Source organism: Melampsora larici-populina (assembly GCF_000204055.1).
Source record: "Melampsora larici-populina 98AG31 unplaced genomic scaffold MELLAscaffold_15, whole genome shotgun sequence".
Lineage (NCBI taxonomy): Eukaryota > Fungi > Basidiomycota > Pucciniomycetes > Pucciniales > Melampsoraceae > Melampsora > Melampsora laricis-populina.
The window spans coordinates 674,807-818,364 of NW_006768779.1; the positions used below are offsets into that span (position 1 = coordinate 674,807).

The 143,558-nt window shown below is 40.0% G+C and overlaps 23 protein-coding genes across 23 annotated transcripts; 13 read left to right on the top strand and 10 right to left on the bottom strand.

Annotated features, from left to right (window-relative positions):
* Positions 1 to 650: 650 nt before the first annotated feature.
* Positions 651 to 2,770, top strand: MELLADRAFT_85713 (uncharacterized protein; the record flags this gene model as incomplete). The annotated part of the gene is made up of 4 exons (XM_007409159.1): positions 651 to 1,176; positions 1,333 to 2,563; positions 2,605 to 2,643; positions 2,716 to 2,770. 4 exons carry the CDS (start codon positions 651 to 653, stop codon positions 2,768 to 2,770), a joined length of 1,851 nt encoding a protein of 616 aa, XP_007409221.1.
* Positions 2,771 to 12,900: 10,130 nt separating this feature from the next.
* Positions 12,901 to 13,910, top strand: MELLADRAFT_77585 (uncharacterized protein; the record flags this gene model as incomplete). Its single annotated transcript, XM_007409160.1, has 3 exons — positions 12,901 to 13,258; positions 13,354 to 13,437; positions 13,502 to 13,910. A coding segment is annotated over one exon (384 nt), but the record flags the coding sequence as incomplete, so codon positions are not given.
* Positions 13,911 to 20,765: 6,855 nt separating this feature from the next.
* On the bottom strand, positions 20,766 to 25,774 carry MELLADRAFT_105846 (uncharacterized protein; the record flags this gene model as incomplete). Its single annotated transcript, XM_007409328.1, has 9 exons — positions 20,766 to 20,801; positions 20,948 to 21,004; positions 21,068 to 21,144; positions 21,305 to 21,490; positions 21,855 to 21,987; positions 22,160 to 23,274; positions 23,406 to 24,549; positions 24,769 to 24,916; positions 25,026 to 25,774. The coding sequence occupies 9 exons, from the start codon at positions 25,772 to 25,774 to the stop codon at positions 20,766 to 20,768; spliced, it is 3,645 nt and encodes a 1,214-aa protein (XP_007409390.1).
* A 137-nt stretch (positions 25,775 to 25,911) lies between these two features.
* MELLADRAFT_77586 (uncharacterized protein) lies at positions 25,912 to 26,601 on the top strand (the record flags this gene model as incomplete). Its single annotated transcript, XM_007409161.1, has 2 exons — positions 25,912 to 26,302; positions 26,378 to 26,601. The coding sequence occupies 2 exons, from the start codon at positions 25,967 to 25,969 to the stop codon at positions 26,390 to 26,392; spliced, it is 351 nt and encodes a 116-aa protein (XP_007409223.1).
* A 695-nt stretch (positions 26,602 to 27,296) lies between these two features.
* Positions 27,297 to 28,125, top strand: MELLADRAFT_85717 (uncharacterized protein; the record flags this gene model as incomplete). The annotated part of the gene is made up of 3 exons (XM_007409162.1): positions 27,297 to 27,553; positions 27,708 to 27,982; positions 28,052 to 28,125. The coding sequence occupies 3 exons, from the start codon at positions 27,297 to 27,299 to the stop codon at positions 28,123 to 28,125; spliced, it is 606 nt and encodes a 201-aa protein (XP_007409224.1).
* Positions 28,126 to 34,409: 6,284 nt separating this feature from the next.
* MELLADRAFT_30259 (uncharacterized protein) lies at positions 34,410 to 34,851 on the bottom strand (the record flags this gene model as incomplete). The annotated part of the gene is made up of 2 exons (XM_007409327.1): positions 34,410 to 34,669; positions 34,749 to 34,851. Coding segments are annotated over 2 exons (363 nt in total), but the record flags the coding sequence as incomplete, so codon positions are not given.
* A 26,838-nt stretch (positions 34,852 to 61,689) lies between these two features.
* On the bottom strand, positions 61,690 to 62,361 carry MELLADRAFT_71692 (uncharacterized protein; the record flags this gene model as incomplete). Its single annotated transcript, XM_007409326.1, has 2 exons — positions 61,690 to 62,025; positions 62,104 to 62,361. 2 exons carry the CDS (start codon positions 62,334 to 62,336, stop codon positions 61,728 to 61,730), a joined length of 531 nt encoding a protein of 176 aa, XP_007409388.1.
* Positions 62,362 to 63,107: 746 nt separating this feature from the next.
* On the bottom strand, positions 63,108 to 63,999 carry MELLADRAFT_71693 (uncharacterized protein; the record flags this gene model as incomplete). Its single annotated transcript, XM_007409325.1, has 3 exons — positions 63,108 to 63,134; positions 63,216 to 63,570; positions 63,640 to 63,999. 2 exons carry the CDS (start codon positions 63,965 to 63,967, stop codon positions 63,545 to 63,547), a joined length of 354 nt encoding a protein of 117 aa, XP_007409387.1.
* Positions 64,000 to 64,099: 100 nt separating this feature from the next.
* MELLADRAFT_71694 (uncharacterized protein) lies at positions 64,100 to 65,350 on the top strand (the record flags this gene model as incomplete). The annotated part of the gene is made up of 4 exons (XM_007409163.1): positions 64,100 to 64,452; positions 64,512 to 64,628; positions 64,690 to 64,913; positions 64,977 to 65,350. The coding sequence occupies 4 exons, from the start codon at positions 64,128 to 64,130 to the stop codon at positions 65,058 to 65,060; spliced, it is 750 nt and encodes a 249-aa protein (XP_007409225.1).
* A 4,705-nt stretch (positions 65,351 to 70,055) lies between these two features.
* MELLADRAFT_116267 (uncharacterized protein) lies at positions 70,056 to 72,300 on the top strand (the record flags this gene model as incomplete). Its single annotated transcript, XM_007409164.1, has 2 exons — positions 70,056 to 71,179; positions 71,261 to 72,300. The coding sequence occupies 2 exons, from the start codon at positions 70,394 to 70,396 to the stop codon at positions 71,888 to 71,890; spliced, it is 1,416 nt and encodes a 471-aa protein (XP_007409226.1).
* A 3,410-nt stretch (positions 72,301 to 75,710) lies between these two features.
* On the top strand, positions 75,711 to 76,490 carry MELLADRAFT_35471 (uncharacterized protein; the record flags this gene model as incomplete). Its single annotated transcript, XM_007409165.1, has 4 exons — positions 75,711 to 75,785; positions 76,001 to 76,154; positions 76,225 to 76,313; positions 76,389 to 76,490. 4 exons carry the CDS (start codon positions 75,711 to 75,713, stop codon positions 76,488 to 76,490), a joined length of 420 nt encoding a protein of 139 aa, XP_007409227.1.
* Positions 76,491 to 77,530: 1,040 nt separating this feature from the next.
* MELLADRAFT_77589 (uncharacterized protein) lies at positions 77,531 to 80,976 on the top strand (the record flags this gene model as incomplete). Its single annotated transcript, XM_007409166.1, has 12 exons — positions 77,531 to 77,540; positions 77,639 to 77,765; positions 77,847 to 77,995; positions 78,274 to 78,332; positions 78,455 to 78,552; positions 78,626 to 78,677; positions 78,799 to 79,134; positions 79,218 to 79,331; positions 79,408 to 79,476; positions 79,553 to 80,246; positions 80,309 to 80,347; positions 80,436 to 80,976. 9 exons carry the CDS (start codon positions 77,935 to 77,937, stop codon positions 80,314 to 80,316), a joined length of 1,491 nt encoding a protein of 496 aa, XP_007409228.1.
* A 2,438-nt stretch (positions 80,977 to 83,414) lies between these two features.
* Positions 83,415 to 85,943, bottom strand: MELLADRAFT_71695 (uncharacterized protein; the record flags this gene model as incomplete). The annotated part of the gene is made up of 7 exons (XM_007409324.1): positions 83,415 to 83,645; positions 83,746 to 85,031; positions 85,101 to 85,189; positions 85,288 to 85,365; positions 85,435 to 85,537; positions 85,618 to 85,733; positions 85,810 to 85,943. 6 exons carry the CDS (start codon positions 85,905 to 85,907, stop codon positions 84,409 to 84,411), a joined length of 1,107 nt encoding a protein of 368 aa, XP_007409386.1.
* A 1,420-nt stretch (positions 85,944 to 87,363) lies between these two features.
* MELLADRAFT_105857 (uncharacterized protein) lies at positions 87,364 to 88,026 on the top strand (the record flags this gene model as incomplete). The annotated part of the gene is made up of 3 exons (XM_007409167.1): positions 87,364 to 87,794; positions 87,835 to 87,943; positions 88,000 to 88,026. 3 exons carry the CDS (start codon positions 87,364 to 87,366, stop codon positions 88,024 to 88,026), a joined length of 567 nt encoding a protein of 188 aa, XP_007409229.1.
* Positions 88,027 to 104,236: 16,210 nt separating this feature from the next.
* Positions 104,237 to 105,270, top strand: MELLADRAFT_74693 (uncharacterized protein; the record flags this gene model as incomplete). Its single annotated transcript, XM_007409168.1, has 4 exons — positions 104,237 to 104,373; positions 104,447 to 104,628; positions 104,702 to 104,858; positions 104,941 to 105,270. The coding sequence occupies 4 exons, from the start codon at positions 104,247 to 104,249 to the stop codon at positions 105,018 to 105,020; spliced, it is 546 nt and encodes a 181-aa protein (XP_007409230.1).
* Positions 105,271 to 106,586: 1,316 nt separating this feature from the next.
* Positions 106,587 to 110,467, bottom strand: MELLADRAFT_77592 (uncharacterized protein; the record flags this gene model as incomplete). The annotated part of the gene is made up of 8 exons (XM_007409323.1): positions 106,587 to 107,193; positions 107,258 to 107,791; positions 107,841 to 107,846; positions 107,904 to 109,717; positions 109,783 to 109,814; positions 109,957 to 109,999; positions 110,121 to 110,232; positions 110,348 to 110,467. Coding segments are annotated over 5 exons (2,847 nt in total).
* A 473-nt stretch (positions 110,468 to 110,940) lies between these two features.
* Positions 110,941 to 113,222, bottom strand: MELLADRAFT_116273 (uncharacterized protein; the record flags this gene model as incomplete). Its single annotated transcript, XM_007409322.1, has 3 exons — positions 110,941 to 111,714; positions 111,792 to 112,183; positions 112,250 to 113,222. The coding sequence occupies 3 exons, from the start codon at positions 112,901 to 112,903 to the stop codon at positions 111,696 to 111,698; spliced, it is 1,065 nt and encodes a 354-aa protein (XP_007409384.1).
* A 9,705-nt stretch (positions 113,223 to 122,927) lies between these two features.
* On the top strand, positions 122,928 to 124,313 carry MELLADRAFT_74695 (uncharacterized protein; the record flags this gene model as incomplete). Its single annotated transcript, XM_007409169.1, has 7 exons — positions 122,928 to 122,969; positions 123,067 to 123,141; positions 123,252 to 123,278; positions 123,348 to 123,455; positions 123,553 to 123,636; positions 123,731 to 123,888; positions 123,991 to 124,313. The coding sequence occupies 6 exons, from the start codon at positions 123,075 to 123,077 to the stop codon at positions 124,132 to 124,134; spliced, it is 588 nt and encodes a 195-aa protein (XP_007409231.1).
* Positions 124,314 to 124,941: 628 nt separating this feature from the next.
* MELLADRAFT_105862 (uncharacterized protein) lies at positions 124,942 to 126,190 on the bottom strand (the record flags this gene model as incomplete). Its single annotated transcript, XM_007409321.1, has 3 exons — positions 124,942 to 125,156; positions 125,265 to 125,384; positions 125,521 to 126,190. 3 exons carry the CDS (start codon positions 126,188 to 126,190, stop codon positions 124,942 to 124,944), a joined length of 1,005 nt encoding a protein of 334 aa, XP_007409383.1.
* Positions 126,191 to 129,213: 3,023 nt separating this feature from the next.
* Positions 129,214 to 130,340, bottom strand: MELLADRAFT_85732 (uncharacterized protein; the record flags this gene model as incomplete). Its single annotated transcript, XM_007409320.1, has 6 exons — positions 129,214 to 129,229; positions 129,298 to 129,389; positions 129,495 to 129,710; positions 129,778 to 129,897; positions 129,970 to 130,071; positions 130,323 to 130,340. The coding sequence occupies 6 exons, from the start codon at positions 130,338 to 130,340 to the stop codon at positions 129,214 to 129,216; spliced, it is 564 nt and encodes a 187-aa protein (XP_007409382.1).
* Positions 130,341 to 135,069: 4,729 nt separating this feature from the next.
* MELLADRAFT_62621 (uncharacterized protein) lies at positions 135,070 to 136,111 on the top strand (the record flags this gene model as incomplete). Its single annotated transcript, XM_007409170.1, has 3 exons — positions 135,070 to 135,120; positions 135,177 to 135,352; positions 135,391 to 136,111. 3 exons carry the CDS (start codon positions 135,070 to 135,072, stop codon positions 136,109 to 136,111), a joined length of 948 nt encoding a protein of 315 aa, XP_007409232.1.
* Positions 136,112 to 138,736: 2,625 nt separating this feature from the next.
* Positions 138,737 to 140,376, top strand: MELLADRAFT_85733 (putative metalloendopeptidase M48, Ste24p; the record flags this gene model as incomplete). The annotated part of the gene is made up of 6 exons (XM_007409171.1): positions 138,737 to 138,783; positions 138,937 to 139,434; positions 139,511 to 139,628; positions 139,707 to 139,928; positions 140,011 to 140,166; positions 140,266 to 140,376. 6 exons carry the CDS (start codon positions 138,737 to 138,739, stop codon positions 140,374 to 140,376), a joined length of 1,152 nt encoding a protein of 383 aa, XP_007409233.1.
* Positions 140,377 to 142,110: 1,734 nt separating this feature from the next.
* Positions 142,111 to 143,051, bottom strand: MELLADRAFT_35500 (uncharacterized protein; the record flags this gene model as incomplete). The annotated part of the gene is made up of 2 exons (XM_007409319.1): positions 142,111 to 142,315; positions 142,408 to 143,051. 2 exons carry the CDS (start codon positions 143,049 to 143,051, stop codon positions 142,111 to 142,113), a joined length of 849 nt encoding a protein of 282 aa, XP_007409381.1.
* Between the last annotated feature and the right edge of the window lie 507 nt (positions 143,052 to 143,558).

Here is a 143,558-nt window from a genome sequence, read left to right on the forward strand (position 1 = left end):
TTAGCACAAAGTTGTGATACACATTCAAATAAAAGGAAAATTGAACTATCTCTCAATCAAAAGACAACAAATTCCTTTGCTCTAACTAGATGGCCGCTCCTTCAAGGTAGACTAGTTTCTTTCATCTTAACTTGTTTAGTCAGTGTTTCATACAATAAAGCCATTATTATGCACTTGAAAAAAATGTTTAGCAGAGCTTGGAAAAGTGAGTGCAGCCACTATCTTTCAACTCTGCAGGAACCAGTCCACTCATCTCCCATCTATTCAGAAGAAACTTATCACCTTCTCCTCTATGTAAACTGTGGACTAACTGAAAACCCTAAACATTTGTTGTTGTACTGTAAATGGTAGACGGTACCCAAAGGCACGACGGTACCGTCTGTTTCCACGATGAGTGGCGGGGTCGGCCTATGGGAAGTGGGAGAAAACAGCCTTCTACCAAGGGTAGGTTTTCTCCCGGCGCGAGCTCAAGAATTCAGAGTAAAGGAAAATCCCTTCACTCCATCTTTCTCCCCCACGCGTCAACTTCCCCATAGTCGACTATCCCACACTCAGATCCGGGGAATTTCACTCTCTCATCTCCTACTTGAAGCCATCTGGCTTAAAGCTCTCTTTTCAAAATCCTTCATAGTTTCTTTATTGAACTCAACATGTCGACAGATAACATCAACAACCCTGTAATAACAGACGCCTCCACAGGAAATACGTCTAACACGGAAAGGTTCACTCAGATGTTGAGAAGGTCAAGTGCGAGATTAAGAGCGACATCCGTCCCAGCATTAGATTATGAACAGACGGTGAATCCCCCATTGGAACCCAAACAGCCGCCTGCCGATGAGGGGGCTCCGCCTACTGCGACGAGCAGTCAACGAGGTGGGAACCGAGGAAGAGGTCGTCGAGCTGCTAGAGGATCGACTAGACCTACTGCCGAGAACAGGAGCCAAGGGGGTGGAACCCCGTCGGTAACACTCACGGTGCCGGGCGCCAACACGAACGGAAATGCGACTTCTGGAGCGCCTCTGGCATCTAGTCTTCAACCAGGAAATGGTGTGTTGGCAATCAGTCAAGTGGGCTTGGGTGCAACCCAAGGGTCGAATCGTACCTCTGTCATCCACCCGGCAGGCTCAAACTCGGCAGGGTTAATCGCGGAAGAGAACGTTGGAGGCAATACAAACGGTAAGCCTTCTTCGAATTGACCACCTAGAGTGATGCCGCGGCATGCGAAGTAAATTACCACTTACAAGTGATGCCACCGCGAGGTGATGCCTCTCAGAGATGAGTGAACGGGGAACAGAACTAAGTCGCACATTGTATTTCCATTACCTGTCCCAGTCAATAAATCCCCTCCGCGCAGAAACACGACGTCTGCCGTGGTTAGCCCACCGAAGGGCATGCACTCTTGGCTGATCGCCAATGGATTGTCAATAATCAACGCTTCAGGCTCCGTGACACCTAATGGATTTACAACAGGACTTGGATGCCTACCTAAGACTCCTGCCACTGCCAACCCGACTCCCAAGAAAGCTCCTTGTTTTGACTTAACCAACGATACCGACGATGCTACTCCATCTTCGAAAGAAACTGATATGTCGAAGTCCACTACCAAATCGAAACCAGAAGTCAGTGCCAAGGGCATAGAAAACACTGGTCTTGTCAGTTTATCAAAACATTGGCACGACAAGCTCTCACCACTAGTAGGATATGTACCATTATCTATCTTCAACATCAATTGGTTAAAATTGGACCTGCTTAGGACTACTTCTCGTCCACGAACCTCGAAAGATAAGGATGACAAGTATGTCGGCATGGAAGTTCCCGAGGAGTGGAAGATGTCCTTCGGAGAATGGGTGACTGCTTTCGATCTCTTCGTGGCCTATCTGGTGCATTACGAACATGTCGGCCTAGCTAAGCGTTTCAAAGTTCATAAGGAGAATGTATTCGCCATTATGAGAGAAAGGAGGAGTTGGCCGATGGCTTTTCGGTACGATATGGCAATACGGACAACAGTGCTTACGATTCGGAACTCTGACGGCAAATTAGCGGCTCCCGGAGACCAAAACAAAACGATTGAGAGAGATGCCCGTCTAGAGACAGAGCGTTTGGGCAACTTCGACCCCAGATTCGCAGACTGTAATCCTTATGCAGAAGGCCAAGTCAAGTCCCACATTAACCCGATCAGCGGTGAACGGATGCGTCACAACGAGAACACCTTTGGACCTACCAGGAATGACCATTTGATGAGTTCTACTTACGGGAAGCCGAATGCGAGATCTTGGGCCTTTGCGAATCAAGTGGTTTATGACGGCCCAGGCGGCGTGAGCTTCAATGACGCTGAAGATAGAGGACATGGTAGTCGTAGGAACCGTGGACGTGGTAGAGGTGGTCGCTGGAATGGCGGTGGTGGTCATGAAGCTTCACCTAGGGGTAGGCGAGGAAATGACAATTATGACGAGAGAAGAGCTGATGGAGGCGGTTCATGGAAACGTGAGGATAGGCGCGATGACCGCCGAGGCGATGAGCGCGGGCCTGTGGGTCCTAAGTTTGGCGGCCAAGGGAAGGAAAAGTAAGCCCTTCAGCATGATTGAGCCACTACTTTTCGTCTAGAGAGTTATCATACAATTGGGCCGTATACCCTACGCTTTGGTGTGTGTTGTCCACCCAAATGAGCCTCGTCTCATGTTTCTTGGTTTTGTGCCGGCTCCTTGTCTGTAGAAGGTTGTCCGAGGCGTGCAATGTTCCTGTCGCATACAACTTGACTGCTCCTGTCTAGCGCATGTTTGATCTTCTTCATGTTTCTGTCACGATCCTGTCTATACGCTGTACTTCCTGTCGAAGGTCAATGAAAGCAGATAAGTTTGTTGGATAAATTTCTGACTATGGCGTGCCTACCTCCCCCTGATCTGTGTAGCCCGACAATACGTGAAAGAGCCCCGTTGCCTAGCTCAAGGTTTCGTGATCGGAGGATGCCAGAAGCTGGCCCAAGAATTGTGTTAGACGAATCAGTTGAGAGGTCCGGACCTGTGGAGCTACTTCCTTATTCGAATTCAGGGAGAGGTTACGATCCTCGTTGGCCCAAAGAGGTGGCAGTGTGTGACCTAAATTTAGAGAAATGGAAAACATTAGTCGAGCTGTACGGAATTGAAGGTGATGCTGAGGAAGTCCTAGAAGGTTGTAGGATAGGGTTCCATCAGGGAATTCCTGATCATAATTTAGGTGCTCGCCGTTGGTTCACACCACCCAATCACGAGTCGGCTAAGCAAGCGGCAGAAAAGATAGAGAACACGCTAGCGAAAGAACGCAGAGCAAACAGGATATTCGGGCCATTCACTCACAGGGAAGTCTTTGAAAAATTAGGTTTCTTCAGGTCCAGCCCGATGGGTAGTGTCATCAACGGGGATGGATCTTTCAGGATCATCAATGACCTATCATTTCCTCAGAATGTAGAAGAAACTCCGTCAGTTAACAGCTTCGTAGACAAAAAGGAATTTGTGACAAGCTGGGATGATTTCAAGGTAGTGGCGATATTTTTTAGGACTCACCTGGGAAAGTACAAGGTGGCAATATTTTTTAGGACTCACCTGGGAAAGTACAAGGTGGCAATATTCAATTGGGAGAAGGCCTATCAGCAGATTGCTATTCACCCATCTCAATGGCGGTTTCTTCTCATTATGGACCTTTGGAAAAGGATGTGGCTTGACACGCGTATTCAGTTTGGTGGTGTCGCAGGATGCGGTGTGTTTGGTAGACCAGCAGATTTGTGGAGGAAGATTGTGATCAAACATTTTAACTTAGTCACCGCGTTCAGGTGGGTGGATGACAATCTGCTCATCAAAGAAGAAAGCAACGTAACTACCATCCAAGATATTGTTCTTCTAAGCACGGAGATGGGTGTGTCGTCAAACTCAGAGAAAGTCCACGAGTTCGCGGATGAGCAGCGATATATTGGATTCATCTGGAACGTGGCGGAAAGGACCGTTTGTTTACCCAAAGATAAATTCGTCAAAAGGAAACAGCAAGTTGATGATTTCTTAGTTCTCAAAGCAGCATTCAATCTCAAGCAGGCGGAGAGACTGATAGGAAGGTTGGTCCATACAACTCACATCGTTCCCAACATGAGATGCTATATGCCCAGTTTACATCGATGGAAAGCAGAATGGAAGGTATTGTCTGCGCTGCGGAAGGTTCCGAGAGATGTAAGGGAGGACCTGTTAGAATGGCAGGCTGCGTTACAGAACTTCCAACCTCGACGAATAATTCCTGATTCGGTACCCATAGATGTTGAATGGGTAGGTGACGCATCGATGTCAGGAATAGGTGTATTGATTGGCTCTAAGTGGGCAGAATTTTGTCTAGTGAAAGGTTGGAACCTGATAACGACACATCGAGGGAAGCGAAATATAGCCTGGGCCGAGACGGTTGCGATAAGGTTGGGTTTGTTAGTATTAAGTAAGTTGAGAGACGTGCGCGGGAAGTGCTTCATTGTACTTACCGACAATACGACGTCACAAGCGGCGGTCGACAAACATAAGTCAGGTGATCAGGCTGTAAACAAGGAGTGGAAGCAAGTGCAAAAGCTGTTAGCGGCGCTGCAATGCGATGTAGTAGCAGAAAGAGTAGCGACTGGTGACAACATGGCAGACCTACTTTCTAGAGGTTTAGATAACCGTAGTATGGAAGATTGTGTAGAGATAGTTGTACCAGATGACCTGAGATTGGTAGTAAAACAATGCTAGTGAAATGAATCCTTCTTGTTTCTTCTGATTGACCACCTTGTTAGCGCCAAGTTTGTTCCCGAAACGGGGTTGTTTGGTTGCCCTCTTGCTCTCGGGCAGGATTTATGACCTGGTTGCTGGGAAACCACTACAGAGTAGAAAGACTCGGTCGTTGTAAAACTTGATCGTTATACCCATACAAAACATCGTCGCATCAGTCATGGAGTTCCTCAAAGGCCTAGACGGCATAAACTCAGTAGCGAGTGACCCAATCAAGACTTACATGATTAACGGGAGCTGGTCTGACGCAACGATCAAACATTACAACGCCGGTGTCTCGAAGTTAATTGCCTTCGCTAAAGAAAAGAACATTCCTCAATCACGACTGTTACCAATCGATCGAGAAGTGTTGTTCGCATTCGTGGTTTGGGCGGGTCCAAAGCATCCGACCGAACCAGTAGACTCGAAATCCCCTCCAATAAAATCGAATACGATTAGAACTTACTTATCGGGCATCAAAGCGTGGCATCTATTCCACGACTTTGAATACCCTCACACTGCGACCGATCGGGTCGAAGCGATTCTGAAAGCAGCCCAAAAACTAGAACTCCGAGAAGGACCTAAAGAAAAGAAAAACCCGGTGATGGTAAAACATTTGTTTGGTCTCCTAGAGTGTCTGTCAGACGGATCGTTAGAAAACCAAACGGCGTACACAGTAGCCTTAGTTGCCTTTTGGGGCATGGCTTGTTTGGGGGAATTGCTAAAACCGGCGAACAGTAAGAATCAGATTAAGGTGAAGGACTTGGTCTGGGGAGGAAAGATGGATTTCTTACGTATTAGGATCAGAGAAGCGAAGACGGCTGCCGTGGGGGAAATTCAAGAGATCCACTGTCAAAATCAAAACTCCCTCCTCGACCCAGTCTACGCGGTTCAAAGGTTGATCAAAGATACGAATGCTACGGAAGACGACCCCCTGTTTTCATACCAACGTGGTGACAAGAGGATAACTTTGACAAAAGCACGGTGTCAGAAAATCTTTGCAGACGTATGGGAGAGTAGAATGAGAACGAAGTTGACCGGGCATTCATTTCGGGTTGGGGGTGCGTCGTTGAGGTGGAACTTGGATTGTCCTCTGGAACAGATAGTAGCTCTTGGGCGATGGAGGTCAAAGGCCTACAAACTGTACATTAGGGAGTACAGCGACGCAGATCTATTGAACACTGTACGACTACTCGAAGAACTTAGATTGTAGCAATTTAATTAACGCGGTGTTGGGGATTGACATGCGCAGGAAGCCGAGCGGTATGTTACATTTACATAATGCTCTAGTCAGCAGCATTTGACTGGGGGGTGTTCAAGGAAAGCGAGGGTAACCTTGACCCAGATCACTGGGGATGGGAGTTCGCAGGCTCAGGCCCGTGACCTGAGTCAAGGGGAAGCACTCTCCCATCCCGAGTTCTCAGTGGTCCCACCTCCCTCTGTCCAGTTGGACGGGGCCCCCCCCCCAAGAAACCCAAAGTGTTCATAGAACGGAGACTTTAGGTTTGCCTAGGACAAACTAGAGTACTTGTAATTATGCATTACAAACTACGTAAGGCTATGTGAAATTAACACTACGTGGAATGAGGTGCTATTAGGAAGCTCACCCTTCCTGAGACACCGCCCAATAGAGAGTGGATGGTAGACGGTACCCAAAGGCACGACGGTACCGTCTGTTTCCACGATGAGTGGCGGGGTCGGCCTATGGGAAGTGGGAGAAAACAGCCTTCTACCGAGGGTAGGTTTTCTCCCGGCGCGAGCTCAAGAATTCAGAGTAAAGGAAAATCCCTTCACTCCATCTTTCTCCCCCACGCGTCAACTTCCCCATAGTCGACTATCCCACACTCAGATCCGGGGAATTTCACTCTCTCATCTCCTACTTGAAGCCATCTGGCTTAAAGCTCTCTTTTCAAAACCCGGCCACCACCCAGAAAATCGATGTTCCCTGTCAGAGTCTGCAGCGCAAGAAGTCATCATCAGGAGAAGCAGTTGCTGGTGAGTAGTTTAGTTCACGAACTTAGCTGGTAAGTTATATTTAAGTATTGTAGTGATAAGTTGTGGAGGGAGTTGCCTAGCCCACCGTTCAGCGCTCTCCCATCCCGAGTTCTCAGTGGTCCTACCTCCCTCTGCCCAGTTGGGCGGGGGGCCCCCCCCAAGAAACCCAAAGTGTTCATAGAACGGAGACTTTAGGTTTGCCTAGGACAACCTAGAGTACTTGTAATTATGCATTACAAACTACGTAAGGCTATGTGAAATTAACACTACGTGGAATGAGGTGCTATTAGGAAGCTCACCCTTCCTGAGACACCGCCCAATAGAGAGTGGACAGTCCACTAAATCTAGGGAAACAAATGCAAGTGAAAATGAAAGAAGAAAATGTAGAGGTAAACTGGAACAGTACTAATAAATTATTAGACTCTCCTAAAACGTTTTACACAATTACGGTACTCAAAGCTACATTGTACATATATATAGTTGTCATATATAATTTTTTTGGCAAGGAAAAAACAAATATACTAATTTTGGACTCATTTTCCCTGCCAAAAAAAATGTGTAGCCAAAATTATGTATGTGTACATACTTGCTTTGAATACCGTAAATAAAGAGCATATCTACAGGAACAGGACCAAGGAGATTGGCCACAGAGCAAAGGACAGGTTTTCACGAGCTGAAGAGAGGTTGAAAAAATCAACATCAACAAATTGCTCAGCTTAACAACACCCTTTCTGTGTTGCCATGTCCATGCACTCACAGAGGGGCTTATGACTAATTGTTGAATTCCTGTGTGAACACTCCAGAGGTTAAGTCTCCTTATGTATCTTTCCAACATTTCTTTTTTCCCTCAATGATAAACCCCTCTTTACCCCGCAGGCAGAGTTCTCCAGATACATTTTATACATGTGTTTTGACCTTTTTTTGTCTGGAAAACTGTTGCCATCATGCACTTCTTGAGGTGAATGTGCAAGCCTTATGTCTCACTTGTAAAGTGGTGTACAGGGTGTTTTCACATCTTACACAAAATTAGGATCCAAAAAGGCCACATTACAGGTGAAGTTGTTAGCATCTTCAGACCAATCTTCTGTCCTTGCTACTCAGAGTGCCTATAATATGAGGCTGTGGGCATGTGTAGAAAATCATTCTAAACAAGCTGTCCTGCGTAGTAAAATGAGGTATGTTTGTGCAGGAAGCACAAAAATGCAAAACACTACATAACAACACACAATCCTTGGAGTGTTCACGTCAGAATTCAAAAATTAGTCATAAACCCCTCTTCAAGGGCACGGCCGCTGCTGTGCACACAGGGATTTGTTAAGCTAAACAAATTGCTGATAAATTCCCATGTAACAGGGATAAATTGAAAAACATCAGAAACAGTGTACTGTAAAATCTCAGGACACAGTCCGGCAGATACTACTGTTGAGACAGTTTTTAACAAATTATCATCCAAGAACTTAATTCACTGACAAATTCTCCAGTAATGGGCAGAGATTGAAAAACATCAGAAACAGTGCACTGCTTAATCTTGTTACAGAGTTTGGCGGATATTACCATCAAGGCAGTCTTCTTAGAATTGAACAATTTTTATTGCTCTCAACTCTATCTCCACCAAATTCCATAAGGGGGTGTGCTTGCACAAAGGTGTGAAAAACTAAGGATAAAAAATTGCAAAAAAAGTAATGAACAAAATACAGGAATAAAGAAGACCTCTCAACAACAAATGACAACAAACTCCTTTGCTCCAACTAGATGGCCAAATTGTCTAAGGCAATTTGGTCCCTAATTTTTTTAACTTGTTTAGATAATGTTTCATTCAATGCATCCTTACACACTTTTTGAAAAAAAATGTACATTTTTTGTGTGTTAGGGCTGGTATTTGTACATTGCTTGTTTGTTATGCACCAGATATGTTGATTTTATTGAAAATTTTGACCTTTATAGCAAGCTTAACTAAGTCCCCCATTGAGCCAGTACCTGAGCAAAAGGGGGCAATCTTTTGAACAATAAGCCAGAAAACCCCAGATAGCCCTGATCCTCTACAGTCTTGATATCAACCACTTAAATCTTTGGCCAAAGCTCATTGATTGAATAGCAGTCCTCTTGTAAGAGATAAAGGAATGTGTTCATTGTGGTCAGTTGTGAATTTTGTTTCAAAAATACAGTTGTTGCGCACAACCAAATTCCTCCAAGGAACTTCTCATTCTTCTTGAGAAATCCGAGAGTGAGATACAAAACATCTGAATAGACCAAGTTGATGGGAATGAGCTCATATACCTCCAGGTAAATTGTGCATAGACACTCATTGAGTGAAAGTGGGTGTTTTTGAGGTGCTGAATAAATGCCTAGCCAGATTGCAATTTTGATCCCCCTATTTAGTCCTAAGTCCCTCTCCAGAAACCAGAGCTTGTGGGGAAAAGTGTCAGACTAGAGGAAATTGGTTGAGTTATCCTAACCCAGCGCACCCATTGAGCCCATGAAGGACATTAAATCTCAGGTGGATTTTATCAATTTGCACCAAATAAAATCCTAGTGTAGCAAAAGCCCATTTAGGGGGGAAGTGAGGTGAGACCTAGCCATTGCAGGGGGAGGTACCTATTATTGGAAACTTTGACCTGATACCAACTCAAATTTGGCAAGGACTACCCTTAGCCTCCACTTACTCTGCCTTTTGTCCAAGCAATTCCTCCAAGGGCTCTGATTAACATTACAGTAATGATTTCTTGCATCTTTTCATCTTCAGAGTTTTTTAATAAGCCAAAAGTCTAGTTATCCAACAACAACTTTTTGAATTCAATCCCTACTGGCTCTGAGGAATGCTGTGGTTTGAGGGACTTATGTTACATTAGAATAGAAACCGGGACTAAAGTTGGAGCTTGTCAAGAGATTGATGGAGAAAATTGATTGGGACACTCTGCTTCACTTTCATCACTGATTGAAATGGAATCAACATTGTTATTCAACCAAAAAAGGCTCCAGCAAATAAAACTTATCTCTGGTCATAGGACTTTTGACTTTGGTTTAGTACCATGTGAATTGAATGTAAACAACTACACTATCAAAAATCTATATTCCTATCAGAGGGTCCCAGCCATGCTGTGGACATGTAACATACAGAGGATTTTACAGATTGTTCAGGGAAGTGTTTGAGGTATAAAAAACCCTGTCCACAGCTGTAATTCCCTACTGTTGTAGAACTAATCACCCAACAGGGGAGATATAGAATGTGAAGAGTAAATCTGATAGGAAGCAACTAGTAGAAGATTTCTAAGGACTGCTCTTTTAAGATCTATGATCAAATTTCTTATTGTAGGAGTACTGATACACAACTTGAAGGAATATGTCTGTTTTGATAACTCAAAAGACATGTGTCAACATATTGATGGGCAATACTACACACTCAGAGTAACTGATTGAACAAGAAAATAAGCACCCAAATTGATTATTACTCTCAAAAATCTTGTAGTGTTAATCTGTCAATATCAAAAGAAAAATAACTATAATAATTCACGTCATCCTGAAGCAATTATGAGGCAAAAGAACATCAAATTTGATCAAGATGGGAAACACACACCCATTCTTTTATAATTGGCCAAGACTGCAGACCCTGGGTGATATCAGTTCTTACACCTCACTTATCAACCTACCCCTTCGGGTCCTGTCACAGCCTTGAAGGATTTGTTGCAGATAACTGGAAGAGATCCTTCAAGGCTGTGGAGATCCCAACAACCTTCTTTTTTCTGTGGATGACGGGGTATCTCCTATTAGTAGAGTGGTGGTAATTGTGTTCTTGTGGAAGAAGTTTTACAATAATGGACCAAGTGGGTCACTATTTTTCAATCAGTAGCTTATATGACCAAAAATTGGGCAGATCACATCTTTTTTGGAAAACATACAAGTCTCATTCCCAATACCCCCCCTCCTAACTTCAACTCACATTGTCATCATAGTTAAAAACCACCCTTAATTCACTCATGTCATTGTCTTAAATCACCACACACCACATCACCACCACTAATATTATTCAATTGAGTTGTTTATCTAACAATATGAGGAACCTACCTTCTCTATTGTTCAATAGAGCCTAGATCAGGCTGGCCAATCACCAGAACAAAATATGAAATATTTAAAAAAGTATTCAAACATATTTGAAATTGAAATGAATTAAATCTTCAGACGAGAAAAGTGTTAGTATGAAGTGGACCAATTGGTGTTTCCAGAACTGGAAACAAATTAGAAAATTGTGAAATTTGAAAAGTTGAAATGGTCAACAAGATTTTGGCTGCCAAATAAAATACAACTCTTTTGACTTCTGAGTTGTCCCTGTATCTCTGTGATACTTGAAAATAGGGGTACACAAACATGAAAACCTGACCTAAAAACCCATGGACAAAACCCATGACAGCCCGATTGTTTTTTGGGTTTTGTCCAACAGGAAAGCGGAAAACCCATGGACAAAACCCAAAAAACAATCAGTTTGTCATGGGTTTTGTCCATGGGTTTTTAGGTCGGGTGTTCAAGTTTGTGTACCCCTAATGGATTGCAGGAATACACAGAGAGGTGGATGGGACCAAAAATATACATATGCATATATAAGAAAAAATCTCAAAAATAGCATGAGAATACCTAAGATAGATATTTATTAATCTTAGCAAAGTCCCACACTTGCCTTGCAAGGCTTAGCAAGCAAGGGACTTACTTCCAACTTGCACACTTCATAGGCTAAGGGTAAGACTTTTTGCAGGAGGTCTTCTTGAAGTCCATCTGCACACTCTCTACCAAAAATTCTCATGTGTTGCAAAGAGGAAACTTTTGCGCTGTTATCTTGCGCCAAGTTTGCACTATTTTTTCCCCAAAGAAGTCAATCCCTTGTTACCAAAAATTTGTTTGAAAGATTGGGTCTTGGCAGAAAATCTGGACTGAAGATGGAAGTTACATGTGTAATATCCCTTCAAGAGCCAATCTTTGTTGTAAACTTTTGGTAAGAGGGGATCGCTTTTGTTAGGAAAAAAACATTCACAATTTGCGCCAGATCAAGGCGCACACCTTTCTCCTTTGGACCATATACAAATCCTTGGTGGGGAATGAAAAAGGCTCTACTCTCAGCCTATAGAGCGTGCAAGTTGGAGGTAAGTCCCTTGCTTGCTAAGCCTTGCAAGGTGACCGTGGGAATTTTTTGAGTTCTATTTTGATACTTTAAAAATTACAGCGCTTCAAGAATCCTTCGGTTTATTTGGTGGTCTTTTTTTTAAAGTTTTGGACAAAACTCGGAAAAAACTCATTTGGACAGTTCAAATTTGACAGATTCTAGTACAAAATCAGTTTCAGCGAGGGTTTTAGCGAGGGTTTTGGACATTTATTTCGTTTTCTTGCGTTAAAAAAACCAAAGGATTCTTGAAGCGTTGTAATAATGAAATAGTGGGAAGAACCAGAGTTCAGAAACATGCACACATTATATGATGAACATCATGAGAGAATTATACGTCCTCATGAAATGGAAAGGTAAAGAGATGGTTCTTCCATAAAGTAAACAGCATAGTGATAGCTGAAATAAACGTGTGACACGAAAAACTTACACATTGTTCGTCGAGGCGACGTCACTGTGACTCCCGAGTCCCTGACCTATTCTCATTTGAGAAGCTCGCTTCTAGTGGCCATGAATGGTCGCATGCTGAAGGAATTCGCAATGGCGAGAATATGTAAAGCCTGTCTTATAGCGGAGCGCGCATAGCTTGATTCGATGGCCATACCAATAATGATGAGTAGATACCTTTGACGGCAATCGGGATTTCTAACTTAGCAACGAGGGTAGGAAATTCTTTGGACCAGTTGGCCAAGAAATAGAAATTAAGAATGGGCTCCTAAACAAAACGAAACAGGATCTAAACTCTCTCATTCCAAACTGAAAACCTCAATTAAAACACTCCAGTTGAGGGTTGGACGGAACACTGTGTGATACTCAAAGAGTTTTTGGAAAATTCTCAAAAGTAGACTGATCTCACTCTCGAATTCTAAAGATCTCAACAATCCCCTATCCTTTTGGGCTTTTCTGTAGGTTTTGAGTCTATCTTTGTGACTCCTTTGGACAGGTTAGCCTTCTCTAACGCGTCATCTAGCGCAGTGCTCCAGTAGAGATCATCAACCTTCTTTAGCTTTTACTACCTATACTTGAATAACGTCGTCATCATTAGAAAGAGCAAAGGTACATCCGTTCAAACTGAAATTGCCATATAACCGGAATCTGCGTTCTCAGTCCGCGTCACAATACTCTTCGATTATCATCAATTTACACGATACGAATTCGCATATATTCGAGCTGTAATCAACGGGAACCTCACCGTCATACGTTTGCTTGTCCAGTGGTTTTTTATTTCCACATTAATTTTCTTAAATCTCAGGACCACATACTTCCGCAAATACTCTGCCTAACTATTTCCGGTCACGCTGCCTCGAGTTCAGGAACGCTTTCCATACATTTTCAAACACAACTGCGGAACCACTACTTGGAATTGGTGAGTTGATGCACCTGTCTTGAGAAATCATATTTGGTATTACATCCAGCCAGATCACCTAAAACCCATTTCCACTTTCCTGTCTGATCTTGCAGGTCATATTCTGGAATCATACCGCTGGCCGCCCTCATCCGACCTATCGCCACATTCAACATATTATTGTCCCCTCTTAACTTCTGGTGCGTTTGTTTCCCATCTTCATATAAGTCTCTGAGCTGATAAACTATTCCTTCAATCATCCAGTCACTCTGATTTGAGCGTCAAGAATGTCTTTAAATACCGAAAGCACTTCACCAGTCGATAGTTCCGTCCCGACCCTGGGCAAGCATATCTTGTTGGCCGTGGGAGTGGCCGGCGTCGCTGTTTCGAGCCTGATGATTGTCGTGGTGATTCGTATGCGAGGACAAATGCGCAGAATTATGAATCAGGAACGGCCACTTTCCGAGATCACAATAGAAGAAAACTTCAGTGATCACTGCCGAGTGGGACCTATCACGTCTGCCACAAAACTTTTTGATCCATCGGACTACCAGACCCCTACATCCCCCTCATTATCCCTTCACATCACTAAAAACCACCCCACGACATGCAAGCAAGATGGTGAAATATCACCTGATGATACAATACCCTTATCACTTCCTTTGCAGCACTCGTACGTCCTTCCTTGCGTGCATGTCATGGACGTAGCTCATAGGCGTGTAAAATTTCAATTTCAGACAGCAACAAGGCGACAGGGCGTATACTCCTCCAACAGATGAATCAATCTTTCACAACCGCCCCAGAGATCGAAAGACCTCGAACAAAAGTACTTCCTCATTTGCACGATGGTCGAAATGGTTCAGGAAATCAGAACCGTCGGACGATCTTGACTCTCAAGTTTCATCACAAGATTCCATCTTCAATGACGATTACGATGTGCAACCTGTCATGAAGGAGTGCACGCCTGGCTCGGTCACTCTCATCTCATCCTACCAAGCTGCACTTGACATTGAATCACAATACCAATCACCGGACGGCTCACGAAAACTGCGACCAGTGTCGACAGCATCGAAGTCTGCACAGCGCCATGGACCTTCCAAATTAAGACCAAACTTGGGACTGCGAGAAAGCGTTCCATCTCAGCATTATACCAGCCAAGATCCTACGGCCATTCAACCAGTACCGCGACCACGTTCGAGCAAAGTATCTGTTTCCTTGAGAAAAAAAGTCCTCAAAAAACGTCTTGGCTCAGTTCCGCAGGTAGTGCCAGAGGACACAATGTCCAAACATCAATCATTCACTTGTGAGATTTCATTCAGCGCCGAAGAGAGTCCTATCATCGTCTCGAAGGAACTGTTGCAAGCCACAATACCTTTGAGCACAGAAGTGAACGAACGGTCGATGGGATCGACTAACTCACATCCATAAACTTTGACTTGACTTTTATTGACATTTAATGACATGTTTTCATCACTTTTCGTTTTTCCCTTTAATATATTTATATGCTTCTTTAGCACCTTAGCCACGAAATCATCATCTTAGATGCTCTCTTTTGTAGGAGAAGGGCTAATCTTTCAATGCTTTTTTCACTACGTCGACTTTTTTCCATTTTTTTTTCATATACGCGTTGCTCTGCTAAACTACTGCTATTTCACTCTTTAACGTCATTCTCTCGCACATGTATGTATCTTCAATCATCGAATTATACCTCGAAACTTCCTAATGAATCAATATCATAGGTCGTGTTTTAAATCTTGATTAGCTTTTGTTGCCAGACGTCTCCATTTCACCCTGTTGATTTATTGTCTTCTATTCCTTGATGAACCCTTGCATGAAGTTGAGGTTACTCCTCGAAGTAAGACAGCAGTGTAGGACTCCCCACTTTGTTTACAACACCACGTGCACCACACAGTCAGCCTTTTTGATGAGTGGTGGTCTACCGATTTGCACATCGCATAGTTTTTAAATGAACTAGACCAAGTAGTAACAGAATTAAACCACATCAAGCATTTCTAAGCAATATGTTCATGCTTTCTTATCATAGCAGAGGGCGGTGTGCACCAAAATGTATATTCAGGTGAAAACTCTCTAGCCCTTGAAAATTGATGTTTTACATTCACGTAGAATGGCGATGGAAATCTGAGTACGTAACGGTATATCTATCAAAAGAATCCGAGTCGGTAGTTACGGTGCCAGCTTGCAAGGACCAGAGTAATCTTAATCATGCTCTGTCGGTGAGGTGAAACTGCGTCACAGCGAGCTGTCTCCTTTTGTCTTGGGAAGTGATTAAATGTCATGCGGGGGCTCCACATCTTGAACTGACGTAAAATCATACTAGTAATCCAAGTGCGTACATGTATCAAAAAACTTCGAGTTGGTAGTCATGGTCAGGGATGCAGCAGTGAGTATGAGTATACCCAACTCATACTCACTGAGGACGGGTTTTGGCCCCGTACGCGAGTACATGTACTCCCGGGGTTGACTGTATGAGTCGTACTCCATCTCGGAAAACTCAGTAGTATGTGTAAATAGAATACACGTACTCAATCTCGCCCTTCATCCGGGCCAAAGACTCACTAACCCACATTCACCGGCCACCTTGTTTGGATGAGTATATACTCACCATATACTCAGCCAAACAAGGCCTCCACCAGATCCCCATTCATCAATCAAATCCAGATTATTTATCAACCATCGATTGGATATCGATATCCACCTTCTCAAGATACCGCCACCACCTCGATTCCTTAAATTCAATATCGAATCTCAATCGACCACGTCTTGCCCACTTCCACACCTTCCACCTTTGCCATACCTCTTCAGGCCCTATCCTCAATCCATCCATCCGTTTGGCCTTCGTAATCTCGATGAGTGGCTTGACGTTGTAGACTTGACCTTCTAGACTAGACATTTGAATCATATTTATCTCTTAATTCATTTCATTAACATCAATCGACCCATGGGAACAGAATCTATAGATCCTGGTGGCCAGATCAAGGTGTTGTGGCCGGCGTTGGCTTGGGTGAATGCTCATATCGAGGCTTTTGGGCTTTTGGATTGGTCGTATGACCTCAGGTAAGCAATTTCGCTACCATATTTATAATTTTCTTTCTCGTACAACTCCCCCTTATGTTTCTCCCATTTCTCTTTTCCCTTGTTGGAGATTCTTTTACTCTCACCCGTCCATTTTTCTTAATCGTGATTCTCTTCCCTTCTCAATCGTTAGACCTTCCGAATACCTAGCCAGCATGCCTCGAAATATGGCCAAATCACCTCCCCCCGCCTTGGTGTCACCCTATGCTCGACGTGTGACCCCAATGTCCGCGTCGCGGGTCGTCTCAGCCTCCCGTATAACGCCGACGTCTCGTGTTGGTGTCGGAATGGCTTCACGAGTCTCATCCTCTTCCAACCGAGTCGATGTGACACCAAGATCGCGACCAAAATCGTTCATCGTGCAAGATACTACGGATGTCGATGGCGAGGAGGCAAAGTTGAGATCTCACTGACACCGATCAGATGTTTACCTGTATTTTGATGTGAGTAATTCGACCGGTCTCATCAACACCTAGCTTTCATGCTGATTCAGTGCGTATTTGACCAACGTACACTGTTAGGAGCCCAACAAGTCGCCAGACGAGTCCAAGGGTGAGGGTGTGATGTTGTACCCTTGTCTTCACTGTCCGTAAGTCAACCTACGGATAGCAATGCCCATACTTATTGTAAGCTAACTTTAACTGCGTATTTGCAGTGTTGTGCTTTCGATTTCCGGCCGTCCAAATTTGAACTTGCACAAGCACAGACGCAAGTGCCCTGGCTTGGCGCTTGCTTGGTACCACCACGAACCTGGAGCCATCGAACCGGAAAGCGATCCCATTGTCGCCGCGGATCAAAAGAAAGAGTTACGAACCCTGCTCGTCGGGGCTGTCATTAGCAAGAATTTACCCTTCTCTATCTTTGAGGGCGTGTTAATGCAGAAGGCGCTTCGCGCTATTGCACCATCGTTTTATTGGCCGGCTCGGATGGCTGTCAAAGCTGACTCAGAGGCTCTTTTTTTGGATCTGGAACAAAAACTGTTGGACGAGGTTGCTTCGGTTCCTGGTTCAATTTCGACTGCGGCGGACTGTTGGACCAGCGCCGACTTTTCTCATACGTACATGGCCATCAATGGCTTTTTCTTCAACTCGGAAGGCAAATTCTGTCGTCGGCTCCTGGCGTTCAAAGTAAGTGCCCTTCTGAAAAGAAATTACATATGCGAACGGAATTGGAGCCTAATGAGCCTTGTTTTGCAATGTGGCAGAAGCTCGAGGGGAAACATACTGGTGACAACCTGGCCAAGGTTTACTGGAAGGCGCTGGAGCATGTTGGCGCACTTCGGAATCACTACTCGATCACCGGGGACAATGCCTCTTCGAACCGTGCGATGGCAAAGCTTTTAAGTGACCGTTATGCCACTCTTGGAATCCACTGGCCGTTTGAATCGAGGTTCCATGGCTGCATGTGCCACGTGATCAATCTTGTGGCAAAGGACTTCTTGGATGGTATGGGTCAGCTAACGGACAAGGACATTGCCGTGTATGAAACCTCGGGGATGGCCGAACCGCGAGCTTCTTTTGAACCTGACAAATTACCTATCACGGGCGACTACAACGTACCTGTCACCGAATCCTGGCCTCAAAACTCTTTTTCGCTTTCTCAGTCCTCCCTCGAGGTCCACGGCCCGACCCAGACCCAAGATACCGATGTCGACCTGTCCCATCTGAACAACGAAGAAACCCTTGCCCCAGAAGATTCACTCTTAGAAGACTCGCCAACTGTCCTCCTCACCGCCCGCAAGAAAAAGTCGACGATAGTCACCCGCATCCGTGCTTTGGATACTCACATCAGAAAAAGTCCTCAGGAGCTTGAGTTGTTCATCAAGATCCGCGATGAAGTCGAAGATCCGCAACTTCTTCCCCTCAGCTGCCCTCCTACTCGCTGGAATTATTTCTATTATGTGGTAAGTGCCCTGCTTTTGGTCAATGAGTCTTTTAACTGGTTCCAATCTGACCATTTCTTACCATTCCATGATTCATTTCAGGTCCAACGAACCCTCAACCTCAGAAAGTCACTTGAACTCTACACTGCGGACCCAAAAAGGACTCACCTGGCCATCTCAAAAGCGGACTGGTCAACTATCGAGTATATGCACCCTGTTCTAGAGATGTTTGAAACTGCGACTCAGATTTTTCAATCCAATGACGCAACTAAGCAGTTGGTTCTTCCTGTACTCTGGGCGCTTCAAACGGTTTTGAAGAAACACCAGAGTGTTCCAGGAGCTTGGGGCCGAGCTTGCAAATGAGCGGAAGACAAACTTGTGAAGTATCTCGACCGCGAAGAGTGCAACATGCAGACCTTGGTTGCAACTCTCCTGGATCCGGTCCAGAGAGACTCAATCTTTCGTAATCATCTAGAGGTAGAAGTCCAGGCCAAGCGCTGCCTTCGAGACGAGTACGACCTTTGGAAGCCCAGCCCCACGGAAAGTGGCCGCGAGACCCCTCCTCCTGTTCCTGCTCAGCCGAAAAAAACCACCGACAGGAAACTTCAAGAAATCTACTCTCTCTTGGGTACCTCGGCAATTCAACCTTCGAGCCATTCCAGTCATGAAATGGACGAAGTCACGCAATACTTACAACGCCTGGATCCTGTGCTCCCCAATGAAACAATTGGGGAGTTCTGGGTGGTTAGTAACTTTCCTAATCCTTTGAGCGCCCAGAACCAAGCTGACCACCGTCCTCATTTCAGCGTATGTCCAAGCCTTCGGGACTACCGGTCTTGGCTCAGATAGCCCTTCAACACCTCACGATCGCGGCAGCTGGCGCATCAGTCGAGAGGGTGTTCTCTATCTCGGGCAACATAGCCGTCCCTTCCCGAGGCCGCCTCGACCCTGAGACGATTTGCCACCTTGTACTCGTCCGACACTGGCTTACGAATTGGGAGGCGACTGTGAATGTGGAGGATGTGGCTTAGACATGTTGATTTTATTTGGTCTGCTTTGACTCTGAGTCACGCGTTGTTTTCAAAGGGCCCTGCCGTTTTGTCCTCTATTGTTTTTCCCTCTGAACCGTTATTGTTTTTCCCTCTGAACCGTGGTTCTTGTTAACAAATGATTATCCCCTCTCTTACAAAATGATCTAACCGTGGTTCTTTTTAACACATGATTATCCCCTCTCTTACAAAATTATCTAAGGAATTTTAAATACAATTTGATATCACCTCCCCAAACCAGTTTGCTACCCCATTCCGATTGAGTGTACTCATTACTCATGAGTACACTCGATCTTACTCACAATGAGTAGACTCATAGTGAGTAGTCTCTCACGTGAGTCTACTCACTCAGTGAGTACTTAGCCACTGTAGTACTTACATACAGGGCCAAGCTGAGTCTTGAACTCATGCCTGACTCTAACATCAATTGAAAGTGGAGTCCGGGACTCTCTCTGTAACTCACGTGTCTCGGTACTCAAGTGGAGTACCGAGTCAGGTTGCGCGGCAAGTGAGTCGGAGTAGACTCACTGCTGCATCCCTGGTCATGGTATATGAGATGGGGTTAAGAGTGCCTATGTGAGCTTGAAGGCGTTTGAGGTCTCTAGGTCACTGCCTCCTGGCCGACTTACCGTCAACGTAAGCCGCTTGCCGTGATTTTGAATTGTAGCGAGGATAGAAGTGATGCGATTTCGGTTAGATAAAGTTTGAATGAGGTTGAATGAGCTCAAAGCGTTTCCTCCCCCTTGACAAAAGAAATTGTGAGCCCATTGAAGAGAAGCGTGCCAAACTTTAGAATACCTGAATGAAACTCCCAATGATATATAAAGAGCCCAGAAATGCGCTGAATTTTCATCTTCACCACATCTTCATTTCATCATTTTCTCAGATCCAATTTTTTGAATCAGTTAATCTATAAGCTAGAGATTAAGACTCTTTAAGATATTTTCATCGCATATCACTATATACTCATATTCTTTGTGCAACACTCAAGGTTTTTAGTTATTATGTTATTACAATACACCTTTCTCTTTCTCTTCATCTGTATCTTCAATCTGGTGGCAAGTGGAATTGCGCTTTTGTTGAAGTTGGACCATGTGATACATACACAATTGATCAACACTTTGTTCCATTCTTTCGCACCAATTTTGTACGCAGTCCTCAAATTCACCAAATCCACCAGATGATAAGCAAGAAGAGACATTTGTCAAATACAGATTTAGCGAGACCGAGGATTGGCGCGGGGTAGTCAATGTGACCTTTGCACGCACAGGCACATGCCAACGGGACCAGAAGATTGGTTTTAGATGGAGGTCGTCGGGGTCTTGCCCTCACGTTCAGGCAGAGTTAGGGTCCTTCAATAACCATCACGATCAATTCAAGCTTGACCAGAAGTGGTTCACTGGATGGGTGAGAAGTGGTCGGAACTCCGTATGCGATGCAAACTACAATATGGTTTATACTATTACCAAATCCGGAGACCCAAATGTGAGGATGGTAGTTGAGACTACGAATGTGAGTCATTCTTTGCGTCACACGTCACCTGGGAAGCAAGATATTTTAGAAAGAAAATGGTGACTGACCATACAAATTATCTTGAAATGACCATCTGATTGCCTTGCGACGTAGATCTGCTGTGGTAAGTTGACCTACTCTACTTCGCATCTTGGCGTCTCAGAGTCGACTGACGAAAGTTTCGTGGATACTGTGCAGATCAAGAGTGTCCCGAACCCAAGGACTGGCAACCTGTTTGGAAATGTTTGCAGGGTGAGTAGCATTTCTTGACACCCATTCACACGAGAAACTTACCATCATCTTTTGATAGGTCCACCTGGGTATCTCTTGGATTGGTATGGCCATAAGGTTCATGCATGCCCCCAATAAGGCTGAGATATCATCAAAGTCATACCTAGAAAGTTGTAAAGAACCATGGACATCTTTTGTTTATTCATTTGCTTATTTTTATGATTCTTGTCCACAAAGACAATTTCATCTTGAACTGTCAACAACATGTATCCATCAATTTGTGGCTTCCGAGCTGCTTACCTTTTATTTGAATGTCAAATGTATATGTATCAAAATTCCAAACCGAAAGTGCCACGTCTACGTCCAAGCCCAAGCACATCTCAATATTTGTGTTACTATGGGAAGTAGAGAAGAAAAGTCGATATGTTGATCGATCTTTCCAACAGGAGCGAAGACCATGCAGGCGACAATTGTTGGTGGCTCGAGCTGTTTTGAAAGTTCAAATATGTTTACACAGTCATGATAGACTTATATAAAGACATTCCTTGTACTGCGTTTCCTGACTGGTTCATCTAGAATGCCTCACAAGATGATGAAGATGATGTTGGGAGGAGGAGGGATCACGAAGACCAAGACGCGCAAGACGATGAAGCCTTTAGTTCTGAAGTCTTTTGCAATTCCTACAATCTTCTCTCCGCTGGAGTATCCAATGGTTTAGTTTTCCTTATGTCTCATTTGGTGAATTTACTCTCAATATACATTTCTTCACCTTGATTGCAATCGAACAGATATCAAACCAACCAAGAGGATGGAAATTGAGTTCATCCAAAGCTGAGAAAATTTAACAGACGATCTTGAACAGAGACTTGACTCATTTCGGTCAGCTTTGGTATGCAAGAGTACACTTGGAAGAGTGTACTCTCATGATTTGTAGCCGGGTTGTCAGCCTGTACGTTTTCAGTCATACTGAAACCCAAGAGCAACTAGATAAATCCATCACAAAATGTGTATTGTGATAAAAAATCATTTCGACATCTGAAGACTGAAAGCTATCCAAATCAGTCTACACGCTTGAGGAAGTAAGGATCTAGATATCAAAATACCAAAACAAGTTTCCAAACTTCACGGCATAGACCTCAATGATTTTCAACACACACCATGAGATCTTTCCAAGCTTTGCCTTTTCATCAAACGCTCGATCAAGACTATGATGCCCACAGCAGCCAATCCAGTACGAGTCAGTTCACTACCAGTCCGATGCTGTTCAACCTCAACTACCGCCGCGGCCCAGTTATGTATCACACCCAATAAACCCTCACCACTATTCAAAGGTTGTATCCATTCATCCCCCTTTCCTCTACTTTCTTCGATCAATTTCCATCCACCTCCTAAATTGATCGTGATATCAAGGACCATGAGGTTCAATTCTAAAAGTGCAGATTCTACTATCTCTTCTCCGCTCATTCTTGATTCATATATATGAGTCCTTAGCTTGATACTTAGTACTAAGCTCTCTACCAAGTACACATTCAGAAAATCAACCGAGTTTCGTGAAAGATAGAGAAGGATCGTTAAGCTTTGAACAAATCTTGAGAGTAACATCGGTTGCAAGAGGATCGCCCATCCCGATCCAAGGTATGGCTGACCACGACCCTTATCTAGTTGAGCTGAAGTAGCTTCTTCTAGATAGATCCACATCCGATTAATCATAGGCATGATAAAATATTCGGTAGCAAGGAGAGGAAGCCGGGCCGGTTGATTGATACCAGGGGTTAATTTCTGTAGTCGCGCCTTTTCAAGTGTGCTACTGATCCGAGTGGTATTCGATGATCGCGCTTGAATAACAGGGCCTTCCGACACATTCTGATCTCTTACTCTCTCGAGCGTGTGTTTAGTAAGATCCTGAGACATATCTGATAAAAGTTCAGGCCTAGAGTCAAGTAAAGAGCGTATGTTGTTGATTTGAGAAGAACTCATATGCGACGAAGCGGTCAGATTGCTTGTTTCACGAAATTTGATAGTATCAGCCGAAATTGATGTTGATTCAGCCAGCTCCTTGGCGCCTAATACCAGTGCATTGAGCATACAAATTCTTTGAGTAATGGAGTATTGGTGGAAAAAAAGTTGTTCGATTAAACATGGTGCTACCTTTTCGGGAACGCTCACAACCAGCGCGGTCAGTGCAGCTTGACGGTGGACAGAAAAGTTATCGAGATCAAAACTATCTTGAAGCAGCAAGAGTGCAAAGGTGAGATCCAGACTATGTTCAACTGTTTAGATCAGATGTCATGGGTCGAAGGGCAAGCTAGTCAGTACATCTCACAACCGAGGCTTTGAAACGGACTGTGCAATCGGTGTATTGTCCCCTCGTGTGAGTCATACTTGATGAATCAGTACTTACTCAACTCATTTCCCCATCCCTTCTTTCTACGAATCAATGACTCAGCTGTCTTGAGTGCCAATTCGATCTTCTCATGATTTTCGGCATCTTTAAAATACTCGGTCAGATCATGAATATATACCGGGATCTTTGGCTTTACCTTGGACCGAGAGTTGTACATTTGTTCCACTGTGTGGCTTCCATCCGCCTCGTCATTCAGCTCACCATCAAGTTCAGCCAAGTCGTCATCGGAGATATCGTAGGGCTGTAACCCAGGTGTAGATGAATTTAGCACCTCTATCATAGGTCGTTTGTTTTGCTTTTGTGATGGAGCACTGATTGATAAACCTTTGATATCCACTGGCACGGTAGAATCCTCGTTGGGGGGAGCATGTTGAGCTTCGCGAGTTTCCGATGCATGTCGATTCTTGCCTTTAAGCGGAAGCACTCGAGGTGAAGAGGTATCGCATTCACGACCTATAAGCCTCTGGTTGTGATCTTTGGAGATAGGTAACGGAGTATGTAAGGTTGATGGATTTAGTTTTTCGAGTTGGGTTGCAATGTCAAGTTGCCAAACGGTGCTGTCAGTAGTCAGCTGAGCCCATTTCTCGACCAACATGCGAAGCTGTCTACATAAGTTGGTGTCGTCATCCACCTCATTCCAAATCTCAGAACCAAAGTCGTGTTTGATCGTCTTTGCGCGACCTGGCTCCTCAAACCCTGTGAGCAGCTCAGCCATTAACATGCCCAACAGCCTGATCCGCTTGCGCAGGGAGTCTAATGATTGGTGCACTCCTTCATGGAATTTAGGGTCACTTGTCAGATCAATGATACGTGATTTGGTATCAATAGGGCAGGAGTTTAATAGTAGGATCAAGAGCACAAATGCATGGTGCGAAGCCGAGCCATGTGAAATTTGAGTTTTGCTGCAAAATTTCTTTAAAGCGCGTCGGGCCAACGAAGGCCTGGCTTCTTCAGCACATTGTTCGTGGGATATCCATCGAGACAGAGCTCGAGCCGTACCAATGTTCCAACTAGGTCGCTCGATAATCAACTCCTGCAGCACCTCACCAATTTCTGAATCTTCCCCGTGGACAGTATCTTCCAAGTTACCAAGATAACAGCGGTAGAGTTCCGCTGTCGCCTTTTCCCGACTACACGACTTCTGGTCAAGAAAAAACTCAAGCCCATCAAGAGACATCTTGACCTGAGTGTGGGCAAGGAAAGAGCCTAGATACGTCCGTAGTTCATTGCGCGGCAGGTCTGATATGATCCGCACCCATAGTCGCGAGTAAGCCTCTGAGTCCTTATCTTGCTCGCACAATCCGCGGAGTAGGCAAGGCCATATCGAAGAGAGAAAGTCAATCTTCTGCTGTGAGCTGACAGGATTAACGTCCACCGTGATAAAGCCTATGCGAATGAGCTTGGAAATAAACGAGCTTAAGGGTTGAACATCGATAGAGGCTTGATTTTCTTGTGCCGTTTTTCGAAGGAGTGACTCAAAATGAAGACTGAGTCGAGTCAATAGAGACCTGCAAGAGGGTTCGTTTGAAAAGTTGGCACGCGGAAAATTGTAATGAAAGGGCGAGAACATTCAATAAACTGGACAAAAGGATATGAGCAATAGACCAAAAGACGAACACCCAATCTAATCTATGGGCTCGAGGTGGGAATTGAGTGTGATCGGTTGAGGCCCCCATTCGAGATGTCGCGTTCGTGATTTTATCAGGAATACTCAATAGTGTATTGATAAATTGTCGCCATTCCTCGTTTTTTTGGACTGTTTGCCTTGAATTGAGTTTATTTTTTGGGTCGAAGAGGATGAAGTACCAATCTGAGAGAGAGTAAGTTTCTAGAATTTGACTCGTCAATTCGATAATCGTATCAAGGGTATCCGGATGAAGCGCGCATTGCGAAGAAGTAGGAGTGGTCAAGCAGCGGGCCAGCGATTCGATCGCGATACAAGACATCTTGATGGCCGTGCTATTCGAATCACATTCTCCATTATCAGATTTTTGAGTTGGTAAACCAAACCAAGCATAGTAGATAGAATGCCAATGATTGTTTTCAATCAGATTGAGACGCCAATCTACAGCAATATGAGTGAGAAGATTACAATGGATTCTGGGTAACTCTCTCTTCCAGAATGATGAAGATTCAGAAGAGATTGAACTCTCAAGATTCGAATCATGAGTCAGATTATGATAATCTCCAATGGGATTGACGAGACCAAGTTTGATGAGAGGTGGTACTAAGGACTCAATCAAAGATTCCGTTGAGTCAAATCTTCCAGATAACCTCTCAGATAGATCATGATGATGATATGTTTTATCATGTCGAATTTGTAAAACTTGTTGAGAATGATGAGTTGGTAAAATGATGGATTCCATGACTTTGTTTTGGATCTCATCAACAAGAAAACAAAAAATGAGTCTATATGAAGCTTAAAATGCTTATAAATAAAATATGCTTATAGCCATCTCAGCTACATATATAAACTCATCCAATCAGCTTTCTGCTTTATCCCAGACAAATCGAATTTTGCCTCATCAACTCAAACTCATCAGCATTTTTCATTGAAGATGTTTTCCATTCGTCAACGTATTCACTCTCAAGTCCGTTCAACTTACAATCGATCTTTCTCCAGTCTATCAGTCATAAGGTCAAATCCTCCATTCTTGCGACCATCGCCACCTTCCCTACCTCCAAAGGAACAAGCAGAATTCGAAAGACTGTTAAAGCAACAACAAGCCCCATTCTCATCACCTACTCAAGATACTGCTACTGAGCTACACCCTGATCTACGAGCTAAACCACCACCTGAATTCGAAGGCGATGTCAACCCACAAACCGGTGAAGTGGGCGGTCCTAAACGAGATCCTTTAAAATGGGAACGTGAATGGGCTTATGGTGGTCGAGTGAGTTTGAATTTCCTACCTCCTTCACTTTCTTACATAATTTAATACACCACTGACCTATTCTCTTCAATTCAGGCTACCGATTTCTAAGACGAGGCTATTCACAACTGTTGTTCACAGTTAACATGTCCATCATCCATGTATCAACATAACTTCATCTCTTCTCATCACTGCTCGTCTCATTTGAATTTGTACCACAGAACATATCTTTCTCTCATCTCGTTTTGTCTCTGTCACGATGTGTCAATCCATCGGATTCAGCTCATGTTCGGATGGAATACAACCATATTTGTCAGGTCTCAAGATAAGCATACGAACTTCTTAAAGACTTCGTTTTTTTGCCAATAAAGCCTGTGCCTCTAATGAAACCTCAAAGTCAACTGCCCTCTGAATTCTTGATAATGGCTAGATAAGGCACTTCACATACTCGTATTTTTTCTACCCTGAACGAGTAAGATGACTGCATCATTCTGGGACTTAAAAATTGTCTCTGGCTGATTGTGATGTTATGTGAAGCTGAATACATCAAGACTTTCATAACTCATAAAGTTGATCGCATTGTCATGATATCTGGATTTTGACCTATACTTGTTAGTCAGCAACAAACTCTTGGGGTCTATGAGCTTCATTCTATCAGCTGTTCTATCATAACTGGACCTTAAGCTTTTTCACAACTATTCTTGAAAACACATTCAAAAATCAATATATGTACTGAGGACAGCACGGAGGAAGGAGTGTTCTCTCATTTCTCATTGCAATTTGTATCTTGCAGCCTGAGAAATGAAAAACCATACCCGAAACAAGTCGGTCTTCGTCGGTAGCGGGCTGACCCAATCAGGTTACACATACGGTGAGTTGTTTTAGCCTGAATGAGGATCCAAATGGTCTTTTGCCCCATGATGCTGATATTGTTGATCAACCAAAAGCGACGACTTGAATCAAATCATCCATCTCTCAACAACTTCAAAGCTCGGCATCGGGAGATATCCCTGGGATGATGAATGGCTCAATGCGATCTCTTATACGTCTTCGGCCAATCTCATCCCGATCTAACCTTTACCTTCAACGACCAATCTTACCATTAATCTATCCAAGCACTCGTTCATCTCATCATCGTTTTTTCTCTTCGGCTTCCCAACACCCAACGGATGAACCACCGGCTGGAATATTCGGAAAAGTAAAGCAACTCACAAAGCAATATGGCAGTGCAGCCTTGGTGATTTATGGAGTACTCAGTGCGGTGGATTTTGGGTCAGTTCTTTTTTCTTGATCGGAATTGCCAGGAAAGGTCGATCAATGATTTTCTTGATTGCCTGATAAAAATATTCACTACAAAATTGAATAATCCTTACACTGATATCTGTTTTTGTGTGAAATCTGCTGTGATGATGACGAAAAAAATTAGTTTTTCATTTGTAACGATATATTTGATCGGAGCGGAACATGTTAGGCAGGTTGAGGACTGGGTTTTGGAACAGTTACATTGGAAAAGAGAATCACATTCTACTGAATCAACTACCTCCTCAGAGGCAGAAGTTGCCCAAAAAAGTAACTCGAATGATGCAGATGATCAAACTCCCGGTTCATCAGGTCAAGTTCAAAGTCTTCTCTGGACGACAGCTATAGTGGCTTACACGTTTCATAAGACGGTACTATTGCCAGTTCGAGTTGGTCTCACCGGTAGGTAGATTTCGTCTTATCATCATAAGATTCAAATCCTTAGCTGAAAGTTATCTTTGAATATCGTAGCTTGGTTAACACCACCAATAATTAGGACATTGCGTAAGCGAGGTTGGAACGTTGGTAAAAATTTGAAATCATAATCAATCAAAAAAAAAGCATTCTTATCCTTTCTCAAGGACGGTCAAAGTTTGAACGACTCAAGCAGGAAAAGTTCAAAATTTTGATGAAAACTGCTGGCAACTTGAAAGTATTCTTGCTATACTCTGGCATATCGCCTACCTCTCCAATAATACAAGTAAACCCGGACTCACATGATAGTCTTCAGAGAGTTATTTTGAGTCAATTTTTTACACTAGCTCCACTGATCAGCTGTTCAAGATCAGTCTTGGACTATTCATGTACATACTTGGATCAGAAACATGGCAGGAAAAGGCCTACACATAAGCCTGACAAAAAGATTAGAACCATTTTTTTCACGCGCGTTGAGAGCTTGCATTCAAGTTCAAAAGGATGACACAAAAGTACTGTTGAATAAACTATCTGCATGGTATCTAACCTACTCTTCAAAGGGTATGGTCTTCAGTCTTTGAATATGTTCTGTGCTCCTATCTGCTCACAGGACCTGTCCAAGAATCACCTTGACTAGACTCGAGCCTGAAGCCTCATGAAGTGTGTCATCATGATCATTGTTCATAACCAGATGCTTCAAGCATTCTGAACATGAAACTGCTACCCTTCCTGATAACAGAAGGATGAGGATCACACCTCTGTGCACTGTGATTGTGATGAGTGGGTCATTCCACAGCAATGTCTGAAGAACAAGGTAGTTGAGGGAAGTTGTGTCTAGATGTCCTTTGCAAAAGTCTGACAAAGAGGGGTAACTGCAAGTAATGATGTATATGCGTTGCAAAGGAGCAATGTGGTGTCTTACTATCACATATTAGTTCATGTTTGGCTTGGATAAGTCTAGAAATCAGAAAAACATTTTGTCTTTGATGACCTCATAGAGATTTTTCTTTCTCACAGTCCATCTTTCTACAGTTCCAGCGTATCAAATTTTAGTGCTTCTCTCCCAGCAACAGTGGCACAGCAGCGCTTCGGAGCGCTGAATTGGATTCAGCGCACAGCGCTGCTAGGTTCCGCTGACTAGAACTCAAGAAATCTCCAGCGAGCCAACAATTTGTACGCTGACTTGAGCTGCGAAGCTTTTCAACGCTGCATAAGAATCTCCGATGTAGCAGCGTAACTGGAATCGGTGACGCTTCGCTGCTTCAGCGGCAAAGCGGAGCAAATTGTAGAAAAAAAGTAATGATTGAGGCTCACAAAGGCAAAGTTATTTAAAGAAAGACGAGAAATTAAAAGGAAACAAATTGAAAGAAAGTATAGAAATAAATAATAAAGAAAACAAAAAGAACCCGAACGTATTTAAAGAGAGTCGAGAAATGAAAAATAACAAAGATCAAAATGAAAACAACGTGAACGACTAAGTCTTAGAAGATCCCTGAGCCTGAAGTGACATATGGTATTCCTTGATATAGGTACTGTACTCGGGCATCCTAGAAGCCTCCATGGACTTCATGAAATCTCCACCGAGAGAGATCCCTTCACGAAGCCAAATGAGAGATGATACGGCCCTTTCGATCGTAATTGCCACCAAGCTTCCTCGACTCGAAGCACAGACATCGGCAGCAGCCGAGAAGATCCTCTCGGGTGCAGCCGATGATCCAGAGGAAGCTAGATAATCGTGTGCCATTGCGGCCACCACTGGGTATCGATTACAATGAAGCTGGGAGATAAACATTCAGCTTTGACTGATGAAAGTGATGAAAGGGATCAACAAACCTTCCACCATGCCAGCGCCGAGTTAGGATCTGCCAGATCATACTCCGGACTTTTCATTCGATCGCGGCCTCCCAAATAGTCTCTCAGCTGGCTGTCGTCTCCTACTTCTTCTTCTTGCATGTCATTATACACTGCAAATATAGAAGGTTGTTGTTCTTTAGGTGATTCCAATCGACTATCAGACTTGTCATTCAACACTCGATCTTTGCTTGCATAGGCTGCTTGATATTTCTTGAAATGATTATTAAAGAGAGCCTCCGCTCGAATGGATACTTCTGATGTTTGGCCGAAGAACATGTGAAAGAATCGTAGTCGAAACGCTGGATGAACTAGGCATGCCATGATTAAAGTCTCACAAAAAAGTGCTTCATCTAAAACTTCCTGTGTCTTTTCTAACATGGCAGCAATCATGGGGTACGTGGCATTGGAGATATGTAGTTCTTCAGATCGGGCCTTCAGAGCTTTTCGAAGCTCAACGTACTCGGCTATGACCATGCACCCGGTGGGCTTGTCACCTTCCATCCGTTTGGTGACATCAAGAAACGGCTGAAAGAGAGAGATCAATACAATTGATGACATATGAATTAAAGATCAAACAACTTACTTTAAGCTCAGCATTGAGATTTTGTATTTGAGCCCATTCTGATGGGGTTACAGTCAATTCATGGAAATAGCCGTATGGCTTTCCATTCTTGCAAGGGCGTCGGTTCTTGGTGTGAACTCGAGCCAGGTCATCCTTCAGAAGTTGATCTATAACCTAAGAGTTCAGAAATTGTCAAACATTGAAACTTATGATATAAGAGTATGTTCTTCAATGTGGAACTTACATCACGGGCTACCCAAGCTTTCTGTCGGCTTATGTATTTGATATTCCACCGAATTCCGTAGGCTGCGATAAGAGATTCCACCTTCAAATCTAAGCTGATCTTGATGCGATCAAACTCTTTTCGCCACGCTGAAGACCGGGTGATCCGGCGAGTGATAAAGTTGATCTTGAAATGAATCGAGTAAAGAGGTGTCAAACACAAGAAATGTACGATAAGTATAATAATTAAGATTATCATAATATAATAACATACCTTTGCTAGAAGTGCTTCAAGCTTGTTTGCTTCGCGGCGATGAGTAGGTTGTACTTCCTGTTCAAGCAATAGGATAGGATCATCGGCTTCTTCGGCATCGGCAGAGTCCCACTCAGCTTCTTCAAATGCAGCTGTATCAGGAGCACCATCATCTTCCTCCCGTTCGGCAAGTTCCTGAAGGCTAGCTTCAGTTTCGAATTCATCCACCAATGGGGGTTGAGGTACGTCGGGTACCTCAGCTACAGGTCCAACATCATTACAATCCAAGGTATGTTCTTCATCTTCTTCTTCAATGGTGTCAGTACGGACATCAGGGAAATGACCACGCATCACCGACTTTGTTTTCCTAGGAGGAGGAGTCTTGAGACCAAGCGCTGCGAGACCCGCTCCAACAATCAATGCCATCTTGTGGCAAAAGCAGTATATGTGCATCGTATGTGGATCCCAGGTGTAATCTGAAATGTTGTCCTGTTCGAGAAACTGGGCATGCATTTCCCTAGCCATTGTGTTGTTGTTAGACCCCAAATCGGTGGTCTGGCAAAGAAGGTGGATAAAACGATGCAGGTAAGTTGAAAGTAAACAAAAGATGATTTGTTTATGATGTGATATATAAGAGGAGATACTCATCTTAGTAACTAAACCACGCTTCACAAACACATTGACCATTGGCTCGGCAAGCCATTTTCCTTTGTGTTGCCAAGCCACAAGCTTTAGGGTAAGGTGCCGACATTTAAATTCCCATTCATTGTTGATGAAGGTGATTGCACCACCAATGAAACCGTGGCGATTACCCTTCGTAGTCCAAACATCTTGTTGAAGGCAAAACTTGCTCTTCAAGTTCTAGATTTCAATGTGAGTCATTAGCGTTCTTGAGTGTTTGTCTTTAATTTGAGGGCTGAACTAACCTTGAGCTCCTCAAAAACAACCTTCTTCATCGAGAGGTTCAATCGTTTGGCTTCTTCTGAAGCCCAGCGTCGACCATACAAACGAGCATCCGGCCGTAGATATTGAACTGCTGCTCGTAGCCACGCATTGTTCATCCGAGACCAAGGCAGTGCTTGGCGGACAATCCAAATGCACATCATTTGATTGAAGGTGATGTTATCGAATTTCACCTTTTGTCCTACAGTTACATATGATGATAAACTCCCAGGTTGATTCTTCTTGGCGATTTCATTCTGATGTTCAACCTCGGCCACCAACAGAGGCACCTGGAGTCCAGATCGTTTAGCTTTCTCTCAACCAGGACACCCAGTCTTGGACCGGCCAGGCTTTGTGTGCCCATCTCGGTGGGTCTTGAGGTTTGATGTTAAGTTGCTCGCACTGACCCGAACAATTGCTGGGTTATTCTTGTCAGGCGCACACCACGTACATGGGTATGAAAGCGGAGGAAGGTCCGGATTCTGAAAATAAATCATACATAAGATATCATATCTTGAAACATGATATACGGGACAGAACTGCACACATCAGTCTTTTTACGGGTTGGTTCCCCATAATAAGCAAGCAGGTCTTCATTTTCTTCCTTAGTTAACCGTCTCGATTTAACTTTCTCATTCTCATCGTCCGAATCAGCACGCAGTATTGCTTTTGTAACAAAAGCTGACTCGGTTTCTGCAGACTGTCAAGCAAAAGATACATATCATTCAAATGATACACAATAAATGATTGATACACAAAATCACATACCTGACTCTCCTTGGTGCTCTTCTGTTTTTTCTTTGGCGGTTTTTTATTTATTTTTATTTTTGTTCACAGCTTTGTTCGATTCCAACTCTGTAGCTGATACGTCGGATTCGTCGATGACAACTGGTCGTTTTGAATTTAACGGAGTCATCTCAACAGACAATCGACGTCTCCCATCTGGGCAAGGTGAGACCATTCCCGGGTTCAATGGTGGTTGTCGATTACGCTGAGGGCGACTTGCTGATAACGTTGTATTGGCATTGGATCCATCTCCACGAGATTCTTGTGCTTGAGATGATTCAAAGGACAGCGTAGATTGAAGAGGCATTTCGGGCAAATGGGTAGATTGACTCAAATAAAAGTTGTTTGCAGATATTTCAAAATTGAAAAAGTACGACTGTGAAACTTGGAGTACCCAAAGAATCAAGAAGCTCCTCCTTTTGAATGTCCTATGGAAGGGGCTAGTTTCAACTATCAACTTTCAAGGTGTAGTCTATTCAGTCCTCGAAAGTTGTCAATACAGTCGTTCTCAGAAATGTTGGAAAAATGCAAAATCTCGAGCTGAGCTCGGGGTCCGTGCGCTGAGCAGGGACACGCAGATACAAACACTGACAAAAACTTTGATTTTGACAGGTATCTCAAGATGAAAATTCGTTTACTTTCCATCATACCTCGATGACCACACACCTATCTTGCCAATGGCCAGGCTAACGGACTGATCTCTTCAGAAAAACGGTGAAAACGTATGATTTCATGGTTAAGGGATTGTAACACGAGCTGAGGATCAGAGGAAGGATGGCATAGAGAGGACACAAGGGAGTTGAGGTTGGTGAAAGGGACACTGATCTCCACTCGACAGCTGCCATGACTTTTCCGTGACACATGTCATGAAAAAGTCACCTCCTCGGGACCACGACCTCAGCTCGAGATGTTGGATTTTTCCAACATTTCTGAGAACGACTGTACATCTTTCAATCTTTTCGACAATTCTATCGACATCTCGTAAGACTCTTGACACCTCTTACCTAATATCTCAAATTCTCACCAAGGCATACAGGCGCTGAAATAATCAATTTTTGACCGCTGCACTTGGAAAACGCAGCGGTGAAAATTGGACCTCAAAATCGAGGCACTGAAGCGCTGCTGCATTTACGCAACAAGTTGTTTCTAAGCCTGAAGCGTAACTGGACGGCGAGTGCGCTGAACCGCTCCGAAGCGAAGCTTTTCCAGCAGCGCTTCAGCTGCGTGGAGCGCAGCTGGACCGGTGTTGCTCCCAGCCATCATGGACTCAAAAGGCACATCTGACATCAAATCTCATCATTTCGCAGTCTCAAGCACCAAACTCTTGGTCTGACAAGGTGTACACTCTTCGACGTGAGCTGAGTGCACTGCACAGCAAAACCGGGTAGACAGAACGCAGATAGTCTCTCACTCAAACTTCTTTCCTACAATCATCAAAATTTTGTTGAGTTTCAATCATTGCCATACCATCTTCTGCAATCCAGAACTTTTAATCAGCCTCCCAAACTTAGAAGCTAAGTTTCAACAAGACAAATCAGCTCATAAGCATGAAATCAAATAAACGTCCTAAACATATCGTAATACAATTAAGCTTTTCACGCATACTAGGCAGAAACAGGTATCTTTACTGATATACATCCATATTCGATTCAATGAAACAGAAGAAAATTCCAACGAAAAAAGTTATCCAAGTTTTGAAAACTGGGCCATCACATGAGCTGGCAAGAGTCCTGGTTAGGTCTTTCCAAACGTTGGCTCACATCCTGATCAATCCCTCGGCCAGCCTTGCCTGTTCCCAAGTCGAGTAATAGGACTCCGGCGTTATGAGGATCTACATGGATAGCCAAATCATACTTTGTGACCATGTTTTCGATAGCAGGTTTCAACCGCGGTATGTGATGAGCCGAGTGAATTCCTTTGCCAACGATCACACGAAGTGTTTTCTGGCCACCTGTCCGTTGTTCTCTTTCGATGAATGATTCGGTGTAAGAGATTGACTCGTGGACGTATAAACCGTGAAGGTCGATTGTACCAGGAGGTGAACGTCGATTGGTTTCTGAATGAGATTTTTTTAGTCAGCGCGTAGACCAAATTGAAAGAATATTGATAGCTAAAAAGTGGTATCGTTGTTTTACCTTTGAAGATCCACGCAGCAGCTTGTTGGTTTAGCTCATTGCGCCGCTGTTGATGATACTTTCCTTGATTGGAAATCTCCTTTGCTTTGCCTTTCTGTCCAGAGCTATATGCTTGATGAGCATCGTCAAATTTCGATTTCTAGAGCATTGTGGAGGTCAGAAGAGTATTGATTGCATTCGCGTTAGTTTGAAGCCAAATCTCAAGTCTGATGAGCTGTACACATGAATCAGACAAGCTCTGTAAGGAAAGAATCTCACCATCAAATTGTTCTCTTGAATGGCTTGATTTCTCAATGCAACGTAGTGGGGATCAGTTGCGGGAGTCTTGATGTGTGAAATGAAGAATCATGTCCGAAGAAAAGCGCAGGCTTTCAGCATCACACGTTCCACATATCACAATATGAGTCGTAGATCCAATCGTAGACTAACCTGACCATGAGATCCGGGAGGGACTTGACCTGGTAGGCCATGTTCACCAGCAGGATCCCATTGATCGTAGTGAGGTTGAGGCTGATGGGGTTGATGATGTTGTGAGTGTTGACGTCGATCCCACCATCTTTTCAATTTACGAGCACTATCGAAATCCTTTTTGCGAAGTATATGACAGGATGTTGAACAAGAGATGCGCAAGCATTGATCAGTTTTGGGGTTTCATCTTGATTGGAATCTGACATAAAGAACACGGAACATTACAGTCTGATGAAGTCCCCTATGTCGAATGCCATCGTATGGGGCGTGAAGATTGGCGTTTGATTGGATGATGACTGGGTGTGAGTTGCAATATGATTGCGGAGCTTGAATGAAGAAGAAAATGATTTGAAGTTCTGAGTTCGTACAGTGACAGTCCGCTATATGACCCGTGACTGCGTAAGCAGAAGTCAAGTAAGTATTCATCTTCCGTATTTTTCTAACGATGTTTGAGTTCTGACTTCTCGAGCGGTTTTCGTTGGACCCTCATGAGTCATCCTCAACTGCACAGGCTCATGCCCTCATCCTCAATTTTTCGCATGGGCTCCTTTCAGGTCGCTCCTTAATAATAAATCCATCGGCTGCTTCAAATTCCAGTGTTTTGTTGGACGCATTGACGCTTTGCCGTCTCGTGAACCTCCAAGGCTGGATCATTCACATAACATTGAAAAGTGTCAGACTGATGGGCCACTAGCTTTCAGCCTATCAACACCACATTGGCGCAATGCTCATAACTTTCAGAACAACAATGAAATACTCGGCCATTCTCCTGTCTGAATCAGTAGACGGCCTGAATCTCCTAGTGAAGCTCTGATCACTCATCCGCCTTTGCAGCATATGTACAAGTTAAATGGCTATTAATATTCTCAACACAAGATTGAATCTATCCGTTGAGTATATACTATACACATTCTAGATTTCCCAGAGAAAATGGACAGTCTCTAGAATGACGGACGCTGAGCTGATGATTATAATGGCAAGAAGCCATAGGGTATTCCAGACGCTGTCATCAGTTGGTTTTTTCAGAATCGAGTTTCTCTAGCAGAAGTCTTAATTTTTTTCTGATAGGGAGTCAAGAGAAGAAATTTCAATCAACAGTTCTCAGCCATTGTCCTCAGATTAATCAGGCTCATGTTTTATGGATGTGTTCCTTGTTCCATTGAATGAAGACTGTCAAGTAACTTGCATTATTCCTTGAAAATTTATGGCCACTAGGAGCGAGCTTCCACAGACGAGAATACGGTTAGGAGTCATTGTGACGTTGCCAGGACAAATGATGTGGGAGCCAGTGTGTCACGCATTATGACAGCATCTTACTATGCTGTTTACCTTTTTTGAGAACCATCTCTTTACCTTGCCTTCACAAGGACACATGATTCCCTCAGTTTGATTATATATATGTGGATGATTCAAACTTCATCTTCTCACTTTGTATTTCATCCTTCCTCAAAGATTTTAAAAATCTCTTTAAGATATTCTCATGATTTGAGATTTTTGTTTATAATTATCTTTTGATACTTATAAATTTTGTCCCAACCGCGTCGCCCTCTTGTCTTGTAATTGTTGAGGCCGCCCCGTAGCAGACCCTTTTTGAAGCCTTTGAGACAAATTGCCCATGTACATAACTATTCCATTAGGTATACATGATCATCTTGCAATTAGGGCTCTATGCCCCCATTGTGACTAGACTCACACATTGTGAGATTAGCACAGATCACCACAGGCTCCCAAACCTATTCTCCTGTGATCTATCCACAATAAGCTTTTCAAAAAACAAGCATCTATAACTAACAAAGACTATAGATCAATTGAACATTGAGATGATCAATATGTCTCCATGAAGACTGTGATGTTAAACCCCTAACATTGAGAGAGCTCTTTTGAATTCAGTAAGAGGATAATATCAAGTAAAAGGCGGATAAATTATGAAGTGTTTTCTGTTGATTTCTAACTCACTCATGAATTTTAGGAACTCAGTAAGCAGGCAACAGAGTCCAGCAAAGCCAATATATGACATATACTGTTGTTTACTTGTACTATTATCATAGGAGCGGATTGTTTTTGTCAATACACACACCAATATCAGACAAGATTCCTGTTTTTTTTCTGTGTGGGTGACTTGGGTAAGGTCCCTCTGGCCACGTTCAAAGATATAATGCTTAGCACCTGGAAGGTATATAAGTATCAATTGTCATCAAATTAAGTGATAGCTGAATGGAGGAGATTCAGTGTTCAAGGCTTACAGCTTTTAAGCAAGCCTTCTGAGCGAAGATAACAGAAGTTGCACAGTTGGACAACAAGTTTGAGAATGGCCTTGATCCTTAGCAATAAGAGCTTTGTTTTGATAGTGGCAGTGCAGTACACTGTGAACATCATTCAACTTCCCCAATCGGGAAGGGGGAAATTAAGTATGGTTTGGCATAAATGGATCTATCACTGCACACCTAAGCCATAGCACCGACACTACATATGTACAGTAGACTAAGTGAATGGGTGGCTATCATATACATACAGGTCTGCTCAGTTTTCTGCTCATCTGAATACATGAATCATATGTAATACATGCTGTAACCTTGTTCAGCTCAACAAAAGCATTCCAAAAATTGACTACATACACTGACTCATAGTTTTGGTGTAATTTCATCAACCAAACTTCATGTAACACCCTTTCTGTTACTGACAAATGGTTTTGAGAATATTGCCTGAGTAGCTATGAAGATATATGTAGTGAATTTTTGGGACAATTTTGTCAAGGTCAAAAAATTACATGATGTATCACATGTGATCCATTTATTCAGATGAGCAGATAACTGAGCAGACCTGTATGTACAAGATAGGAAAATATTCACTTAGCCTGCTGCACATATGTAGTGTGGGTGTTATGGCTCAGGTGTGCAGTGATAGATTGTTTTGTGGAAAACCATACTCCTAATCATTTCCCCCCTGCCACTTGAGGAAGCTGGATGATGTTTACAGTGGTACTCTCTGGGTCAACATTGCTGGGGAAAAATATCTTCTCTGTGATCCTTGCATCTAACATCCCTTGGTGAAGCCGTATCTTTTCTCACTTGCATCATCTGTGTCCATCTGTGTCACAAGATTGGCATATTTAGATCGAAGAATTTTTGCCTATATTTCGCAAGGAATTGAGTCATGCATGGAGCACAATTTTACAATTATATGCTTTAGGATAAGTATAAAATGGTAGTGATAGTATCACCTTCATCATTTGCACAGCTCTGAAATCAATGTACTTCTATAGTACTGAATATGATTTGGTCCTTGAGTCACCTGGTGACTGTCAAAGCAGGAACTTTTGATCAAGTTGAATCATCTGAAAGACCCTACAGCTGAATTGAGCGGGAAAGAGACCCAAATATGAGCAGAATCAATATGAAGGAGTCACCTGTTTTACTCTGACCTTCACACATGAAAAAGCCTTTCTTACAATTGTGGAAAGTTCTCTTGAGGCCCTAGAATAAAGTGTTGCTTGTATGGGACTTTGTCCCACATCTGAGCTTGTAGAAACAATTTTGCTCATAAGCAATCATCCTCAGGATTTACTCCTTGAGTATATGTTTGCTCAATGGTACTTCAAGTGCATAAACCTAAGGAACCAATGCACTGCTTACTCTAAAGATATTGTTGGGCAAGCATAAAAGTCCAAACATTGACTGGAAGTTGGAACAGGTTTTGACAAACAGGAACCAGGGCCGGTTGCGGAAGGAATACTTATTGAAGAAAGAGGACAAAGAATGAATTATAAACAATGCTTGTCAGAATTCACTCTGGGAAGGCTCAAGCAGCCAAAAAGGGAGTACAGACGGATAAGTTTAGTGGGAAGGCAAAATTCTGATCTCATGTTATGTTGTAAAACTTGTACATCTCTTTTATAATTGTTTACATTACACCAAATTACATCTTTTCCCAGGTGTATAGATAATTAGTGCATGTATAGAAAACTATGGGTAGGGTACTTCTATATGTCACCCATAAAGATAAAATACTCTATGCCCATACAATGCTCTATAACCATAGATAAATTGGCAATGAGGATTGGATTGATAACCTACACAGTCAAATAGTTAATTATAAGGTGATAATAAATATAAAATAGACATATTGAAGATAATCACCAAGGGGGTCACACCCCAAATTTTGGGATGCAGGGCCAGGAAGGGCTAGTCTCACGTTTGGGTAACAGATGAGGTAAAAATGGGCTGAAGCTGGATATCATTTGACTTGTATTGCAAGTTTGGATTCATTCAAAGCTACAAGGGCTATGAGAGCATACTTTGGAGCCAACTTAGAACATCAAAAAGGAGCTGTAAAGGAGCTATATGAGTCCAATCATAATTTGAATATAGTCTTAAGAGCCTACTAAGAATATCAAAGGAGCTATGTAGCCTAATCATGAAGTGGAGATAGCTTCAGAAAGTAAAAATTGGGCTTATTGAGTTAATTGCCGGTCTAAGCTCTTGAAACAAACCTGAGCCTTGAAATTGGTTGGAGTGAAGGAGGCACAGTGGTCACTCATGACTCTCAAAGCATGAGAGAAAGACCTCTTGGATGGAGCAGAAGTGGCAGGAAGAGCAAACATCCCCATTTCTGCATGCATCCAAGTATGGGCCAGTGGTGATAATTACCTCTCCAGTAGGTGAGACAATTGGGCTCTCTGTCCTCTTGAGGTGCAGTCAAATACTCTTTGACTTCATGTTTGATTGGGACAGTCTTGCAGCACTTGATAAAGTGTGGAGGGCAATCATTGTCAAAGGTGCACCTGTAAAGGTATTATCTGGGCTCAAAGAGTCCAAAATTGGTATCAGATACAGGCTCAAGCTTATCATCCTGATTACAGTCAACTCTGAAATAACCCATACCACTTATAACACATACTCTTGCCTAACCCATACTTTTTTTGGTCCATAATTTTCACTTTTTAGCCCAAAAGCCCATTGTGATAACACATACTCTATGAAAACCCATACCTTTTGGGGTCCATAAAAAGGTATGGGTTATTTCAGAGACAACTGTAGTTAAATACTTGTTCAAATTTTCAGGTCCGCAAAAAGGGATTCCAAAGTCAAGCCTTTGATTGCATCGAGTTTGTGTCAAGGGTCAAGGATTGCTGAACAGAAGTAAACAGACTTCTTCTGGGCTAACCCTTTCAACTACTTCCATTGGGAGTTGTGCCAAGCCTACAATAAACAACCTAAAATGTATCAGATGAAGCCTGTTGAGTCTAATGTGGTGTTTTTTTTCAGATGTTGTTCAGAATCACAGGTTTCAATACTTCTGACTTTCTTAACATCTACCTTTGTCTGGCTCTTACATACAAAAACAGTAGGAGATCTTGTCACTTGGTTGTCTTTCAGTGATCTTTGTAGGGTTTTGATCTGATCCACCATCAATGCTTGAGGTTTCAATGATGGGTATTGAATTTCTCCAACTTTAGCAGTTTTTGCATTGTGGAATGCCCACTCATAAATGTTGCTCTTCTCAATTTTTGCTAGGTTGATCATAGCTGGAACATTGTTCCTTGCTTTGTCTGCAACCAATTCACCTAATCTGGCACACACCCACAACTAAGGAGACTGCCAGTATAGCTTCATCTGTATGAGTAACTTTTATAAGTCTTTCTACTGACTACTGAAGATTTTTTTCTGTTCCCAGTGTGTTGATCAATTTATAGGACTTATCAAGAAAAATTAAAAAAATATAGCATTATTAGTTGACTTGGCAGTTTTAGGGCAAAAGTTGTGTTTTTCATATTTTTTATTTTATTGCACTTTGATTATAAATCATGCTTATGAAATCACCAATTATTTACATTAGAGTTATTCAATTTGGATCATCAGATCATAATCAGAAAGAATAGACAAAATTTATAAAAAAGTCAAAAATACAGGTAGATTAGATGTAAAATGGGTTTTAGATCATAATTAAGGGATTTGAAGGTTGAGAAATTTAATCTTATCAGAGGGTATGATTATATTAGTCAGAAACAACTTTAATAATGAGGGTTGATAAGATAGGAGTGAAGTTATGCAAGAAAGAGAGAAATTTGAGGATAGTAAACAAGGGTACTATGGGATTGAATCATATGTAATGATGTCATTGAGGGATTCAAGGATGCCGAGAGTGCTTAATGTGATTTTCATAGTTTCACAGCGCCTGTGGAGAGGGCCCCAGACGTTGGGGGGTCCAGCAAGTACAAAGACTTGCCTTTGTACTCTTGAAGGCCTCCGACGTTGGGGGCGCCCTTCACGGGCACGGGGTTATTCTTAGGAAGTGATTTTCATCAAAATTGGAGGTTTTCAGCTATTTACATATGTCAAAACTTGTCAGATCAGGATGGGTAATAGCTCAATTGGCGCAGAGTATTGTATTCCATAATTTTCAGCCTTTAAGCCAATAGTAACAGAGGTTTGGCAAAAAAATTATAAGAAAACAAAGGAAACAGTGTGAATTTTGGTTTTGACACTTACATATACACATGTAGCAGCATATACATGACAAACAGCTTATTTTTCTCAATATCTACAACTTAACAACATATCCATCCCACATCAGAAGTAAGTCTTATTGGGGAAATCATTGATCAGCATCAAGAGAGCCATAAGATGACCTATAGTACTCCAAAATTGGACAAGTTTACAAAAAACTTGTAATTCTAAAAATGGTTTTCGGCTTTGAGTATTGGGACAAAACACCTGTATTCATCATAAGAAGATCTGTTCATCATTTATAAGTATCAATTGGTCAATTTCACAGCTTAAATTAAGATATATTTCTCTTTTGATCCTTATCGGTACTCAATTCAACAAAGTTCCCGTTTCTGAATGTCTTGTTTTAGGAGGTAAGTCTTTGGACATCTTCTACTAGTCTAGTATTGGTAGATTATCCCCTTCACGCTCTGTATAACCCTTGTTGGGCTATAAGTTCTACACCAGTTTCTTTCTGAAATCTTTCGTATGTGAACCTTGTTGTCAGCCTAGAGGATACAACAATGTATCCCCACTGTAAACATCATTCAACTTCCCCAATTTGGCAGAGGAAAATGATTAATAGTACAGTTTTTCATAAAAGAATCTAATACTGCACACCTGGGCCATTTCACCCACACTACATATGTGCAGCAAGCTAAGTCAATAGTTGTCTATCATGTACATACAGGTCTGCTCAGTTTTTTGCCCATCAGAATAAATAAATCACATGTTATACCACATGTAACTTTTTCGACTTTGAAATTTTTTTCCCAAAAATTCACTACATATAATTCTGTAGCTGCTCAGGCAATATTGTTGAAGCTATGTCTTAGTAACAGAAAGTGTGTTACATGCAGTTGAGTTGATGAGATCACACCAAAACATTGAGTCAGTGTATGTAGTCAATCTTTTGGAAGCTTTTTTCAATCTGAAAGAAGTTACAGCATGTATTACATATGAATAACTTGTCCTGATGAGCAGATAACTGAGCAGAACTGTATGTACATGATAACCACATATTCACTGAGCCTGCTACACATATGTAGTGTGGGTGTTATGGCTCAGGTGTGGAGTGATAGACCATTTTATGACAAATCATACTCCCAATCATTTTTCCCTGCCCACTTGGGGAACCCAAATAATGTCTGCAGTGCCCATTAGGATGACAAACTACATAACACTGTAAAAACAACATACAGCCATTCCGATATTGCTTGTTGCACCCTTTTGAAAAGAAAAAGTTTGTGAGCTTGAAACCTGAGTTTTAACCGGTTAAAACCCAAAATTCGGCTGTATTGCCTTGAATTACAGCTGAGTTGGAAGTTTTATTGAGTAAAAACTAGGTTTCAACTTTTTCTTTTTCAAAACGGAGCAACAAGCAATATCGGAATGGCTGTATATTAAAAAATAAGAAACCTGATCTTTGCATGAGAAGAAAAACTATCTGCACCAGTTTCCTTTGCAACAAGAATATAACACCTCCTACTCAAGTTTCAAGAGTAGATATAAAAAAAGGACCCCTGCTACGTCATTACAAAGCAGGGTAAAACCATAATCACAGTGACATTTTACTACTCACTGGCAGGCCAGTGAGTACAATTCACCTCAAAACAATCTCAAAACAATCTCAATTCAATCTCAATTCGATTTCAATGACAATGTCAGTTCAATATCAAATTGACCTCCAATTCAGTTTGAGTGGGGGATATGCATAGGCTGCATATACAGGCAGATCCACATGCAGCTAGTTCAGTAGTTCAGCTGAAGATGAAAATTGATCACCCAGAAACTTCCTGCCCCTTCTGTTTAATTTCTCAGTACGGTATATCACATTCTGAAAGGTTCCTATGCATGGAAAATCAGACTCATGTGGAATTTTTTAATGGTCTCCATCCTCAAATTATGCACTTCTATTGCCCACTTAATCAAACACCATGTAACAGCAGTGTGGATTGACAGAATCAAGGATGTGTGAACCCTAACAATGCTGATAACATGGTTGTAGAAAACAAAGCTCAAGACTAAAATTAGTTCATGTAGTTCATTTTCCCTCATGATAGAATCTCCATGTTATTTTTTTGGAGACAATTCATAGAGGTAACTTGGGTGACAAATGAAATTGATCAAGAGCTCCACATCAACACAGATCATAAATGAGACTCTTACAATCTTTTGTGGTACTAAACTGATGGAATTGTGTTGAGAAAATCACAATTTCAAAACAAGAACTTCTCAACAGAGAGCACATTATAAGACCCCCCTTGAAATCACTCCAGTAGATTTACCAATTATGATTTACAACTCCATCTCACTTGTTCTTCCACTTGTCACTTCTGGGTCTGTTCCCAAATGTTGATAAAGTAAATATCATGGTGATTGACTTGAATGTACTCCTTCTCCAGTCTTTCTACCTTCTTTATTCTTTTTCATCCTTTTACTTAAAAAATTAAACAACTTTTACAATTAAGTGGCTTGTGATTCCAAGAAAAGATGCACTAATTTTTGATCTATCAGAAGAATTTAAACTGATATTTAATTTTCTCTTTATTAGATCTACAGAACTAAAATTCATTATAGATTATTATCATCTTTTACTTTGATTTATTTATTCTTACAAGGAATCTCATTGCCAGGCACAATGTATTTATCAATCTTAGCAGGTGCCATGTATGGGGTCAAGATTGGATTACCAATAGTTTCATTTTGTGTAGGAACCAGTGCATTATTATGTTATAAACTTTCATCAAATTTAGACAGCGCCATCTTTTACACTCACCTTCATTAAGAAATTGATTAGAAGTTTGGACAAATAAAGTCAAAACACAACAAATTGATTTATCTTTTGGTTATCTACTTGTATTGGGATCATGCCAGTGACTTTGATTCATACTCAACTAGGTACTACTTTGGATCAAATGGTCGGACCAGAAGATTTATCTTTACCAAATCCTATAAGAATTTATTAGGTTTAGGAGTAGTAGCTATTGGAGTATTAGTACCTGTAGGAATCCGATGGTATTGTAAAAAAGAAATTGAAGAATCCTCATCCTCATCAGGAGGTATAACAGAAGGTGGTATAGGAGGAGGAGGGAATCATAGAAGGATTGGATCAAGTGAAGAGAATGAAGAAGAAGATCGAGAGGTTAGGAAGATTAAGCAGTTTAAGTGGTCATAGTTATGATGGTAAATTAACCACTTCTTCTTCAGGCACTAGTTTATCTGGGTTAAATTTTTCAGCTTCTACTGAAACTTTGGTTTTATCTTTATCTAGAAGAGATTCATCGCCTAATTGAATGAGTTGTAGAATTGGTTTCAGGTTCCTGTTTGTTTTGATTGCTTCAAGAGGTTTTTGAGTGTTGGCAACGTTGGTCAATTCAACTGGGTCGCCAAGTCGCGACTTGGCGGCCCCGTCCGATGATGGAGTCGGGGTTTTGCCCAAATCATTGGGTCGGATCCGGGACTTTCTAGAGAACGCGCACAATCCAGTCTTCTCAGCTTGCATGTATGTTGAAACTTTGGGATTTCAGACGTAAGCTAATCTCACAATGGTACTTTCATGACTTGTTTCACAGTCAAAAAACACATGTCTTCCCCCGAAAAAGAACAAAAAACATACTAAGTATATGAAAATCATATCTAGATAATACAACAAACCCAATATAGTAAAGGATGGAAAGTGAATGTAATACTAAAAATCCAAATGAAAATTTGTGCATATATAATAAGTTGATGTATCAACGTCACACACTAGAAAACAACCACTTTTTTCTTTTCTTTTGATATTTTTATTGATTTAATATTATAGTTATATCTCTAAGTATATAAAGTGAGTGACCCCTTCCCAACAAAGAATCTACCATATCAATATGCAATCAAGAGCTGTCAACTTCTGTTTGGCAGGAGAAGTCTTTGGAAGGGGATCAGAAGGATATTCAATAATTGTGTTTTATCCAAAAATCACTCAAGCCTTCCAGATATTCTGACACCTTCATATGTGGACAGGTAACTAAACTTTGTTTCAGTGCTTTTTGGAAGACTGTTTGTCTGTTACTCTGAGCCAAAAATTGAGATTGGATTGAGATTGAACTGACATTGTTTTGAGATTGGATTGAGGTGGACGTGTAAAATGAGACTGTGAATGATTGAACAAAGACCAGAACTGTCTATGCATAAAAACAAAACCAACCAAGGCAGGCCAAAGAACCTGAAACACAACCCTGGATGACATGATTCTAATCTGAACCAATATGTCACCAGTTAAACAAACTAAATGAAAGGGTCCCAAAAGAGCCCTTGACAAAAATAATCCAACTAATCTAAAGTGTCTACGCAGGCATTTTGAAACAGAGAAAAGGTATAAATAAAGGCTAATTCTCGAGCCAAAAGAAAAGACTAATCTTATAACCAACCCACTAGACTTCAGACAACTTTAGAAGGACCTGTTTTAACTCAATCTATTGACACAGGGGTGTCACATACTACAAACGTCAGGTCAGATGTGTTTGTACCTCTCATCTCTCATCAAAGGGATGTGGGCACTTTGTGAGCTGAACGCACATTCGAATGGCCTTTACCCCACATGAGATGATTCCACATTTGGGACACGCAGAACAGGTAAGTCCGGCATGATTTTAGGTACAGGTTATGTTTGGTTTGATCATGCTGGATAGTGGCAAAACAGGCAAAACATGAGGATAATTACATCTGATTTCATACAAGTTGTATGGTAGAGCAAGTTGACTCATTGCTGTGTAGTCAAGAACAAAGGGTGTTTCATGATTGAAATTCCTACAGTGGAGAGTTATGATCCATCTTCCTTGCCATCTTCCTCTCCCTCAATACCCGGTGTAGAAATTATAACCCAACAAGGGTTATACAGAGCTTGAGGGGATAATATACCAATAAATGACTAGTAGAAGATGTTCAAGGACTGCCCTCCTAAAACAAGACAGTCAGAAAGGGGAACTCTGATTAATTGAGTACTGATAAGGCACCAGGGAAAAGCAACTTTAAAGGATCAAAAGCACATGTATTTCAACTCAAAAGCACAATTTTATTTCTCTCAACACTGCTATAGTGTTATTCCAATATGATAAGTAAGAAAATAAAGCAATATCTTTTTTATATCATTCCTAATAAGTATTTTTGACTAGAACACTGGAGTCAATTTCTCTATATAGCTATAATAAAGGGTGTATTTAAGTGACTGGGTACTGTTAAAATAAGTTTATGATGATAAACAAAATGATATCTGTGTAGATGATAAAGAAAAAAGGGAACAACAATCCCAAAATCATCCTATAGAATATATATCAATGTGTTACAACTCTTACAATGGTCAACAGCTTCAAAAACCAATCAATTTTGACAAAAAAACCCTAAAAACCATATGATGATGCAATGTAATGATCTTTTTACTAATGTATAATGTAATTTTCACAGCCAAAAGTGATCATTGACATATTGGAAGGAATGATGTACAGCACTTCTTAAGATGAATACAGGTGATTTTTTCCGTGTAAACTAGCTGAAAACCTATTTTTGAAGTTATAGGGTTTTCCAAATCGTTTTCAGTTTTGGATTACTAAAGTGCATCTTGTAGAGCTTGTGATACTGATCAATAATTGGTGCCATATCAGGTATTTCCAATGAGTAATGGATGAGTTATTGAGTTGTGAAGTCAAGGTTTTTGTATGTAAATGTTGTTACATGTATGCATGTAAGTGTAAATTTTGAAATCCACACCAGTTTCTTATTCCCTTTATAAATTTTGTTGCAAACCTCTGCTACTGATGGTTTAAGGCTTTTACATTATGTAATCTTCTCTGCTGCGTTGAATGAGCCATCTACCATCCAATTCTGACGTCATTTAACATATGTAATAAGCTGAAAACCTCCATTTTTGACAAAATCCACCCATTTTTACCACTTTACACAGCTGTTGCTCCTTCTATCTTGCTACTGTAATATTACATCATCATCTATAACCTTAAAAATACCGGACAATCCTCTTGGCAACCTTGAATATTGTTAATACCATCATTACATATGTAAACTACCCATAAAACCCTTGTTTACCAACTTCAAAAAAAGTACCATTTCCTTGATCATTTCCATTTCTCCTTATCAACCCTCAAGATTAAAATTGTTACTGACTAATATAATGCTTTTCATTCGTATTCTAACCTCACAAAACCCATAAACCCAATATCACCACCCTAAAAACCATTGACAAGTTTGTATACCTATATTTTCAATTTTTCTTATGTTTTTCTTTCTTATCTTTTGGTAATTCATTTGTTAATAGTGTTTATTGAGATTCATAAGTTATTTGCAATAGGATGAACTAATCATGACATAATGAACAATACATAATCCCAAAAGAGCTTCTATTGATCAGATTCCTTCAATTTTGAGTTTGCTTCCCTGCTAAGCTTTTCTAGTAAACTTGGTAAACTGTTATCAATAATTTCTTTGATTGATCCCATAAATTGATGGCCACACCAGACTACCAGACCCAGAATTGCCAATACCAGACCCAGACCCCTCCATGCAATTGGCCTGAACCCTTGCTAGAGCTTTGCTTCCCATCAAAACCTCTTGATATTACCACAGAACTTGATCAAAGTACCTGTGAGAAAGCAGCTCAGTGGGTCAGCTGAAGCTCTCATTAATACAAACAAAAGTTTCAAATAAAGAAACTGACAAAGATCCATTGCTGCCAGGTCTTGCACGCAGATCTGCTAGGGCTTCATCCATGAGGGTCCATTGGCAATTTCTGTTGTTTTTGGTGTGGTTGAGGTGGTTATAAACTGTCATATATCACTAAAATATGCTTAGGTGATTTCAATTCAATACTCCTGTGTCCTCAGCACCATGAATGCTCACCATGAAGACAATTTACTCCACCTTCTTGCGCCCCAACTTCAATTACAAGTCTTTGTTGCCCAGAGATTGTGTGTTGGTGAGAAACACTTGGTTGCTGGAATTTGCAATGCAACTATTAGCAGTTGTATCTTCCAATTGAAGTCAATATTCAGTCAACAGAAAAAAGGTTTAATTACACAAACTAAGAAATGCCTACAATCAATCACAGCCCCCATCTACTAGGCTCTGGCAGGCCAGAGCCTACCACTGACTCCATGAAAGATTCATGAAAGATTCATGAAAGGTTCATGAAAGATTCAGAAAGATTTCAAAATGACGTCAACATAATATCATATGGGGCCATTTGCCTGTCCGACCACCAAAATTCTGATGTCATCATATGATGACATAAATCTGTACACACCTGCTCCTGTATTCACTGTACAATATATGTTTCTACATCTTTTATTTTTGCAGCCTTTGTCCAAAAGGCATATTTCTATATGTAATTGTGGATTCTACATGAGCAGTCCAATCTTTCCCTGATTTGTTGATTCTAGGAAGGATATGAATAAATTGATGGCAGAAACTTTTGGAAAATATTATTTACATGCATATCAGTCTATTTGTGCTTAATTTAGGCCCTACATTTCATCACAATTTGCCTCAAGGTCAAAGAACTTCAGAAAATCCAACTTCTGTAAATAATCCACAATTACATATAAAAATACTACCCATATACAAAGGCTGTAGGGAACAGAAATGTGGAGAAACATAGTGCGGAAAATATTATTAAATTTAATGTATATGTATATTGACGAAGATTGAAGATATTCAAGATCCAAGTCTTATGTATAGTACAAAAATAGTATTTTTTATCCGTGATTTTTTTTTTCAAACCTCAATAACTCAGTCAATTTACATGATAAAGTTTAATAGACAATATATTCTTGATCAGTGAATACAGGAGCAGGTGTGTACAGATTTATGTCATCATATGATGACATTGGAATTATGGTGGTTGGACAGGCAAATGGCCCCATATGATATTATGTTGAAGTCATTTTGAAATCTTTCTGAATCTTTCATGAATCTTTCATGAAGCTGTGGTACTCTCTGGCCTGCCAGAGCCTAGTAGCTGGGGGCTGTGGATACGTCTGGAGTGTTATATGCACTCACTGGAGGGAGAGTAAATCAAGTTTTCAATTTGGAAGATTGAGTCAGTTATGAATTGATCAAAAAGATAAAGAAAGATTGAATTCCTGGAGACTGTCATCAAACATATCTCAATCAAAAATACACTTACACTCCATGCTAATATTGCAGGATGCCCAGTTGCCACTAGAGATTGTTGAGAATGAGTTTTCATCAGTGAAGGGAATAATGAAAGACATTTGTATTCTTGTCAGGGTTTGGGGAATTTCCTTGGCAAAGAGTCAAGAGAATCAAAAAATTGAAGTCAGAAACCGTATACATTGAGACCTGTATGTTTAACATATTTAGTCTTTTGATGACTGGGTGTAAGTTGAGGAAGATGAAAAGTGTTAGTTGAAGAAAGGAAAAGGTGTTGGTTGAGGAAAAGAAAATATGTTGGTTGAAGAAATAGTGGTCTTCAGTTTGATTCAACTTTAAGGCAAGCCAGGATGCAAGCCAGGGGTGATGGGTTGTGACTCACAATTGTGATAGAATGGGATTTCACTTAACCCAATTCACAGATGAGGAGATGTCACCACCTGTTCTGCCTCAAATTTCTCATGAGCAAGGCTGCCACTATACTACACTACACTACACTATACTATACTGCATCTGAAATCTACTTGGTATAGTATAGTTCTATTAAACATATGCGGCACTTAAAGCTATATATGTACATGTACATAGTTGCCGTATATGGTTTTTTTTGGCGGGGAAAAAAACAAAAGAAGCATATTTGAAGTATTTTGCCCAACAAGGAAAAACTATATACAACAACTATGTACATAAACATAGTTGCTTTGAGTACCGTGATGGTATAGTATAGTTGAAATATACTCAGTATAGCTTGAATTCAGATTTTTTTTGAAAACTTGTATAGGCATCTTTCAGAATACTTGGTAAATCCCACTATACTGGGTATATTTTTCAGTACTAGAGAACATGCGGGCATGCCCGCCACAGTCCCACTGTGCCACAATTTACCTGCAACCATTCAAATTACTCAAAACTTTCTCATCGAGTGAAAAGATGCTTGTCTTGGTGTTGGCTCACAACTGTCCACAACTTCAAAACACACTAATTATATTGATTTTCCTAAGCACATCCAGAAGCATTTTTGGCCAGTGTAGCAATGGTTCTCTGCAATAAAACAATACATGGTTGGTATAAACTCAAGTGTGATAATCAAGGCGCCAGAGGTAGTATCACAACAACAAAAGTTTCAAAGTACTGGGAAAAAAATTATATCATATGAAGAATTATATCTAGTATATGCAGTCACTGTCTATGGCAATAGGGAATGTGCAAAAATTGTGTGTAAATCCTTTTGTTAAATGTTATGGCATCTATGGTAATCCAAACATTTGACCTTTTTGCATTTGTGACAATTCATCCTTGAAGTCAATGGATTAGACACCTGCCTCCACTCCTTTGTCTCTACAATTTTGGATGAGTTTTATTAAGCTTCCCAAACATAACTAATAATACTGATTTTGCTTTGTTGATTTTCTCTTAGTGTGTGAAATTTGAGGGATACAGGGTAATTTTTTAGTTTCTTTCTGTTTCTCAAAAACAATTGAAGTGAACGCTGGAATATGGTATACTACTACAAGTGATTTATACTGAACCACCACACTTTAAGCGCAATGCTAGCCTGAATGTAGGGTTTCATGCTTTACTGCAAAGAAACATGCAAAATTCACGCTCACCCCATTTCTAAAAATTCCAGTATTGATGATGGCAAGTTGATGTAGGCTTTGAGAAGGCAAGGTGGAAGGAGCAAACTCCATGATGTGGTAGTTGTACCCAGAAACAGTATAATATACCAGTTGATGTGGCCAAGGACAAACCTGTGACAACGCAAGGTTGGTCCCCCGCTTGTGTGTCTGTAAATAAAGGCAGGAAGTAATTGACTGATTCAGTAAAAAATGTTACTCACTTTGTGAAAGAAACTCAAGAATAGGCATTGTTTTTAAAGGTAAAGGTTTAACCAGTCAGAAGCACTCAATGATGTCTTGATTATAATTGAGAGGTGTTTATAAATTGGAAAGAATTTTACAATGAAGTCATTCACAAAAAATCCTTATATGGCAAGCTCTCAAACTAAGGCAGTTCATTTGTGAGCCTTTTCCAGAGTTTAAAAGACTACTACCTTAAGAGTAACAAATACAGCTGTAAATTATGTCAATTGGTCAAAAGCTTACCTGACAGTCAAACTTGCTATTGCTCATCTGCTGTTGCTTCTCATCATTTTAACCTGCATATACACAGCCTTTGTATTGATCAAGAGCTGTATTTGTAATCTACCATCACAGTAAATACCATTGTCAAGATGGTTCACCATGTAAAATATAAATAAAGTAAGATTATAAAAAATATAATTATTGCTTCAATGAGAAAAAAACAAGGCTTGGCACGTGTCAGGTGTCAAAGCAAAAGACATTGCATAAAATAATGAATGGCAAATACTGGCAAGAGTAAAACAAAAGAAAGACCACAGTAGCAAGGCTATGGGGATTGGATCAGACACAAGGGATTGATTCAAGTTCACATACACAAGAAATTATCTCGGATAGGGTGCTTACTTGATATAGTGCTCCTTGGTTAAGAGGTTGAAGTAAACCAAGACAAAGACAAAGACGCCAGACAGAAGCCGGATGATGCAGCAATTTTTGATATTGTGAAATGAGGTGTTAAGTGAGGCTCATGGTTAATTTGGAATTTCTTGGATATATACAAAAATTTGATGCAAAGGATAATGGGTGTCAAATTGAGTGGGACACAGCACCTTTTTATAGGGATGGAAAGTAGAAGTAAGCAAAGTGATAAACAGGACTTTTGAAAGCAGGATTTCAAAAGGTGACTATTGAAGATAGAAAACCTCTCAAACAAGGGAGGGAATCCCAATAAAGCAAAGGAAACAATTTCCCAATAGCCTCAACAAAGACACCTTTTATAGAAAGCACATAATGGAGTATTTCAAGAAATGAAAACAATGAGACCAAAAGCAAAATGTCCACAAGGCAATACGGAAAAGTACGTGGTTTTGTTTCAATAAGCACAGCAAATTGCTAACAAAGCCAAAAGGAATGTTAAGGTGACAACAAAAGGTACATTTTTTTGTTTCAATAAGCACAGCTCATAACTAACAAAGCCAAAAGGAATATTGTTAATTGAAATGAAAATATATAGAATCAGAGATTTGACAGTAAGAATACAATCACAAACCGAACTAACAGACTGATCTTGAAAAGAAACAAAAGCAACCTAATGTGGGGTTGCCCGGAGCAGAAGCGTGGCAGACTTATGCGAGTCTGTTCCACATATTTATATTTTAGATAGTATAGATCCAACCATACTGGTATAGTTGTCAGTATAGTATAGTTGAACTATACTATATAGTATAGATCCAACTATGCTGGTATAGTTGAACTATACTATACCCATAGTATAGTGGCAGCCTTGTCATGAGTCACAATGTGGCTTTTATAAAGTATTTCTGTGGTGACACTGGAAGGTTAAACCTGGGCCATCAAGCCATTGTGATTCTCATGTCCATCTTATGATTTGCTCTTTGCTGTGTCAGACCTGAAAAATGTAACATTTAGCCCCAGGGATGTGGAATAGTCCAGTTTGCACATGTATGTGCCCAAAATCCCTTGACTGGTGTAGGATCTACCCTCTCAAATTAAAAATGAATGAAGGCTGTGGGATTTGAACCCACACCCGAAGACTGCGGATTTTGCTGGAATCAACCTAAACACAGCGCCTTAGACCACTCGGCCAAACCTCCTCATTGTTGACAGGGCCTAGATTTAGTGGTTCGACCCACCTGGAAGGAGCAAAAGACCTTAACTAGATGGCAATACCGTGGGGCCTCAATAGGTCTGAGATATTTGATGAGTCTGTGTGAATCAATATTTCCTTGTTCCCAAGGTCAGCACCACTCTGTATGGCAGAGACAACAGCAAATAATTTGGCCAAGAAATTGTGCCTGGGCGGTTTTGGAAATATTAAAGAGTGTGCATGGCACAACTTGACTTTCCAAAAGCAATGTTGGGCCGGTGCATTGCTCTGAGTGATCAACACACCGCAACATTGAGCAACGGGGAAAAACCCGCAAAGCAACGCAACACACCAGATCAGACCCTTACCTGGTGTGTTGCTCAATGGGGTGTAGGTTTCCAGCCCCTTGTGTTGCCGTTGTGGCACCATTGTGAGCAACACAACTCCGCAACCGGTTTTACTCACCAAATAGGTTATATAAACCTGGACCCATGTCCCCCTGTGTTCGATTTTGGCTTTAGGAAACTTCTAATCATTAACACCTCACACACTGCCTTAAAATGCACAGGGCAATCAAATTGTGCAATGATGTGCGCAACACCCCGCTGAGTTTCCAGCAATGCAACAGGATTTGCAATTGCCTGTTGCGTTGTGGGGTTCAAGGTGAGAAAACAATGTGTTGCATTGCGCGCAACAGCCGGTTGCTCACAACGCAACACAACAGCCCAATGTTTCCAAAAGCCAGCACCATCAGGAAAACCATCACAAGAGAATGAAATGGAAGGACATATCTGAGGAAGCTGGTTTCCAGTAAAGTGATTTGATCAGACACTGTCCATCCCAAGACTAGAGGTGTTTGGCAAGCTATGTGAAATTATGAAGAATCATGTTGTTCCTGGGAATAAGTGCATGGCACAATAATGTAGATGATACATTTGAATACGTGTCTTGTAGTTAATGCAGCAACCTGGCCCAAAAAAGTGGGTCAATCCCGGGTTCAGGACCGGGTCAGCCCAATCTTGGCGTGGGCATGGGCAAAAGCGGGTCAGCCCAGTCCAACCCGCATAATGTAGGCACAGGTCAAGGTGTGCTCCGGCCGATATCCGGCGAGTTCAAGCCATTCCGACAACCGAGCCGCCGGATAATCCGGCCACCGGATGATGCCAAAGGCCTTTCCGGTATCCGGATCCGTCGGATAATCCGACGGATTATGAAGAATCATGTTGTTCCTGGGAATAAGTGCATGGCACAATAATGTAGATGATACATTTGAATACGTGTCTTGTAGTTAAACCGCCGGATTATCCGGCCACCGGATGGTTTCAAAACCCTTTCCGACATCCGGATCCGACGGATGCTCCGACGGATATCCGTCAGCCCAGTCCAACCCGCATAATGTAGGCACAGGGGAAGTTTGGGCAAATCGGCTCTCCGGTGGGCAAAACAGATACTTTATTTTTATTTCAAGCACCTACAATACATGTTTTTCTTGTTTCAAAAGACTACCGTATGTGTATATTTGGTTGGAAGTTAACAGTTTAAATAAAAAATTTGATAATTTGTAAAAATTGAACAGATAGACTCATAGAGCAATCATTGATAATACCTTGTTCCAAGTCTTGAGACATACAAGAGCTTCAAAAGTATCCGGTTTGAGACCATGACAATGTTTGGTTAAAATACGGCCGCCTGCTGAAAAGGCCCATTCTGAAGGAGTACTACTTGCTGGGACTGAAATAAAGGTTTGAGCCAGGTTTGCAAGAGAGGGATAAGTTCCTTTGTTACGTCGCCAATAATCCAAAGGTTTACAAGATCTGGGCCCGCGAGGTTCTGCTAGATAACTTATAAGTTCATCGGCCAATGAGCGCTTCTTGGGTGCCGGTAAGAAAGTTTGAGGTCCGTCTTCATCAGGCTGATGGATTGAATCTAATGTATCCTCTACAGCATCATCATCTAAAATGAATCAGCAAGCCTCCTTTAAGAAGAGTTCTTGCAAATCTGATTGATTGTAAATACCAGCTTTTTGAAGAGTGTCTGAGGAAAGCTCCTTGTCCTTGCTTCGAGGGTCAAGTACATGTGCACAGAGATAGACTGGCTTAGCAATTGTGTTGTTAAAATAGGTGACAAGCTTTTTCTTCATTGGAGTGATGGCAAGTCAAATGGAATAGTTTTCAAAAGAATCCAAAGCCTTGAAAAGATACAAGATATCAGCAACATGAAATAAAAACTGAAAATCTATCATCTCAAGCTTACCTTGTCAAGTTGACTTTCAAGCCACTCATAAACTGGTAAGACAGCATTGAGACTCGTATAAGTCGATTAAGAAAGCATATTAGTGGCTTTTTCAAACGGCTCAAGAAATTGAGTAAGGCAGGCAATGAGATCCCACTTGGAAGGGGTGAGAGAAAACTTGGTCATTGAGGAGTCCCTTGAGCATTTAAGATAAATAACATCCTTGAGTTCAAGTGCTCTTTTGAGAGCCATGAGATCCGAATTCCATCAAGTTTCAATGTTTCGAATGAGTCCAAGACAGAGACTAAGTTCAGCCTCCACAAGATTCTCAAAAGATTTTCTACGGCTTGGAGTTTTTATCACAGCAGTGATGAAAGCCATGAGACAAGTTAGGGCTCCAGGAGCATCATCCTGAGCAATTCCACCATCGTCAAGTAAATCAGGTAAGGTGACTGAAGAATTCTCGCCAAGGTTTTTCAAAAAAAAACGCCAAACCAGCGCGAGCAACTAAGTTAATGACATGAGCTACACATCCTAGCAAGTGTTGGTCCTTATTGAAACTTTTGATCTCTCCTGCGACTTCTTGCACCATCACTCCATTTGTGGATGCATTATCAGCTGTAATACAATAAACTTTCTTATCAATATTAAATTTCTTGAGGCACTCCATAAAGTAAACTGCAAGGTTGGCACCCGGCTTGGGTCCTTTGATATCTTGCATAGCTAATATAACTTCTTGCATCTTGTATTGGTTGTTGATCCAGTGAGAAGTGATACCTAAGATGGGATGATCATTTGGTGATGACCATTCATCACAGGTGATGTTGATAGCTAGAGAATTATCCAAAATGTCCTTGAGAAGAGTACGACAGACATGGAACTGAGTCTTGACAGCCTCCATTACGCAATCGGATCCAACAAGGATGGGTGGTATGTCTTGATTACAAAGCTTGAGAAGTTGTTTGAACTCCTTGCAATCAACAATCGTAGCTGGCATCTTGCCATTCACAACAAGCTTGATGAGATGAAACTTGAGAGATTCTCGAAGATAGTTTGGGAATCTGTAAAGCAAGATTCAGAAGAGAAAAAGAATGAAACAAAAGAAGAATTATAAAAAGATTGAAATTAGAGAAAAAGATTAAAAGAATAAAAAGAATGATTGAAACTTGAAATGGTTAAGACTTACCGTTTCCATTTTGCCACTGGTGAAAAAAGACTTAATCACACCTTGTTGTGGCTTGCATTCCAGTGTAATCCGGTGTTGACGCTCAAGATGTCGAGCGAGAGACTTTGTGCACTGAATTGAATCTGGAGTCATAGGAACTCCACAGATACGGTTGCTTCCTGCGGGCTTAGAAACTTGACAGATGTACTTTGCTGTCCCACGTACTATTTCCGTCTTGAAATACTTCCATACCCACAATGTTTGGTTCTTCGTAATCTTATTAGATGAATTGGAGTTCTTAGATTGCGTGCACTGAGATTGCGGAGAATTTGATTCATTGTCTGAGTCCAGTACAATGGGTGACAATACAATAGGTGGGGATGAGCGTTTCAGGTGTTTCAGGTGTTTTGGCATGATGTTTGTTGGTTCTCAGCGGAGTCTGGGAGCAGTGATAGCGGTTTTTGTGTGGATATTTTGGTTTTTCCCCAATTTCTTCAATTTTTTTGAATTTGAAAAAAATTGGGGCTACTGGACCGGGTTGACCCGGCCAAAAAAGGAATGGGCCCCGGGCCATTTTCATTTTTCCGGGTTAGGTCCGGTCGCTGCATTACTTTTAGTGCTGCTCAGCCGAGGGAAATATGTTGAGTGCCCATGACAATCAAGCCTTGATCCTCCCCCATTTGATCAGAGGGCAATGGTAGGGAACAGCAGATTCTCTAAGAGCTTTGAAAAGTGCAAGGCAAGAACCAATTTCTTCAGTTGTGTTTGCTTCCTCAAAGATTTTCCATACATCCAAGCCATCACAGATGTTGTGCACCCAATTACAGGGTAGACCCAACTTGGGAGTGCATTTACAACACTTCCAACCAAAGCATACTTGATCAATCTTGAGAACACCAAGCATATCCCATTTTTTGGATGGTTTCTTCCTGGGTTGGTTGGAAGAGGTGGAAAGGGGAGTGGAACCTTTGTACTTGGTAGAGATTGAAGAGGATGAAACAATAGATCTAGAGATACTCTTGGGAATGTCTTGACAACAAAGGTATTGGATCCAAACCCTTCAAGTGCCTGGGCATTGTAGTCACCCCAAGTTATGGTACAGCATGAAAATTCCAAACCACAGGCTTTAATCACTACAGAAAATATGATCTTTTCCACCCAGAAAAGAAAAGTAATGCTGTAGAGGAATCCTGAGACACTCGGAAGACACCAGTGACATAGGCTTCTCTTCTGTAATATGTTCTAGGTTTTCCATCCCTAGTTTCAACTTGAGTTTGATTTCATAATTACAAGGTTGTGTTTGAGCTGGAGGATGAGGTGGTTGGCCTTCAGGAAGCATGTCTTTCTTCTTTGGCTTTTGCTGTGCCTGTGTTCCTGGTGCTGGTGCTGGTGGTCTGTTAGGTCTTTTTTGCTGGTCTGCTGGAATTTAATTTGCCGTAACAAACACTCTGAGTTTCTGTTTTGCATCATTGTTTTATGGGAATAGCTCTCTTTGATTTTGTTCTGTCATTTCTTTTCTTTTTAGGGTCCTCTTTTTTGAGTTACATTATCTGGTGAATTTAACAAGATTGAGTGAACTGATATGCCATTTTACAAATCAAAAAATCTTGAGACTTTTATGAGCTGAAAGGTATTGTGAGATTGTGTAATAAGGAAATTATTGAACAGTGTAGAAATTCTTCTCATCTTCTAGAATCTCTTCCACTCTCTTCTGCACAAACTGTTCCTGCAGTTTGCACCTAAGCTCCAGTTATCCTTATTGCTCTCTTGCTCCCACTCCATTCCATATACTTGGGTCACCTGGGGTGACTTGAGTAACTCTACCAGGAATGCCTGTCATAACCTTCAGAGGTATTTATGTACCAGTTTTTTTTAGGTCTGGTTCAACAGGGGAATACAGTTTGCAATATCATGGAGGTGATGTATGAAGTCTGGCAATACACCTCAATTCTGACCCAAAGTTTATGATGTTTGAACAAAGAGCGAGTGTCAGTTATGCTTCTTTTGAGTATTCAATCTCCAAGAATTGTGAGACAAAGATGAGTTAAGTGGATTGAATAAGGTGAGGATGAAAGAGCATGGAAGACTATGATAGAGTATGATAGATACTGGCACAGATGTGTAAAAAAATTCAAAGCACCAGCAGGCATACCCCAAGACATAATTTCTTTAGCTAGTTTTCCTTGACTAAGAGATGTCACAAATTTGAGGAAACTCCAGCAGATTTTGATTGGAATCCCAAGCACAACCTGCACTGCAGTCTTGCTTGCAAATTTGTTGAATAGGCCGTTCAAAATCCTTTGACCTGGAGGTTTACCCCAAAACATGAGGTGTACACTTGAGATTTGAGTTTTTGGTCCAGCAACTGTGGATGAGCTTTGAGATTCTGCCTGCCCAATTTGTTGACCACTGAGATTTGATGTCTTGCTCAGATCTTCAGGTTGACCTTTCTATTTTTCTAGACCTGCAAGGGTTCTGCTCCATCATCTTCATGTTTGGATTATATGGTATGGAAGTATATGTAATATAAAGGGAACATCAGCTTTGAGAAAGGTGAAATAACCTACACTGGAACACTTGGACTGAGATAAACCATTAACCTGTACTTTGTGATGTCCTCGATATGCCCTCAAAAAAGGGAGAATCTGCCCAAGTCCTGTTAAGTGGGCTGGTGGTAAGCAGGATGATATGATTGACTTCGTAACCATGATCAAAATCCATGTGAAATACTTGCACAGAACCTCATCCATTGCCAGAACAAGTTTACAGAGGTATGAATCATATGATGATCTTCAATAAAAAACCTGATATGGACACATAAGGATGTGTCTTGGGTCATGGGAGACGTGTTGGCTTGTGAGTGGAGGGGAAGCAGAACAAGCCCAAATCAAGGGACAAGGTATATTTTGTCACCTCCAAATCCATGAGTTATGAGGTCAAGTTGACTTTGATTTGTCTGCACCAAAAAGCACCTTGCACTGGGACACACCTGAGGTCAACATGTTATACCTGCAGATCTACAGGTATGCACCCTGCAGGAAGGTTACCAAAAGGGTAAGCATTATTTTTGTTGAAATACATGGACTCTAATAACAAACTAACCTTTCACATATGTTGGTAGACCTTTGTAGATGCAACAGCTTGAGTCAAGGGAAATGGACCTACCACTGCCAGATATATTGTTCTACAAATGTGTCATATCTGACCACAAAGTTTTTCAAGCCAATCAATTGGGTCATTCAAGCCTCAAAAAATCAATCAACAAGATGATCATGTGGCTCACCAAGTACTGTTACAGAGCTGTTGACTTCAAAAGCATAGTTTGAGCCACAATCCTGATCCCTCAATTTCAAGGAAATTTCTTTGCAATACATTATCCTGATCACAATTGTGCTGTTAATTTGACTATCAAGACTGCTTTCAACAATTTTCTGGAATCGTCTGAGCAGCAAGAGCTGACCCCAACTCCTGAAAGTCACACTACTTCTAACAAACCTGGTTTATTCAACATCTTTGGAGTTTCAAGATTTGGTAATAACAAAGCATCTGATTCCAAGCCTGAAGACTATTTGCAAGGGAAATGTCCAATGAAGAAGGATAAAATCCCACTTGATTGGTTGAAGGTTTGTTTCATTTCAATTTTGCTTGGATTTGCACTTGACCATGCTAACCTTGGTTCTTGACAGGAACATCAACATCAATTCCCACTTCTTTTCCAGCTTTCCTGTGATTACCTGTTGGTGTCTGATTCTGATACATCATGAGCTTGTGAGCAAACGTTTTTGGCAGTTGCCAATGTTTGCACCCCTTCACCAGGTTGGATGATCCCTAAGACTATGGAGTGGCTAGTAGGATCTTGAGCATGGCTGAAGGAAGGGATGATACCAGATGGCAATTTTGCAGAAGCAGTAAAGGCTCCTCAAGTCTATATTGACGTTGTAGCCAAAAAACAAAAGGAATCTCTTGTTTGACATTGTTTTATTTCTTTCTGGAAATTCTTATCAATCTCATCCTCTACATACCATACCAGTTTGTGTTTTAGGATTTCCCTTTGTATTTTTCAGAAGCAGTAGAGGCTCCTCAAGTCTATATTGACATTGTAGCCAAAAAACAACAAAAGGAATCTCTTGTTCTACATTGTTTCATCTTTCTTAAAACCCTTATCAATTTCATCCTCTACATACCATACCAGTTTGTCTTGTAGTTTTTCCCTCTGTATTTTTGCAATACTGCACAAGATTCACAACATCTGTGTAATGTGTCAAACTATTGCGTAGCTCTCAATATTTCAAAGAAATTGTGCTTTTGCCACAAGATCCATTATTTCGCGTGGCGGATGTGGTGTTGTCAGAGCCAGCAGAGGGGGATCCTGGATGGCCATTTGTGAAGGTTGAAATATGTGCATAAATTTCTACTAACTTTGACTTTTTTGAAACTCTGGTTTAGTTTACAAACCAATGTAAATCATGTGGTGAAATGTGTAAGCAGAAGATTACCAACCTTGAAGTCCTGTGAGGGAGTGACTGACTAAGACTGGGTCACTTTCAGTGCACTCATCTCTTATCATGAGCTGAATGTGAAAGAGACTAATGATTGAAACTTGATATGTAAGATGATTTACTTACACCATATCAAATTAAGCATCACCATATCACTGGGTAATCCCATCATTGTTAACCAAGACTTAGCCTCAATCAATCTCTCTCATGATAAACTTCTGCATGAAAACAAATCTCATTAAACCAACCCCAAACGCCTCCCAACCTTTCAAAAACATAATCAAGATCCTAACAAAGGTACAACCCACCATTCTCTACCTGCCACTTTCCCAATCCTAAATCCAGTTTCATGACCATGTAACAATTCAAAACATCTTTCACAAACAAAACAAGGTGATTCATCTACTAATTCATCATTCATGATCACCAGTTTTGCTGGATCTCGATCACATACTCTACACTTGGGTGAAGTTAATCGGGATAGAAAGGTAGTGATTGGATAACATCCTTCGATGATGGTAGGTAAGATATTTCCATTAGGAACTTTTGGTAAATTTGGATCTGTTGGATGTACAGCTCTATTTTTCAAAGACAAAATTTTAGTAATTCATCAGAACAAATAATAAATATATTCTCAAAAGCGGTTTCTGACTTACCTTATGTCATCTACTGTAAAGATATGTTCACAATTACCTTGATGTAGCATCCAATAAGGTTCTCCAATTTGTAACTCTAATTCTTCAAATCGTACAGATTCCATTCCAGTTGAAGATAATATCAATTGCGGACGTGAACTTGAATGAGATTGGGATCGATTAACTTGAATATCACTTGAGCTTTCATCTTCTTTAGGCTCTTGGTCTACAATTTCAGGTCCACCTGGCGCCATTGACTTGGTTAATCGCTGAAGTAATCTGAATTTGATGATTGAACCCTTAGTATCACATCAAAGAGAGAAAATTGGACAAAATAGTTTCGAGAACTTACTCGCCATAGTCTGATTTACCTGCTACTCCAAGTCCTCTTCGATCAGGATAACAAACCCCTTCTAAAGCCAACACACAACCGGCATCCCATTTCTCATTCAACCAACTCGTACCATCATGTCTAGGAATATAATCAGCCGCACAAACTACAGAGTCTTTGAGTTCAGCGAGAGTTTGAGTCGAGAGAATATGAATAGTTTGTTGACGGGGTGCAATTGCCTTGGTCTCGCGTTCGGTTATAGTAGATGTAGCACGATCGATTGATCTTGCAAGAGGATGAAACGTGATGGTAAGGAGTACAGCAGGTTGCGAGGGTCTTTTGATGGCCAATTCATTCAACTCTTTGACTCTCGCAGTTGGTAATGTGGAAAAGATCTAACGATTGAACATAAAGATGGAATTTAAGCGATGAAAGACATGATCCAGAGAAAAAGACAAACCGGTTGAGTGGATGTATTCCAATCCGATCTTCCAACTGCTTTGACAAAATTCATCCCATCATAACTTTGTTTGAGTGTACGTAATTCAGTGGCTTCAAGTCTACCAATCAATTGTTTGATTTGATCGGGTTTCTCTTCAATTGGTACACGTGGACCTGCTGCTTTTTTTCGAATCCGTTTCGGTTTAGCGAATGCAGTTTGTTCAGTTGGTTTTTGATATGACGTATTTGCGATTGTAGAAAGTGATGTAGTAGGTCGAGACTAGATTGTTGGCATAAGTAATAACTTTGCTTAGCTTTAAACATACAGTGAAAAAGAAAACGTAATTAGAAGAAGACTTACAAAGAGTGTGGGATCAAGATAATCGGGTGGGTTGAGAGGAGTGACTGGAATGTCCGATGTAGAAGTTTGAGCGGAAGAAAATGAGTTTTGTCGACGATTCTCCAAGATATTAGCCAGATATGGAGTAGGCGTTTGTTCTAGAAATCTAGGACGTTTAGTAGGTCTTGGATCAGGTTGAGTATCGTGAACTGGGATAGAGTCTTCTGCATCTTCTGGTCGAGATGATTGATCGAGAGTATGAAGAGCGTGTAAAGAACCATAAGGAGTTGCTAATTCATGTTGATGATCACGTAGTTCTGATATCAGATTAGAATCCTTGTAGATAGGAATCAATGGAGTGGTGAGATCGAGAAGACTGAATTCGAAATGGTAAGCTTGAGTGAGATTATAGTAAGAAAGGATTGCTAGTGAGTAACCGACCTACAAGATCGAACGAGTGAGTCAAGTTGATTTGAAGGTAAATCGGTTGACCAATCATTAAGGTCGAAATCTTTTGAAGGTTTTATAAGTTGATAAGTTTGTTTTGCAAATTGAGCTATGTTGACTTTCTGAGATGAAGGTAAGAATGAATCTAGAACTCTTGATTGATTCTTTAATTGAGATCGAGTTGGTTTAGGTGGTAATGGTTGTGGTTGAGAGGGTGAGGTAGTGTTACTATTAGTTGATGAAGTCAAATCAGATTGAAGTTGTGATGATGATGAAGATTGTTGATGTGATTTAAGTTGAGAATGAGAATGAGAATGAGAAGACATGCTGAGCAGTTCGTAGACCGAGTTTACCAAATTCCAATCGATGGTCAGCTTGTGGTAAAGAAACTGAATCTAATTCAAGTTCAAGTTTATGTAATAGACTTTCAAGTTTCAATTCATCCTCATCATCATCATCACCATCGTAGTATTTAGTACCATTACCATGACTGATAATAAGAATTCAGCTCAGCAATCATCATCATCAACAGTTCCATTCGAACTACTCACTACTATGCTCTATGATCCAAATCAAGATCCATCCTTACCACTTCTTGAACGACATTTGAATCGTTTAAGAAATGCTCATCAGTCCCTTGCAATCCAATTACCTCAATCTTGGTGTGCAACTCATGAACCATGCGAACCCCATTTGATCCAGAATAAGATATTGACCGTCGCTCAAGGTCCAATAGCTCTTAGACTACGTGTGACCGTTGGACCGGACAATCAAGTCACGATCATTTCTTCACCTTTTATCACTCAAAGCAGTTAGTTTATAACGTCTAGATCAGCTTTCTATTGCTCGTCTGACATTATTTTTCTGTAGGACATTCTCAACTTCCAATCTCAGTGATTGATGATCAACCTACCAAGTATGAAACTCCATTTTTGCTTTTCAAGACAACTCAAAGAGATCTATATGATTCAGTCCGATCACGTCATCGTCCGTCTCCTCTCAATTTCTTTTGTTTTGAATCAATCTCATTTTTTCTCTTTTCGCATAGATGTCAGTTTGGTGAACGATGGAAAACAGCCATTTGATGTTTTAATGTATAATTCAGATGGTCAACTTACCGAATCTACTATTGCAAATGTAGCAGTTAAAAGACCGGATAGTCAAACATGGATTACTCCTGCTACTTCTTGTGGATTGTTACCTGGTGTGAAACGTGAAGAACTGTTAGAAAAAGGTGAAATACAAGAGGGTATCATCATGATTTCTGAATTGGTTAGTATTTGACTTCACAACTTATGATGAGTGACTGGATTGGAAAGCTGATATGTTTGGCAGGCTTCGGGAACATGGGATGTGATTTGTTTCAACGCTTTACGTGGTGTTTATCCGGTTCAACTTCAACTTGGAACAAATCTCTAAACCTATCTCGATTTATGAAAGTTTAACGATGGAGACTGGAATTTAACGATAAACAGAATATCTTTTCGAGTGTGATGTTTTATAGTGGATTTCACAAAGCTTGCACAGCCTTCCTTTTCCTATGACTCACCGAAATGCACGCACGGAGACGTTTGGACAAAAAGGAAAAAAATTATTCACTTTCTTTGTTACTCTTCATTGAAATACCAGCATCCCTTTGTAAATCTCAGCACCCCTTTGTAATTGTAAAAAAGTTAGCAATCATCTTTCTGCTCAGCGGTTAAATTTGGAAACAACGGATCTACGTGATCTTCCTTCAGTCCCTATTCAACCGTTAGGATATGGTGACGTACTTGTAGTAAATTGTTTCATTATGACACACTTGAAAGATCTTTTGCGCCATCCTAGATCCCTTGTTTGCATAAGGTAGTTACCAAGATTGATAGCAAGATTGTCTTACTTGCACAAAAAAACCCTCAATCTTGAAAAGGCTTATACCATTGTCAATGTGCCAGTCCAAAATTTCTTTCCAGTTGAGTCTTGGTATGCAATTTACTCAATAGCCTTTTCTTACTTCTTTTTTAAGAAGCTTGGGCATCTCATCATTGGAAGATAGAGTCAGCAGTGACCTCTTTGAAAGTACTCACTACCAGCATTAATGAGAACATGAGTCCCAGGGACCACATTCCCCTGCTGTTACTGTCAAAGAGCGCAATGAATACTTACCAAGTAGCCACTGTGATATATGTAGTCAATTTTTTGAAACACTGATTCAATCTGAACAAAGTTACAGAATGTATTGTATGTGATTTGCTTATCCAGCTTGGTCCCACCAAGGAAGCTCTTTAATGCTGGCAGTGGCTGAACACCGACCTGCATTCAACTGAGGCAATATGTTGATCAATGGCTCAATTGCATTCTTCCTTCACAATGCTCTTACTCAGATATGATAAGCCAAGTAAAAGCTCTGGGGTATACTCCAGATGAGTGATGCCAACTCCAACCTGTCAGTCAAGCTCAGATTATGTCTGATTGATGTGTTTTTTCAACCAACCCAATAACTGTTGCTGAAGGAGTTCCAGATGAATCACTACATATATTCAAAATGTTGCCACATGGATTTGAAAACTCGTGGCATCACACAATGGACCTTTGATTGGTCAGTGGCAGACAGGGATGTTTGAAACTATGCAATTGCAATCTTCATTGTTAAAAATTGCAAATATGTCAAGGCAGAAGGTGCATTCAACCACCTATCAGTCAATCCACCTTGTATCCCCAATGAGATGTGTATGGGGGTTGTACTTTGATGGATGTGAGGTTGTTCAGAGGAAATTTGCCAAGCATGCTGGTCTCCCCAAAAGTCCTTCAAAAAGAGATCTGCCATCAAACAGAATGCTAGGTTCAAATTATAGCTTGATTGGTTTGTATTGGTATAGCTGTGTCAATATCACACCAAAACTATCTTGGTCTCTCTTGGCTGGTAATATTGCCCACAAACCGTCTGATGTTTTGCCCCATCAAGACTGCTGTTTGGACATGAAATGGCAACCCAACAAAACTCCATATTCATCAGTGGGCTTGGTGTGGCAAAGTCAACAGTACACTGACTTAATCTGTAAACTTAATAGGGTGTCTTTCAATGACTGCTCATCTATTCTGGGACAGCTGCTTGCTTTGCACAGCTTTGATCAATGTCAAACAGAGCAACACAGCCACTATGCTATACAGTATTGTGACACTGTAGTATAGTACTGAGCTTTCAATACTATACTTTGAAAGTATAGTATTGAGTATGTCAAGAGGAAAAAGCACCCATGATACTATCAATCATTGAACCAGTTGCAGATACAACTCCAAGAAAAGCTCAACAATCAAAATCAGAATCAAGCCACTTGAATCCTTTCATCCTACATAAATTCTTGAGTAACCAGTTGTTTCAATCTTGTCTTCTTTGGCAATAAGAACAAGACATCATCAAGATAAAAAGAAAATCAAGATGGACCCATTAATCAAATCAGATTGAAATCAAGACTTGATTTCAGACTTAATTTCAACACAAAATCAGAAGAATTGACCAAGGAATCAAGCTCAAAAGTAATATTAGATTCAAAATCAAAAGAAGCATAATCAATAAAGAAAATCAAGGCAATTTTGCTGATTGAATTCCATTGACTATTTTTCAGCTCCTTCAGGTCATCACTCTCAACTTACACCTTGGTCAAGAACATGTCTGGCCCTATCTCATTTGTACTACTAACAAGTGTGCAAATCATTTTGATCTCCATTGAAATACTTGAAATCAACAGTATCAGAGCTTATTTTTCTTGTTAGAGCACAATGATAGAACAGCTATCAAAAATGAAATAACAAGTTTGATTTCATCTATTTTGTAATGCTGATAAGGGGCAAACCCTGTGAGTTTCCATTTATTCTTGATGCCAATACAGTCATCTTACATTAACAACTATCAATAGAAAGAAATCAGGAAAATGATGTTTGCTGTGTGATCTCTATACCATCTACAATGTTCAGTCTACATGATTTCACTCTTTACATGAATTCAGACACCAGGGAATCTTGTCAAAACTTGTATTTTCTCTTTTTCTTGTTGCTGGCTGCTTTTTTGACCTAAAAGAATATTTTCTTCAATCACACTTTGGTCAAACACAAGAACACAATTGCAAACATTTTCATACCTAATACTATTGTACATACGTACACTGTTGTGGGTATGTTGGTGAGGGGCTTGATGGGGACAATCTCATCAGGTTGATTGATTGGTCATGTTGTTATTGATCATCTGATTAATTGTAAGGAGTTGTATGTGAGGTGATATACCAGGTATAGTGCTATACTGGTATGGTATAGTATAGTATAGTGGCCATGTTGCTGTGACCCAACCCTAAAGTTCAGGGCTGGTCACAGTGCCAAATCTGTCCTTGTGTGGACCCAAGGGATTTCAAAAACCACTCCGGGCCAACCAGGACACATCTTGAATGCTTTATAGGCGTAAAAATGTGCTAAAAATGCAATGATTTTGACCATTTGTTGCCATTGTATGTGTATCATAAGTTCTCTAGAGGCTACAGCCATACTGAGAATGATTGACCACTTTTTTCAAAGAGTTGCCATAGTGGTCAAAACCAACCAAAAAGTGTTTTGACAGGCTTTGGATTCTCTGTATGCACAAATTCAGCAGACAAACAAAACTTGATCAAAAACAAAACCAGATTTTGCACCATGATGTGCTTTTCAAAAAAAACATTCATTCTCAGACAGGCTGTATGTGGGCCTACCTGAACATCCAAAAGACTGAGCCTATGTTGAAAGAAAAAGATTAAAAATGATTGGACAAAAAAACCACGGGTACCCGGGCGGTCTGGGTCACCGGCGTGCCCGCATGGCGTCTGTGATAGGGCGCGCACTATCACCTCCGGGTCCAGCGAGCTGCTTTTGAAAAACTATTCATCCAACTTTGACATCCACCCAGATATCCTCATCAGTCCTCATCACATGGTGATCATTTGAGATCAGGTGAGAGTCCCTGAAGAGAAATATCAAGGGTCTTCATCAGTTGAACTTCTGATGTTAAAATGCTTGGCTATTTCACATTTTTAGCCTTTTATTTGTACAAGCGCTTCCCCACTTTAAGGATCTCTTACGATGATGAGAGCAGTTGGACTCGGAGGCTGTGCTATTATTATTAGTCAATTCAAGTGTGAGAGTCTTCATTTATTTACTAAACCATCGATTTGTATTCTCAAGAGCACTCTCGCTCCCTATGATGAACCTTTTCATTTTCAATTCCCTTGAGCTCCATCACATCAAAGAACAGTTGACGAGGAAAACATACAAAGAACACATCCAACTTTTTGTACATCCAAATTGGTTTTAAAATCGCCAAAACAAACAAACACGAAGCAAAAGTCTTGATCACTCTTAGAAGACTACGAATCTTATCAATCGATCGTTTTCTTTCTTTTCACACTTTACAAAAAGTTATTATCGATAAATTCAATCAAAGATATATATATCAATTGATATTGACCACTTCTTGATTAGATAAGATTATAAAGATAAACCGTATTTAGATAAGAAATCATTTCAAGATTTTGGATCTTCAGTGATAACGATTTACCCATGATAAGGATTTGAGTGATTTCAACAAGTTTGACAAAGATAAAATACTACACCACAGATCGAATTGTAAGCTCTTTTTTTACAAAAAACATTCGAATCGATTTACTTTCCCTTTCGCTCTCTCGGAAAGGCTGACATACAAAAGTCGCTTCGAATAACTTTGAAGTTTTCCCTGAAGCAAAACTAGAAAGTTTTTTTTGAAAACATCTGAATCTTCACTTTTGCTTAGATAATTCATTATTTAACGACTGAGCATTTTCAATTTCAATCTCAAGCTATACTACCAACTTTCATCACTCACCTGGCATCCACTACCAATTCTAATCCCATTACGATTGGGATATCTCTCTTTTACAAAAGTGGGTTTGTTTTCCTTTATTTCAATGATGATAAGTTATTGGATTCTACATTTTTTGCGATAATTTCCAAACTTTGACAGTTTGACTTCATTCACAATGTCCATGCCTTATTAATTCTTCTTAACTCCTTCCTCAGCCGTATATATAAAACTTCCGAATCGTATCCTTACTTCATATACGAGTCTATTCCTATCCTAAGCTTCAAGTTCCGTTCCACCAGCCAATTCGTCAAGCCGTGGGGATCGACAAGAGGGCATTGAAACATACTAAATCTGATCACAATCTTGAAATATTGGTTGGTTTGACGTCCTTAGTTGACAAGTGATGTGAGTCATAATAATCCCTCATCCATCCACATCTATGTTCTCAAATTCGATTGAAAATGGTTTCAATGAATTCTTATTTCTTTGCACGTTTCATCCATAGAACATTAAACCCCACCCTCAAACTTGTCTGTTCTTATAACAATTTCATCAGTAGTCTCTAGCTGTGTCCAGCGTATAGTACATACACGTTAACTCTCTCGTCTCCCGAGTGTGATTGTGAACTTTCTCCTCATCAATCAAACACACCCTCTTGGATAGTACAGCCACAAAGTAGAGACTCTTGAGTTTTTCGGTTCTCCTCGCGGCTCAAACAATTTCACTTCGATCAGACTATTTGTCCCCTCAATATATATTTACGTAAACTGTTTCAACAACATCCTGCAGAGTCTCATCAAGTCATAACAAGACTAACTTAAATAAGACTGCATACATTCTACACCCCTCTTTTTTGCCCATCTTCTTTCTCTCGCTTTTGACATCTTCATCCTCAAGTTCAACTTTTACAATGTCATTTTCACTACTACAAGATTCATCTGATTCGTCTTTCAGCTCCATGGGATCAGCCTCTAACTCTCCTCGCTCCTCATTCGAAGACAATTATAAACCTCATCACGGATTTCATCATTTATCATTCACCTCACCTCCAGATTCTCCATTGATCAAGCCTAAGCCATCTTATCAGCCTATCAACAAGAGTTCATCTAAAAATGACATCTTTGGAGTCTCTTGGAATGTACCGGCTCCAAACGTACCTTTCAATCGACCTCTTGTTTTACCTGAAAGCCTACCCACTGTGATTCCTGATTCACCGCCTTTACATACCAACCAAGCTATGCTCTCCTCTGGATTACGCTTAAAACTTTTTCCTACACCAACTTATCTACTTGGAAATGGTAGACATGCAACTGTTTATGCAGCAGCTTTCTCATCAACCAACAAATCAACTTGGTCTTTATGCGCTGCTAAAAGAACTGAGATTGGTGAAGAAGCAACAGCGATCACCGAAGCAAATATACTTACTAGACTTAAATCTGGACCTCATATCGTTGGATTTATTGGATTAGTTGATGAAGCCTTAGCATCTGAAACAAAACTCTCGAAATCTAGACTGACACTCTTACTTGAATATTGCTCGGGTGGTACACTTTTTGAATTTGTGGCTGATCAATCCAATCGAAAAAAGATGGGAAGAAAGCTCTGGATCAAATGGGCTATTGAACTTGCTACGGCTGTTCAGTGGTGTCATGATCATCAAGTTCTTGTTGGTGATCTAAAACCGCACAATGTACTCGTAAGTTGAATATATATTTGCATCACGTTATCAACTATTCAAGAAAATGTCATACTCACAAACTTCATTTGGATTTTGTAGTTAACTAATAAATGTGAGATTAAATTAGCAGACTTTAATCGAGCAATAGTCATGGAAGGAGAATCAGAAGATCACGAAGGATATATTGGAACATTATCATATTCAGCACCTGAATTAATTTCACCAGAAGGAGGCAAGATCAGAAAAGGATCTGATATCTTTTCATTAGCATTAACATTATGGTATTCACTTACTGGACGAGAACCATATTCGAATATCAAAAGACCAGTTGAAATGATGTTGATGGTAAGCAGAGGTGGGTTTTGGGAAAACGAATGTAGAAATAGGCTAGATTGTATTGGAGAAGGATTAGGAGAAAAGATCCAATTTGGAAGAAAGAAACAACTCAGTCAGAGTGCTATTGCTGAACTTGTTGGACATACTCAATCGTTTGAAGAAGAAGAGGAAGAAATGATCGAACCTGAACTCGAATCTACACCTTTAACACCAAGACCACAAACAAAGGTTTATTCTGATTCCAGTCCGATCCTTTGGTTTTTGAATAAAGAAGAAATCGTAGATGAAGAAATCATTAAACTTATAAAAGAAATGTGTGAACCTGATATCAACCTTAGACCTACTTTATCAAACATTATTCAAAGATTAAAATCATTAATCAACGAAGTGTAAATTATTCAGGGATTTAGGAGGTTGTAGTTTGAACTTTTTCGGACGAATTGGATGAAGTTTCTTGGTACATACTTGAAAAATTTATGTATCTATCTTATTTGTAAAGACAATTTTTCGTTTTGCATCTGTACAAAGTCGTTTTTTAAGTCTAAGTTTTTTTCGTAGTGATTTGTTTGTTTTATTAGCATGATGAATGGTTTTAAAATTCTTGAAATGTTTTTTTATCTTAAGCATACTACCACATCTTTGTTTTTGTTTTGTTTTGTATTGCATTAGTTTTGTTTTTCTCAATCATCATCGAAAAGTTCATATATATCTCTATTGATTATTTATCTATTTAATATCTTTGTTGAATAGCATATATATATCAAGTTTTTTGTATTTCTACACTTGCATAGATTTATTGATATAAACAAGAATCATTAAAATAGACAAGCATCAATGTATAACAGGTTTTTATGACGAATTGAGGACTAGTAAGACATGATGATGATTGATACACAGTAGCAGCGCTCAACAGGGTGATTGCCAATGCTTGGTTGATTTAATATGAAGTAAGCATTATCAATATGACAGCAAAAAAAGTCGCAAACATTATGATCACGTGCTCCCCCTTCTGAGAAAGGTCACGTGTGGATCAGCTTCGAAGCTGTATGGATCGGGTACAAATATCCTAACTTTCTCTGATCGCTGTTCTTCTCCATCCCAACTCTCTACCACCACCACAAAATTATCCTTTCCATAAACTTTTTTCACTACCTCTTGAATCCTTCCCACTCGTCTTCAACTTCCTTGTCACCATGAATCTCCCCAAGTTAACTTTTAAAAAGATCTTTGGTCCTCGTTTTCAAAAAACCCTCTTTGTTTACTTCCCGTTGAACTTCTTCTTTGTTATCTTTTTGATTTGTGGCACTCACAAGATCTCTCGTTTCAAAGTTCCAGAGTCGTTCATCCTTAAACTCATCGCTAAAAAGTTGTACATCATTCTTCCTTGGGCTTATTTCTATTCTCATATTCTTTACTCTCGCCACGACACTCTTCCAAAGAAGCCTTCGACTATTCCTGAGAAAGATATCGAACTCGGTCCAGTAGCTCCTCTTCCAAAACCTCTCGATGCTCCAATCCCCCTTCCAGCCGAATTTGTTGAAATTGATCTAGGTATGTTATCTTTCCTACAGTTCTTCCTTCTCATGATTTTATAAACCAGCTGAAACTCTTCCTAAATTGACAATTGCTTCTAGGTGAAGGTCCCTCAAACTGCGGTCTTCCTGGTCCTCCTCGACCTTTTTTAACGGGTGAAGTTTGAAGAACTCGACTTGATTTCATCTTGGTATGTTATCTCTGCCTTCATTTCCCATCAATTCATCTTTTCTGAGCGCGAACTCATTAAGTATTTTGAGTGATCTAATCCTTTTGACTCTTCCCAAATCTCTTGTGACTTGGCAGGCGACGTGTTCCCCGATCTATTTCCTTATCTCAATGTCTTGTTTGGTGAGCATTCCATTCTCTCGTTTGAAATGTGTTCTTGTTGTTTTTGTTTTGCGATGATGAGCAGGAGTTTACTTTTTGAATATTCGTATCGAGTCGTTGCCGATATTTGAATCAATTAGTACTTTAAATACCCTCACTCTGAGCTCCTTTACTTTTATCTGTCAATCTAATTTGTAATCAAAAGATATATATCAACATATCTTTTTGAATGCTTTGAAGTGGCTGAGTGAATAGGAATTCAAAGATACCAAAGTAGCAGCTTGCTTCCCTCATCATATGGCTATCATCGTGGGGATTGGCTTCTGTGAAGTTCGACATCTTGGGAGTTTTTTTGTTTCTCTACCTTCACCGAGAAAGATACCAACTTTCTAAGTTTTCGTCAATCGTTCAGTTGTTCAACCGGTCGAATCACGTCCTTCCCACGGAGAATGCTGGCTGAACAAAAACAAAGATAATAATCATTCACATAGTGATTACTCTTTTATTGTGACGTCCCTTTGACGGGGATTTGAAAGTTTGTGCTTTTACTTCATTGCAACAAGTTCAAATTTCCAAAATGTAGGGTAACGTAGCATTAACATGACTGTCACATTTGATTATCACTTGATTCGTGAGCTGAACCCAGATGAAAGGGACACGCTTCACAGACAAAAGTGTGATACGAACAATCGTGATCCGCCAAGTCGACCGCCTTGAAAGCATCCAAACAAAATTGAATTCAGCTGACGCGCTGGTTATGATTCTGATAGAGCTTTTCATCAGCTGGAGCGTGAAGGTATACAATGTACATGAGTTGGCCTTCTGGCTCGTCGTCGACTGACATCCCAACTCCAGTCAGATATCTCTTCCCTTTGGTTCAACTGACGAATCTTTCTATGAAAGCAATGATGTGAATTGCATCAGGTGATGATCATTCAAGATCGTATAATTCTATGTAATGCTCAACACATCACTCTCAAAGAAAGATATAAATTGTTCAACATAGTTCAACATAGAGACGGATGACAATATTAAACACTCAAGGGAGCAAGGATGAATGTACTCGAAGAGTAGATTCAAAAAAATAAGAAAAAGAGAAGAAGTAATAGACAAGCACACATTGTGAAGTACAGAACAGATCTCAAGTTTTTTTCAAATGATATTGATGCAAAGTCAACTACACTATCACACCTGAGCGTATATCACCGAGAGCTGTTCCCCATCTCTTTCATCTAGGAAGTAGTTGTTTTTTTACATGAACCGGCATACTCTTTCAGATCTTTCCAGGACCAAGGGTATGCCGACCAGTATTGGCGTATGCAATGAAAAAATCCTTTCTATCTTATTGCTCCTCATACTTGATATTTTCCTCCTGACTACGATCCAAAGAGTTCTCCAGGATGATGTATGTGCGTAGCATTCCGATATACTCGTTGAAAGCAGCAAGACCAACTGATTTATCGGATTTGGTTTCTATGATCTTGGATACATAGCTCGGTTTGCTCTAAAAGATCCTCCTTGAAAAAAGTTGATCGGGATCTAAACCAATTCCTATCTTCAAAGTGATGATGCGCATCACTTCTTATTTGTTCAATCGAATAAGTAGCACATGATGATTATCTTTGCAGATATTGTAAAGTTCAATTTTTCATCAACATTCCTCCTGTGCAATCTTCTTTCGCATAGAAGAAACTAGGTTATTGACCTCGTAGAGTAACCCATTGCCAGTGCTGAAAACCTCGATGGTGAAAGGAATTGCCCGCCACTTTTAAGATAATTCATAACACCTCGTTATCACTGCCTGTGTTCACGGAGACCTGTTGCGTCAGAACATGCCAAAGCCGAAGGAATCATTTGCATCGTGATAGCCAAACCGAATCAAGATTGTGTTGTTAAAATCAGTATTTGAAGAACTATGAGTTCATAACTCGGTATCATTCTAGATATCATCCACTTTCTATGGGTAGCCTAGAATGCGTATGTATAGGAGATATCTGTTTGATACGCCCCTTCATGAGGGATATCAAACAACTCGATGCCGCAGTGTCGAAGAGGCCAGAGCTTGAGTTAAGTTCGAGTGTTATGTGCGATTAGGTGCGATTCCTAACGGACCCGACAGCCACCTGTCACTGGTATGTCAAGTGTGGTGTATGTGAATTCATTGGGTTTTCCTTGTGTTCCTTTCTGATTTTTACGACTCGATCAACTCAAGCTTCTGAATCCTCAAACAACACATTTCATCAACTCACAACTCACAACTTACATCATGTCTTTTCTTCGATCAGCTCTCCCTCGATTGGTCCCTCGAGGAATCCAAAGGACTTCAACTTTAGGCCTCAAGTCAGCCCGGATGTACGCTACAGAGGCACCTGCCACCAGTGCGGCAGATGGTAAACTCCAATTATCATTGGTCCTTCCCCATGAGGTTAGCCGAGGATCTTTTCTTTCCCAGAAATGGTTTTTGTGATGATTTTGCTAGCTTTCTCGTTCCAAGATTTTTCTGACACTTACATTTTGTTGACTGTCAACTTCATTACACTTGGTGCCATTTAATTCAAAACAAATTCAAACTATATGGGACGATCGAATCGTACGACTAAAATACGATATGGCCCATCAAAACCCGATTGAAAAAACTAGACAATCTTTTCATCTAGTGGTGTTACTCAGGTTAACATTGCTGCTGAATCAGGGGACATGGGTGTGTTGGCAAATCATGTGGCTAGTATCGAAAGCTTGAAGCCAGGTGTCGTAGAAGTGATTGAAAATCAAGGGGACTCCAAGAAGTGGTTTGGTAAACTAAGATTCCCTCGAGTTTGAACCACATTATCAAGATTGCTAAAGCTTAGTCTTTCTATCCTCAGTTTCGGGTGGATTTGCAAACGTACATCCTAACAACTCCCTCACTATCAATGCAGTCGAGGCATACCCCCTGGAGGCCTTTTCAGCTGAGGTTCGTTTCGTAATGGCAACAGTCACAACTGCTTAAACCTCATCAGGCTCACATTGTCTATGTCTTGGATTACAGGCGGCCCGTGCTGGACTTCAAGAGGCCCAACGTGCTTTGTCAACCGGAACTGAAGCTCAAAAGGCTGAAGCAGCAGTCGAAGTAGAGGTCTTTGAAGCGTAAGTAGCTTTCTTCTCGCCTTTCTGAAAGTATATATCTAAAGATACTCCGTTTGTCCATTGGATCATTCCACAGCCTCATCGCAGCTCTCAAATAAAAATATTACATTCAGAAAAACACTCCTGACATAGGTTGGATAGATCCTGATGATCACGAAAGTTGCGTGCTGTACAGGCGGAGGTCCACTGCAATGTCACTTGATTTGGCGCGCAATGTAAAGACGAATATCATACAAAATCTTTGATGCCAATCGATCCAGCGTTCTTCAACAAGTGCTATCCTCGACTCGCTCACGGACCTCTTGACTGAAACAGAGAAGTGTGGATTCCTAGCCATCGCACTTTCGAGATCTCGTTGATGGGGGTCCCATATCGTTCACGGTACTGCTGGTCCGCCACCGCCCACGCCGCGTAGATATTGCGTAGTGGCTTTCGTGTGTATATATCCACAAGAAGCACTTTTGGGGATGTACTGGATAAACCTGGATGTGCAGGATGGACCCAAGGTTCAATTACATTAACCCTGTACCCTAACGGTACATACCCTAGGAATGCACTCGGCGGTTCAGGTGTATGTTACAGACTTCACAGTTCGACCTGACGTAAAAGTGCGGATACATATCCGCTTGCCCCACAACTCAGTTCAACCAGTTGACTTGCATAGGAGCTTTTTCATAGGTTTCAGACAAGGGTCAAATCCAGCACTGACCAGCAGAGTCCCCCACCTGAAATCGGTTTTTGTGGTTCACTTTTACGGGTCAAGAAATTTATCAACTACCTGTGACTTGACTCATGAGTGATGAGTGACAGCCATCGGAAGTCCCCGCGTCCTCGTCGCGTGCACAAGCTTTGAACTACATAAAGAAACGTACAGCGTTGTATTTCCGGCGAGCGGCTCCCTAAGATATGCTTAAGTCCCCCTTGAGACCGTTTCACTGCGGTATCCGGCCCTAGACAGAAAAAGTATTCAATACAATCGGACCGACTACTTAAATCGCGCTTCATCTCTTTCGTTTGGTTTGTACTTTCCTCTAATTAACCATCACGATATCAGGTATGTAAAAATCACTCCACTTATTTTCCTTTTCTTATATCCTCTTCAATGTCCTTTCATTTAATCTCATATACTGACCATGAATCTATTATGCACAGGCAGACACGTACATAAATCAGTCTGATCGATATACGTCGATCCATAAACTTTGTGTAAAAATCAGTCAGATCGGACTTGAGAGATTCAACAAGCGATCTCGATCGTTCGGTAACCTCCAATATAATCGTGGGTTCAGCTCATGAGCCTTTTCAAAATGCCTTCAGACAACTGACGCGCTAGATGGCTTTTCCTCGAACTTGTTCCCAGACTTTCCTCACTCGAAGATCCGTTAAGGTCCTCGAAGGCAGCCCCTAAAACTCGGTCTCAACTCATCTTCGCCTCCATCTCAACCAAAATGCCTAACAAAGGACCTAGAAACAGTACTGCGTCTGCTACTGCAACAGAAACGATCCAATGTAAGTGCCTATCTCACGCGTGTTTTTTCCCTTCTTGATTCATGTGGCAGATATCCTTGTACTCCCTCTTTCTTTTACCTCTTTCCACTCAACTCTCGAAATGACCAGCATTTGGACAATATCTCGTCCGACTGCGTACCTAAGTCTTGTCTTCTTCTAATTCCCTGTTGCTACAATCGATCCCTGTTTTGGTCGGCTCCATTTATGTCTATGTCACCTCATATGGTTATTGATGCCGAGCGGACTCATTATTTCACCCTCCTTGACACGTTTTGCAGATGAGATCTTGGATATCGTTCTCGCAAAGGTGAAAGGACATCCAGCTTGGCCTGCTAGGGTCAGTTGCTATTCATTTCAACCCATACTGGTCCTTTCAGTGTCAAGAACTTGAAGAGTCTTGACGTCATTGCTACCGATTTTACCTGAACTTTGAACGCGGACGATCTTTCAATCGACAAGATTATCGATCCGCATACCGCACCAACGAATCTACAAGACGAGCGAAAAATCGCTCAGAAAAACTCTTATCTGGTGAAGTTTTTCCAGACAGGGGATTAGTAAGTTTTAAAGTCTAGACACATCATCAGGACCTCACTGATTGAAGTTGTGTTTTGATTCTATATAATGTAGTGCCTGGATGAATGCAAAGGAGATGGGCAAATTGGAAGCAACAGAAATCAAGGTCCGTTCTCGTTCTCGTTCATTTCCGATCTTTTGCTATGTTTTTTGTCTTCGAAGCTTTTTTACCTTCTATTGCACGTCATACAAGTCGAAAGACTGACCTTTTCGATTTCTCTCATCAGGCTTTTATCGATAACCCAAACAAGAAGGGAGCAGAACTACGTGCAGCTTATAAGATCGCTCTTGACCCTACAGATTGGGAAGCAGAGCAGGAAGCTCAAATTCGTCGCCAATTACAACACTTGGAGGCTCTTGAGTTTGATGAACTAGAAGCCGGTGAGAGCGATGAAGCCCCAGCGGTAGCTCCAAATACGAAGGCCAAACGAAAACGTCCATCGGAGGCCAAAGCTCCACAGGAGTCAGCCAAGAAGCGAAAATCTGAGGTGACACGTGCCACCAACGGATCCAAGAATGCGAGTGCTACACCTGAGCCTACCGCTCCCTCTGCAACGAAAAAGGTACATACATAAAGCTACTTGGTTTGGGTTGTTGTCTTTCTCGTGGTGCTGACACGATTTTTCCACTTGGTTTGTGATAACAGCGAGGCCGAAAGAAAGATGAAGCCCCCGCACCAGCTCCAGGAGTAGAGACTGTGCGCGAATGGCGTCACAAACTTCAGAGGATCTTCTTAGGCAAGATAGAAGTCACAGAGGAGGTGGGTGCTCATCGAAAGTCTCGGATCAAGAGACTTTTTTTACTAAACTTGACTCGTCATCTTTTATTCTGTGTAGATGATGCCTGAGATTGATCAGACCTTCACGGATATTGAGGGCTTTGAAATGAAAACCGAGTGGTTAACTGTAAGTCCAGTCCAGAATTTGACTCAACTCTTCCATATTTGCATATTTTAATATTCATTTTGATTTAAATTCACAGGCCAGTAAACTAGGCAAAGTTCTCAAGCGAATCGGTGCGCTTGAAGATTCCAAGGTGCCTTTAGATGACACATACCACATCCGTAGTCGATCTCGCGAGTTACAGGAGAAATGGCGACTGTTGCTTGGCATCGGCGAAGATGCTCATCGCGTGCAACCGAATGTAGAAGTTTCCAATGATCCGGCCGAGATCCCAGCATTACCTACTACCCCCGCTGAGGATGCAGTCAAGAACCTGAAAGAGGATTCGAAGGCATTGCCAAAAGAAGCAACTGAACCGATGGATGTAGATACTCCAGCACTTCCCCAGGTGAACGACAAGCCAGACACATCAGCAAAAAGTGTACCAGAGACCTCGGACAAGCCTTCTGACGAGGACCAAGCCTCCAAGCAAAACGGAGATTCGACGCATGATGTTGTGGTTTCAAAGAGTGAAACGGAAGTCCTCGAATCTGAAGATAAGAAGCCCGTTACTAATGGCAAGGTCGAAGAGGACGAGGTGATGCAAGAGGCCGACGAGACCAAGAAAGCATCTGAGAAGGAGGATGTGGAAACCGAGGTGGTGGTTGCCAAGGAAGATGTGAACCTCGATATAGTGGCTGACGGGGAAGATATAAAGGAGACTCCTGCTCTGAAAACCGGGAAGCCTGAAGTGACGCCGGACGAAGAAGATGACAAGATGGATTGTGGTGCTAGTACGCCCCCTGAACAACCTACTCCCGATTCAGTCCTTGAACCTGATGCTACTTCTCAAAAGGTCGATAAGGAGGCCGTTGTAGCTGACGATTGACTCGCTGTATGTTGTTTCTTCTTTTTTTTCCTTCCTGATGAATCATCACCAATTCCTCGATACAGGTCCCTGATGTCTTATTGGAAATATGAAGATTTCCAAGTCCAATGTAGTTAAACTCGGTATATAAAGAAAAAGATCTCGAGTCTAAATCTTATCAAGAAACAGAATGGAATTGAATGTGTTTATATGGGTTAGGATCTTGAAAGAATTGAGAATTGGAGAAAGAGAAATTGAGGAAGGAAGGAAGATGAAGATGATTTTTTTTTTTCAATTATTTTCTTTCTTTCTATTTGTTGTATGTTGTGATCATCACCACTATCGGCAGTAGTATTCGTAGTTATTATAGTAGTATACATACATTTATAGATATTACATATCAAGAAGAAGAAAAAAAATTACGCACACTGTTTGATTTATCTTTGAACTCGATATTATTCAAGTCTTTGTTCAGGTGTGTAATGTGGTGAGGATTGTTGTTGGGGATTGAATTTAAAAGAAATGATTGTTTATCTTTTTTCTTGAATTGATCCCTTATATACATTTCTTTTTTTACTCAAAAGGTGCTTTTTTGCCAAGGAATTTTGGTTATGCAATGTTGGTATCATATATGATATAGGATTTTTGATTCTTTGACGTTTCCTGTTAGAATTATCTTGAGATCATGAGGATTATGATGAGAAAAGTTTTTTGGTATTTTTAAACATTACTTCTTAATATACTTGATACATAGAGGTATGGAATTTATTTGAAAGTTTGGAGAAGATTTAAAATTGGATGATGAAAGTCAATTTTGAAAAAAAACTCTGTGTTACCAAACAGCTTTGGCACATTTGTAGAAGCTTTATTGGATAAAGGTCAAAGGATCCTTGAGATGTGAGTTGACCTTTTCATTTGAGAAGGCTTGATTCAATTATTGTGCTGTTGGAACAGAGTTGTTCAGGATGAAAAATGATATAACTGTTTGGTTGTTTCTCCTTGAGGACTGGATTGAGTACAATCAAGAGTATGATTGGAAGGATTGTAGACTCCCATCACAAGCAGTCTTTGAGTAAAAGGCTGGTGTATGAAACCAATAGAAATCCTTTAGAATTGATTGTCTTGATGACTATTTTGTTTTACAATAAAAGGCTTTCAGCTTACTGAATGGAACCAATATTAAATATCAGTTGGGTATTGAAGGTCAAACCACTTGATTTGCAGAGTATATTTGTAGAGTATATCTCATGTTCTGCCCTATAAAATAAGGTGATCTACATGATCTTTCACAGATGTGTTACAGTGTAGATGATCAGATGTCAACTTGTTACATGTAAATATTTCAATGACACACTCTCTTGAATTCTTGATCGCGTTCTTCATCAAACAAGAAACCATCAAGAATGAAAACCAAATCAACAACTAATCATTAAAAAGAATACCAATAAGAAAATGTCAACTAACAATATCGGAAGTTCATCAAATTCAAATCATTCATCAATTTGTAAAGCCATCACTTCATACAAGAAAAAACCAGGTACGTTATCATTAACAAAAACTAATTTAACTTGGAGACCAAAGGATGGACCAGGTTCAATCATAACAGTTGATCGTCACAGATTACAATGTAAGTTAAAACATTCATCATTTAAAAGCCCCCAAAGAAATCACAACAGACTAACCTCGTATATGAAACTTGATTTCTTTTCTTTTTAGCTCTCTTTTCTTCCAAAGATGGAGGAACCAAAGTGATGTTACGAATCTGTGCAAAACCAATCCAAGAAACCGTAACAGATCAACAACAAGAAACTACTGCGACGATACCAGAAGAAATCTTTAATTTTAGTTTTACTTCTCAAACTTCAATTGATGATCGAGAAGAATTTAAAAGAGAAATCTCACAAATCATAGCCCAAAACCGAGCATCCAAAGAGATTCCCAAAGATATTACGAAGCCAATTGAACCGAATCAACTACCTAACGAACCTATTAACCAATTACATAATGAAACAATAGATAAAGGAAAATCAATAGATCCATTACAAGACTGGAGACTGAAGAAAAAAGTCCTACAAACTGATGCAGGATTAAGAGAGTTACATAAAGAGATGGTGATTGGAGGCCAGATCACAGAAGGAGAGTTTTGGGATGGTAGAGAAGATTTATTGATTTATCAATCTAGATTAGAATCCCAAAAGAAAGGTAAATCAGCTGAGATGGTCGATCCTAGACCTGAATCTAATGAACAGGGTGATATCACTATCTCGGTGACTCCTCAACTTATTCATGATATCTTTGAACAATATCCGATTGTACAAAAGGTTTATAATGAAAACGTACCACCTGTAAGTCTGATGATCAAAGAATTGTAAGACTCTCAAGTACACGTTTCTGATCCTGATCTTACGTGTCTATTTCTTTGGATATAGTTAAACGATCAACTCTTTTGGACACGCTATTTTAGATCTAAATTATTCAATCGTCATAGATCTTCGGCAAGACAACCAGGTGATTCGGTTAAAGATGATGAAATCTTTGATAAATATTTAGGTGAAGATGATGATGGGATTGAACCTAAGAATTTAAATGTGAAAGAAGTTTATAAACTTTTGGATTTAGCTGCTACAGAAGAAGATCATCTTGAAGTGAGCTTTTCCATCCAATCTCTACGTTCTTTTGCTTCTTTTTTGTTTTATGATCAAACTCTTTTTTTGGATGAACTGATGAAGATCAATGTTTTGAACAACGTGTTTTAGACTGGAAATTCGAATGATTGGACTATGAGAGCTGGCACTCAAAGATCATCTTTACCATTAATGCGAAGGTTTAATGAACATTCTCAACGTCTTCTCAACTCATCATTGTAAGCAAATCCATTCCCTTCATCTACTATATAAACTATACTGAACATTCATTGAATTTATCTCCAACCAAAAATTGGTTAGAGGTAAAGTACCCGAAAGAAGAACAGGAGGAGTGATAGATGGAGGAGATGCAGGTTCAAGAAACTATTACGATGACACGAATTTGATAGATTTAACGATCAATAAAGAAACAGATCGAATCTTATTAAACATACAAGAACAAGAAAGATATTTCCAAGGACATTCGATTGAAAAAGACCAAGAAGTCGAAAACCATAAACGTAAACGAAGCGAATCAGAAGAAAAACAAGAAGTGAATGAGATTATGAGAAGAGTAAGTGAAGATTGGAAGATGAAATTGGGTAGGTTTGAAGATCATCAGAGTGAGATTAATGAAGCGACTAATGAGATGATTGAGAATATTACGATTCGATATGAACAGAGAAATGGGTTTCTTGAAGGTAAACTTTTTTGCAAATGAACTCTATACTTCTTTTAGGTATTTCGAGATGAACCGATTCATGTGATTTTATATTTTTTTTGATTATTTTTTTGGCTTAGGTGGAATTCCTACAAGTTTAATGTCACAAGTCATTTCAACTCATTCAACTACACATGAATTCTTAAGACATTATTGGTCTTCGATCTTACCTAATCCGATCCAAATCAACCCTCATGAATCTTCTTTGAACAAACGAATCTTAAATCCAGAAGAAAAAGCCATGAAAGCTCAAAGAATGATTGGATTCTTAGAAAGAACTAATGAAAGAGTTTCACATTTGATTGAAGAAGCTAGATTACTTTCGATTGAGAAGAAATTGATTTTTCAAGCTTTAGAAAGTACGATTAGAGCTGTTGAAAAAGCTAAAAGACATTATAAAGAATTGTTAGGTTTATGATTTGATGAATTCATCATCAAATCTTTCATAGAGACGTCTTGATTTTAGGGACATTTTTTCTTATTGAGATGTATACTTCTTTTTATTGGGAAATAAAAATTACAACAAAAATGCGTAATATATACTTGCATAATTGTATCATCCGCTATTAATAGATAAAATACACTGAGATAAGACAGAGTTTAATTGAACCAATGTCACATCTGATTCCCAATATACCTTCCACAATCAACAAAGTGAGATGTAAAGATGGAAGTGATTTATATGATTACAAAAGATTGAAATAGATATGTAGCACAAAAGAGAAAGAAGATGACCCAATAGATTAAGCAAACCGAGCTAAACGTCTCAATCGAAGTTCTTCAGCTGTTGGTTCATCCCAATTCCCATCATTCTGAGGAAGTGAGGAAGGAAGACCAGAGAGGGAAAGATCAGGTGTCGAATCGGATGGACCATCACTACCGGATTCTTCTAAACTTGCTCGGATAGCAGCTTCTAATTGAGATTCGAAATCTGGATTATATTCTCTAGCAGGAGCCGTATGAGAGAATAATGACGGATCGGATGGATGTGAGTGATTTGCCTCTTCAAATGCTTGTGCCTCATCATCTGAATCATTACGATCGTTCGAAGTTGTCCTTTGTGGGTCGGTTATTAGACTAGCTTCGATCGCTAGCCGTAGTTGTTCAGCTTCAGATAAGTTTTGAAGTTGATCATTAGCTACTCTAACTCTCTGTCTTGGTTGTTCATCATCCATCATATCTTCATCCGATCTTCTTCTTCGGTTAGTCGTACTACTTGCTGAACTTGAACCCACTGGAGGTGAATATAAGAAAGGATTTAAAGATTGTGCTTGTTCATCTGCTTCACATGCCATCAGTGTACCAGGTTGAGGTGCGGTAGGATCAGATGAAGCTAAAACAGGTGAGACGGCAAAGATTGAATAACCTAGAGGATTCAAAGAGAAAAAATGTCAACGATCTGATGTTGGAAGAGGTGAGTGAAATTTTTGATGACCTTCAGCCTCAGCTTGTGAGATTGTCATACTGAGAAAACCAGAACCAATCCAAGTTGGAGTTTTACCGGTGACTGAGTTAAGATCGTACCTATAAGAGCGATTGAATTCATTAGCATCTCTCATGTAGTCTTAGGCTTAGGCTTAGGTAGGATGATCATTGAATTTTGTGTAGCTGAGTTGAATTACCATCGATCTGAATTACCACCAAATCGACGTAGTGTGAACCAATGTAAATCGTGATTCAGAATAAAAGCTTCTTGGTTCCTTGAAGTAATCAAAAAAGTCAGACTTCTCATCAAAAAGATTAGGTAAACAGATGATTTTGATTCTTACTCTGGATAAGCATGCATCGGTTTCATTTCATCACTTTGCCACCTTACTAATCGAAGACCAAGTTGATGAAGTGCATCATCAATCACTTGAACCGAAAAGAAACCTATCAAATCATATCAATTTATATATGTATTAGAAGATGATCTGTTCCTTTTTTTTTTCAAGATTAGATTGAAGACTGACCACTATCATCATAATTAGCACTTCTACCTTGACGTTGAGATCGAGTTTGAGTATCTAAATGAGAATCTTCTATTGAATCTAATCTATGAGCGATTTCAGCTAGATCGTTTGCAGTCCTTTTTAAAAAGAATTATTTAATATATATCAGCCTTTGAAAGTATAAGTATAAGTTGAATGAATGAATGAGTTTACCAAATATGAGATTGCATCAAGTTGTTTAATGCGTGTTGAGCACATAACATCGAACCTGGATCTTGTGTTTCATGATAAATATAAGGTATTAGATCCATTATATAGAAGAACTTGAAGTATAAATAATCAGAGTCAGACTGGAGCCAATGGTATTATTGGTTTGTGAAGTTATCTGATCAAAAATCAAATGGCTGGTTCTCTTTCTGCTAAGTACTTAATCAAATACATCTTACGCGGCCTTTTCTTTATCTTGAAACTTGACACACCACTCACGCTCACACCCGGTGACAGCACTTATGATCAGCTTCATATTCTTCTGCGTGACTAGACCTGATAAACACTCAAAGTTTTCCTTGAGAATAACAAAAAGGATAGCCACTTCTTGCTTCAATCCCTGATCAATTCATAGTCTAACCTTTTTATGGAAGATATGCTGTTCAAAGAGCTCATTGACCAAACCGAACATGATCTTTGACATTGTAATATCCCACTTGACACCTTAAAGGCTTTCTCGAACGGAGGCTGGATCATGTACGTCCAGCTAGGAAGTCATCTTTGCTCTTATTGAGGCAGTGCGTTTAACAAATTTTGTCTTGGTGTTCTTGATTTGATCTGTAGTGTTAGTATCTATCTATCACCGAGAGCCCCATGGGCTCCGGTTGTTTGAGACCCACGAGATGCTCGAGGCATATAATTTTCGGGCCTAAGAAAGAGATCGGTTTCCAAAGCCTTGCCTTTTTGCAAACAATCTCAGATTGTCAAAACGTTGTTAAACCTTGTTGTCGAGGTTGTAAAGGCCGGAGATTGCTTCGTGCGAGGTAATCTTAACATCTCCGATCTCTCTTCTCAACGAGTCATCGAGCACAGCTTGAATAGCTCTGGAAGCCTGAAGGTATAAATCAAGTACTTCATCCAGCTTGTGAAACTTCTTGATTATTTCAATTCTACACCCACTTTACGAAGAGAAAAGCGAAAGAAACATGTAGTGAAAAGTCAACGAAGGTGGCAAAGAAGATGAATACCGGGAAGGTATTGACACATAAGTTGATAGACTTGGCTCCTTACTGGGACAATAGGATGAAGGCTTGTTTCGGCTATGTACCTCTCACGATTTTTGTTCCAGCCTGGTTGCTAGCAGATAAGAATCACATGTCGAATAGAAGGAAGCAAAGCTCATCGTGTTCGGATGTAGTAGCATACGTCGGATTGAGGGTACCTAGTGAATGGAGACAAAGTTTTTTAATGTGGTCAACATCTTTCCATCTTTATGTCCAGTATTGGAGATCAAAGTACCAACAAGAAGATATCGCTAAAAGACTAGAAGAACATTATAAAATAGTATTAGACATTAAAGCTAGAAATCACGACGCGTTCGCTCCGGCGCTGAGATATGACATTACTCACAGAACGAACGTATTCAGCCATACGTTAGAAGACAGATCCTTGTCTGATGTTGGTACGAGAAACGAAGAACTGGTGGAACAAGCTATAACGGACTCTAAAGCGAATAAGGACCACAGATACTTTGACAATCCTTATATCATAGGTGGTGCGATGGAGAACGTGAACCCAGCAACCGGAAGGTATCAAGTAGGCTGGGACATGATATCCAACGGAGACGAGCAGACAACGGCGGTGACAGGAGGCAGGATGTTATCCCACCTTGCACCCAGTGGAAGAAGTCAGGCACAGGGAATGACCGGACAATTCTTCGGGGAATCATCTCATCACCAAAATGTCAGCCATCATGAGTTCGGGGAGTTGAACGGAAATGGAAGTTTTAGTCAAAACGGTAGAGGAAGAGGTAGAAGAGGTAGAGGAGTAAGTCGTGGAATTAATGCAAGAGGTGGAGGTTCGAGAGGTGGTCACTCAGGACCAACGACCGTGGTGAATGGGGTGACGGTGCCAAAGTTCGGACCAGGAGCTTTTGAGGCGGTGAAAGCAGCGAAACAAGCTGGGACAGGAGGAAATGGTGCGAGTGCTCAGTGAGTAGTAATAAAAATAGTTTATTGTGTTCTCCTTTAGTTTTTTTGTCCATAGAAGTGAAATCGCCCTAGAAAGCAATGAGCATGGAGAAATGGAGAGAAATGCATTCCCAAGGATGATGTTTCCTAGAGCAAAGAGACCAAAACCCGTGAGAATGAGAGAAACTGAGATTGCCACAAATTTGCCTACCTTTGCACATTCCAGATCCGCACCGGTGAGAGGAATAGTTGATGTAAGAGACACGCCAGAAAGGCAAATAGGAGAAGAGGCTGAAAGGAGCCCAGAACAGCGCCACACTGCTCAGGAAAAACAACGAGAGAGACGAGAAGGATCAATAAATCTGCAAGATAAAGACTCAAGAAACAAAGTTCGGTCGAAATGGCCTAGAAGAGCTAAATGTGAAATGAATATAAAGAGATGGCGAGAGTTAGCACGGGAGTCAGGAGTAGAAGGAGAAATAGAAGACGTACTAGAAGGCCTGGTAAACGGTTTCACTCAAGGAATACCGGAGCATTACCTAGGCGGCAAGAGATGGTGGACGCCGGACAATCATAGATCGGCGTTGGCGGTGAAGGAGAAGATCATGAAAAACTTACAAAGAGAGAAGGGAGCAGGCCAAGTGTTTGGGCCATTTTCACATGAAGAGGTATACGCGAAATGGGGTTTCTTCCGCACAAATCCAATGGGTAGTGTGGTAAACAACGACGGATCCTTGAGGATGATAAATGACTTATCATACCCGGTAGAAGATGAAAATATACCCTCAGTGAATTCGATGGTAGACAAACGAGAATTCGACACATCGTGGGACAATTTCCACGCGGTGGCTCGGTATTTTAGAGAACATTTCCACGAAATTTTGATGTTGGCAATCTACGATTGGGAGAAGGCTTATAGGCAAGCGTGTACAAAAGAGGAGGAATGGCGCTACTTGATGATTAAGGACTTCTATAACAGGATTTGGATGGATATCGCGGTGCCGTTCGGTGGAGTTGCTGGATGTGGGACCTTCGGGAAGGTAGCAGACGCGTGGAGACTGATAGTACAAAAGCACTTGAAGATTGATAGAATCTTCAGATGGGTGGATGATAATATGATTGTGAAGATTGAAGGTGAGAACTTACGTATTGAGGACATCGTGGAGTTGAGCACGGAGATGGGAGTCAAAACCAACCAAGAAAAACTGCGAGACTTCGCAGACGAGCAGAAATATTTAGGTTTCATTTTCAACGGACGCGATAAGACAGTAAGATTACCTGAAGAAAAATTAACAGAAAGGTTAGAAGCGATAGTGAAAATGTTGGGAGAAGGACTGTGGAGTTTAAAGGAAGCAGACTCAACAATAGGAAAAATAGCACATCTCATGTACATTGTACCTCATATGAAACCCTACATGAGGGGATTATACGCTTGGTTAAACCCGTGGCAAAAGACCAACGCGAAGAGATTTTTATCGAGGGCGGCAAGAAACGACTTGGAGAGCTGGAAAGAGGCCTTGACAAATTTCGAACCTAGGAGGATTGTGCCATCGGTAGACCCGGAAAGGGTTGGATGGGTTGGTGACGCGAGCGGATTCGGAATGGGAGTGATAACAGACCACGGCTGGTTACGTTTTAAGTTAAAGGATGGCTGGCAGAGGAAAGGACTGGGAGAAGACGAAACAAGTCGCGACATAGCATGGGCCGAAACGGCGGCGATAAGGTTGGGCCTGCTGCTATTAGAAGTGTCGATAGATACACGAGGTAGAAACTTTTGGGTGAAAACTGATAACACTACTACGGAGTCAACAATAAACAAGAGACGGTCAAAGAGCGAACAAGTCAACGAGGAGTGGAAAAGGATTCAAGACTTACTATTACGGCTTCAGTGCGATATAACGGAGGAACGGGTAGAATCTGGAAACAACGACACAGACGGGCTATCGAGAGGTCTGGAAGAAGAGGATCAGGCTGGAGAAAGAGTAAACATCGACCTACCAGAAGACTTACGGATGCTTTTAGAAGAAGCATGATATCGCCGAAGGTAGAACATAAGATACGACATTTTTTACAAGACGCGAGAGGAGAGATGAAGTGGAGAGAAAATAGTGTTCAAACTCATATGTTTTCAGGAGGCTGGGCCGAGGCGACTTTAATAAATTATAATAGTGGTGTTGTAAAATTAATAAAATTTTCTCAAGAAAAAGGTTACGAAAGGAGGCAATTACTGCCACTGTTGATGAACTTATTGTACGAATTCATAGTTTGGGCAGGGAAGAAGTTAGGAGAAGATGGGAAGACAGAAAGAGATAATCAGAATCAAGTGACGATAGAGGTAGAAACGTTGAAAAAGTATCTTACTGGGGTGAAATGTTGGCATCTATTCCATGACGAGGAATACCCAAAGTATAGCTCCTTAAAATTATCAGTACTATTGAAATCGTCAAAGTTGGCAGAAACGGTGATAAAAGATTCAGAGAAAGATCGAAAGAGCCCGGTAATGATAAAGCATCTGGTGCAATTATTGAAGAATCTATCAAATGGAAGCAAGAGAGATCAAGTAGCGTTGGCAATCGCGCTGGTGGCATTCTGGGGAATGGCGCGTTTAGGAGAGCTAGTATCAGGTGACAAAAAGAAGAGGTTGATAAGGTTCAAGGACTTACAGGTAACTGGAGAAGGATCAAAAGTGTCGATAGCGCTGTTCAACGCGAAGACGGCACAGCCAGGCCAAGTACAATACATTAAATTGAAGCAACAGCAATCGTATTTAGACGCAACCTCAGCACTCGAGAGAATGGTGAGAGATAATCAGACAGGTCCCAAGGACCCCTTGTTTTCGTATTTGGAGACAAACGGACAAAGAAGCACGATAACGAAGGCCAAATCAATGGGGATTTATAAGAGGATCTGGAAACAGAACGACAAAGAAAATCAATTGTCGGGTCATTCGTTTAGGGTTGGAGGCGCGTCGTTTAGATGGAATGAGAAACGACCATTGGACGAGATCACAACGATAGGCCGTTGGCAATCCAAGGCGTATCAGTTGTATTTAAGAAAATATGATAAAGAAGAAAAACAAGAGACGAAAGAATTGTGGAACTTATTGGCCTATGAAGAAGAGCAGAAGAATAAAAAGTGAGTGTGTTTCATGATTAAAGTGGAAAGAGAACAAGACGTTGAAGTAGAATGAAATGTAGGTAAAAGAGACGATCGAAAAGGGAGAATGAATGGGATGAGGATAAAGGAGGAAGAGGAAAGAGTAAGAGGAAATTAAAAGTGAAGTGAAATGAATGGGGTGCGGGAAAAGGGTTGAGATGAGTAAGGAAAGATAAAGAAGAGACAGGGTTTGAGTTTGATGCAATAGAGTTTAAGGTTGACGGTAGTGAATTGCAGATCCACGCGAGGTGGATGATCACCATGTACAATGAGCAATACAGCGAGATCTGGACAGCTGTTGTAGACAGGTTTTTGACGAGCTCAGGACGCCACCCGTCCAGAGATTGGGAGGTAGAAAACCTTTCTCGGACAGGCAGTCCCCGGGCCTATGGCCCCCCCCCACACCAGGTCAGAACCAAAAATGGTGATGACCTACATAATGGATTGCTTCGAAACAGGAAGGCATAAAGGAAGTAAGTAAGAGTTACAAGCTTCATAGAAATAAGCGAGAGACAAATACAAACATAAAGATAGTATTAATGATGAAAGTTAAAACCTAAGAGATGAGAGAACAATAACTTTAGTTATGAAATAATAACAAAGCTGAACAAGGCATAGTCCAAAGATGGAACCTGCAGGCACAGGATGTCACATCGACACTAGGACGGTCAAAAATGGAAATTGCCCAACTTATAATATGTTAGATGGGAAACGTTGTGAGCATAAATCATTTAGGGAGATATATTTGATTGTGTATCTTGTTTGATTTTTTAACCATTCACATTTCCATTGACCTTTTTTTTCTCAAGTTTGTACTTTCCAAATGGGGCCAGGACCAAATGATTATAAGTATGTACAGTGCGATCAAATGTCCAACTTAATCAGTAAGTCAACCTATAATCTTTAAACCTTTGATTCATGTTGAGAATAGATTTAGATATCCTGATTTAAAATTACTTCAAATCATAACATCCATTAGATTGTAAGGAGGGAAGTGGAATCTTCGTACCTGAATGGTATGGCTACTAAAGTCTTCTGTAATCCTAATTGAATAACTTTTGTGAACCTTCTGGAAGGAATACAATGTCATTTTGTTGAACAAACTTTTATGGAGGATTTCAACATTCGAGTTCGTGAGCCTTCAGAGTGCCTTGATTCATTGCAAGACATAGTTTGAGTTCAACACTATTATCAACAAATCAATTGTCTAGATGAGGGTGCTGTCAGGCAAAGGAGGGTCATAGTAATATATTATCAAGTTATGAACTCGAGATGGAGGCCTGACCCTAAGTTGACAAATTCAATAATCTGTATCCCATTTCATGATAGTATACTCACAACCTATCACCTGATCCCAGATCCATTTAACATCCTAAACTTTTGGAACAAACTCTTGCTCCATCTTTTGCTAAAAGCAGAGTTCAACTTCAAGTCAGAAAAATACCTAAAATACAACTCCCCCTACAGTCAAATATTCCTTGAATGTTTTGAATTTGAACATACTAGCAGAAAGGCCCACCTGAGCAGCACATTCCTGCAATTTATTTATTTAAAAATACAAAGGGCTGGGAGGCCAAAGTGAATAAAAATTTTGGCACTTTCTGGCTGACTTGAACCCCGCTAATCTTGTGGAGACTTTGTCAACAAACTTCGTCTTATTTTGCTCAGATTCTTACATCAAACACGCATTTCAATTACCCCTCTCTAAGCTACCAAATATCTTGATCCTACAGCCTTGGTGTTGGTGATTATAGAGATGAGAAAAGGATTGAGATGGAAAGTGAAGTCGAAGTCTCAATCAAAAAGCTAAGTACATATAAACTCAAAGCACCCCAAATTCTCTTCATCTGTTAAAATGAATGACATGTCACGATGTAAGTGACAGCTGTGCTCGGGTCCATGTTGGATTCACGCATGGCCTTGCATGGCACTTTTCACTGCGGGGTCAAAAAATAAGTTGTGAGGGACCGTGTCGGCCTATATCTGAATCTTCATCAGGATTCACACTCTAGACTACCCAAAGAACATGGACGATCCTTAGAATAATGCTGAGTGGATGAACTCGTCGTTTTATTGGTGCTGGTTTCAGCCTTCTAACCTCAAGTCCTTTGACTGAAGTATGTTTTACAGTTCAAGTTTCAGTAAAATAGGCGTGAAGTCTCAAAGAAGAGGAGTAATGATGAGATATCTTAGAGATCCTGGACATCTTTTTCATCGATCTGGTCTTATAGAATGGTTTTGTACGATTCAAAGACCTGGTTACTTCCTGATAGGAGAGAAGCGAAATTAGAGGCATATAATTTTTTCTAACATCATCGTCAGGGATGAGCACTGCGTTGGATGTATGCGTTCCATGTTCCGTTCACAGTCCTCACATCGACACGTTGAAGATCATGTTCGGTTCAACCCACAGTTGGATCTTTGAACGAAATCTGTTTCATCACAAACTATGATGTGATCAAAGATCAAATCAATCGGCGAGTATTCTTTTTGACCTTTGGGGAAGATTCTTGATATACACATCTAAAATCGAGAGAGATTTCTCAAATCTATTGAAGAGAAGGATATCAAGTACGAGGAAAAAATATGAGACATAGAGGTCTCTCTCTGAACTTTTTAGCCGCCCGCAAAGGTAACTGATTACAAATATATTTGGTTATCTCGCAAGTCTTGCTGAGGGCAGAGAGCAGCTTTTGCTCATTTCGATGGTCTGGACGACATATCTTGGTGATGAACTCTGGGGCCCGATAGTCCGACTCTCTTTTGAGATTATCCTTATTGGACAAAGAGCTTGAGATATTTTCTTTGCTCCATATACCCACGAAAAGTTTATGCAATGTTAAAAGCAGAACCAATACCAAAAAAGATTGCAAAATCAACGATACTCAACAAAAATTCGCATGAATCACAAAAAGCAGGACTGTGGATTGATCTAGAGTATCAGAATTGAGATTGAGGTGTTTGGAACCACCGTAATCTGCTCCACTTTAAACATGTAATTGGAGTCATCACGCATAATTTCTGTGGGGACGTGTTATGTCTTTCAATCCTTCGCCTATAATCTCTATTTAGCTGAGCACATTTAGCTTTTTTACTTGATTGATAGAAATTGTCTTTTATTCAGATAGAGTGACTTCTCAAGCGTTCATCGTACAATTCTACAATTTCCGAAAACATTGGAACACCCAATGCAATTAACTCCATCAATTTGACATCTTTCCTCTATAGAGGTGGTTAGTATCTGAATCTCCAGTCACCTGACGACTTCCAAGGACGAGACTCAAAACCAGCGAAATTCTCTCCAAGATTCTTCAGCCGAACCAAACAAAAGAAAGAGCGGAGTAAATTCAATATGCAAGGTCAGAGAGGAGCCAAAGACATGATCAAATCTTTCATTTTACAGGCAACTTTTTTTTCAAAAGGAGAATCAATCAGCATACGTTAGATGCATCTACCCATTGTTGAATTACTTTGAGGTGGTTTACTCAGAAGATCAGAATACTTGCTGTTGTACGGCGTTTGATCAACAAAATGTCTTTCGCTAAGGTTGTATCAGATCCTTGACTCATGCGACATCGTTCTACAATTTTAAAATACAATCAATTTGACTATGAAGTCGATGTACAATATTTTAAATCTCAATCACAAATATGGACGGGCAGATGATCATATGATTACAATGTGCGCGACTCCTCCCTTTGTTTTCGTTTTGATATGGCTCATTTATGATCATGTATGGGTCAATACTGAACCACAATGGCATCGGTGTCTGCATCAGCATTATTATAAACACTCTGTACGCCTTCATTTATTTGCATTTTGAGAAGACATACTCGACATTCTTAATGGCATTTGTGATAATGCTGATCATCAGCATCAGATGTAATATATGAGTGCTTTGGACGGCCTCATTGTGGTCAGAACATTCATCCTTCGAACTACACGTCTCACCAAGCGAGTTTTCCTCAGCGATTTTTCTATCTTCACCACAACCCACTACCTTTCAACTAGTCACACCTCTTATTCTTCAATAATGATCATTAATCACTTAACGGAAGGCTCGACCAGTCCAACTATTTCACAAAACGAATTCAATCCTAAAGAAGATATCAAATTATTACAGAAGATCGGTTCAGGCGGTTTTGGTAAAGTTTATAAAGCTAGAATTAGATCCAAGTCTCTTAAATCAGTATGTGCGGTCAAGGTGATTCAAAAAGATGACCAAAGGGAGGAGGATCAGATAGAATCTATTCAGAGTGAAATCAGTATCTCATATGCTTTAGATCATCCTCATATTATTAAAGTTTTACGTGATTGGTATGATTCTCAAAAATTCAATATTATGTTCGAGTTCGCTCCTGGAGGGGATTTGCAAGATGTACTTAAAAATTCAATCATCACCGAATATCAAGCAAAAAGATTTATATTAGATCTAGGTAGCGCATTAGATTATATTCATAAGAAGAAAATTATTCATCGTGATGTGAAACTAGAAAATATACTCTTGACGGAAAACAATGTGATCAAACTAACAGATTTTGGACTTGCGGTCCGAACTCCTGGTGGATTAGCTTACGAAGATTGTGGTACTCCTTATGCTAAAGCGCCAGAAGTTATCTCTCAATATCCTTATGATAAAGCGGTCGACTGGTGGGCAGTAGGTGTTGTCTTATATCAAATGATTGTAAGAGATGATCCATTCAAAGCCAGCGAGTAACTTCATTACTCATAATCTTTTTTCTTATATATGTTCTTGACTCATAATCTGACTTGTCTTGTTTACTGCTCTTTGTTTTATATCTTTCTTTGAGAGTGATGTGTTGAGCATTACATAGAATTATACGATCTTGAATGATCATCACCTGATGCAATTCACATCATTGCTTTCATAGAAAGATTCGTCAGTTGAACCAAAGGGAAGAGATATCTGACTGGATTTGGGATGTCAGTCGGCGACGAGCCAGAAGGCCAACTCATGTACATTGTATACCTTCACGCTCCAGCTGATGAAAAGCTCTATCAGAATCATAACCAGCGCGTCAGCTGAATTCAGTTTTGTTTGGATGCTTTCGAGGCGGTCGACTTGGCGGATCACGATTGTTCGTATCACACTTTTGTCTGTGAAGCGTGTCCCTTTCATCTGGGTTCAGCTCACGAATCAAGTGATAATCAAATGTGACAGTCATGTTAATGCTACGTTACCCTACATTTTGGAAATTTGAACTTGTTGCAATGAAGTAAAAGCACGAACTTTCAAATCCCCGTCAAAGGGACGTCACAATAAAAGAGTAATCACTATGTGAATGTCTATTATCTTTGTTTTTTTTCAGCCAGCATTCTCCGTGGGAAGGACGTGATTTGACCGGTTGAACAACTAAACGATCGACGAAAACTTAGAAAGTTGGTATCTTTCTCGGTGAAGGTAGAGAAACAAAAAAACTCCCTGAAGATGTCGAACTTCACAGAAGCCAATCCCCACGATGATAGCCATATGATGAGGGAAGCAAGCTGCTACTTTGGTATCTTTGAATTCCTATTCACTCAGCCACTTCAAAGCATTCAAAAAGAGATGTTGATATATATCTTTTGATTACAAATTAGATTGACAGATAAAAGTAAAGGAGCTCAGAGTGAGGGTATTTAAAGTACTAATTGATTCAAATATCGGCAAAGACTCGATACGAATATTCAAAAAGTAAACTCCTGCTCATCATCGCAAAACAAAAACAACAAGAACACATTTCAAACGAGAGAATGGAATGGTCACCAAACAAGACATTGAGATAAGGAAATAGATCGAGGAACACGTCGCCTGCCAAGTCACAAGAGATTTGGGAAGAGTCAAAAGGATTAGATCACTCAAAATACTTGACGAATTCGCGCTCAGAAAAGATGAATTGATGGGAAATGAAGGCAGAGATAACATACCAAGATGAAATCAAGTCGGAGGAGGACCAGGAAGACCGCAGTTTGAGGGACCTTCACCTAGAAGCAATTGTCAATTCAGGAAGAGTTTGTTAGACGGGTATATAAAATCATGAGAAGGAAGAACTGTAGGAAAGATAACATACCTAGATCAATTTCAACAAATTCGGCTGGAAGGGGGATTGGAGCATCGAGAGGTTTCGGAAGAGGAGCTACTGGACCGAGTTCGATATCTTTCTCAGGAATAGTCGAAGGCTTCTTTGGAAGAGTGTCGTAGCGAGAGTAAAGAACATGAGAATTGAAATAAGCCCAAGGAAGAATGATGTACAAGTTTTTAGCGATGAGTTTAAGGAGGAACGACTCTGGAACTTTGCGAGGAGAGATTTTGTGAGTGCCAAAAATGAAAAAGATAACAAAGAAGAAGTTCAACGGGAAGTAAACGAAGAGGGTTTTTCGAAAACGAGGACCGAAGATCATTCTAGAAGTTAACTTGGGGAGATTCATGATGACAAGGAAGTTGAAGAGGAGTGGGAAGGATTCAAGAGGTAGTGAAGAAAGTCTATGGAAAGAATAATCTTGTGGTGGTGGTAGAGAGTTGGGATGGAGAAGAACAGCGATCAGAGAAAGTTAGGATATTTGTACCCGATCCATACAGCTTCGAAGCTGATCCACACGTGACCTTTCTCAGAAGGGGGAGCACGTGATCATAATGTTTGCGACTTTTTTTGCTGTCATATTGATAATGCTTACTTCATATCACTCTAATCTGCTCCACTTTAGACATGTAATTGGAGTCATCACGTACAATTTCTGTGGGGACGTGCTATGTCTTTCAATCCTTTGCCTATAATCTCTATGTAGCTGAGCACATTTAGCTTTTTTCCTTGGTTAATAGAAATTGTCTTTTAATCAGATAGAGTGACTTCTCAAGCATTCATCGTACAGTTCTACAATTTTCAAAATCATCGGAACACCCAATGCAATGAACTCCATCAATTTGACATCTTTCCTCTATAGAGGTGGTTATTATCCGAATCTCTAGTCACCTGATGACTTCCAAAAACGAGATCCAAAACCAGAGAAATTATCTCCAAGATTCTTCAGCTGAACCAAACGAAAGAAAACGCTGAGTAAATTCAATATGCAAGGTCAGAGAGGAGCCAAAGACATGATCAAATCTTTCATTTTACAGGCAACTTTTTTTTCAAAAGGAGAATCAATCAGCATACGTTAGATGCATCTACCCATTGTTGAATTACTTTGAGGTGGTTTACTCAGAAGATCAGAATACTTGCTGTTGTACGGCGTTTGATCAACAAAATGTCTTTCGCTAAGGTTCTATCAGACCCTTGACTCATGCGACATTGTTCTACAATTTTAAAATACAATCAATTTGACTACGAAGTCGATGTACAATATTTTCAATCTCAATCACAAATATGGACGGGCAGATGATCATATGATTACAATGTGCGCGACTCCTCCCTTTGTTTTCGTTTTGATATTGCTCATTTATGATCATGTATGGGTCAATACTGAACCACAATGGCATCGGTGTCTGCATCAGCATTATTATAAACACTCTGTACGCCTTCATTTATTTGCATTTTGAGAAGGCATACTCGACATTCTTAATGGCATTTGTGATAATGCTGATCATCAGCATCAGATGTAATATATGAATGATTTGGACGGCCTCATTGTGGTCAGAACATTCATCCTTCGAACCACACGTCTCACCAAGCGAGTTTTCTTCAGCGATTTTTCTATCTTCACCACAACCCACTACCTTTCAACTAGTCACACCTCTAATTCTTCAATAATGATCATTAATCACTTAACGGAAGGCTCGACCAGTCCAACTATTTCACAAAACGAGTTCAATCCTAAAGAAGATATCAAATTATTACAGAAGATCGGTTCAGGCGGTTTTGGTAAAGTTTATAAAGCTAGAATTAGATCCAAGTCTCTCAAATCAGTATGTGCAGTCAAAGTGATTCAAAAAGATGACCAAAGGGAGGAGGATCAGATAAAATCTATTCAGAATGAAATCAGTATCTTATATGCTTTAGATCATCCTCATATTATTAAAGTTTTACATGATTGGTATGATTCTCAAAAATTCAATATTATGTTCGAGTTCGCATCTGGAGGAGACTTGCAAGATTTACTTAAACATTCAATCATCACTGAATATCAAGCAAAAAGATTTATATTAGATTTAGGTAGCCCATTAGATTATATTCATAAGAAGAAAATTATTCATCGTGATGTGAAACTAGAAAATATACTCTTGACGGACAACAACGTGATCAAACTAATAGATTTTGGACTTGCTGTGCAGGCTCCCGATGGATTGGCTTACGAAGATTGTGGTACTCCTTATGCTAAAGCGCCAGAAGTTATCTCTCGATATCCTTATGATAAAGTGGTCGACTGGTGGGCAGTAGGTGTTGTCTCATATCAAATGATTGTAAGAGATGATCCATTCAAAGCCAGTGAGTAACTTCATTACTCATAATCTTTTTTCTTATATATTTTCTTGGCTCATCATACTGACTTGTCTTCTTTACTGCTCTCTGTTTTGATCTTTAGCTGATGGTAAAAGCTTGGAAGAAGATATCGTAAAGAGTAGAGTTAAGATTCCTTCATCTGTTCCTTATAGTTGTTATTCTTTGATTGGTAAACTTTTACAAAAAAAGCCGAATCTGAGAATCAATTCTTTCTCAATTCTTTCGATGCTTTAACTTCACACAGATTTTTTAGAGATGTTTAATTTTATTTTCTCTATGATCTCATCTATTACCTATGATCTAGACAGCTATATATTCGTCCTATGATCCTCGTGGAACTATCTTTGACCTTTTATTGCGATGTTGATTCTGTGTTGTATGATTGGAATATCTTTTCTGCTACGTCCTGGAAATTGAATGGATTTCTTAATAATCAAACTTGAAAGATCTTTGTGCCATAGAAGTTTCATCGCTGAACATAACAACACAAAAGGTTCCAAAATACCAGTTTGCCACAAGTGAATGTACAGAGATATAAAATCGCCAATTCATCATTGCAACCCTTAAGCACTCATGAAGAACAGTATTTGTAGTTCCTAGCTAGTGAGGAGATCTAGAGACAGTTGGTATACTATAATCCATCCTGTACACTGGATATATGGTAAACATGAATCGAGAAGACGATGTCGTCACAACGAACATGGAATTTGGTAGTGCACTACATGCTATCAGATAGCTTGACAGATCCAAGGAAGGATAGAGGTTAGGCCTGTTCGCCTCACCACCATATGTGCATTCGACCTTCTTGGTCTGTAGACTTTGCAGTGACTGGTTTGTACTCTTGCAGATATCATGAGTGTACCAATGACTTCAGTTCTCATCCAAGATATTGGGTAGTTTTGCTTTCAATCGGTGTTTCGACTAGCGTTAGATCTGTATGTTTTCGGGGTGAGTCTTGAGTCTTGGATGGAGTGTATGGAGTATACGTTGAAGTTGATGAGATTGATTTTGAGAGCACTGATAGACATTCGTTGCTTCGTGATCTGCTTCAAGGTGGCTGTGAGATACTGAGAACTGTTTGGTTTGGTGGTCCAGGCTGTGTTTATCTCAGGAAACCCGTTGTGATTGTGAGACGCGCATCCAGTTTGGCTGGGTTCACTGTCGCGCTTCAAGAAACTACGAAAATTTCAATCAACCAACTTTACCTACCACCATCCATCGATGTCAACTTCCTCATTGTTCGATGGTGTGGTTCACTTCATCGATCCATCGGTACCTCCCGGTTTGGCCAATTCGGTAGGAACTTCATTTTATTCTAATCATTCCAATCTGAAGTCTGATGAACAAATCGCAACTTTCCATCAACTTCAGCTCAATGACTTATTAATCTCAAATGGTGCTCAAGCTGCCTCTGGGCCCTCCGAGGGTCTCACTACTACGGATGTCGCGTCAAGTTCACAGCCTAGGTTCGATCTACTTACCACAACGCATATCATCACGAAAACATTGGATATGCCAGAGTATCGAAGTCTTGACACGGAGCACAAATGTCTCGGAAACGTACTCGTTGTGGATCTCAGTGAACGATCGGATGAAGACTCCAGCCTACCACGCAATTCTTCAGACTCTCGGAGACGCAGCAGGCCGATCGACCCACCTAGTGCAAGTGAACGATGTATCGAAATCGTCACCCCGAATTGGGTCACTCGATCTTACGACACAAAACATCTGCATCCAACAGAGTGTTACTCACCGGATCCCTCGAAAATTTTCTCCGGGCTTGCGATAGCTTTGAATTCTACCAGTGGACTGCCACTAGCAGACCTTGAGCTCATCGAAGCAACGGTTATAGCATGGGGAGGTCAATTCAACGAAGAGGCGACAGTAGACACGACTCATGTTTTGTTCCATGGAGATTTCTCCGAGACGAATTACAAATTCAAAATGAAGGCCGAAGTCAAAATCGTCTTGCCACACTGGTACGTTTGATAATGTGATCCTAACCAGAAATTGATCGATCTAATGGCGTTTCCTTTTGTGAACTTGTGTCACAAATCAGGTTCCATATATGCACACTACTTCGTACAATCGTTCCCGAAGGACCGTTTCAGTTTCCTACACCACCTATCCTCGAATCTCTCGAATCTATGAATGACCTCTCGGAATTGAAATCAACTGCGTCGTCGTCAGTGACTCTGAAACATTCACCCACCCCCCCGAACGCGGGGTCGCCTGATCACTTGAACAGTCTGATGGAAAAGTTAAAAAACGACGCCGATTTTGCGAATTTCTTGAAGAAACATCAGAGTGGACAGGGGAAAAACGACATAAACGATAATACATCCAATGTTCTTACCAACCAAATCCATCCCGAGCTCAGTGGCAAACGTGTGTATCTGGTATCGTCTCTAGAAATGAGCTCATACAGTCGTGAAGCATTGGCTGGACGTATAAAGCAATTGGGGGCAGATGTGTATGATGCACAAACCGATGCCCCAAGTTGGCAAAAGGAACGTGATGCCTCGGAGATGGATGAAGAAAGCGCACTTTCAGCCGCTGATTTCGTGATATGCGATTCTCGCTCGGGATGGGAATTCTGGCTCGCCTGGAAGTTAGAAAAGACTATTGGAACATTGCGATGGATTACTACTGTCATCAATATCACAAACCCTCTCCATCGTCGAATCCGACCCCCGTTAGAAAGATTCTTCGACTACCCTATTCCACCTGGAATGATTTCAGGATGGGATCCTAAAAATACTCTGGTAACAATCACTAACTACAATGGGTTTTCTCGAACTTGGCTAATCAGACTGATTAGAAAAATGGGACTCAAGTATGACGGAACTTTGTCATCTAACACATGTCTTCTCGTGGCTGCAAAGTGTGTCTTTTTTCTTGAATCTTGAGTTCACGTATGACAACTTCGACTGACGCGTATAGTTTATGTTACTCTAATCCTGCACAACACAGCAAAAGTGGTCAAAAGGTAGAGTATGCGCGTAAATTATGCATCCCCATTGTAAATCATCTCTACATCGAAGACTGTTTCCGGAGTTGGTCAAAGATGGATATCCAGTTGGTTCATAGGACCTACCCTCACGATGGCAGTTTATTTGAGCCGACCGGTAAGGCAGGGAACACGTCTGAGATCATCGAGAGATGGACAGAAACATCGGCTGCTATAGAGGAAAGAGAAGCGTCCAGAGAGGAACGAGAAGCTGTTTTGCAAGAATATCGGTCTCGGGATATCAGTGACACCAACACTACTGAAACCAAGGAGCTTGCGCCTCGTTCATTGCCAGGTCCTGACACTACGGTTCCCGAGGACGAAGATTTGACCATCAGCGACGAATCGGACCGAATGGACCTAGATGAGATCCCTCACCCCGATCCTCTTTCTGATCTCATGATGTGCGAGGAGTCATCACATATCAGAAAGCCCGTCTCCAATAAATCATCTAGCTCCTTACCGTCAAGTCCTTTCGCGAATAATACCACCAAGATGCTTATGGTCGCAGATGGCGAGGTTACAGAAGAAAACGGCAACGACAACTTGGCAACAACATCTGCTCCCTCGGAACCAGGGCCTCCTCGCTCTCCTGAAGGTACACCTGACACCGATGAAAGAGTCGGGCCTGATGGCGGACTTATTCATAGCGCTACGAAACCAGCAAATCCTTCAAAGAGAAATTCTGAAATGGACGTCAACTCTAGGCATACCGATGGGGAAGCTCAAAGGCCTCACAAGCGCTCGAGGCCTAGTCTTCACCACTTGACCAATGGAAGGCATTCGAAAGAACAGGTTAGAGACGCTTCCAGGAATCATTCCCCCTCGCTTCAGCTGCCTGATTCAGATAGAGAGAAGGAGACCACAAAACGTGGCGAAAGCAATGCTGAAGATTTCGCATTTGATGATATCACTAAAAGCAATCCCTCAAAAACCGTGGCTAACGCCACCAAATCGGTCAACGGCAAAGACTCTACGACTGTATCACGTACATCTAATACGAAGAAAGTTTCACAAAGACGTCACTCTGATACCCCGAAGCGAGCAGATGATGCACCGATGGCCGGTGCTTCTCAGTCCATCAAACGTACTTCGACTCGTATGACAGCAAAGAAGACCGCCGCTAAAGTGGCGGATTGCGCTGCGGACATGCTTGTACACGAAAAAGAGAAAAAGAGGAAGGTGTTATCGGGGGCAGGGTTGGCGGGAACCAGTAACGGTGGTTACTTTGGTGACGTAGGCGCAAAGCCTCCGTCAGCTTCCAAGAGTCGTAGTGGAGAACAAAGAAGCAAGATCACACGAGGGAGAAGCTTGGCCGATACTGATCAAGCTCGGCCAGTAGCTTTGGCGTCTAAATCCACTCCTGGAAGGATCAAAGTAGAAGATGAAGACGCTGATTCGCCTTCGTTGTCCAAAGTACGTTACCGGAATGATCATATATGTGATCGGAATTTCGGGTCTGGCTCTGAGTGGGATGATGATGTCAAACCAGTCACCGACATGGTAAAGCGGTCGAAATCAAATCCACGCGATGCGAGAAGTCGTTTACCATCACGAAAGAAGTCAGTAGCTTTCATTTCTCTATCATCTATTGATTTGCTCATGCTGGTGTGTTGTATATCCTTACGTGGCATGTTCAGCAAACCAAAAGCAGAACCATCGAACAATGCAGACGAACTCATGCAAGCGGATGTTCGCATCCTACAAACAGTGATCCGATTGGACAAAAAATTGATCCAGGTCAGGAAGTGTTTTCGAATGATTCTTCGCACGTGATCTGACACTGATTTATCATTTTATCTGATTTGAATAATATTATGAACAAAGAAACTAGAAAAACTAGGTGCCGCCGTCACTGATGAAGCAAAGATGTGCACTCATCTAGTGACTGATAAGATTTATCGAAATGTGAAATTCATCCAAGCTATCATTCTTGGGGTTCATATTGTCGATCAAAAGTGGGCTGAAGCATGTGTCAAAGCTGGAGAATTGATAGGTATTCTTTTTTTCTTGTGTATGCAATGATTTTCTTTTGCTTGTCCTGATACCTCGTATTATCCTTCTCATAGAGCCGGATGATTATTTGCTGAATGACAGGCACGGCGAAACGATCCACGGGTTTACTTTACAAGAATCACTGTCCAGAGCGAGGGAAGCCAAGCTCTTGAGCGGTGAGACATTTTATGTGTCACCTTCTGTAAAGCCCGATTTTGAAACCATCAAGGAACTAATTGAACTTGCAGATGGAAAGGTATGTAAATCAATATTCATCATTGACTCATATGGGCAGATGATTGAGGATACGTCTCTTTTTCTTGACCCAGGTGATTACAACAACACCATTAGTCCGAAATATCAGGGAAAATCCAGGAGGGCGTGTGATCTCATGTGAAGAAGATTATGTATTTTGGAAAGCTTTAATGAAGAAAAAACCAAACGAGGAGGATATTCCGATTTACACAATTGAAGTCATCTTTGCAGGTAACGCCTTTATTTTGATGAAATCCTTTTGATCTCAGATTCTAGAATTGAGCATTGATTCCTTTTTATTGATCTTCATTAGGTCTTTTCACTCAAAATATGATTTATGACGATGAAAAATCTCAATTAGAGACTCAAAAAATACTTGATAAATATTTTTAAACGTTTATAAATTCAGATCTTCCAGCTTGATTATCGTTTCTTAAAAAAATTGTCCACACACTCGAACATCTTACATATTTCTTGATATCTTTCTTTATCTTCTCTCAACATCATGCATCTATATATTTTATATGTACAATCTACTTTGTTATAACTCTGTTTAGATCGTCTGGAATCTTTTTGAATGTGCTTCTTGTATGTTTCTAATTACGTATCGTGTGGTGTAATGTATAACGGTTTTTACATTGTGAATTGAGCTGCGAAGGTTCACCTTCAACCTTACCAATCACATACACACGTCTAAATACTTGAAAGACAATCTTAATCAAGATCTTAATAAGGGTACAACAACCCACCATTCTCTATCTACGACGTTCCCAATCCAGAATCCAATCTCCCGACCATGTCATGATTCGAAACATCTTTCACAAACTCAAAAGGATGACTCATCTGCTAGTTCATCATCCATGGTTACTGATCCGGCTAGATCTTGACCACATACTACGTTATATGGCATTTGGATAGAAAGCTTGTGATTGGATAAGATCCTCAAATGAGTTCCCTCTTTAGACGATCATAGAGTCATTTCTCTTTTCCAACTTTATCTCTTGTCACTTGATATACCAGGTCTTCTTTGGGAAATAAAAAATGATCGACATATTTCTGACCTGAGGTTTGTTCACTACTGCAGGGCAATGATATCTGCTAGATGGAACGCAATCACATCCTCATACAAGATGGCTCTTACTTGAAAAAAGGAAACCGAGCTTAACATTCCTGTATCTATCAACACAGCAAAGGAAGAAGAGCAATTCGAAGCACTTCTTCGACTCCGCTAGGATCCAATTTGTCTGCTACTCCAATTCCTCTTTGATCAAGAGGACAGAGAGCTTCAACCTACATCCTATCCTTCACTCAATCAACTCGAACCATGAGGTCTAGGAATATGATCAGTAGCAGTGGCACAAACTACACATGTTTCCAGTTCAGCAAGAGTTCGAGTAGAGATAATAGAACAGTCTGTTGAGGTGGGGTGTTCAATCCCTTGGCTTTCGCCTTGTATTAATTGTAACATGATCTATAGATTTTACAAAACGAAGAGACTTGATAGTAAGCATCACCTCAGGTTGTGATATTGGTTTGAATAATCAGTTTGTCTGACTTTTCAACGTGAGTAGGAATAGTTTAGTTGGAAGTGACTGTGTAAAAAAGATCAAATGATTTCAAACAAAGCTCACGTCGACAATGAAAAAGGTTATATGTAAGCAGATTAAAGTGAATGTGTTTGAATCTGACCTTCAATTGTTTTACAAGTAAACAAATTCAAGCTTATATGTCATCGATCAGGCTTTCTTGCAAATTCTTTGCAGGAAGAATTGATTCATTAGGTTCATTTCTCAACATTTTCTAATGAGATTATTAAAGATACAAGGAAAAGAATGATCATCACTTGATGATCTCTCCTTCCCATCTTGTTGATATAAATTCAAACTTTATAAACCTTCAAGCACTCTTAAAAAAAGGTTTTGGAACCAAAACATGTCATCAAGATCTAAAACCTATAATCAATCAAATTCAACTTTTTTTCTCACTTTTATTTGAAGGTTATTCATTCCAAAACTGAATACACATAATAAAATCATCTTAATTCTTGAAAAAAAAAATGGAATTTCTTTTTTTTATCAAAATCCAACAACCACCCTACCGACTCCCGAAAAATCATTCCAAATCTCAACTTTAGAAACCATTTCAGTATCCTTCAATTGATCAATCATCAACCTTTTCACATCTACAGCTTGACCATTTCCAACTTCAAACAAAACCCTCGGCAAGCATACCTGTTTTGTTTCTCGATCCAATCTTTTTTTCAAAATCCCTTCATTCTTAATCCGATTCAAGATTTCTTTATAAAAATCTAATCCATCATCTTTTTCTAATCTTATCCTTTCAATCTCTTCTTCTTCTTCTGCTTCATCAACTCGATTCATACTTTCTCTAATCTTCTTAGGTAATTTTAATCCTAATTCTTGCATCATGCTTACCGTCTTAGGTAACAATCCGTTCGAATTCATGACCGATGATGAAGATGATGATGATGGTGATGGGATCGGTTGATTAAAACTTTGTGATCTTTTATTAAATTGATTAGCAAAAGTTTTAGATTTCAATAAATCTTGATAATTTAAACTCAATTGTTTATCTCCAATCAAAGCCAATGCACTTTCCCAATTCTTGACTGATGATGGTAATATAAGGTGGATTTGAAATTATCATATCGAATCTTTCATCTTCATTCTCATCTTTGATTGATAATTCTTCATTGGTCAATTCAGATTTCCTACGTAATCCATTAAGAACATCTTCAACAAAGCTTGTTGAAAACAAATTCAAATTCATAAACGAAGCTTGACCACGGTAATGTAAAACTTTAGATCGAGTGTTTTGAAGTGCTTGTCTTTGAAAAAACGTAAGTCCATAACTAAATGCATTTCGTTTTGCAACTTCAATCGCTTGATGATCCACATCAACACCCATCACAAAGATATTAGGATGATTATAAGCTAAATAAGTAGGTATACATCCACTTCCTGTACCTATATCTAACACCTTTAAATCATGCTTCCCAAACTGAGGTTTAGTACCAGATTTTTCCGGATCGTTCCAAGTTTTGATCATATCAGAAAGCTTGCAAGTCCATTGCTCAGTCTCAGGCCTAGGTATCAGTATAGGAGGCTGAACCGCAATCTGAATGTTTCCAAAAGGAACATCACCTAAAAAACCAAAAAAACCATCAGAATCTTCCCAAACCAAAACACATACATTCCTCTGTATCCAAAAGAATTGAAGAAAATCAAGAAAATCCAAAAAAAAAACTCAACTTACCAATAATATAAGCAATTGGTTTCTTATTAACAGTATATTCACCAACCCATTCTTTCAACAATTCTTGAACCATTACATTAGTTTGTTCTTGAACTTTAAGATGATCACTAAGTGAAATAGGAGAATACGATCTGATTCGAGTCTTTTGAATTTCTTTTTCGGCTGCGATTCTTAACCAACCTAATTCGATTTCAGATCTTTGGTTTTGTTCTGGTGTTGGATTCAGTGTACCTTCTTCTGTCATATACATCTTTACAAGTTGGTTCTTTAATGCAAAATCTCCTGTGTCTAGTAAAGAAGGTGTTGAGAAGGCAGGACGTGAAGGTATTTGATGAGGTGGTGAATCTCGGTTGGGGGTATGGGATATGGACGAGATTTGCGTATCCTTGGGTTGTGTGGTGATATATGATGAGGGACCTGAAAGAGGTGTCTGATGCGGGGGATTGTTTCTGGAGATATCAGATCCATTCGAAGGGTATTTTGCGGTCGAAGTAGTTTGATGAGACATCTCCGAGGGATGGTGCAGTTCTTTTGCGACAGGACGCGGTGAAGAGGGTAGGTCCTTTCCTGGAAGATGACTGGCCGAGAGCGACTGAGGCGTGGAAAATGAGTGATGCTTCTCCCGATCTCGTGCCTGAGTAGGATCCGACGGAAAATGACTCAGCACTGAAGAGTATTGGTCGGGCTGGCTACGATTCTGTGTGAAGGATGGATGACTTTGCTGTGCATTTATGATAGCAGGCTGTGGCATTGAACCCCGCACCGATGATGTCACTTTGTGCGCCTCTTTTTCTGACCGGCTTCTGGCTTGCGGCGTAAGAACAGGTTCGGTATTTTGTTGGGAATTGACTGGATGAAGTTGATGAGGAAGTGGTACTTGCTGAGAATTATACCGATCGGTTGAATTCACCCTATCCTTACGAGAATTATCAGGTCCCCGCGAAGATCCGGCAAGAGGCTGACCGTCCCTCATTGAAGAATGAGAGTTAGAGCTCGCCGGAGGAGGATTAGATGTTCCCCGAAACATCGAGTTGACACGATTATCTACATTCTTGACGAGTTCGGTTGAAGTAGTTTCTTTGACGATTGAATTCGGTTTAAGCTTTTTAACTTTTTTCATCTTTTTGGAATCCAACTCAATAAAAGTAGGAAAATTAATCAATCCACATTTCGTCTCATGATTCTCTCCTTTAATCCTAATTTGTCTTCTACGTTCTAATTCATCTAGATGATCTTGAACTTTTTGTTCTTTTCTTGCGTGTCTACGTGTGACTCTATCTTTTCTTGTTTGTAAGACTCGCATTCGTCTATCGATACGTTCTTGAACTTTCAAACGCTTTGACTCCTGAGCTTCGTCTCGTCTTTCTGTCCCAAATTTCGCCGGTCTTTGAAACTGTCCTCTATCAGGTGTATTATGCTGTGAGCCGTCATCTGACCCCTGTTGTCGATGGCGCTGTGAGCCGGCGCCTGAACGCTGTGGTGTATGGCGTTGCGAACCGGCGCCTGACCGCTTTTGAGTATAGCGCTGTGAACCGACGTCTGACCGATGTTGTGTGTGGCGAGAAGATGATTCAAAAGGAGGAGCCGCTACCGTGGGACCACTACCATCCATAGACCAATCGACAGAGTGAGGTGAATTAACAGCTTGAGAAGGTTTCCACTCTAGTCCTGCAGGTATAAAAGATTCCTGATTTCTCTGTGAAAACTTCACATTCGACTTCCTTTTTCCCTTATACTTTTTAACATCCGAACTTGACATTCGACGTAAAGGGTTCAAAGGATGTGTTACCTGAGATGCAGAAAGTAAAAAAGGCCTAATCGATATCCGGGTTGGTCATCAAATTATTGGAAGATGAGAAGTGTACGGAAACAAACTTACATCTTTGGATTCCTTGGAATGAGCTCATGAGTCTATTGAATCAGAGACAGCAAAAAAAAAATGTTCGAAATGATGTTAGACCAATTGTGCAAGACATAGATCTCTTCTCTATCTAGTGAGATGAAACTGAGGCATAACGGAATGATTGTAAACCCAACATGCAATGAAGCGAACATCGAGTGATTTACCAAACGATCGAACATCGGTCTTCCTAGAACTAAAATCATTGAACATTCAGTTTTGATCAGCAATCCCACAGAATTTTAGATTGGTAAGATTTGTAAAAGATCTATGATCCCCTAATAAAAAGTTGAAGGTATGTGCTAAAGGGTGCTCACCCGAGGTTCTATGGATCACTTCTTCTTCATCTGAAATCCTAATACTTTCTGCACTCGAATCTTTAATTTCGATTGGTATGACCGATGTTTGAATAGAAAAGGTAGGTTTTGACTAGATGAAAAAAAAGTCATCCAATTTAAATATTCGTCGTCAATGAATTATAAGACAAAGGTTTCAGTCAGTTAAAAATGAACTCTTATTTCAAAAGAATTTAATATTGACTTACGTTCTGAAGATTAATAGAATAAGAAGCAAGACCCGAATTTGTAAAAGACCGAAAGACAGAAAAATGATGATACCTATTTAAAATATTTCTGGTATTGAACTTGAATGGAAAGATAGCCATGCCATGAATCGAAAACCGAAAATTGAACTTCAAATTGTCAATTGTCATAAATGGGACGAGATGGAACTTTCTTCAAAAAAAACCCATTCAAGTTTCACTGAAGTTTCACAGATTCCATCATCATATATTCATGAGCTTGCACCTGTCATGTGAGCTGTAGCATGGATTTCGTCAAACTTAACTAAGTCCCCACCCGGACCTAGGTTAGGTCCGGGTGGGGACTTAGTTAAGTTTGGGATTTCGTGGTCTTGAAAGTTCAAAGTGAACTTCAAACTTCACTTGATCAAATTATTGGTCATCAAACTTGAGTGAAGGCACTTGGTCAAGTTTACTTTGCTGCTCAAAAGTCTCTCCTCAAATTCTCAGTATGGCTTAAAAGAATACAAAAAGAAAAATTCAAACCTACAAACCATCAACTCCCATGCCTCTTTTACCAAACCGCATGTACACTTCTTTTACAAACCTCAATATGTACCAAGAATCAAGACATTTCAATCCTCAACCAAAAGAAATATATATATCAATTCTTCTAAAAAAACAAAAAAAACCCAAAGAACAAAACTATCTCAGGGTACCTTCTTTCTAATCACATTATATACAAATTATCTGAACAACGCAAAAAGATTTTTTTAATCACAACTCATTCGTGTATATGTATACAATATATATATATATATGTATGTGTAAAATGTATAAAAAGTAATGGGAAAAAAAAGGGAAAACTTTTTTGTGTAGGTTTTGGTTTGGGTTTAGAAAATTCCTGATCTTTATTTACATTGCTTTTTTGTTTCTTTCTTTAGGAAAACAAACAGTTTAATTTTTAGGAAAAAAAAGTTGTCACTTTTTTTTTCTGGTTTGATAATAAAAAAGAAATAAAGAAAATAAAAAAAAGAAACAATTTGTTTTTTTTCCAAATCATCAAAAGAAAAAATTGTAAAAGAAAAATCAAAGACGAGCCGATTGACGAGGAGAAAAAAAAGAAGTAAGAGAGAAAGAGAAAGAGAAAGGAAACCAAATTTGAAACGAGAATCAAGAAGAATGATTCAGATGAACAAAAAAAAAGAATAACTTGCGAATTGGGTAGAAAGAAAGAGAGAAAAAGAAACACATGAAATACAAAGAATTCAAGTTGTAGAAAAGAATCAAACCGATCCATACGATAACTTGATTTCTTATTAATTACTCTCTGGAGAGAGAGAGAGATTACCCGAATCTTGATTGATCTGGATCATTTTAGAATACCGAACCTATCAAAACAGAAAGATAACCAAATTAACAAAGCTCAAGACGAATGTGAAAGTGAAAGTGAAAGAAAAACACTAACCTCGAAAGTAAACTTTGAAGTTCCGAACAACCAATCTCACCCCTCTTAATCGTTCCACTAGGTAACTCCCGTTCCATAGCCGGTAAACTAGACACATACTCTCCACCGCGGTACCAAAGCAAGGTAGGAAGGATATCACTATCCGTCGGTCTTCTAGCCCGACGTTCCTCACTTTCTTGATGATGACCATCCACATCGATCAACGGTCCGGGATTCTTCTCAGACGAAGCTCTTGGGGTGATTGAAAGAGTCGGAAAGAAATCATCACTGTGAGTCGATGAATGATTAAAGAAATCTAATTCGGATGCAAGAGCTCGTAGAAACTTGGTTCGTGGATAGAGTCGTGCTAAGCTTGAGAGATGACTATTGAGGATCATACATGCATCGAGAGCCTAGAGTAGAAGAAATTGAAGGTTCAATCGATCATCCGCTGAGAATAGATCAAAGATTCAACTCACAGGATCGTATAGATGAACCAAGACCACAGTCTCCTTATCGTCCCTTTCAGCCTCCACAGCTTGAATAAAGTTGTCTACACCGACTTCCCGTAGATGACCAAATAGTTTTTTACCTCTACTATCGGTTTTCACGACTTTTGAACCACTGTTGATCGGACTAACTGAAGGAGGAGAAGATCCCGAACGAGCACGATTGATCATCGAGAAAGCATTAGGTCTTCTATCCATGATCCGATGAGTTCTTCGACCCGAAGTATAAAGAGATGAAGTAGTAGGAGGATGTCTTGTATCCTTATCTGATTCAGAATCAGTTTCACTATTCGAACTAGGTTGTTTATGATGAATCCTAGGTACTGAACCACCTCTATCATCACTACCACCCAAAATTGCACCACTTTTACCATGAGAAGCTTTAAAATCAAGTAAGACACCTTTCGGACCTGTATTACCAGACCAACCACGAGACATTAATGAAGCCACTGAAGATTGATGAGCATAATCGTATTCATCTTCTTGTAATTCCAAAACAGTAGTTTCATCTAATTCGACATCTGAATGATTATTACGTTGAGGTTCACGACCATCTGGATCAGGAGAATCTAAGCTGATAGTAGTAAGTGCGCCTGAAAGAGCAGCTTGTTCGAGAGAATTCATTTGAGATGATAGGATTGATTTGATGGATTGATGGATTTGATTGATAGATTTAATTAAGAAAAAAAAAAGGAGATTGAAAGAGATCTATGGATGAAAGTTGAATGAAGGGAATGAGATGATTGGAAATTGATGGAGAATGAGATAGGAGTGTAAAAGAGGATTAATCGAATGGAATGGAATGGAAATTGATTTGAAGAAGAAGATAAAATGAGAAAGTTTGAATTTTTTTTAGTTTAGAATTGGATATTGTAGCTTGAGAATCGAATCAGAAACTCAAACAACTGAGTTTTGTTCAGATTAGAATTCGATTCAAACTTACTTATCCTCACGACACAAGAGTCACAAGACCAAAGATTTGAAATTTATCATCATCAATCTGTCAACTTGAATGACATCTACTTAAAGTTCTCTCTAACTCAACTAAACCAGTCAATCTTAAAAACTCAATCTTACCTAATCCAATTCAACTTTACCTAATTATCAATCGGATTCAAACTTTCTTTCTTCTCACTCTTGGCATATCAATCAACAATCAATGCCACTAAAACCATCACGAGTTCATTTCTTCCATCACTGCTCCATCGATCTCGAAGCTTTAGAATTCGTAGGATTTCAAAAATCATTTCTTTAAAAACCTTTATCAATTCATTCATCTTCTCTCATCCTTCGACTCTTTGATAGGCTTCCTTCGGGTTCCCACAGCGGATGGTTTTTCAAATATCACACACACTAAAGAAAAAAAGTCTATTTTCAGTCATTCAACTTCACCGCTCATATGATACATATATCGGAGCTCAAATATCCTTGATCTATCTTATCAAAGCATTGCAGCTTACTCCCATGGAATTTATAGTTGCATGTCTTGAGACGAAAGCGTTTTGGGTGTGAGTCGGACTCACAGTTTGACTTCTACATGCTCATTTTAAGCATCTACTCATGATCAAGCTGTCTGATTTGAATCTAGTTGATTTAAATCGAGTTCGATAAATAAAAATTAACAGTGGTGTTCAACGAGCTTCAAGTTTCAACGTCTACAGTGTAGAATCTTGAGCAACCTCGACATCTACACGCATCTAGAATTCATGCCATCCAGATTCCAAAGTAAGAGTCAAACCGTCAGATAAAGTCAAGATGAAAAATGTTGATATATGCATGGGGTTAGCCATAGTGACTCTAGCACGTTATGGCATACAATCACCATTAATTTTTTTTACTAAAGTGATGAACCCACAAATCCAACAACACCCAAGCTTATCCAGATCAACTGTCTATCCCAATTCCCCTAGCTCAGGTCCATTCCCCAAGCTGTGGCTTATCAAACTCAAAAGTAAGTGATAGTTTATTTCCACTTAACTTTGCCGCTCAAAGTATCTTTTTTTTCAAATTTGTGGTTAATGGCTTTTTAAGAGGGCAGAGTTGTTTTGAGCAAAAAAAATAATCCATTTAAAAACAATAAGGATTATTGAACACTCAAAAGATATAATCTTCTCTTTCAATTCTGTAGAGTATGTATGTGAAAAAAGTGTTCAGAAATCTAAACAGACGTCATCCTTTGAAGGGTTTTTCTAAAAAAAAATGCAGAAAGGCACCAGTGCAGAAAGGGGGGAAGTTGGAAAGAAAGAGCTGCTTAGGACCACTTCCACAGTGGACCAATCTTACATCTCAAGTCTTTAGGATCTCAGTTCAAGGAGTGTATATGCATTCAATGAGAGTTGAATGAGTTGAGACTGGAATGATGAGGCTCCAAAGTCAGGATGGGGGTGCAAAAAAAATAACATGCCTGGGCGCTGGGTGTGCCTAAACATCTTGGAAACAAGGTGGGCGTGGCCAAAGGCCTGTATGCCTCATAGTGAGAAAGTGGGGCTTTCCAGGTGTTTATTTTCTTATAAAATACATTTCAAGTTATTTTATGAATCAACTTCAATTAACAATTGACCTTCAAGAAATCCATCTTCTACCTTATCAGCAACAACTATGTATTTAAGGTTGGTTAAAATGCATTTCCTGGATTTTGTTCACATTTTTTTCATGGTTTTTCATTTTTGTGCGGTGAACCGCCACGCCAGTGGCGCCTAGACGCACCCGTTTTTCACAAAACGTGCCAGGGCATGCCTTTTGTTTTAAGGCTGCACCCTATCCTGACTCCAAAACACATAAGTGACACACAGATGATATGAGACCGTATCAACTGATAATTTCTTGTGTACCTCTTTAACAAGCTATATTTGCAAGAGACATAACTCATGTTGCTTCTTTGATTTGATTTGTTATAAATCTTTCCCTTTGAAGACACTCAGCTCAAGTTTCATTTCCGTTTGGTACTTTGGTGATCAGGTACAAGTCAATTCAAGCAATTAGACTCTCACAGTGAAGTTGGAAATTAAGTACAGCCCTTCAGGAAAATTATGTTCTACAGATTCTTTTTTATTTATTTCTTGCACATAAAGTTTGTGCCAAAACACAGCCAATACAGTGATGTAATTGTGCCATATGCTAAAATGAGCTGTGGGCTAGGGTATCCTTCATGATCTCCTTACCTTCATTTCATATGGGTTCAGCTCAAAACAGGAATTTGTACTGCCTCACTCATACCACACAACATCACTCTAGCTGATCCTATCAACCCTACTAATCCATCCATCAATCCAATCCATTTGCTCCAACCAATCCATCCAATGTAATTGATTATCTGGTCTCCATGTGGTGATTCACAGATCCTTGGTGAAAAAGCGTCCCCTGTTTGGACACTAGACCTTAATTGCAGCAGACCAAGCCACCATGCCCATACCTTTACCTTGAGTTTCAACCCTGGCTGCCACTTCTGCTGTGAATATAATCCATCTTGATAGATGAAGAGGGGATGAACTTCTGTATGCTTTTCAATAATGCATGTCCAAAATCCTCACTCACCATCATACTTTTTTTCTCTTATCTTTTCACCCTTGTTTCCACTTTTATAAATTTACCTGTTGATAGCATTGACCATTGACCTATTGATGTGTGTGACAGCTGTTCATTGGTCACCCCAATCACTGAAGCAATGAAGCTTCCTGAACATACCATTGAGATCTTGTTCAATTAGGGGATACAAAGTTGAATCTGGCCACACGGCCAGATTTTTGGCCAGATCTCATTTGGCTGTAAATCCAAATCTTGTGGCCAGATCTTTGGCCAGAAAATCTAAGTTTACAGCCAAATGAAATCTGGCCAAAGATCCGGCTGCATGGCCAGATTCAACTTTGTATCCCCCAAATATACACTAATTCAACGTTTCCAAAACCGTCTCTGTTGCAAAACCAACTAAGAAAGCTCACAGACATGCCGTAAGGTAGGCTCCAAAGGTTGCTAAGGCCCAATGGAAAAAATTCTAGCCCTCTCCACATCACTGTGCTCTACACTGTGTCTGGGTAGGGCTTGCTTGTCAACAAGCGCACACCAACTCCCTTTGAGGCAGAAAGGGAAGTTGTGCACACTTGCCAACAAGCAAACACTACCTGGACATGGTGATACCTGTTGGATCTTTCAGATTGATCATCTATAAAAAAAATTGAGGCATGCAATTCTTGGCTTCCTGGAAAATCCAATGCTCTACTCACCACTGACAAAACGGGACTGATGGCTTCTCTCAACACTACCAATTGCAATAACAAGGCACACTGCAGCTTTCTGACTGACAGATGTGAGTTTTTATAGATTTGCAGATGCTGTCCTTGATGTCCCATCCAAGGAAGTTATGGGCTTCAGGAGCACACATCCAAACCTCATTGGTGTCAACTTTCAATCCCAATGAGCCATCTGACCCTCTGTCTGAGGGGAAGGATTTAGAGTCCGCAGGGGTGATCAACTTTGTTTTGTATCATATTTGATTCATTTTTTCTCATTTTTTCTTTTCAGTCAAATCACCTTACCAATGGTCAAAATCAATAAAAGGTTTTGATGAAGTGTTTTGAAGCTGAACTTGAGGCTGGCAAGAGTCTGGCAACAACTGTCAATCCAGACAAGAACCCCTCTCAAGTTTTACTTCTCTACACATTTCACATTTGAGTATGGGCAGATGACTGGGTCAGTATTTGTTTTTTCTTCATTGTCTTTTTGCCTTGCCAGACTTCTATCTCACTAACCCATTTTCTCTCATAGTTGGATGAAATTGCAGGGGTTGATGACATCAATTGACATGTGGATTGACCAGCTTTTAAATGGGTCCTGGTTTCCCAGTAAAAACACAGAAGGCTGAGATTCTAGGATTAGAAGACCCTCAAACCACAGCTACCAATTCTAACTCTTTGAATTTGGCAGCCAATTTCATTCATCATAACTACTATGGTCAAGTTCCCAGTCGGGGTCCGTTGGTAAACCCCTTTGCAAATCCAAACATGATGTTTGGGCCGCCTATTCCCGGTTCCCAGCCTCACCCAGTCAAGAGTGCTCTCATTTAATGCCTCTCCCACTTGGCTGACAACCTCCCCTTGATGTTTTCTGGGATTTGTGATGATATGATGAAGACACACAAGGTATTAGAGAACAAAGGCATTGAAGACTGTGGTTTTCTACTTTACCACAACACTTATTCAATATTCAAGTTGCACTCTTTTGGTACATTTTGCTCATGTGGATGAAATTTGCAAAGCTGTTCCCAAGTTCTTTCATCAAATGAAGACCAAGAATCACCATTGATCTTGATTTGTTTTCCAGCCACCACCTGCAAAAAACAAAGACTAGACTGTTCATATTGTATTTTATTTTTCATGACTTGTCATCATCTTTTCCTATTATCATTGTTTCATGACTTTTCATGAGAATATCCTTCTCTACCTTGTTTTGCTATGCAATTTTTTGTCATCCCCACTCCAAGCTTGTTGATGTTGATCATACATCTCTGTAGTCATCACTTTATGTGTCATTTATCATAGTTTGTAGTCCTTGATTTATGAAAATTATGTTTGTTTGTTAGCTCTTGACTTACACTTTGTGTATATTGGTGAGTATAAGAATAAATCCATTTTTAAGGTAGAGGAACTCTGTCTCTTCACCTTATATCCCTATATCCATGCAACCACCACTTGGATGATCAACTGAAGGTGTGTGATCAAACTTCAATGGGTGAAGACAACTGATATCCTAATCCAATATCTTAACACATCCACAAGAGGCCTTTGATTGCCCTTGGTCTAGATATTGATTATTTCAACCTACTGATTCCCCTTCCCTTTCTGCTTCTTCACACTCCTCCTGATTTCTCTTTATTTTTTGCTCCTTCATCAATTCCCTCCTACCATCAACATAATCTTCATGCCTTGAGATATGAAGAATCCTAATCTTGCCAATATCATCTGGTATTGGAAACACATTCCTTGAAATCAGACAGACGCCCTTCCTTTGCAATATCCTCTCACATGCACCCTTATGTTCTTGCGGGTCCAGGCCAATGTCATCATTGTGGTGAACTTGAGAACCAACAGTGTTTGTGTCTTATGAAGGAGAGAACAGTCTCCCTTGTTTGGACACAAAACCTTATTTGCAACAGAACAACCCACCATACCCATCCCTTGATTTTTGACCCTGGCTGCCACTTCTGCTGTGATCATTCTTGATAGATGATGAAGGGATGACCTTCTGTATGCTTTTCAATTATGCATGTCCAAAATCCAATTCCTCACTCACCATCAAAGATGAGAAGAAAGGAGACCAGGTGTTAGCTTTCCCTCACTGAGGCTGTGTCAAGAACATGAAGCCTGTCAACATGCTGGAAGGAAACCTTGGCTTATTGAACTGGTAGCCTCCAGTGTCAATGTCCCCCCACCAGTGATTGGACCACTCATATCCACTTGGTGTATCATCCATTGTATCCTGTTTTATTGTTGTCAGATGAGGATTGTCTAGGGGAATTGGTTGCTGATGTAGATGTCGGTAAGCCATCTCTCTTTCCTCACTCATAATGTGCTTTTGAATATATACTGATTCAAGTTGCAGATTTGAATGCTTTAGATGGCAACCCAGAAACACCCAACCAACCAGATGACATCATATTGATTGAAAAGAAAAGTTTGATAGAGGTTGGTAAGCCATCTGACTCCCCACGTGCTCTTGAATCCATTCTCATTCAAGTGTGAAAATCAAATGTCTTGGATGACAACCTAGTTGTCCCCAACCATCCAGACGATATCATTTTGATCAATGAGTGAAGTATGATATATGCCAGTAATCCATCTTTCTCACTCCTCATGTGCTCTTGAATCAATTCCAAAATCAACATCTTCTAGGAGGTTGCATGTGGGTCTTGCATGGTGGTGGTGAGTGATAATGCAGATGGCTTAAAGGCTTAGGGACTCAATATAGTAGAGGTACTTCAGTCTTATTCAAATTGTAAGTCAACAAAACATTTTTGGAATGTAACAATACCACTTTGATCCATTGCATCACAAAGCCACCCTAAAACTAATAGCCACATGTGGTGTATAACTTGTGCATGAGGCTCCCTGTGAAAGGTGCTCAAGTCAAATTCTCAATAGTTTTGATCTTCTCAGTGGCCGCGGAGGCTGTAAGACATGCCATTTTGAGAAAACAGGCTTTCAGGATGCTCAATGCCTTCTCAATAGGGTCAAAGTTTGCAGAGTAGGGGGGTAAGTAGATCATGTGAATCCCATTCTCCTCAGTCAGTTCTTCTATCCAAACACCAAGATGAATGCACAAATTATCCATGATCAATCCAGAATTTGGCTTTGGGTATGGATTTGGTACAGGACACCACCACAGAGGAATTTCAAAAAAATCTGGCGACATAGATGAGAAAGTAAATTGAGATTGTGACTGACCAGTTGGTGTTTAATAAAGGCTTTGAAATCTTTGAAAAGAAACCTACCCTCCTGGAAACCCATTGCTACAACCCTGCCCTTGGAAATTGCAGACAATAGAGAGTATTGCTTTCCACTGCAGCTCCAGGGAAGTCTTTTGGTATGATGTCCTTGCATGCCCCATCCATTCTATCTTTGGAGGCTCTGTTCTGGCAGTGGAATGGCACATTCATTTAATGCAATGACAAGTTAAGTTTGGAACAATCAAATCAATGAATAGAAATTATTCCCGCATACCTAAGAAAACCATCATTTTGGGTTGCAATTCACCCATCTCATATAAAAAGCAAGCTCTTTGGTTGGCGGATTGTTTTGGGTGGATGGTGTGTGATTTCTTCCAACTGGGTGATAGGTGTGATTTCATATCCTTGGCAATGGTCTTAATCAAGACCCATCTGCCTGACTGTTGATAGGTGGTGGCATGAACTGTGTTTCAGGGTTCTCTTTGATGGGTGTCATCATGATATCTCAATGTTTGTTGTTCAATTGGGTATTGCAGCCACTTTAAATATTTTTATGGATTGAAAATCACACAGTATGTTTGGTGGTACAAGGATTTCCATTGTGTGATTGTGCGCAGCCTGACTGAGGATCACAGCTAATGTTGGACCTCTAATTGAGTGAAGCCTTCTTGAACGTATGTGACAGCCAGTACCTTGATACTGGTATTCTACTTTCCAGGTTGTGCTGTTTGTACTTGTTTCATGTTTTGGATTGTAATCATGAAATGAGAGTCAGTCAAATTCTTTTTAAGGAAAACAAGGAGATAGAAAAACTGGCCTAAGATGAGAGAAAGAGTAACAAATACAGATAGGGAGATATGAGTGGTGGAACAAACGGACAAGGAGGAGGTGATTGTGACTGGGTGGATGGGGGAATTGCTGGCAGTGGGCTGGTAGAAGGGAAGAGTGTGGAGGATACATGGCCCTCATTCCTGGGATTTTGAGCATCTGTGTCAATGAGCTTTATTACAGTGCTGTATTGGCTATATTTGGGCACAAACTTTATGTGCAAGAAATAGAGATAAAATCAAACAGGACACAAATTTCCTGAAGACCTGTATATATAACTTTTTTCAAAGTTGAAATCTTTAGATTTACCCTCCAATCTTTTCTACTTGTAACTTTATTTCTCCAAGTACTGATCCTTCCCTTGCCTAGGACAGCTAGGTAAGGTGAGGTAATAGTTTGATGTTGGCTGAAAGTCCTTTCTGAAGGGTAAATGTTAGCAACAGGTTGGTCAGTGAGACACCTCTGGGCCAACACATCTTCACTACTATGGCACAGCCTGTGTAAAGTTATTCACTTGGGGCCTGAAAGTCTTGACAATCCAATGGTTGGAGTCTTGGAGATTTTTCTACACTAGAAATAGGGTTTTCCCATAATGTTCACATCAGTTCTTTGTGCCCAGGACCAAGAGTGGCTTGAGGTGGGAAAGCTCATTTTTCAATCTTTACACATACACTGAATTCTATAGTGATGGTTCCATGAAGGATGGAAGTTCTACCACCTTTCAGATTATTAGATTTTGTCAATTTATGAACTTTAGGTCATTGATTCAATATTTTGAATTTGATAAATACCAATTCTCAAGGAGACACAATCCAGACTCTTGAACTTTGTAATCCTCTCTGTAAAAAAGTGGTGCCATCCTGTACCATCCTCTTTGATGAGACTGATTTTTTTGTGTCAAATATTTTTAGTGCAGGATTAATTTCAATCCATGAATGATGGTAAAGGCAGACATTGGGCTTTGATCTTCTCAATTTATGTTGCTCACAAACACTGTTATGTTTCAGTGAACTCTATCATTTCTTAGGACAATAAATTCCATTACAATTTTTTTTATCTGTCAGTTGAATTATTTGACACAATTTTGAATAATTGTTCCTTCCCTCATCATCCTCTGAAAGAACATTCAAAATACAACAAAGACCAAATTTAGGTTATAGGTACTTATTTTGTTCAGTAGCATTCTGTGACAATGCAGTTGTTGTTGTGTTTTGTTCTTTCTATTCTTGTCTATGATTGATTATTGTATGTGGCATGTTTTGAACATCACCACCAAGTGACTTTAATGTAAACTCCATTTAGCTCATATTACCACAGGCCCATCTGCTCATCGATGTTTTTCTCACTTATGAAACTTATTACTTGAAGGTATTTCTTTATTACTTTTTATTTCCATATCATTATATATCCAACTACCTTTGTGTTGGTGTTTCTTCCCTATCTTTTGACTTTGTTGTGGTCAGTTTAGTATCAAGGTCTACATACCTTTGGTTAGGAGAAGAGTGCTCACATAGTGGACTTTGTTATGGGGTTGCAAATGTCTTCTTGGACATTTACAAGAACCTCTACTGGGGGTACACAAATCCAGCGCCTGAAGATATCTAGGCAAAGGTAAATTGCTCATCTGAGGTTCACTGTCTGAATTAGCTATGTACCAATCCAATATTATTTGATGTACTCTTTAACACTCAAAACCTTGCCACCCTTTTCAAAATTCCCTTGCCCATATTTCACATAGCCTCATGAATTAGTTAATGAGTATCCAGTAAATATTCCTCTTGCGGAGCGCCATGTTGAAAAGTTTGTGATCAATCAAATGATTATGAAATTGTAATTCACACTAGACGTCTTCTATCTTATCCCTTTTGCTATCACCAAACTTTATCAGGCTATTCAATGTGCACTACCATCTTATATTTACCATCTGGTTTCACCATAAGTTATCCACAAAGCTCATGGGAGCAAAACGTTGACCAACAAATTGAGGCAGCTTCTTCATGTTCCTTGAGATGTTTGAAAAATCTTGCTAAACCACGAGATCGAGCTGAACTAGAGCGCTAAAATCTGGTCATACTGATTGACGATTTCAAGCTTTGAATACATTTAACAGTTCAACTTCTGAGGAGTTATCGGATATGGAATATGAACACCACTTTCTTGACGGTGTTGATCGTGTTGATGGTGTTGATCAATGGATTGAAGTTACAACGCTGCAATTTACATGAAATTGGAATGATGTCATCATCTAGAACAGCACGGTCAATGACATTTACTATGACGTCAAGATTGAGTGAGTTTGATGAAAATGAATGATTTAAACTCCTCAATTGACCAAGTTTATTACCATTTCTGATTTCTCATTCAGATCACTTTACCATTTACCATCTCATACTATTCACAAGAACAATCTTATATCAAACAACGGTAAACAGCACTATGATTTCTATCATCAACTCATTGAAAGTCGTACCAAAACCTTACTTCGTTCCATTTGTTAACCATCTATATCGCTTTAGCACAGTTTCAATCATGGACCCTGATCCCTACACTGAGAAGGCAGCTAAAGATGCTTCACCTGATGAAAAGGTTAAAGAAGGTCATTTATCTTTCTCTTTTAATTCTCAATCAAAACGGTTTTGAAGTCTCTTTATCATATCATGATTGAAAGCTGATAACTCTTGGGACTTATCTCCCCAAACAACACAGTCGAAGCTATCGTGGACACAGTTCAAAGTATTCTATCACTCACTCTATATTGATAGCTATACCACTATTGAATCTTACACTTTTGATTCATCTTAGCTGCTATGTTCACGACCCGTCATTCGGATGGAACTTTAAACTCCCGTGCCATGCATCCATCTTCGAAAAGAGGTTTAGTATTCGAATTCATCGCTAATAATCATTCTGGTTGGCTTTTATTTCATCTTATATAACTTTCAAGAGTATATATGCGATTAAAACCTTTTTGACATTTCGAATGATAACCTATCATTCGTAATCACAGGAAAGTTTGAAGAAATCAACCAAGATCACGCTTGTAATGTCTCATTTTACGATACCTCATCAACTGATTGGGTATCCGTAGCAGGTCAGTCATAATCAAATACCAATAACTCATGTTCTATTATGCTCTTATCTGAACACAATGGTCATTAATGGTCGATCTTTCTCCATCATCATAGGTGAGGCCAAGGTCATTAATGATCATGAGGAGATCAAAAAGATTTGGAGTCCATCTGTCAAGGCGTGGTTTGGTGACTTGGGGGACGGTAAACATACTGGAAATTACGATGATCCAAGAGTTTCAGCAATTCAAGTCATACCCACCGAAATTCGTTATGTGAGTGATGAAGATCCCCTAATCTAACCTGACTGTTCACTTACCCATCTTCTGTTTAACTTTCGTTTTGATTTGCGATCTTTACCTTTTCATCATCACCAGTGGCATGCAAAAAGTAAACTCTCACAAACTGTGGAGATTGCTAAGGCTCGCGTGACTGGAAATACTGCGGTGCCAGGTGTTCTCCGAGTGCTTAACTCATCCGAGCTTACGAAACTTAGAGAGCTATGCGGCAAAAACGTATAAAGCTCTTTAGAAGCCTTTATTAAATAAATTTGAGTTGCATTGCAAGCTTTACTCATCTCTTTCACAACAAAATTATTGAACCTATCCTACAAAAAAAATCGTATCATTGTTTTTGTTCAATTTCAACATTATTCATGTATCCTTTTGCATTTTGAAGAGTTCAATATCATTTGCGCTGCATTCGATCCACGGTGTAATTTGCGATAAATCCTAAAAAAAACATGAAGTGCTTGGTACTGAGCTGGGTTCGAGTACCGTGATCATGCTCCCTTACAAGGTAATCAAAAAGGCTCCCTGAAAAACGCTCTACCCTCAGGTTATAGGATGTATATGTTGGCAGTAAGCCTCACAAGGAGCAAAAAGGAATCAATTGATAATCTTAATTTCAAATATCAAATTCGAAGTTAAGATTTGTTGAATTGACAAGAAGCAAACAAACAGAAAGCATAGTAAGTAATCAATCTGGTATTTTAGATTTCTTACTTTAAGAGAAAAGTAATGTAAAGTTGATTTTCCAAACGAAAAAGTAAAAGAAAAAAAACGTTACAATTGATAGGTTTAAGAAGATTGTGAAAGAAGAAAAAAGAAAATGGGGATTTGTTTACATCTCTTCGTTTCCTATTGACTTTACAATAAGATTGTATAATAAGAACAAATTTCAAAAACTGAAGATAAACCAAACATAAACTTTGATGACAATGAAAGAAAAAGACAAGTAGTATTCACAAAGCCTATGTTTCGAAAAAAGACTTTTTCAATTTTCATCAAATCTGTTTTTTGCTTCAGAGTTTGATAATTTGTTTGATTTCATTTGGTTAGTTTAATCCTTTTTGCATTTGAAGTAGATTTCTTTGGATTAGATTTAATACTACGAGAAGAAGTTGAATTTGAGTTCAAAGATTCAGTTTCATTGGTTGGTTCTGGCTGGTGGTTAGAAACCAAATTGGTTTCTAAATCTTTTGTAATCGATTGAACAGTGTTTGATTTATTGGCTGCTTGTTCTACAATTAAACCTCTTAACCCTATCAGTCGAAACAGAAAAAAGATGATGATGTGTTAGATCGATTTCAAAAGACTTTTTTTGGGGGGGATCCTTTCAAAGGTTGGGATTCGATTCGAAAAAACCTTACATTTGTTTTCTTGTTTTAAACTTTCGACTTCTTTTTCTAATTCGTTTACTTTATCTTTCATTTCTTTAGCAGATCTTTCGATCTCTTGTTCTTTCAATTTCTTCTTCATTCTAAATCGAGCTATTTCAGGACCCCCCAAAAAATGAAAAGTCAAGAGATAAGTTTACCATCAAAAGAGACTCATTTAAACTTATATATTCTTCGTTCTGTTTAGAAACGATGAGCGAAAAGAAAAAAGAGTAGAGAGAAGACAGACCAGAGGCAAGAGTGTTCCTTCTTCGCTTATCATCTTCAATTGCCACCTTATTCGCTTCATCATCATCTAACTCAGGTTTCTCAGTAGAAGGAGTCCCTTCTACATTCTTGTTTTGAAGGGTTTGACTTTCAGGACTTTGAGAAACCGAAAGATTAGAAGGAATAGGTAAGAGAGATTTAGGAGAGAATTGAACCGATAAATCTTGAGAAGAATCTAAAACTGGAGTAGTGATAGAAATAGAATCGGTAGGGATCGGATCGGGTATGATTGGAGCGGATAAGTTGGATACAAGATGGTTTGATGAACTTAGGTTGTGATGAGTAGGATCAGTTGGTTGAAAGAAATTAGGACTAGGAAAACTAAACAATTCATCAAACGTTTTCGAAGTCTCATTAAGAGGTTGATTTAAATCAGTGTTTAATCCATGATGATGATTCAATCCATGATGATGATGATGATGGTTGGGGAGATTCGTATCGGTTGTGGTGATAGGATCTAAATCAAAATTAAAATCGATATTCGTCCATGCTTCTAGTTGTCGATCAAGTTCGATAGAATGTAATGAAAGGTCTTGTGGAGATTGATTTGGATTTAAATTGTTTGAAAGTTCTCTTGATGATGGATTGGGTGATAATAAATTTAAATGTAAAAATGGCCAATCGGTTGCCATTGTTTTTTTTTTCGTCCTTCAATATACGATTTTGATTTGGTTATGTAAACTCAAAATCTAACTTGGAGTTATGATCCAATGTATTTCTTTTGTGTTGATTGAGGTTTTTTGGAATTTTTTAGTGGAATCGTTAAAGGTTAGGATCGGAATGTTTTAGTTTAAGAAGTGAAGTGTTTGATTTAATTCAATTCAAATTTGTAAAATCAATCGAAATCCATGAAACACTTTGGATAAGGCTCAAGACAGAGATAGAGAGAAAGAGAGAGAGAGAGAGTTCATATATATAGGGTACTTAAGCTTAAGTACCTACCTGACTTAACTCATTTCAAGTGTTTCAACATCGAAGCAGTCTCGGGGATTTTTCCAAATTCTGTCCAAAGTTTCAAATCATAAACAAATTCGAAAGCTTCATTGATCTCTTTTACGCCGTCATTTTACATAAACGAACGCCACTTTCACTTCACTTGGCGCTTTGATTGATCTCGATTAATTAAGAGATCACAAAAGAAAGGGGCATATTCCAAGTTTTTAAAAATCTCCAATTCTCTCATATCTCCACAATCACCCGGAAAATGAAACAAGACATCTTGAAGTCAGATCTCATGATATGTACTTTCTAAATGATTGTTTCACATCTGGGTACTTTTTAAACATTTCTCCACACTTATTCAGTTGGATTTGTAGGGGGATTCTGATGGTTTAGGATGGTTTACATAGATTTGAATGTTGATTGTTTGTGAGAGATCTTCAAGTAAGGTTTCATTCGATCTTTTCAACTGGGATTTCTTATCTATCCATTCATCTTTTTTTTTCAAAATTATAGTTTAAAGTTTCAAAGATGTGATTTGTTTTTACAATCAAAATCACACATTTCTTGTAATATGTATCTGCCTTTATCTTACACAAAGTAAATTTATTGAATCTCATGATCAAAATCATTTCCAAATCACATCATGGATATCCAAGTCTTGTTGAGTTCTTGAATTTTTGGTACCAGAGACCTAGAAAGTCTTGGGGTGGGTGTGATGCCAAAGGTGTACCAAAAAAACACAAAATGAGGGATAAGTGCACACTAGACTCAAGCTTTACCACTGTGGTATACATCTTTTTGAACATTCTTTTACTCTTCTAGTACTCCAACAGCCTCTGATCATGTCAATGGAAAAGACCAAGACAAAAAACCAAGTGGATTTGACCAACATATTGGTAGGATTTCTGTTCTTGGTATATCTTGAAAAATGTGTTGTATTAAATACAGACAAACCAGAAATTGTAACTTACTATGATCAGTATTGCCACTCCAATATGTATCACAAAAGCTTGTTTATCAGAAAATCAAGATTGAATTTGAAAGGAAAAAGATAATTGGTGAGCTTAGCTTACAATTTCTTTCTGGATCCAGGACCAAAGTGATGACAAAGTAGTTCAGAAAATCCTTACCCTGGGATTGATCCTGGTCACCATTGGCAGGCTTCAAGTTGGGTTAGGGTTAGGGTTAGGGATCCCAGCCCTTCAAAATGTATTTTTTGAAAAAAAAGGCCATGAGTGGGCTTCTCAGGGAGGGCTTCCTCAGTGCAGTTTAGGGCTTGTTTGGTCACAATCAACCTCACAGGTTACAAGTAGACAACAACTACCTTGCAAATTCTTCAAGAGCTGGTTGTGTGCAGTAGTACAGACTTGATGATCTTGAAAACCCAAAGATCATGGGTTTTGAGAATAACTTGCTTGACAACAAATGCAGAGTGGACTACCAAGACTCCATCAAATTTAATTTGATGGCAGTAGTCAGGGAAACATACCAGAATTTACAATTTACCTAAAAAGCCAACCTGACTGGCAGACCTGCAACAAATTTGAGGTGTATGTTTCAAGTTTACTCTTTTTGAAAATATGTGTACCAAACCACTCAACACCCAGGTGCATGCTTCAAGCTGCTTCAAGGTGTACAGCTGAAAATTTGACTGTGTCAACCTGCAAACTGAACAGCTACCAAACAGACCTTTGAAGATTCAGTTTCCAAGCGTAATTGTGATGTAGGGACAGTGCATTCTAGGTGTCTTTTTTCAACTTAAACCTACCTGATGGCTATACACCCCTTTATGTCATATTTGACTCACTGCCACAACTTGCAACATGTTACAATTGCAACATAAAGTAATTTTCATGTGGGACAATTGATTATATTTAGAGCAACAAATGATTGAAAATGCATTACATCAGCATTCAATCAGCATCAAAGCAGCATTATTCAGCAGTAAAACATCATTGTTGATTATTTGATGCATTAATTTTAAACATTTTTTCCACAGGGAGAATACTTTATGCTGGTAGTGTTACTTAGGTTTAGTTTCATTAAAGGAACCTCAAGAGGTTGTTAAAGAGTTTAAACAAGCCAACTTACAGCAACAAATCACTGAGTCCCAATTCCCTACACCTAGCTGGGGTCAAAAAACTGATTGAACATCCCTTGAAGGAGTGTGGTGGTAGTTTCATAAAGTGATGATGCAATCCTAGCCACAATTCAAGACAACCTTACCACCTGGGCCTGTCCTTGTACCACCAACATAGATGCTTTACTTTACAGAATCCGAGGCGTCATTGGATTCAAATTCTCAGACAGACCTTGTCGAACTCCAAGGTTTCTCTCCGAGGTATTTTTTGTGCCAAAGATTCCTTTGGATCAAAAACTTGAAGAAAAATGTGTTCAAGGATTCAAGTCCCAGGATACCTCAGATTTTTCAATCAAAGGCAACCTACCAATCCCACACATGCAGTGACTTGCCAGTGACTTCAGTACTGCACTGCTACTTATCCTCATTGCTTTCCATACTTCCTTTTCATTGGGTGAGGAAGGACCAAAAGATGACCAATCACTCACTTCTAACGTCATGATACTAACAGAAAGACAAAAAGGGAACCAATTTGAAGAAGTACAATATGGGTAGTGTAATATAGGTAGGACGCGACAAGGCCTGGAAAAGATACTGATTGATTAAGTGCGGTGCTTCGGAATCGCAGATAGTTTACCACTCGAATTCGCTGAAAGATAATGAGATGTAAATATGGACCCTAGTAGATTGCAAAGTTGATCAAGGAAAGGGGCCTACCCATTACACTTGTGAAACACGTAATCCTTCCCCTGAACGGATACGATGCCGTCTTTCAACGTAATTTTCCACTTGTTCTTAACGCGTTGAACCTTGGTGTATCACACCAGGAAGTATTCTCAGCCAAACTTTTCGGAGACAGAACGATTGAGACTGCTCTTCTAGTGAGTGGCAAGAAGCCAAGTAAAGCGGCCTACTTTGTCATAGAGCGCAATCACAAGATCACCAGGATTATTGTTTCCGTTTGCACCACCGCCGTTTTCATTATCTTCTACATCCGCAGCATCTGCTTCATCTTCCGAATCGTCCAAGTCGGAATTGATTTCATCGGTATCATGATCGACTTTTTCAGATCGCTTGGATGGGGTGGTAGGAGCGGCTGGTTTGGATTCTGAAGTTGAAGCCTGTCTATCCTGCTCCGGATTTGGCATCAGCAACAACCAGGACAACTCTGTCGCATCATTGATGTGCGCAACTAACAGGTTCGGCAGAATCTTCAGGCTTGGGTAGCGCCGGTCCTAAAGCTTCTTGAATGGGGCCTAGCCGAGGGTCCGCCGAGAAGTCGGTCACCCTTGTAGCGGCCAACTTGGTTTCCCAAGACTGCAAGAGCGAGAGCAAGATTGTAAGCAATGTGCTACACAGGTGACGATCATCTTATGAGGCAATCTTAACTGCTTGCAATGCATCCAATACGGCTTGTTCGATTCCCATTTCATCGAAATCAGCTCGGCAATGTGTAACGACTTCATCGATGATGCTCCGGTAAGCTGGCGACTGTGAGCCATCGGAGGGAAACAATTAGCTGATGCTCAACGGGATAAGGCCGACTAAAGGTGATTCCTGCGCCACGAAATAGAGAACGCAGCGAAGAGCTTTAAAAATGAACCAATTCATCGGGGTCCAGGAGCCAAATGTGGACGGACAGATGGCTAGTCACGGCAAAGTACCCAGTGAGGCCATGGCCGTCTCTATGGACAGTACGTCGAAACGAGAAGAAGAATGAGAACGAAAAAAGCTCGGCTTACAACGACTCTTCCACTCATCTCACACTGTCGAAAAATTTGATGGCCTTAAATAAGCGCTCTACCACAGCTAACTGGACAAACGCAACGACGAACAGATGATTCGACAATCGTAAGATTCGGCACAAGAGTTGAGCGATGGAAGATTTCGAACGTTCAAGTTCGCTAATGATCGAGAACGACGTTGGGTTGTAGAGCAAAGCCCGTGCAGGTAAAGACTTGATTGCCTCTTGGTGCAACGAGAAACGCGAAATCAATTTGTGCGACTCTACTTACTCGAAGACGGGGTGGATTATGATCTCTCTCGAGGTGGATGATAGCCTTTACTCGTTAGGGAGCAATCGATGGATTTCAATTGCGGGATAGCGAAGGAATCGAGAAAGACGTGAATCGAACGTATCAATTTATAGTAAATGGGTGAGGGGTGGAAGTGCAAATGGTCCGCCACCCCAGGGGTACGCTCTATGTGTGAAAGGTTTGTGACAGCTTATGAGTGAAAGGCACTCTTGCCGATTATGTACCAGCACCGGGGCCGACCCTGAGCTCGCAAGGCCGGTTCAAAAGCGACCTTGCATCCAACCTCATCCAGCCCAAGCAGTCCCAAGCAACTTCAGTATCTCGGACTCCACCTTCCGTCGTCAATTTTTTCATCGCCTTACATAGTCCAGCTGAAGGAGATCTTGAGCTTCTACGCTTGATCAGTATGCAGGACCAAAAAGGAGCTACAATCGACCGTGGCGAAACAAAAGAACATTGGAGACCGATGAAGACCTGCTTAATCGCCTACCTGATGAAGTCCTTCTTGAGATCATAGGATACCTTCTCGACGATCGGTATGGCAGGAGTAAATTGAAGAAAATTGACTCGGGAATATGACTCCAATCTGGACAGCACACAACTTTATGGATCTGTCAACATAAACCGGAATCACCTATCCTGACTAGCTTTCAATCCTTTTCTGTCGTCAATCGTAGGATCTATTCGAGGTGTCGACCTATCATTAGGAAGGCGAGTAGGATTTCTCTTCTTGATCTTACCCAGGCATGGATGTCGTGTTCAAGTACTGGAGGTGGAGAAAAGAAGTGAATGGCTCGAACCACCAGAGGACTCTCTTTCTATAGAGCAAGCTGTCAGAGACTAAAATCGACGCCACTACCCACTGCCCTCTTCTGCTGATGTAACCAAAATCAAAGTTACTACAGATGATGAACAGTGCTCATTCTGACGGGCTAGCTGTCTGCTCTAAGGTTCTGGATTGCCTCAGGACGGATATCCCTAGGAAGCATAGCTTTGGAGGCGGAGGGGACATCACACTTCGCGAGTTACATGCCATCCTCCCAAAAGCCTCTTCAAATTGGTTTCTCATTGTCATTAGCTTACCACTCTCTGTCTCTACCGCCCACCTGATCTACACAAACATGAATCAATACAAATTGACCACTTTGGTGGCAACCTTGCAACAATATCTCCTGGTCTTGGAAGTCTTCAACATCTCACGTTCAGAGGTCAGCCAGACTCACCAACGTATATAGAATGTATAGTTGAAGGCATCAAACATCTTCCGCCACTCAAGCTCAGCAATGTTAAACAATCAACTCTCAGATATTATGAGGGCACTACCTGTCCCTCCCATCTGAAAACCCTCAAACAGCTGGTTTTGAGTGAAGTGTTCTTAATGGACAATGACAAGGGCACTCAAGGTCCCCACATTCAGTCAATCTTGCAATCCTTGAGCGTGGCATGTTCTTTTTATCAGCTTTGCCTTCTTTCATCAGTCCTTGGGCCCCTTGCCTAACACATTTTGAGCTCAAAATCAAAGAATACTGTTGCTCTTGAGATGAACTACCCAAGTTTGACCCAAATCACCATCAACTTTGTCTTCCAGCTTCAACACATTTGACCATATGACCATTTGACCATTTGACCATTTGACCATATTCCAAATGCCTGTATTTCTCTTGCTTTCAGAATTGTGAGAGTGCATGTCTCATAACATTCTATCAGTATCGTAACTACAACATTAACCTTGTGGCCAATCTTTCATAGCTTTCAGAGCTCATTACCGCCAATACATTTTCTGGACTTATGGTTTTGCCTATGGGATATGACAGATTTCCAATTGATCATATGGCTGCTATACTTTGTTCATTCAAGGTTTTCTGCAAGCCTCAAGGACTTGAACTGAAGGTTTCACCGCTTGAGCCAAAGAACCATAATTGACTTGAGAGAATGCTGTTTCAGTCATCAGAATGATTCTTGTCATGATCTTCAAGGGAGATGGATGTACTACGTCCATCTGGAAGCGGAGAGGCACTCGCATTTTAAGAGCGAGGTGTTGTGTGTGAACAAATAGGTAGACAACTTTAGTGGATGAATGTGATATTGTGGAATTTTGGACTTGCAATATAATTATCTTCTGACCAATGTGAAGATTTCTCAAAGATTCCAATCTTCTGGAAATACCTTGTATCTGCAACCGTAAGAAGCTGCTTTCCACAGGCAAGTGAAAAGGTCAGAATGAATCCTGGCTCTGAGGATCAGAATGACTCCTGCAGCTTCAAGGCAATCAAGTCAGAACATTCATGAAGAGCTCCTACAGATGTATGAAGTCTGTCAATACAGAATTGAACTACTAGATGCCACATAGTCTGAAATGTTACTTTCCAAAAATGACCAATTTTTTTTGCTCAATTATGTGCTTCACAGGCCCCTTACCCTGATCAGTATAAAAAACCTTATTTGTCAGTCTTATTGCACTATTTTCATGCTTAACTGTGTTTCTTCGGTGCAACATTGACTAGCTTGTACACCAAACAAATAAAGTGCTTTTAAATTTGGGCTATATCTATAAGTCTATCATCTATTACAATCAGATTTGATCCTATTGGTCTTTACAGGGGAAGAATGGAATGATAGGAGTCTAAAAGTTGATGAGTCCACAGAAAGATGATCATGCAAGAGAAAGATTGGAACAGAGGAACTCCAAGAGGAGACAAAGATGATGGAAAATGTACATTACTTTCCAACCTGTGCTCGAGTTGATTCTTTGTGATCTTGCTTCCCTAGTGGCTGTCTTCATCTCACAGTGTACAAGATTTATAACAAGGAAAGATAAACACTGGTCTTGTAAGCTCAAGAGGAGAATCCAGTCATTTAACAGGGGGCTTCACCATATTCATCTCTTGGAGAAAGGGATATCCATTTTTTCACAAGACAGTTGTCAAAGGGGAGAGCAGCTCAACAATTAAACATGGCAGTCTTAGTCAAAGGATAGGTGGAAGAGAAATTTTGGAACATACTCCAACTGAGATGACTGTAAAACATGTATTGTCCAGGTATTTTGCCTGTCAATTGCATTGACAGAGGGTAAAGCCAAGAATGTGTAACAATCCTGCCTGAAAAAGTTTCTGGTCCATTTTCCCTAGGTTGTTTTGGGGAAAAATTTCCTCTTCAGCACCTAATTTTCAGCAATTTTGGCCTTTATAGGTCCCCTAGAAATTGTAGCAAAACTGAATTCAATGATTGCTGAGACCAAAAACAAGCATCAATTCCAGTATCATCCTCAGTCCCCATCTGAGCCTTAGCTAATCAGCTGACCACTTAATAAGGTGCTAATGTAATGATCACATATCATTACAAGCATACTACATCACTACAAACATACAGACCTCAGATAAATAACCTCTAGACTTGACATTGTTGTTTTTCTTCTCACTCAAAGCTCCACATGGAACTGGATCCTTAGGGAATTGAGACTGATATCTTATCTCATATTCTTTGGAGTCAGAAATAAATAGTACACACTTTGGTTCTAGACTTCAAAGTCCACTTTGTGGCATTAGATCAGATGTTCCCTCCAAGAGAATCCCCTTCCTTCAAACATCCTTTTAGTGAGGACTATGGTCCTTTACAGCTAAGTCTGAAAATTTGATGGCTGCCCCAGATCTTTGTGAAAAAATATCTCTCATTTGTCCTTGACATATTTTGATAACACTCAATGAGCACATTGCAGCTGTCTAAGTATCATGGGTGAGCATTAAAGTTTAGTGGTGCATCATTTTGTCAAAAGGCAAGATTTGGTTTGGCAGGTGATATTACATTGTTGACTTTACCCACTGTATGATATCTCATCAGAAATTTATCTCCCCACCCTTTCTATTATACAAGTTTTAAAACTCCCTTGGTGACCAGGGGTACCTTATCATGGGAACAGCAACTGTATTGTACAGCTGCAGCATGAACTTTTGTATACAGGAATTTTAAAAGGTTCAGAAACAGTCTGGTGACTTTTAGCCGCAGCCATTGAACAATGGTAACCACATATTTGAATCAAAACTTTGTGTCACCTTGGATTTTTCTTTGCAATTTGCTTCTTGGAATCATATCCAATCTTCAAAGAAGTGTTTTATTGGGGTCTCATTTCAAAATATAACAATTATTGGTTTTGCATGTGGTTTAACTAGATTGGTCAACCTGACTGATTTTGCCTCTCAAATATAAATTTCATCTTCCCACAAGTAGAAAATCCTGATCTATTCAGTTTCTGAGACTCAATCCTGTCGATTAAATCTCTTCTTTATCAAATTTGAATCACTATGCATTCACCCTTTTACAGAACCTTACTTCTCTTGGTGCACTTCCATTTTACCTTTGATGGTTGTAAGTCACTTTCAAGGAGAGACCTGCAAGGTTAGCCGGATTTGATTCCCCTTATCATGATGATTTTGTACCAACTCACTCCCTTTTCAAAATGTGCTTGATTCTGCTGGGCCACTTTGATCAGGACTTGTACCTACCTTTGGTGAGGTCCAAATCTTCAAAGGAGTAGATGCTAGGGGATATGTACCAGATTTGCAGGGAGTCCAGATACCCCTTCAGGACCTTCGTAAACTTCAGAAAGAACCTGACCTCAAGACACAAGGATTCACTTATGTTTTGCGTGAATTTCCTTCAGATGCTTTGCATCTAGATGCATTTTCTGATGGGTATACAAAATTATTGGAAAGAGATGCTATAGCTCTGGTGAAAGAACTGTAAGTAACACAACTCAATCTATGATTGAAAAGGACAGGAAAAAGAAGGCTAATCTTCTTGCTCGACTTAGAACAAATTCACACTTAGCATTCTGTGTTTCACGTGGCCATAGAGGCAAAGACCCAACCACAGCCTCAGAGAAGCCAACACGTGGAATACACTCTGACATGTCATCAATTGGGGCCAAATTTATCAAAGAGAACTTTATAACCACAAGACTTAAAGCTTTGAATGATGCAAAAGCAAATGAATTTCTGGAGGAAATGAGGCAGGGAAACCATGTGGTGATATTGAATGTATGGAGACCAATCCAACAGGTTGAACGTGATCCTCTAGCCATTTGTGATTGGACAACAGTTTCAGATGAAGATCATTTGGACTTTGGTCATCATCCCATGGAAGCAGATAATGCAATTCAAGCCTGGAGCTATAACAAGAAACAAAGCTGGTATTATTTACCTCAACAACAACCAAATGAGGTCTTTGTCTTTGTACAACATGATAGTGCAGCACCAGATGGCCATGGAATGAATGTACCACATGCCTCTCCTGTATTACTAGGCACACCTGAAGATACAGATCATCGACTAAGCTATGATTTTAGAATTGCAGCAATTGTGGGTCCAGAGTTTGAGCTTGTTCATAACAGTAAAAGTAAAAATAAAAGAAAAAGAGAAAGCAAAGTCAGAAGTTTTTTTGAAATCACAAAATCAATCTTCAGAAACCCAATGAGAAGAAAGAACCCAGATATCATATGAAGCTGGCATAGCCTGTATGAAATGATTGTGATTCTGTGTGACTGTGTATATTTCTTAGTCTTCATTTCTTTATTTCAAATTGTTAAGATTTTTCATTCATTGTCTCTGTAGCACATGATGTTCTCTTGTCACTATATAAAACCAAAGTGGGATCTGATATTTCTCAATATTGATGAGAAAAATTGTACATAGGCAATTATTTCAGTAAAGATCAAAGTTGAAAACTCATCCAAATCACAAATCAAAGTGGTTTTGGGGTTCTATCATTGATGGCTATTCAGAATTACCCTCCACAGAGCATTTTTCAAAATCAATTTCTTTTGACTATTTCTGGTAGCAAGCCAAAGTCTAATGGACATGTATTTTTGGGTGTTATTACAGAATCACTGGTCTATGTTTTGTGATGCTTCCCTCTTGGCACTATAACAGGATTGTGGCGTGAGACACCAAACATGAAGAGAATCTCAGTACATTTGTCAATCTCATGCAAGCCCTCAATTCTCAACATGCTGATGACCCCAGGCTAATCTTGAGATCCCTCCATGAAGAGTATCTCACATTGAGACTTTTGAAAATGATTGGACAGCTGTTTTGGTCTTTCTATGTTGAAGAATGAACTTGAGAGCTTTACAAAGGAGACTGACAGTCTCACTACCTGAAATGCAATATTCTCTGAGCAGAAACAAAAACCAGGGTATACAAAAATATCACAATGTCAGGAAGAGAGCAAACATACCAAAAAATGTGTCTTGATCCCAGCTTTTGGACAACATGTTGGCATTTTTGGCATCCATCTTGGTTATTGTACTAACAATTAAACTTTATAATTATCAAGCAACAACATGTGACGAATGCTAAGATTGGGGCTTTAAATGTCAACACAGTATTTTGAACTCTAGCAAACACCCATAGGTTTGCATTTGCACTTAAAGGCTGTTGATGTTCTGTATTTAAATTGACCAAGGATTTCTCTGGCTATATGTGCAGAATGTTCAAAGATAGGATGTTTTTTGACCAGTTGAAGTTTAATTTGCTCAACAAGATACTTAGACAGGGAGATGGGCTTAGTGATTCACCAAGCAGCAAGGGGTTTGGTCCAGAACTGTCAAATATGTGGTGCTTGAAGATTTAGAAATGCTGGCTTGACAATATCAGGACCAAATTCCAGTATGTGCTACAGGCAGTCATTAGTTTTGATGGTTTATTGTCAGTACATTTGTCAATGTAGCCTCTGAAAATACAAAACAAATACTCAGATTGAACTTCTACACGCTGAAGAACAAGAAAGATAGCATGATTTTATTTGATGTGGATTTGTAATGACGCAATAGAGCAGAAGAATACCTGGACAGATAGCTGTAGGACATGAGCTCTATGAAAAGAATCAAATAGAAAGATGAACACTTGGTGGAAGAGATCAATGTCTTATAACCTGCAGTAGTACAGGGAGTAAGAGAACAAGAAGAACTATTTGTGCTTGTGAGCACAATTCCCATCATTATTGAAAGTGGAATTTTCCAAAATTTGTGTTTGTCAAGATCTGTTTACTTCTTCCTTGTGATACTTCAAATGCTTCAATTGTTTGCAATATTCATGTCTTCAATGTCATGATTCATATTGTGAACCTTTTGATTGGTATTGCCTGGTCTTTTGGATTATGAAACCAGAAATGGAGCATTAGATAACTCTTTTGAATCATTTTGAACAATGAAAAGAATCATCAAAAACACAGTAACAGACACTAAATGAAGTTTAAGAGTTCATCAGAATCAGATTTTGACTTCACCTGCCCATCACACAGGGTCAGATTTGTTCAAACCATTCTTAATTTTTGGACGTGAGATGTCAATTGTACTCAAGTTCTTCAGCGCATGGGTAATAAAGATTGTGTTCAATCGTGACAGGAGGCTTTATGATGATTACAATCAGTTGGAGAGTTTTGAGTGAAAGCCCTACTTGAACTCAAAATGATTTGCTTCTCTAGAGCCACCTTTCTTGTAATGCAGCCAGGGATACTTATCTATAATTCACCCATCATTTCTTCTCTTTTTGATTGTGAATGATAAACAAGTGAGCTTGTTACAGGCTATATGTGATGACTTCTTGGTAAAGATAATTTATAGGGTATGATGTCATGTGTGATTAATAACTCCGACTTTTTATTTGAATCTGCTTGAATTGATCTTGAAGTTTCCCGATTTCTCAGATCGATCGATCCTAACATTCGGAATTGGTTTTTGACTTGCAAAATGAATTTCAAGATCACAACGATGAGAATTCAAATCGATTGAACATCAAACTTCATCTCAGCTAGTGTTTGAAGCGAATACCAAACTCTCAACTCTAAACAATCGAACACACTCAAGTTTCAATCGAACTCGGGATTATCATTCTCGATGGCATTCTCAACTTATCACAAATGGTTTATCAAACTAACAAAAAACAATAAATCATCTAATCTCATCAAATCAAATCAAAGCTTTATTCAAGAAACACGTTCAAATCAATTCAGGAATCCATCGAATAAACCTTCAACTTTATTAAACACAAAGCTTCATCAAACAACTTCAGTTAAACCTCTCTACCTATCTCAATTTCATTTCACATTTCAACCCTTCAGATCAAATGGAACAATCATTCGTAGATTTCGTGCAACCCCTCCAAAGAAAGACGTAAGTTACATTCTCAAAATCTACACAGAAATCAAATAAGAATCAAATCTAAGTAGACTTTAAGTGTTTTTCTTTGGGTTTCTAGATCTTTGGCTTTGGAGTCTTTTCATGCTCAGTACCAATGTTTAAATCATATTTATTATCATTAACAAGAGCAACCTTATTAATCTTACCATTTTGGTATAGATGGAGATTATCAAAACATTTCCCTAGAGCCTCTAGAACTTTATTAACCATACCGATCTTTACAATCTGTTTAATCATTGCAATCGGTATAGATCAAAGTCAACGAACCTCACGTTGGAGATTATTATTGATGACCGAATCAGAAGAAGTAGAATGGTCACATCGAAGATTTGAAGAAGTTTTAAATACAGAATCTAAATCGATATTAAATCAACAAGATCATCGAATCAAACTAATTAAAAAGATTTGTGATCGATTGATCACAGCACTTGAAATCGAAACTCCAATCTCAGCCGCTACTTGGCCTAGAGATGAAATCGGAATCAAACAAAGAATGAAAAGGATCGAAGCTAGGAATGGAGTGAAACCTTCGGCTACTACTGGTTCTTCTCTGATGCCTTGGAAACCTGAAACGAGTAATCCGGAAAAGATTTTAGAGACTAGGGATTGGGATCTCTTTGTGATGTGAGTCCTTGCCTTTGAGTATTTGATTGTTTATCTTTAGACTGATTGAACGGTCTGTCTGGCTTCCTTTGGATAGTGATTTGCCTAAGATTAATGCATTTGTTTTACCAACCAAGGAAATCTTTGTTTATTCAGGTCTATTAGATCTCTTGGATGAAGATGAATCTCTTACAGCCGCAATCATTGCTCACGAGGTCTTTTAAGTCTCCTTCCTCACTACACTTTTTTCAATCGAACTCATTTACCTTTCTCTTCGATTTTGACTCTGATAGATCTCACATGTCATTGAAAGACATGCAGTCGAAAACATGGGATTCTCAGCTTTATCTGCAGTAGCATTTGATGTGATCAGAGGAATCTCATTTGCTTTAACCATTAGTTTCCCAATCGTTTCAGATGGATTAGCCACTATGATTAATTATTTGAATAATGTAGTGGCAGAAAGAGCTTATAGTAGGAAATTAGAAACGGAAGCTGACGAACTTGGACTCTTGGTTTGTTTATCCTATTCTCTTTCTCTCTCCACATTTTATTTTTGACAATATTAATGCAACTTTTATATAAAAACCGCAATAGATTATGGCTAGAGCTGGATATGATCCACGTGCTGCATTAGCATTATGGGGTTTATTAAATGAAGTTGAAAATGAACAAAAAGAAAGAGGTGAAGTGAATTGGTCAGATAAAGTTCCTTGGACACGAACTCATCCTACTGGTCAAAATCGTGAAACGGTAAGTGTTTTGAAATCATTCAGTTTCTTCCTTTCCTCTCTCTGTTATTTCATAGATAGGATGTAGCGTTGATTTATTTTTGGTTGTTTTTTTGATTAGGCTATTAGGAAAGCATTACCTAAAGCTATGAAAGTTTTTAATGATTCAATTAAACATCCTAAAGATTCAACCTCGATTAAAAATGAAACTAATCTGAAACTTGCAACATAGAAGAACTTGAAATTGTGTAAACATAATGATAATCTTAATAATTACAATAAAGGATTGGTTAATCTCTTTTGGATCTTTTTTTTTCTGATTTTCTTTTATGTAGGATATAGAATTGATTTTCCTTTTTTTTCTTACATCATCAACAACTGAGTTAACTTTTGTGTATTTTGATTTGATTTGATTTGATTTATGTAACATTTGTGTTGTTTTTGTTTGGTTATTACAAAATTGAATGTAATTTATTTTTCTATCAATTAATAAATCCAAACTCTTCAAGACCAAGTCAAATGTCAGCCCTAAGCCCTATTACTAGTACCAAAGCCTCCTGTCTTGCAACAATAAAGCATTTGTTCAAAGGTCAATTAACTGAAGTCAGTGCTCATTTGATCACACTCCTTCATTGATAACTTGGTTTAGAACCTTTAACCAAAGCTCTTGTGTGCTCAATAAACTTTGTTTATCAAGGAAACCTGATTCCTTAGTGGTTTACTTTCCCAAAAGACACTAGTAGCTCACATTGAAGAAGATAACAAGAATCCAATTATCAATCATTTGTAAAAATCTTGGATACTCAATTTCCTGTTTACCTTGGCTCTGAGTCTTGCCAATACATTTCCACACTGAGGTTGTTAATCAGTACTGGCAGCTCACAATTTTCATGAAAACAGACCAAAGTGTTTCCAAACTTCAAGTTAACACAAATCAATTCTTGACCAAGCAGGGTCAAGGCTTGAAATTGAACAAGGGACTTGAATCTAACATTGATTAAATAAAATCCCTTGGAGGTGGGTACCTTGGCATTTTCCTTGGGAGGAAAAACCAGCAGACAGATATCTGAAATCTAGTCCTCCAAAATCTGCTATCTGGTAAAATATGGTGGACCTTTTGTTGGCCAATTTGGTCTGCCAGCAGTGGGTCTGACTCTGGAATCTGGTAACCTGTGCTATCCAGTACAAAAGATCAAGCGCACCAGATTCAAGCCTGGGCCAACAATGCAGCACTCTGCAACACACATATTTGCAGCTGTGTTGCACCCCAACAAGCAACAAAAGGTAGCAACTCATGCTGTGTTGCACAAAGTGCTGCAACATCACAAAGTAAGGCTAGGTTGTGCAACACCTTGTCCTCCACCAAGGCACAATGCAACATATGCAACAACGCCAAAAAAACTGGAATCCTATTTTTTTAATTATAATTTGATTTATTTTGACTACATTGATGTTTAATTTATTAATGATCTGCAAATTCTGCCAGTGAAAATAAATTTTAAAGGAGTGAAACATAAATGTACAAAATCATTTTCAAACTTTACAAATCTTACAACTCAAAACAAACACCCCTTCTCATAATTTTACACTCTTTCTAAACTTGTACATCTATTCTTGAAAACCCTATATTTCTCAAAACTTCCAACCAATTTCTTTTTGAATGCTTTGAAACAAACCAAAAACTTGAATAAAAAAATCACATAATTAAATAAAATAAAAAACTTTTGCAAAACAAAAATCATGTGATGATCATGATTTCTTTTGTGTTTTAAAAAATCATTTTTCATTCTTGTTTTCAATTTTTCAATAAGAAAAACTTTTGACGAAATTGATTTAAATCTTTACTTTGACAAGATTCCATTAAATCGATCCTTTGAATCCTATTCACAAACAAACAAACAAAGCAAAAAACAATCAATAAATCTAAAGAACCAAGACTTTAAAAAGTTCAATTCATCAAAATCACTCACAAAGAACAATTGATTTCCAAGGTTTGCCAAAGTACTTCACTAGTCACTCCACTCGAACCTTGATCTTCGACCTGAGTTTCTAATCCAATCAAAAGATGTTCAATAGATTCCATATAATTACCTAAATTGATTAAAGAGATTGATAAATTATATCTAGCTCTAACATAACTAGGTAAAAGTTCTAATGCTCTCAAATAATACCTATAAAAACCCATAACATTTGTATTGACAGAAAAATTAGATTTTATGTTTGAAAAAAAACAAGATCAGAAAAAGAAGAAGAATCACTCAACTCAATAGCTTCATCAGCTTTTCCATTATTAGCTAAAGTAGCACCTAACCTATTAAACAAAATCGGATCTGATGGTCTAACCGATAAAGCCGTACCAAAACAATCACTTGCTTTTTCATATTCTTCTTTTCCATTAAACAATACACCTAATGCGATTTGTAAATCTTCATCTACAGTTACACATCCTTCTTCTCTACCACCTAATCTTGCTAAACTTAATAAAGTTTCAATCAAATTCGAATATCTTGCTTCTATCGATTCTTCTTCTTCTTCTGCTTCTTCTTCTTCTTTCATATGTCGCAAACCACTCATGTTGATCACATTGGAATATTTGTTAATCTTGGACATCGTATCTTCTGTCCATCTTTCCATCTCTCTTAATGATTCACTCTTTCGATTCTCATTACTATAACTGATTGATAAGGCTAATCTAGCATCCGATAAGTTGGGATCAAGTTCAAGTGATCGTTTCAAAGCTGCAATAGCTAATTTTTCTTGTTCATTAGCCTGTTGTCTTAATCCTAATTCATACCATGCTTGTCCTGAAGTCGGTTCATCTAACACTTTTCCTTCTTGTTCTAATACTGATTCAAGTAGTCCACCTCCAATCAAATCATGATGTGAATGATGATGAGTAGTATTCATCTCAGATCTCATAGATCTTTGTCTTCTAAATTTATAATCCGTTTCAGATTCGATTTGATCAATCAATCGAAATTGAGCTTCTACATCAAAGGCTTCTGTCCAATCTTCTTGTAATACATCCCATTCTTGTTGTTGTGCAGATGGAATGATATGTTGTCTCCTGATCCGTTCAGCTTCGATTTCAGGAATCGTTAATGGTCTTCCAAACATTCCACTAATATCATTAAGTTCATAATCATCTTCTAATTCTTCATTCCATAGCTCACTCGCTCCTGGTACTCTTGTTTCTGCCATCATCCTTTCGTATTTTGGATCATCAACTTTACTGGCTGCATTTAAAATTTCATCAATACCAACGGGCGGTCTGTTACTTCCTCCTTGTTGTTGATCATCTGATGTAAGTCTGGTCGATATATCTTCAAGGGTAGTTTGATCATTAAAACTACTATCAGGTAAAATATCAACTATCGCTTCAGACTGATATCCGAATCCACCATCACCTTGAAA